The 144,179-nt window shown below is 47.2% G+C and overlaps 1 protein-coding gene across 2 annotated transcripts; it reads left to right on the forward strand.

Annotated features, from left to right (window-relative positions):
• The first annotated feature begins 26,863 nt into the window (after positions 1–26,863).
• MEF2B (myocyte enhancer factor 2B) lies at positions 26,864–115,839 on the forward strand. 2 transcript variants are annotated; one of them, XM_069217697.1, is made up of 9 exons: positions 26,864–27,134; positions 84,250–84,613; positions 88,239–88,442; positions 90,016–90,144; positions 96,142–96,310; positions 106,518–106,663; positions 110,999–111,113; positions 111,918–112,044; positions 113,343–115,839. In XM_069217697.1, the coding sequence occupies exons 2-9, from the start codon at positions 84,560–84,562 to the stop codon at positions 113,674–113,676; spliced, it is 1,278 nt and encodes a 425-aa protein (XP_069073798.1). In that variant the 5' UTR covers positions 26,864–27,134; positions 84,250–84,559; the 3' UTR covers positions 113,677–115,839. The 2 variants fall into 2 exon arrangements, with proteins under 2 accessions (XP_069073798.1, XP_069073797.1); XM_069217696.1 differs by lacking the exon at positions 26,864–27,134 and adding an exon at positions 81,939–82,066.
• The last annotated feature ends 28,340 nt before the right edge of the window (positions 115,840–144,179 follow it).

Consider the following 144,179-nt stretch of genomic DNA (forward strand, 5'->3'; position numbering starts at 1 on the left):
AAAAAAGTGAAAGTCATTGCCAGAGCTGGTGGGCTGATACCATACCATTGCTGTTTTCTTTCCATTGTATATCCTTGTGGGTAAAACTTCTTTTAGGCATCCTTGCGTGTCTAAACTATGGGGCTCATTCTGAGCCCGGCGGGCGGCGGGAGCCGCCCGCCTGGAGGGAGCCGCCAAATGACCGCACCGTGGTCAAAAGACCGCGGCGGCCATTCAGACATTTCCTCTGGGCCGGCGGGCGCTCTCCAAAAGAGCGCCCGCCGGCCCAGAGGAAATGCCCCTGCAACGAGGACGCCGGCTCAGAATTGAGCCGGCGTAGTTGCAGGGGTGCGACGGGTGCAGTTTGCACCCGTCGCGTATTTCAGTGTCTGCATTGCAGACACTGAAATACACAGTGGGGCCCTCTTACGGGGGCCCCTGCAGTGCCCATGCCATTGGCATGGGCACTGCAGGGGCTCCCAGGGGCCCCGCGGCACCCCCTACCGCCATCCTGTTCCGGGGGTGTCAGAATCCCCATGGCGGCGGAGCGCGCTCCGCCGCCATGGAGGATTCCCCCGAGCAGCGGGAAGTCGGCGGGAGACCGCCGACTTTCCGCTTCTGACCGCGACTGAACCGCCGCGGTCAGAATGCTCGTGGGAGCACCGCCAGCCTGTTGGCGGTGCTCCCGTGGTCGGTGGCCCTGAGAATGACCCCCTATGTCTTGTGTCTACAGTAATTCAAAGCCAGTAGTATATTATCTTGGTTCCAATAAAAAAACGAATTTTCGTGTGATGTACTGTAGAACACCAGAGTCTTACTACCCCCGTTCTAAGTTCCCCTGGTTGGTGGGAAACAGATGGAAAATTCTATTAAAGGTATATGCAAACGTTAAAATTATAGTTAAATGCGATGTGTTCTATTGTAAGCATTATCTTGCATGTTTAGGCAGTGCCTTGATTTCTTTTTTCCCCTTCTTTTAATTTTTGTGGCATATTCTAGCAATCGAAAATTTAAAATAACCACCGAAGTATCTTGCCAAGGCAGGCGAAAATGTATTTGTCAATGCTTGGTTAGCATGTAAGACATTAGCAGTACAGCAGTGACACCCAGTGGTGGAATGGTGTAACTGGCAAAAGAAGAGAGGAAAAGCCTACAAAATCACCACAATGACTCTTCACCGCTAAACACAGCAGGTGAAAGGCAGTTCACCAAAAGGCCAGGGGTGGCGGAAATGACACAATGAGCCATTTGACCTTTATGTTCACTCACACAAACATGCTAACACATGCACACACAACCACATGTAAATAGAGTGACCAGGCGTCCCGTTTTACCAGGACAGTCCCGGTTTTTCACCAGCTGTCCCGTCAGATTTAGGCAAATGTAGATCATGCCCCGTTTTTTGGAACGGCTTGACTCAAACAGTGGGAGACATGTTTTTATGTGTTACAAACCAGGGCCCGTTAGCTGCTGTACGAGAAAGCAGTTCAATTAAACTGTATCTTACTTGGTTTAACAAAGTGCATTTTATTTACTTTCCTAGTGCCTCTTCTGTGGTTCTAGGTTGACAAGCGCGGTCCTTCTCTGCGGCTCGGTCGACGTAAAATTGTCACCTTTCTTTTATTTTGGGGAAATGTTCCTGTTTTTGGGATTCAAAATAAGGTCACCCTACATATAAACACTCTCAAATAAACAATGTCCCACCTGCTTGCAGGCACAAACACTCTCTCACCTGCTTGCAGGCACGAACACTCTCTCATCTGCTTGCAGGCACGAACACTCTCATTTGCTTGCAGGCACGAACAACACTCTCTCACCTGCATGCAGGCACGATCACTCTCTCACCTGCTTGCAGGCACAAACACTCTCTCACCTGCTTGCAGGCACGAACAACACTCTCTCACCTGCATGCAGTCACGAACACTCTCTCACCTGCTTGCAGGCACGAACACTCTCTCACCTGCTTGCAGGCACAAACACTCTCTCACCTGCTTGCAGGCACAAACACTCTCTCACCTGCTTGCAGGCACGAACACTCTCTCACCTGCTTGCAGGCACAAACACTCTCTCACCTGCATGCAGGCACACAACATGCATTTTAACACGTTTTACTTACCTCTGCTGCCAGGGAGAGCCCTGTCCCAGTTATTTGTATTTTTTATGACACTAACAGTGAATAATACAATATTATTCACTATTAGTGTATTACAAAAAAATGACAAAAAACACAGGAGATCGGAGCCCCAAACAAAAAATTATAAGGACGAGCTGCTCCTGTGTTCCTGGCACTGATTGTGCCACCTTTGACGCCAGAGGTCATAAGGAGCAAGGCAGGGGTCGACCCCTGACAGCCCCTAAATGACATTCATGCAGCATAGCACCCAAGAAACAATGCTGAAAGCCTCCTCACACCAATATTTTTCTTCAAATGTTTTTTTCACTTATTTTCTCTTGCAATGAATTCTATTTATAGATTCATTCAAGAGTAAATGGAGCTCAGTTTTCCACATTTGTTACCAAAGTTTCCAATTCACTGAGCTCCAGTTGGCGCCTCCTGTTTTATTCTCAGTGCAGCTGTTGCAGGTCTCTGGGCTCAGCAGGCCCTGATGCAGGGGCAGCATCAAACGTATCACTCCAGAGGACCTCCCTGAGCTCCTGCAGGCACTGATGCAGCAGCAGCATCAAACACATCACTGCCGGGGACCTCCCCAAGCAACTGCAGGCACTGATGCAGCAGCAGCATCAAACACATCACTGCCGGGGACCTCCCCAAGCAACTGCAGGCACTGATGCAGCAGCAGCATCAAACACATAACTGCCGGGGACCTCCCCAAGCAACTGCAGGCACCGATGCAGAAGCAGCATCAAACACATTACTGCCGGGGACCTCCCAAAGCAACTGCAGGCACCTATGCACCTTCAGGCATCAAACACATCACTGCCAAGGACCTCCCTGACCTCCTGCAGGCACCGATGCAGCTGCAGGCATCAAACACATCACTGCCGGGGACCTCCCCAAGCAACTGCAGGCCCTGATGCAGCAGCAGCATCAAGCGTATCACTCCAGAGGACCTTCCTGAGCTCCTGCAGGCACTGATGCAGCAGCAGCATCAAACACATCACTGCCGGGGACCTCCCCAAGCAACTGCAGGCCCTGATGCAGCAGCAGCATCAAACGTATCACTCCAGAGGACCTTCCTGAGCTCCTGCAGGCACTGATGCAGCAGCAGCATCAAACACATCATTGCCGGGGACCTCCCCAAGCAACTGCAGGCACTGATGCAGCAGCAGCATCAAACGTATCACTGCAGAGGACCTCCCTGAGCTCCTGCAGGCACCAATGCAGCTGCAGACATCAAACGGATCACTGCCGGGGACCTCCCTGAGCTCCTGCAGGCACTGATGCAGGGGCAGAATCAAACGTATCACTGCAGAAGACCTCCCTGAGCTCCTGCAGGCACTGATGCAACTGCAGGCATCAAACACATCATTGCCGGGGGCCTCCCCAAGCACCTGCAGGCACTGATGCAGGGGCAGCATCAAACGTATCACTGCAGAGGACCTTCCTGAGCTCCTGCAGGCACCGATGCAGCAGCAGCAGCATCAAACACATCACTGCCAAGGACCTCCCTGAGCTCCTGCAGGCTCTGATGCAGCTGCAGGCATCAAACGGATCACTTCCGAGGACCTCCCCAAGCACCTGCAGGCACTGATGCAGCAGCAGCAGCATCAAACGTATCACTCCAGAGGACCTACCTGAGCTCCTGCAGGCACTGATGCAGCAGCAGCATTAAACACATCATTGCCGGGGACCTCCCCAAACAACTGCAGGCACTGATGCAGCAGCAGCATCAAACGTATCACTGCATAGGACCTCCCTGAGCTCCTGCAGGCACCGATGCAGCTGCAGGCATCAAACGGATCACTGCCGGGGACCTCCCCAAGCACCTGCAGGCACTGATGCAGGGGCAGAATCAAACGTATCACTGCAGAGGACCCCCCTGAGCTCCTGCAGGCACTGATGCAACTGCAGGCATCAAACACATCATTGCCGGGGACCTCCCCAAGCACCTGCAGGCACTGATGCAGGGGCAGCATCAAACGTATCACTGCAGAGGACCTTCCTGAGCTCCTGCAGGCACCGATGCAGCAGCAGCAGCATCAAGCACATCACTGCCAAGGACCTCCCTGAGCTCCTGCAGGCACTGATGCAGTAGCAGCATCAAATGTATCACTCCAGAGGACCTCCCTGACCTCCTGCAGGCACCGATGCAGCTGCAGGCATCAAACACATCACTGCCGGGGACCTCCCCAAGCACCTGCAGGCACTGATGCAGGGGCTGCATCAAATGTATCACTGTAGAGGACCTCCCTGAGCTCCTGCAGGCACTGATGCAACTGCAGGCATCAAACACATCACTGCAGAGGACCTCCCTGAGCTCCTGCAGGCACCGATGCAGCTGCAGGCATCAAAGGGATCATTGCCGGGGACCTCTCCAAACACCTGCAGGCACTGATGCAACTGCAGGCATCAAAGGGATCACTGCTGGGAACCTCCCCAAGCACCTGCAGGTTCTGATGCAGCTGCAGACATCAAACAAATCACTGCAGCGGCCCTCCCAAGCTCTTGCAGGCACCACTGCAGCAGCAGGCATCAAATAAATCACTGCTGGGGACCTCCCAGAGCTCCTGCAGGCACCACTGCAGCTGCAGGCATCAAACACATCACTGCCGGGGACCTCCCCAAACAACTGCAGGCCCTGATGCAGCAGCAGCATCAAACGTATCACTCCAGAGGACCTTCCTGAGCTCCTGCAGGCACTGATGCAGCAGCAGCATCAAACACATCACTGCCGGGGACCTCCCCAAGCAACTGCAGGCCCTGATGCATCAGCAGCATCAAACGTATCACTCCAGAGGACCTTCCTGAGCTCCTGCAGGCACTGATGCAGCAGCAGCATCAAACACATCATTGCCGGGGACCTCCCCAAGCAACTGCAGGCACTGATGCAGCAGCAGCATCAAACGTATCACTGCAGAGGACCTCCCTGAGCTTCTGCAGGCACCGATGCAGCTGCAGGCATCAAACGGATCACTGCCGGGGACCTCCCTGAGCTCCTGCAGGCACTGATGCAGGGGCAGAATCAAACGTATCACTGCAGAGGACCTCCCTGAGCTCCTGCAGGCACTGATGCAACTGCAGGCATCAAACACATCATTGCCGGGGACCTCCCCAAGCACCTGCAGGCACTGATGCAGGGGCAGCATCAAACATATCACTGCAGAGGACCTTCCTGAGCTCCTGCAGGCACCGATGCAGCAGCACCAGCATCAAACACATCACTGCCAAGGACCTCCCTGAGCTCCTGCAGGCTCTGATGCAGCTGCAGGCATCAAACGGATCACTTCCAGGGACCTCCCCAAGCACCTGCAGGCACTGATGCAGCAGCAGCAGCATCAAACGTATCACTCCAGAGGACCTTCCTGAGCTCCTGCAGGCACCGATGCAGCAGCAGCATTAAACACATCATTGCCGGGGACCTCCCCAAGCAACTGCAGGCACTGATGCAGCAGCAGCATCAAACGTATCACCGCAGAGGACCTCCCTGAGCTCCTGCAGGCACCGATGCAGCTGCAAGCATCAAACGGATCACTGCCGGGGACCTCCTCAAGCACCTGCAGGCACTGATGCAGGGGCAGAATCAAACATATCACTGCAGAGGACCTTGCTGAGCTCCTGCAGGCACTGATGCAACTGCAGGCATCAAACACATCATTGCCGGGGACCTCCCCAAGCAACTGCAGGCACTGATGCAGCAGCAGCATCAAACGTATCACTGCAGAGGACCTCCCTGAGCTCCTGCAGGCACCGATGCAAGCATCAAACGGATCACTGCCGGGGACCTCCCCAAGCACCTGCAGGCACTGATGCAGGGGCAGCATCAAACGTATCACTGTAGAGGACCTCCCTGAGCTCCTGCAGGCACTGATGCAACTGCAGGCATCACTCACATCACTGCCGGGAACCTCACTGAGCTCCTGCAGGCACCAATGCAGCTGCAGGCATCAAAGGGATCACTGTTGGGGACCGCCCTGAGCTCCTGCAGGCACCGATGCAACTGCAGGCATCAAAGGGATCATTGCCGGGGACCTCTCCAAACACCTGCAGGCACTGATGCAACTGCAGGCATCAAAGGGATCCCTTCCGGGAACCTCCCCAAGCACCTGCAGGTACTGATGCAGCTGCAGACATCAAACGAATCACTGCAGCAGCCCTCCCAAGCTCTTGCAGGCACCACTGCAGCAGCAGGCATCAAATGAATCACTGCTGGGGACCTCCCAGAGCTCCTGCAGGCACCACTGCAGCTGTAGGCATGAAATGGATCACATTGAAGGACCTCCCAGAGCTCCTGCAGGCACCAATGCAGCTGTAGGCATGAAATGGATCACAGTGAGGGAACTCCCAGAGCTCCTTTAGGCACCAATGCAGCAGCAGCCATGAAATGAATCACAGTGAGAGACCTCCCTGAGCTCCTGCAGGCACCAATGCAGCTGCAGGCATCAAAGGGATCACTGTTGGGGCCCTCCCAGAGCTCCTGCAGGCACCACTGCAGCTGTAGGCATGAAATGAATCACTGCTGGGGACCTCCCAGAGCTCCTGCAGGCACCACTGCAGCTGTAGGCATGAAATGGATCGGAGTGAGGGACCTCCCAGAGCTCCTGCAGGCACCAATGCAGCTGTAGGCATGAAATGGATCACAGTGAGGGAGCTCCCAGAGCTCCTGCAGGCACCAATGCAGCAGCAGTCATGAAATGAATCACAGTGAGAGAACTCCCTGAGCTCCTGCAGGCACCAATGCAGCTGCAGGCATCAAAGGGATCACTGTTGGGGATCTCCCCGAGCTCCTATAGGCACTGATACAACTGCAGGCATCACAGGGATCACTGTTGGGGACTTTCCTGAGCTCCTGCAGGCACCGATGCAGCTGCAGGCATCAAAGGGATCATTACAGGGGACCTCCCCAAGCTCCTATAGGCACTGATACAACTGCAGGCATCACAGGGATCACTGTTGGGGACTTTCCTGAGCTCCTGCAGGCACCAATGCAGCTGTAGGCATGAAATGGATCACAGTGAGGGAGCTCCCAGAGCTCCTGCAGGCACCAATGCAGCAGCAGTCATGAAATGAATCACAGTGAGAGAACTCCCTGAGCTCCTGCAGGCACCAAAGCAGCTGCAGGCATCAAAGGGATCACTGTTGGGGATCTCCCCGAGCTCCTATAGGCACTGATACAACTGCAGGCATCACAGGGATCATTGTTGGGGACCGCCCTGAGCTCCTGCAGGCACCGATGCAACTGCAGGCATCAAAGGGATCACTGTTGGGGATCTCCCCGAGCTCCTATAGTCACTGATACAACTGCAGGCATCACAGGGATCACTGTTGGGGACTTTCCTGAGCTCCTGCAGGCACCGATGCAGCTGCAGGCATCAAAGGGATCATTGCAGGGGACCTCCCCAATCACCTGCAGGTACTGATGCAGCTGCAGACATCAAACGAATCACTGCAGCGGCCCTCCCAAGCTCTTGCAGGCACCACTGCAGCAGCAGGCATCAAATGAATCACTGCTGGGGATCTCCCAGAGCTCCTGCAGGCACCACTGCAGCTGTAGGCATGAAATGGATCACAGTGAGGGACCTCCCAGAGCTCCTGCAGGCACCAATGCAGCTGTAGGCATGAAATGGATCACAGTGAGGGAACTCTCAGAGCACCTGCAGGCACCAATGCAGCAGCAGTCATGAAATGAATCACAGTGAGAGACCTCCCTGAGCTCCTGCAGGCACCAATGCAGCTGCAGGCATCAAAGGGATCACTGTTGGGGACCGCCCTGAGCTCCTGCAGGCACCAATGCAACTGCAGGCATCAAAGGGATCACTGTTGGGGACCTCCCCGAGCTCCTATAGGCACTGATACAACTGCAGGCATCACAGGGATCACTGTTGGGGACCTTCCTGAGCTCCTGAAGGCACAGATGCAGCTGCAGGCATCAAACACATCACTGCCGGGGACCTCCCCAAGCACCTGCAGGCACTGATGCAGGGGCAGCATCAAACGTATCACTGCAGATGACCTCCCTGAGCTCCTGCAGGCACTGATGCAACTGCAGGCATCAAACACATCACTGCTGGGAACCTCACTGAGCTCCTGCAGGCACCAATGCAGCTGCAGGCATCAAAGGGATCACTGTTTGGGACCGCCCTGAGCTCCTGCAGGCACCGATGCAACTGCAGGCATCAAAGGTATCACTGTTGGGGACCTCCCCGAGCTCCTATAGGCACCGATACAACTGCAGGCATCACAGGGATCACTGTTGGGGACCTTCCTGAGCTCCTGCAGGCACTGATGCAGCTGCAGGCATCAAAGGGATCATTGCCGGGGACCTCTTCAAACACCTGCAGGCACTGATGCAACTGCAGGCATCAAAGGGATCCCTGCCGGGAACCTCCCCAAGCACCTGCAGGTACTGATGCAGCTGCAGACATCAAACGAATCACTGCAGTGGCCCTCCCAAGCTCTTGCAGGCACCACTGCAGCAGCAGGCATCAAATAAATCACTGCTGGGGTCCTCCTAGAGCTCCTGCAGGCACCACTGCAGCTGTAGGCATGAAATGGGTCACAGTGAGGGACCTCCCAGAGCTCTTGCAGGCACCCATGCAGGTGTAGGCATGAAATGGATCACAGTGAGGGAACTCGCAGAGCTCCTGCAGGTACCAATGCAGCAGCAGTCATGAAATGAATCACAGTGAGAGACGTCCCTGAGCTCCTACAGGCACCAATGCAGCTGCAGGCATCAAAGGGATCACTGTTTGGGACCGGCCTGAGCTCCTGCAGGCACCTATGCAACTGCAGGCATCAAAGGTATCACTGTTGGGGATCTCCCTGAGCTCCTATAGGCACTGATACAACTGCAGGCATCACAGGGATCACTGTTGGGGACCTTCCTGAGCTCCTGCAGGCACTGATGCAGCTGCAGGCATCAAAGGGATCATTGCCGGGGACCTCTCCAAACACCTGCAGGCACTGATGCAACTGCAGGCATCAAAGGGATCACTGTCGGGGACCTCCCAAAGCACCTGCGGGTACTGATGCAGCTGCAGGCATCAAACGAATCACTGCAGCGGCCCTTCCAAGCTCTTGCAGGCACCACTGTAGCAGCAGGCATCAAATGAATCACTGCTGGGGACCTCCCAGAGCTCCTGCAGGCACCACTGCAGCTGTAGGCATGAAATGGATCACAGTGAGGGACCTCCCAGAGCTCCTGCAGGCACCAATGCAGCTGTAGGCATGAAAAAGATCACAGTGAGGGAACTCCCAGAGCTCCTGCAGGCAGCAATGCAGCAGCAGTCATGAGATGAATCACAGTGAGAGACCTCCCTGAGCTCCTGCAGGCACTGATGCAGCTGCAGGCATCAAATGGATCAAAGCAGGAACCTTCACCAAGCTTCTGTAGGCACCACTGCAGCTGTAGGCATCAAATGGATCACTGCCGGGTACCTTCCTGAACTCCTGCAGGCATTGATGCAGCTGCAGGCATCAACCAATTCACTGTTGGGGAACTCCCGGAGCTCCTGCATGCACAGATGCAGCTGCAGACATCAAATGGCTCACTGCAGGGGACATCCTCAAGCTTCTGTAGGCATCAAATGGATCACGGAGAGGGACTTCCCCGAGCTCCTGCAGGCACCAGTGCAGCTGCGGGCATCAAATGGATCACTGCCAGGGACCTCTCTGAGCTCCTGCAGGCACCAATGCAGCTGAAGGCACCAAACAGATCACTGCCAGCGACCTCCCTGAGCTCGTATGGGTACCAATGCAGCTGCAAGCATCAAACAGATCATTGCTGGAGACCTTCCTGAGCTACTACAGGCACCAATGCAGCTGCAGGCATCAAAGAATCACTGCCAGGGACCTTCCTGAGCTCATACATGTATAGATGCAGCTGCAGGCATCAAATGGATCACTGCCGGGGACTTCCCTGAGCCCCTGCAGGCAGCACTGCAGCTGTAGGCATCAAATGGATCACTGCTGGGGACCTCGCCGACCTCCTCCAGGCACCAATGTAGCTGCAGACATCAAACTGATCACAGTGAGGGACCTCCCCGATCTCCTGCAGGCACCGATTCAGCTGCAGGCATCAAACCCATCACTGCGGGGAACCTTCACAAGCTCTTGCAGGCATTGATTCAGCTGCAGGCATCAAATGTCACGGTTTTGGGCGGGTCTGATCAGGACTCTGGTTGGGACACCCCTTGAGGTCACCGAATATCCTAAAGAGGTAGTATACTGGGGCAGAAGAGCAGCTGAAGGCATACACGGAAAGGACGGCTATGGACAGACACAGGAAACAGGAAAGTAAAAGCAGAGCAACCCTTGTGTGAACAAACGGGAAACGGATTACCAGTGGACAAACACGCTGGGGTTGTACACAGAGTAAAGCACAGAACCTCCCACAGTGACGGGGAATCTCAATGCCTCTGTGCAGTTTGCTCTTACAGATAGTCACCCTGCCAGCCCCATAGAAAGGAGGCAGCAGAAGTGATTCTGTCTCTGGACCCTAGAGCACAAACAAAGATAGTACTTACATACACAGGACACGCTCTTGTGGGTCCAGCTGGAAACACAGTGACGATTCCTGAGAAAACAGCAATAGCACACTGTCACTGTTAGGCACGAAATACAACGTATAACACTGGACAAGGATGGGGGCTGGAATTGCCTCCTGGAAACCAGGAGCCAACCCCAGAACACAGGAGGACACGTATACACTGGTGAAGACTGATAGAACACTTACCAGACACAAATAACCAAGAAGAAACAGAAGGGAACAAACAAAGAGGCAGAGGCAAGAACTAGGAACAGGCTCAGGCTGAAGCAAAGGCGGGTCTAGGACTTGAAAACAGGGCGCAAACTTCTGGCTGGGACAGACAGAGACAGGACTGGGAAACTGAGAACAGGCTCTGGCTGGAACAGGCAAGGACAGGACTGGAATACAGGGAGTAGGAAATGAGCAGTAAACAGGACTGGGAAACAGAGAGAAGGTTCATGCTGAAACAAGGCAGGAGCAGGGCAGAGAAACAGGGAGCAGGCTTTGGAAGAAACAAACAGATACAAGGCTAAGAGATAGGAAGCAGACTCTGGCTGGAACAATCGGAGCAGGGCAGAGAAACAGGAAACAGGATCAAGCTGGAACAGAACAGGAACAAAACTGGAACACCATCCGACAAGGGGTCTGTAACACAAAGGAATCGAAGTCCAATGCACGACAGGGAGCTTGAGGAAATGGCTGCTTATAAGCAGTTCCAAGCTGGGCTGCACAGGAGAGGTCTCAGGTGTGTGTAATTTCAGACACTTGCAAGTCCTGGAGGAGAGGATCCGGTGAAAAGGAGCAACTGGACTTCTCCCATAGAAAACAATGGGAAACAGAATCCGGGTTTTCCTGACTACCAAGCTGTGCATTATGGGATTTGCAGTCCCAAGAAGCAAATGTAGTCCTACACAAGTGTACCATGGAGAAAAGAGAAACAAACAGGAGTCAGCAAGGGACTCTAGATAGGTGTTCAAGGTGATTCCCAGGCTTCTGACAGTCCCCTTACAGCGCCCCCTGGAAATGGGACAACCGAGTCGTAACATCAAACCCATCACTGCGGGGAACCTTCACAAGCTCTTGCAGGCACTGATGCAGCTGCAGAAATCAAATGAATCACTACTGAGAACTTCCCCGAGCTCCTGCAGGCACCGATGCAGCTGCATGCATCACAGGATCACTCCTGGGGACCTCCCTGAGCTCCTGCAGCTACAGATGCAGCTGCAGGCATTAAATGGATCACTGTCAGGGACCTCCCTGAGCTCCTTCAGGCACCACTGCAGCAGTAGGCATCAAATCAGTCACTGCTGGGGACCTCCTCAAGGTGTTGCAGGCACTGATGCACCTGCAGGCATCAAACAGATCACAGTGAGGGACCTCCCGGACCTTCTGCAGGCGAGGATGCTGCTGTAGGCATCAAACACACCACTGCCAAGAACCTTCCTGAGCCCCTGCAGGTACAGATTCAGCTTCAGGCAACAAACGGATCACAGTGAGGTACCTCCCTGAGCTCCTGCAGGCTCCGATGCCGCTGCCGGCATCAAATAGATGCAGCAGTAGGCATCAAATCAATTGTTGCCGGGGACCTTCCCGAGCTCCTGAATGCACCGATGCAGCTGCAGGCATTAAATGGATCACAGTGGAGGACCTCCCTGACCTCCTGCAGGCACCAATGCTGCTGTAGGCATCAAATGGATCACTGCAGGGATTCTCCCTGGGCTCCTCCAGACCCGATGCAGCTAAAAGCATAAAATGGATCATGGCAGGGGACCTCCCAGAGCTCCTGCAGGCACCAATGCAGCTGAAAGCATCAAATGGATCACTGCCGGCAACTCCCTGACCGCCTGTAGGCACCGATGCAGCTGAAAGCATCAAATGGATCATGGCAGGGGACCTCCCTGAGCTCCTGCAGGCACCAATGCAGCTGAAAGCATCAAATGGATCACTGCCGGCAACTCCCTGACCGCCTGCAGGCACTGATGCAACTGCAGGCATCAAACGAATCACAGCAGCGGCCCTTCCAAGCTCTTGCAGGCACCACTGTAGCAGCAGGCATCAAATGAATCACTGCTGGGGACCTCCCAGAGCTCCTGCAGGCACCACTGCAGCTGTAGGCATGAAATGGATCACAGTGAGGGACCTCCCAGAGCTCCTGCAGGCACCAATGCAGCTGTAGGCATGAAATGGATCACAGTGAGGGAACTCCCAGAGCTCCTGCAGGCAGCAATGCAGCAGCAGTCATGAGATGAATCACAGTGAGAGACCTCCCTGAGCTCCTGCAGGCACTGATGCAGCTGCAGGCATCAAATGGATCAAAGCAGGAACCTTCCCCAAGCTTCTGTAGGCACCACTGCAGCTGTGGGCATCAAATGGATCACTGCCGGATACCTTCCTGAACTCCTGCAGGCATTGATGCAGCTGCAGGCATCAACCAATTCACTGTTGGGGAACTCCCTGAGCTCCTGCATGCACAGATGCAGTTGCAGGCATCAAATGGCTCACTGCAGGGGACATCCTCAAGCTTCTGTAGGCATCAAATGGATCACGGAGAGGGACTTCCCCGAGCTCCTGCAGGCACCAGTGCAGCTGCGGGCATCAAATGGATCACTGCCAGGGACCCCTCTGAGCTCCTGCAGGCACCAATGCAGCTGCAGGCACCAAACAGATCACTGCCAGCGACCTCCCTGAGCTCGTATGGGTACCAATGCAGCTGCAAGCATCAAACAGATCATTGCTGGAGACCTTCCTGAGCTACTACAGGCACCAATGCAGCTGCAGGCGTCAAAGGGATCACTGCCGGGGACCTCCTTGAGCTCCTGCAGGCACTAATGGAGCTGCAGGCATCAAAGAATCACTGCCAGGGACCTCCCTGAGCTCATACATGCATAGATGCAGCTGCAGGCATCAAATGGATCACTGCCGGGGACTTCCCTGAGCCCCTGCAGGCAGCACTGCAGCTGTAGGCATCAAATGGATCACTGCTGGGGACCTCGCCAACCTCCTCCAGGCACCAATGTAGTTGCAGACATCAAACGGATCACAGTGAGGGACCTCCCCGATCTCCTGCAGGCACCGATTCAGCTGCAGGCATCAAACCCATCACTGCGGGGGAACCTTCACAAGCTCTTGCAGGCACTGATGCAGCTGCAGGAATCAATTGAATCACTACTGAGAACTTCCCCGAGCTCCTGCAGGCACCGATGCAGCTGCATGCATCAAAGGATCACTCCTGGGGACCTCCCTGAGCTCCTGCAGCTACAGATGCAGCTGCAGGCATTAAATGGATCACTGCCAGGGACCTCCCTGAAATCCTTCAGGCACCACTGCAGCAGTAGGCATCAAATCAGTCACTGCTGGGGACCTCCTCAAGGTGTTGCAGGCACTGATGCACCTGCAGGCATCAAACAGATCACAGTGAGGGACCTCCCGGACCTTCTGCAGACGTGGATGCTGCTGTAGGCATCAAACACACCACTGCCAAGAACCTTCCTGAGCCCCTGCAGGTACAGATTCAGCTTCAGGCAACAAACGGATCACAGTGAGGTACCTCCCTGAGCTCCTGCAGGCACTGATGCCGCTGCAGGCATCAAATAGATGCAGCAGTAGGCATCAAATCAATTGTTGCCGGGGACCTTCCCGAGCTCCTGAATGCACTGATGTAGCTGCAGGCATTAAATGGATCACAGTGGAGGACCTCTCTGACCTCCTGCAGGCACCATTGCTGCTGTAGGCATCAAATGGATCACTGCAGTGATTCTCCCTGGGCTCCTCCAGGCACCGATGCAGCTAAAAGCATCAAATGGATCATGGCAGGGGACCTACCAGAGCTCCTGCAGGCACCAATGCAGCTGAAAGCATCAAATGGATCACTGCCGGCAACTCCCTGACCACCTGCAGGCACCAATGCAGCTGAAAGCATCAAACAGATCACAATGCGGGACCTCCCTGAGCTCCTGCAGGCACTGATGCAGCTGCAAGCATCAATCGGATCACTGCCAGGGACCTCCCCGAGCTCCTGCAGGTACCGATGTAGCTGCAGGCATCAAATGGATCACAGCCAGGGACCTCACCGAGCTCCTGCAGGCAGCTATACAACTGTAGGCACCAAATGGATCACTGCTGGGTACGTCCCCGAGCCCCTGTAGGCATCAAACGCATCAGTACCAGGGACCTCCCCAAGCTCCTGCAGGCACTGATGCAGCTGCAGGCATCAAACGCATCACTACCAGGGACCTCCCCAAGCTCCTGCAGGCACCTAATTCAACTCCAGCTGTCACTCAGCTGAGGTCCTGAAAGCACATCACTGAGATCCCACAGGCATCTGAGCTCCTGCATGCACCTCAGCAGGTCCTACAGCCACCTCATTGAGTCTCATACTGATGCACTGAGCTCCTGAAACACCCAGCACAGCTGCTGACACTACACTGCGCTCCTGAGGGCATCCCGCACAGATCGCTTCTTCTTTAAGTTCTACTGAACTTTGGCACAATACCTAGTGTTAACCAACTGGAACTTGAAGAAATGATAACAGAAAGGATTCAAGATGGCGGTCAGCAGGACAGCGATGAGTCATAACCGTGAGAGCCCCAGAGACGTTATAAGGCATGGGCAAAGTGGACCCTGGGCCCTAGCCCTTTAGGAGCCCCCGATAGAGCCAGCTGTGTTCTGGCGAGAGTTTTGTTCTGATGCCTTTGAATAATTCCTAAACAGATTGTTGTAAAGACCGTTTTCCTGTAACTTATGTTTAACATGTTTGATGTTTGAGGGTATATTGCAGACATTTTGCAGAGAAATATTGTGTTTATGTTTCATGCAAAATCCATAAAAATATGTATTTTACATCAAACAGGACCTCACATATCAGAAAAGGAAGGGCGTCCCAGAGATTATTTGTAGTAAAATTAGTGATCTACTGCTGTGTTACAATATTGAAAACACATCACTGTCTGTAAAGACATTTAGGTCCTGATCCATAAAGGGAAGCTTACGCTTTTATGTAAGATTACGATTTTTTGCAATTCACAAAGCAATATTATGAGTAGAATCTTTACCCCTGCTTATCTCTTTATGTGCGGAGTCTCTGCTACTAGTATGGAGACCCCCCGTCATAAAGATACTACTCACAAAACTCCTTTGTGAAGTGAAAAGAAATCTTAAACTTAAACAAAAGTGTAAGTTTACCCCAGTGAATCAGGCCCTTAGAGCTTGGACAAGTGTTTCTGTGCACTGTCCGTGACTTGGACAAAGAGAAGAGAGCAAGAAAGAGCAGAAATTGGATAATAAATTCAACGCTGCTCCAAACAGGGGCATCCAAAATAAAAAATACCTTTGGCCCAGGGTTCCCAAAATCCTTAAGATGTCCCTGAAGGAGGCTTCTAACACAGATACTTTTATTCTTATGAAAAAATAGACCCTAACTGTAACGCCGCGCTCTGACGCAGCGTCTCTTTCTGTCCTCGTGGGTGGAACGCGCTACCGATATTCGGAGCGCCGTTCCCCACGTTTTTTGCCTATGCTTTCTGGGAAGCATATATTTCGCTTCCGGTCGCGCTACACTTACTTGTAGCCTTTTTTCTTCTTTTGTTGCTGGTGGTGGGTTTTTTGTTGGTCCTTTTGCCTGTCTCTATCCATGTTGTGTCCATCTTGTCTTCTTCGTGTTTTTGTCCCAGCATGCTCTGTTTTTCTTTTATACTACTTCCTTTTTCCTATACTGGTCTATGGGCTTTTCCCAATCCAAGATGGTGTTACTTCCCTTTCCTGTGATGTCACTTCCCTTTTCTCAGTATATAAGTCAGTCAGTCTTGTTCCTCCTTGCGTTGCAAACACTTCCTTCTGGTTGTGCTGTTCGCTCCTGTTCTTTGTTCCTGCTTTTTTGCCTTGGAAGATTTTTGCCTGTTCTTTGTTCCTGCTTTTGCTTTGGGAGATTTTTGCCTGTTCTTTGTTCCTGCTTTTGCTTTGGGAGATTTTTGCCTGTTCTTTGTTCCTGCTTTTGCCTTGGGATATTTTTACCTGTTCCTTTTTTCCTGCCTTTTACCCTGGATATTGCCTATTTTTGTTTCCTGTTGTCAAGTCCTGTTTTTTCTTGTTTTCCTTCAGGAGTTCCTGTTAGAGGTTTTTTCCCCAGTGTTGGGGTTTTTTCCCTCTGGGACTCCTTCTGGAGGGTACGGTCTGCATTGGCGTAGCCTGTCAAGCGGCACCGTGGCTACTAGAAGGGGTCGCCCTCATCTGGGAGTATCCAGGACCTGTAGAAGACTTGGTGTATTCGCCAATCCGAAACCCAGAGGTGAGAAGTCCAGCACAGTACGTGACAGATTGCAACGCCAAAAGATTCAGCGTTGCGAGAGCGCCATGGAAGATCCACAGGGAGAGGCGTCAGAAAATGCTCAAGCCATGTTACAGACTGTCCAACAACAAGCCCAAGAGTTACAAGAGTTACGGGCAGAGAACACTGCGCTACGACAGGTCTTGTCTTCCCGATCAATGGACATTCCACCCGTATCTGCTACTATTCCTCGATATTCCGGAGATCCTTTAAAGATGAAGGAATTTTTGGACGCTCTGACGGTTTTCTTTGCCTTTCGTCCACTCCAGTTTTCTTTGGATAAGGCTAAGGTGGGCTATCTGATCAGCGCCTTGTCTGGTCCAGCGCTTGCTTGGGCGACTCCTCTGGTTTCTGCAGATGACCCAGTCCTGGCTAACTATTCCGCCTCCCTGACTGTTTTCAAACAAATGTTTGAGAGACCTGGGGTAGAAGCAGCAGCTGTAGAAGCCTTATGTGACATTCAGCAGGGTAATCAGGATGTACTACAGTATATAACCCGCTTCAAACAGCTGGCAGCTGAAACCTCCTGGGTAGAACGCACCTTCGTAACCCTTTTCCGCCGAGGCCTGCGTGAAGAAATTAAAGATGAGCTTGTACACTCTTCTCCAGCTTGTTCTTTGAAAGAATTAATGGATCAATCTATGAACATCGAGTATAGACTTCGAGAGCGCGAGATGGAAAGACGTAGAACTAGAGCTCCATACCAGCCCGGTACCTTCCGTGCTAGCAGTCGGCGAATGGAAGATAGTCCATCTGAAGCCTCTCCACCTCCCCATGAAGAGCCCATGCAGATAGATCTGGTTCATGGGCCATTGACGGAGTCAGAAAGGGAGGAACGACGACGAAGGGGACTTTGCCTATACTGTGGTAAGGCTGGCCACCTGATCCGTAGTTGTCCGGTATGTCCCTCAAGGCCTGCGGGAAACGCCAGCTCCCGTCCCCTGTAAGGAGGAAGGAGACGGGAGGAGCTGAAGTATCATCAATATGTTCCTCCAAAGAAAGCATGTCCACTCTGTTTATCCTCTCGGTCAAGTTACAAAGTTCACAAGATCAAGAAGAACATCTTCTGGCTCTCCTTGATTGTGGAGCCAGTGGACTCTATCTGGATGAGACCTGAGCTACGAGTAAAGGAATTCCCCGCATTCCTAAAGAAACTCCTGAGCAGGTTCACATGGTGGATGGCTCTCCGTTAACCTCAGGACCTGTGGTGGCCTCAACTCCTACTCTTTGTTTGACATTTGGGGGGCATCAAGAACACGTTGCCTTTGATCTCATAGCCTCACCAAATCACATCATGATTTTGGGAATTCCCTGGTTAGCCCGACACAACCCCTATATCAATTGGGAAACACGAACTATATCCCTAACGTCTTCATTTTGTCAACAGAATTGTTATTCCACTACTTCTTATTGGACTCCAAAAAGGTCCTGTCAGTCAACTAAGGATAACACTAACTCTATCAATATTATCCAGGGGGTTCCAGATTGTTATCAGGAATATATCAGGATTTTTCAGAAACCAAGTAATCCTATTTTGCCACCGCATCGCAGTTATGACTGTGCTATTCCTTTAATTCCTGATGAAGTCGTCCCCTTCGGTCTAATGTATTCTCTGACAGACCAAGAAAAGAAGGTGCTAAGGGAATATTTAGATGACAACTTACACAACGGTTTGATTGCTCCTTCCAAATCCCCCGCTGGGGCTCCTCTCTTCTTCGTCTCAAAGAAAACCAAGGATCTGCGTCCTTGTGTGGACTTTCGTGAACTCAACAGAATAACGATTAAGGATCGATATCCAATGCCTTTAATCAGAGATATATTGGATGCCATTCAAGGAGCCAAAATATTTACTAAATTAGACTTACGGGGTGCCTATCATCTCCTTCGGATCAAGGAAGGAGATGAATGGAAGACTGCTTTCCGTACCCCTTTTGGGCACTATGAGTATTGTGTTATGCCCTTGGGACTGACCAACGCCCCTTCTGTTTTTCAACGATTTATGGATTCAGTTTTCTCTGATATACTCAACCAATATGTAGTCATTTATTTGGATGATATCTTGATATATTCCCGTGATCCTGAGCACCATGTAGATCATGTCCTGCAAGTCCTGGAAAGACTCAAGAAGAACCAATTGTTTTGTAAACCTGAGAAGTGTGAGTTCCATAAATTTGAAGTAAGTTATCTTGGGTTTTGTATTAATCAACACGGAATATCCATGGATCCTGACAAGGTCAGTGCCATATTAGATTGGCCTTCTCCAACGTCCATTAAAGAAACGCAATGTTTTCTTGGTTTATCAAACTTTTATCGTCAGTTTATTCAGAACTTTGCCCACCTACAAAGTTTCATAACACAAACAATTAAGAAAGAGAACCTGAAGAAGGGTTTCATTTGGACCAAGGAGGCTGAACGCGCGTTTCAAGAATTAAAGACAGCCTTTACCCAAGCACCCGTGTTGCGTCATCCTGACAATACCAAGAAATTTATCGTCGTGACTGATGCCTCAGACAGAGCTATTGGAGCAGTTCTGCTGCAGAAGCAAGACAATGATGGATTGGAACATCCTATCTTTTATCTGTCTCATATTCTATAAGAGGCTGAACGAAATTATTCTGTACTGGAATGTGAACTACTCGCTCTCAAAGTAGCTTGTAAGGAATGGAGGCATTTCCTGATGGGTTCCAGAGAGCCTTTTGAAGCTAGGACTGATCACCGTAATCTCCAGTGTCTTCGGAGCTTTCAGTGTCGCAACAATCGTCAGGCTCGATGGGCTTTCTTCTTTAGCCAGCACGATTTCATGATCACGTACATACCTGGGTCCCAGAATTTAGTGGCAGATGCCTTATCCCGCAGATATCCTGACATAGCCCAGAACTCCTCTCCACATCTTATTGAGGCTAGCAGGATCATCGGAGCTACTCAATCTTTTCAAGAACGCATTCAATCCGAGTACCAGTTTCTGTCTGCATCAGAATGGGATAAAGTGACTCCTTTTTTGCAGAAGAAGGACAACTACTTCTATCATCAACATGCTCTTTTCCTACCTACCAAGAAAGTGCATACAGAAGCCCTGCAAATGTGCCATGATTCTCCTATAGCCGGTCATCGAGGTATCAGGAAGATCCAGGAGCTGCTGCAGCGATCTTTTCGGTGGCCGTCGCTAAAGACAGACACTGAAACCTATGTGTCAGCATGCCCAGTCTGTGCCCAGACTAAGACACCCCGAACTAAGGTGGCAGGTTTATTAAGACCTTTACCGGTTCCTTCCGCTCCTTGGTGTACTCTATCCACGGATTTCATATGCTCTCTACCTACCTCCTCTGGTAACCAAGTAATCATGGTGACCGTAGATTCATTCACTAAGATGGCCCATTTTTCAGCCTTGAAGAAACTACCAACGGCCCCAGAAATGAGTCGCATTTTTCTACGGGATATTTTTCGCCTCCATGGTCTTCCTCAAGAGGTCATTTCGGACAGAGGACCTCAATATGTATCACGTTTCTGGAGAGCCTTTTGTGCCTTCTTTAACATTGAGATTTCTTTATCCTCGGGTTTCCATCCACAAATGAATGGGCAAACTGAACGAGTGAATCAAGAACTTCAGCAGTATCTGAGATGTTACTGTAATGCCACACAAAGCAATTGGTCGGAATATCTTGCTCTTGTCGAGTTCTCCTATAACAACACAATACATAGTGCGACCAAGACCACACCCTTTTATTGTACTTATGGATTTCATCCGAGGACTTTCACTACTGTTTCTCGAACATCCTCTTCTGTGCCTGCAGTCACTTCTTTTTCACGACAGATCCGTCGAATCAAGGGCCTACTTCACACAACTCTCCTAGCTTCGAAACAAGCTATGAAGCGAAAGGCGGATCGTTATCGGCGAGCCTCACCTTTGTATCAAGTGGGCCACAAGGTATGGCTTTCTTCCAGATTTCTCCCATCCCGGTTTTCCACTAATAAGTTCAAACCACATTTTTATGGACCCTTTCGAATTTCGCACATCCTGAATCCTGTAGTTGTGCGTCTCTGCTTACCTCATACCTGGAGGGTTCATCCTGTTTTCCATGTGTCTCAGTTAAAACCCTTTGTTCCTGATCCTTACCATCGTCAGTTCCAACGTCCACCTCCTCTTTCTATCAACGGACAGCCTGAGTATGAAGTCCAGGAGATCTGTGATTCCAGACTTTTTCGACGCAAGCTACAGTTTTTGGTCCATTGGAAAGGATACCCCCTCAGCGACTGTTCTTGGGAGGATGCTTCCTTTGTCCATGCTCCCCGTTTGGTTCGCCTGTTTTTTGACAATCATCCTGACAAACCTGGCGCCTCGGGGAGGGGACCTACTGTAACGCCGCGCTCTGACGCGGCGTCTCTTTCTGTCCTCGCGGGTGGAACGCGCTACCGATATTCGGAGCGCCGTTCCTCACGTTTTTTGCCTATGCTTTCTGGGAAGCATATATTTCGCTTCCGGTCGCGCTACACTTACTTGTAGCCTTTTTTCTTCTTTTGTTGCTGGTGGTGGGTTTTTTGTTGGTCCTTTTGCCTGTCTCTATCCATGTTGTGTCCATCTTGTCTTCTTCGTGTTTTTGTCCCAGCATGCTCTGTTTTTCTTTTATACTACTTCCTTTTTCCTATACTGGTCTATGGGCTTTTCCCAATCCAAGATGGTGTTACTTCCCTTTCCTGTGATGTCACTTCCCTTTCCTCAGTATATAAGTCAGTCAGTCTTGTTCCTCCTTGCGTTGCAAACACTTCCTTCTGGTTGTGCTGTTCGCTCCTGTTCTTTGTTCCTGCTTTTTTGCCTTGGAAGATTTTTGCCTGTTCTTTGTTCCTGCTTTTGCTTTGGGAGATTTTTGCCTGTTCTTTGTTCCTGCTTTTGCCTTGGGATATTTTTACCTGTTCCTTTTTTCCTGCCTTTTACCCTGGATATTGCCTATTTTTGTTTCCTGTTGTCAAGTCCTGTTTTTTCTTGTTTTCCTTCAGGAGTTCCTGTTAGAGGTTTTTTCCCCAGTGTTGGGGTTTTTTCCCTCTGGGACTCCTTCTGGAGGGTACGGTCTGCTTTGGCGTAGCCTGTCAAGCGGCACCGTGGCTACTAGAAGGGGTCACCCTCATCTGGGAGTATCCAGGACCTGTACAAGACTTGGTGTATTCGCCAATCCGAAACCCAGAGGTGAGAAGTCCAGCGCAGTACGTGACACTAACAACGGACAGGGAGCCCAAAGTGCATGGGTTTAAAAAACAAATTGTGAACACCTTAAAAATGTGAATGTTACAGAATTATGAATACAAGTAAAAGCTCATAAAAGCCCGTGTGTGTAATGAACTAAGAACTATTTGAATAAATTAGAAAACATAAAAAATTAAAATGTAAAGAAAACTACAGTTGGTGCCCAGGGAAAGGCATTCTGAGGGGATGTATGCACAGACGCGCGTCTTTGGTCTGTGGAACAACAACAGGCCCCTTGAGTTAGAAACAGCAAGGATTTAAGAGGATGAAATGAAATGTGAATGTATGTTCAGCAGCATAAAAATAATCTCAACTCTGCTTCAGGCCTCTTTCCTCCACCACCCTACACCCCCTGTCCATTACCTCTGTCGCGATCTGTGGCACAAACTTCCCCTGCCACAGGTGGCGGGCACTGAAGCGCATTGAAGCATAAGGCTGTGAACAGTGGGTGCTGTGCTTGTTCTAGGGAAGGAAAGGCTGGAGATGGACTCAGAATGTTGGTGCTCCTTGGCGAAAGGCTTGTGTCTCTGGAGGAGGCACCTGAAGTGGTCCTCCAGGACTGTGGTGATGGGGAAGGTCTCCTCCGCTCTCCGCTTGCTTGGGCAAACCGCACATTGAGCAGTTACTTGAATCCTGCAGTACCTAGGGGCCCAATACTATTACCAGTAGGGTTGGAGGCTTTCATTTATTTTTCTTTGCAACAGCGTTTCCTTAATAATGAAGAGATACCTGTTTTCCCACAGTGTCCGTGGGTACTAGTTTTGGGCACTTGGCCTCTTCAGGCTCCCTTGTCCCACTCTAATGTAGATCAGGAAATTTACAGGTCCTGATGAATTGCCACAGATCCTTTTGACTTTGTCTATGGCAAGAAACATGTTGACCAGATACTGAGTTTACTATATTATAAGAACAAGAAGGAACATCGCTTTCCTTTAAGTTCAACAGTGTTTTTATCCTTTAACCAGGACCACCAGTATAATAAACTAGTAATGTGGAGGCCTTCAGTTAATTTTAGTATTACACCCACTTTCACCCCAGTCTACACCATCCTTACACCTTCATCAAAGACTTGCAATCAAAAGAACTCCGGTAAAGAGCCCCCTGGAGGGACCTGTGGGTATTGCAGCACCGCCCAACAAGGAGCTGTCCGATGATGAAGCATGACACGAAGTCAGCGGGGAAGGCCCCATTGCTCCTGAATTTAAATATTCCATTGACCACTCTTCCCTAAGGATTAATCAGTGGTATTTTACCCTTAGGGAATATTAGGAACTGCATACTCCTTGTTTAGTAAAAAGGTTGCGTCAACCAGCAGACAGAATCGCCACCATCACATGAGGGGCATGGATGGCGCAGGACCCCAGGACCAGATTCAAGTCTCCCAGTAAAGTCAAAGGGCGCGATTTCATGCACCTCTCACTCTCCTCTAGTTTTGTTTTGCTGGAGCGGATCCCCTAGTGCAGATTGCCTGCGTAGGAGTACAACCTCTTTACATTTCCCACTCACTCGTGCCATGACGCCCGAGCTGTAAGCGGTACATGCACTCACATCTTACGGTCCTTTCTTCCAGGCTGGCTCAGGACTCCTGGCGGATCGCACACAGTGCTCTTCATGTCTCCAGGTTGCTTATGTAGTTTTTCACTATTTCAGTTATTTTTTTTCTCTTCTTTTACCCGCCCATTTCCATTTTTGTGACTGGCACCTTATGCACAGTTCCTTTTATTTTTTCTGTTACGGTGGGCATAGTGACTTCAGGAAGTGGGTAGTACATTCCCCTTTCTTTCTTCACATACGTATGTTGCTCTTTACTTATATCTCGGATTATGATTCCCTTCTCTGTCCTTTTACAGAGTTCTCTCGGGCTTCCTATCTGACTGTGTCCTGAAGATGATCCTGTATCTAAGATAGGATCAAAACATTGCTGAACTGCGCACAGCTCCATTCCATAATATATTATAAATCATGGCCTGTGCTGTTCTTTACTGCTTTTGGACGCACGTCGATCACCTTTATCACACGTGTATCACACTTCAAAGAGCACCGAGCACGTTTGTCACTACAACCCACTCCGTCATTTATTTCATTTTTGCCTTTTGCTTTTTTGCATTTTATTTCTACTTAAAATTCCCATTTGGTTTTGACTATAGTTTGCATTAATTACTCTACCACGGGCCCTTGTTTATGGAGTAACCTGGCTTTGATTTGCTGCACGGATATATGCAGCAACATGGGGGACTCTAGTAGAAAATGAAGCAATACGGGGGACGAAGCAACACAGGGACAGGAAGCAACACAGAGGGTGTGGATGGGGGAAGTAAAATGGAGAAGGGGAGCAATATGGGTGACAGAGAGGAACATGGATTGTGTGGCGAGAGAGATAAACACATGGGCTAGAGGGATGAACATGGAGCACACAGCAAGAAAGCAACGTGGATGTAGGAGCACCTGAGCTCAAGCTCAACGGGTAAGAGAAAGCAGAACGTATCATGGCAGAGCAGTGCACGAGAGAGACAGCTGTGAAACACATGCACGGTCGTAAGGTGCTTAGCCAAAAAGGGAAAAAAGTAGTGCTTCAAAAATGAACAGTGCAAGGACACTAGTAATGCGCCCATGCTCCGGGAGAAGGACAAACATATAAAGAGGAAGTAGAGCACACACAAGCTGATGAATATAGAGCAAGTAAATGAGTGACAGTAAAGTCAACCTGTGGTAAACAGTGGGTGCGATTCCAAGCCAGTGCCACTGGAATTCTGAGATTCTGTGGCCGTGTCGATTTTTGCATAATTATGGTTTTGCTGCATTTGCCACTTAATCCATAGTCTGCGGCATAACATGTAGAGTTCAACAAAATAATAATTTCTAGGTCAAAGAGATCAAAAGTTACAAAAAATAAGGCAACTTGGGTTCCTGCGCACCGGAAGGCTTTTCGCAAATGTTGATTGGTGATCTTTCAGTTGTTAATTGCTTAATTCGGGTGCTGAACTGATACTAATCAAGGTGAACTCTTTTCTCAGACACTGTGACCAGGTGTGAAAATAACATAATGAAGTAATACTACTTCAGGCTGCCCCGCGGTATGCCACATAATTTGCTATTTCTTGACACATGATTTAGTCCTCCTCTGCCACATAATTCCAGTGGCCCTGCTCTAAACCTACTGTAAAATGACACTAGGGGGCACATTATGACCCTGGCAGTAAAAACGGCCTACCGCCGTGGCGACGGCTGCCAAAAGACAGTCGCCGTGACTACCAGCCGTCCGCCCTATCATGACCACAGCCGATTTCCGCCAGAAGGATGGCAGAAATCCAGCTGTGGCCATGCCGGTGGATGGCAGTAAGGTGCGCCACGCCAGTAGACCGCCACAGACCGTATCATGACCCATGATACGGCCTGGCGGTGTTCTGTCAGCGGACGTTGCTGCTGGCAGCAGCGCCCCGTCCTGTCTCCTGCCGGAGGACCCCCTGACAACAGGTAAGTCTGGTGCTCTGACCGGGGAGAGGGTTGGGGGGTGTTGTGTGTGTGTGGGGGGGTGTTTGTCTGTGCGTGTATGCGGGTGTGTGTTGCGTGTTGTCCGTGTGTGCATGTATGGATGTGAGAGTGCGTGTATGTTGTGTGAATGCATGTGTGCTTGTATGTATGTCAGTGTGTGTGGATGTGTGTGTGAATGAATGTATGCATGCGTGGATGAATGTGGGAATGAGTGTGTACGATGGTGCGTGTATGTAGTGGGGGTGTGGAGAGGAAGAGGGTGGTGGGAGATTCTGGGGAAGGGGTAGAGGAGACCCCTATCAGTGACAGGGAAAGGATTCCCTGTCACTGACAGTGCCTACTGCCATGGTTTTCATGGCGGTAAGGTTGCCACGAAAGGTGGGGTCATAATCCCATAGGCGGGCAAGTGACAGCTGCCAGGCTGCAGAGTGAAGGCTCCAGCCCGGCTGTCGTTACCGCCTTGGCGGTCGGTGTGGTACATTGGCTGGTTGTCTTCAGCCAAATGGCGGTAAGTACCGCCAGCCTGTTGGCACTACTTTCCACTATATTACCGCCGACCGCCAAGGTCGTAATGACCCCCTAGGTCTTTTCACCTATAAACAGCCAGCTCAGTCCAGTAGGTGAGACATGAACATTGGGAACAATGTGCAATACAGAGTTTTGACTTCATTCACGCTATCCACGCAACATTCAGACGTACTCCTGTAATCTCACATCACGTTTTATTAAACTATTTTATGCTACACTCTGGTATGTTCTGGTTTGCTCTGCCATACTTTAGGTTAAATGTACCTCCTGTGTTCTTTTATGTCATGTGCTATACGTCATACACATTATACCGCGGCCCTTCGTATATGAGGTTACTGGTTAGGCTCATTTATGTAGCGCTTAGTCACCGCCCGGACTTCATGGCGCTGCTGTGATATTCCTTCTGGTGCACGAGAGCCGTGAGTCCGTTTAGATCATAAATATCAGTTTATAAAGTAGTTATTTGGGAGTCTTTCTTCGCCTGGGCGCTTCCGGTTCTGCGGGCCCGTCTGTATATATAATAAATCTCTGGGGGCGGCCCCGCCCCGGGGGCCTCTCTGAAGCAGCCAGAAGCGCCCGGTGCGAGGGAGGGCTGGGCGGGGCCGAGGGGCAGGGCTCGGTGATGTCTCTTCCTAGCAGCATCTTGGTCTGACTCTGGGCATCACCGAGGTCCCCAAAGCTGCCCCCGCGCGTGTCAGTCCTGGAGAGTTACCAGGGCTCTAGAATCTCCACTGATAACCCGTCCAAAGCGCACAGAAGTTTGGAGGGAGTTCTCATCACCTGTGCCTGGCTCCTGAGGTCCCCGGTCCGGGTGGCACCGTCGTGGATGGGGACACCCGCAGGGATGTGCCAGGGGTGCTGAGCCCGGACATAGCGCTGCAAGCCCTGGGGCCGAGGGGGTGATCTGTGGGGGTGCTTCGGAGCGCGGCGGGTGAGTAACATCGCCCCCAGCCCCGTGTGTCTGCCCCGCCCTGGGCGTGTGCCAGGAAGGCACCATAGACGTGTGTGCGTCTGTGCGCATGTTTGCGCGTGTATACCTGTGTGTCTGGGGGTGTTGTCAACACCTGTGAGTTTATGCGCGTGCCTGCACGTGTGTGTGTACTATGTGTCATCATGTGCGCGGGCCTGGGTGTGATGTCTGTCTGTGTGATGCGTCTGTGCTTGGGTGTAATCTGACTAACTGGGTGTTTATGCACGTGAGTGCACGTGTGTATATACACAATGTGTGTGTGTGCACCTGTGAGAATATAGATGTGTGTGTCTGAGATGTCCATGCACAGGATGGACAGGGCCCTTCAGAGGTAAGCAGGGCGTGTGTGCTGCAGAAAGAGTGCCTGTCCGGTGTGTGTGCAGCAGAAAGCGTGCCTGTCCGGTGTGTTCTGCTGAAAGTGTGCCTGTCCGGTGTGTGCTGCTGAAAGTGTGCCTGTCCGGTGTGTGCTGCTGAAAGTGTGCCTTTCCGGTGTGTGCGGCTGGGAGCGTGGTTGTCCGGTGTGTGTGCTGCTGAAAGCGTGCCTGTCCGGTGTGTGTGCAGTAGAAAGCGTGCCTGTCCGGTGTGTGTGCAGTAGAAAGCGTGCCTGTCCGGTGTGTGCTGCTGAAAGCGTGCCTGTCCGGTGTGTGTTCAGCACAAAGCGTGCCTGCCCGGTGTGTGTGCTGCAGAAAGCGTGCCTGTCCGGTGTGTGTGCTGCTGAGAGCGTGCCTGTCCGGTGTGTGTGCTGCTGAGAGCGTGCCTGTCCGGTGTGTGCCTGTCTGGTGTGTGCTGTTAAAAGCGTGCCTGTCCGGTGTGTGCTGCTGAAAGCGTGCCTGTCCGGTGTGTGCTGCTGAGAGTGCGGTTGTCCGTTGTGGTGTGATGCGGAGAGCGTGCCTGTCCGGTGTGTGTGCTGCCGAGAGCGTGCCTGTCCGGTGTGTGTGCTGCTGAAAGCGTGCCTGTCCGGTGTGTGTGCTGCTGAAAGCGTGGCTGTCCGGTGTGTGCTGCTGAAAGTGTGCCTGTGCAGTGTGTGTTCAGCAAAAAGCGCGCCTGTCCGGTGTGTGCTGCTGAAAGCGTGCCTGCCCGGTGTGTTTTCAGCAGAAAGCGTGCCTGTCCGGTGTGTGTGCTGCTGAGAGCGTGCCTGTCCGGTGTGTGCCTGTCTGGTGTGTGCTGTTAAAAGCGTGCCTGTCCGGTATGTGCTGCTGAAAGAGTGCCTGTCCGGTGTGTACTGCTGAGAGTGCGGTTGTCCGTTGTGTGTGATGCTGAGAGCGTGCCTGTCCGGTGTGTGTGCTGCTGAAAGCGTGCCTGTCCGGTGTGTGTGCTGCTGAGAGTGCGGTTGTCCGTTGTGTGTGATGCTGAGAGCGTGCCTGCCCGGTGTGTACTGCTGAGAGTGTGCCTGTCCGGTGTGTGTGCTGCTGAAAGCGTGCCTGCCCGGTGTGTTTTCAGCAGAAAGCGTGCCTGCCCGGTGTGTGCTGCTGAAAGCGTGCCTGCCCGGTGTGTTTTCAGCAGAAAGCGTGCCTGTCCGGTGTGTGTGCTGCAGAAAGCGTGCCTGTCCGGTGTGTGTGCTGCTGAAAGTGTGCCTGTGCGGTATGTGCTGCTGAAAGCGTGCCGGTCCGGTGTGTGCTGCTGAGAGCGTGCCTGTCCGGTGTGTGCCTGTCCGGTGTGTGCTGTTAAAAGCGTGCCTGTCCGGTGTGTGCCTGGCCGGTGTGTGCTGCTGAAAGCGTGCCTGGCCGGTGTGTGCTGCTGAGAGTGCGGTTGTGTGCAGTGAATAAGTGCAGCCGCGTCCCTGTGCACTGCAGTGTAAGTGCGTGTCTGTGTGTTGTTGTGTAAGACTGGGGAGCTGTGGCGCCGCTCCTGCGTCCTGGAGGCTGCACACAGACCTCTGCAGCAGGTGCACTGACCCACCGAGCTCAGTGACTGAGCTCCGCTAGGATCACCTCCGCTCCCATGTCAGCCTCACACGTGGTTGTCTCGCTAGATGAACTACAGGGTGGGCTTTGGGAGAGCAGAAGCGTGAGGGCCGGTCCCAGCGGTCCCTGCTCGCGGTGCAGCCCTGATGGGGGAGCAAACTGACTGAGTGTTCGCTCCAAGTCTGCAGCACGTGTGTGTAGCGCTTGTGCATGCGGAGTGTGACATGGAGAGCATGCTCAATCAATCAGTGCTTGTAAAGCGCAACTACTCACCCGTAAGGGACTCAAGGCGCTGTAGTCCGTATGGGCGCTCCTGTACAGCCATTCCCGTTTCTGTTAAACAATCGACAGTTTTCAACCTTAATGCACATATTAACCGTCTAGTTGTGTTCTGGTCAGGAAAATGTAGTGTGGCACGCCTCAGAAGTATGTTGGGGGGTGCACAGAAACAAAGGGGTCTTCTTACACACTGGGCCTGATTTAGAGTTTGCAGAGAGGTGTCCCCGCCATTAGCATGGCAGCGTACACCCTGTCCGCCAAACTGAGGGTCCGCCCACTCCGCGCAGTACCACAGAGCTGGGGCCCTGGGGTAGGCGCACAGGACCCTCCACCCTACTAGAAGCACATGGCTTGATTTTTTTTAAGTTCAGGAAAACTCTGCTGGTCCAGAACAGAAACATTAAAAATTACCCCACAGAAAACTCCCAGGATGTTGTGAGGGTCATTAGTTTTTTGTTTTTCAAAAACAAACTCCTGCTTTAGGTGTATAAGTTTGCTGATTAACTGCCTGGAACAAGCAGGGCTGGCAGAGGTCTGAAACTATGGTGGGCTGTACTCCGGCTAGGGGCCAGGACCCCGACGCATGACAGGCCGCCCGCCAGGCTCTAAGTGTGGCCTATACTCGTCACTGTGATACAGTTAGTGGTACATCCCGTGTGCCACGCGATGCCGGTTTCCACGGCAGTAGCAAGAATTCCAAAGCAAAGCTAGTTAAAACTTACGGCATGGTATGTCATGTAATATATCATATCATGGAATGCCACGTCATATGAGATATACATCATATTTCATGGCATGGTTTGGTGTGTTGATTTTTATGGTACATGTTATAATGTACAATGCTTTGTTATGTCATGTTATGCTGCACTAGCCTATATGATTTTACATGACTGCGCGTTACATTACATCAGAAAACGGTACAACATGAAAATCTATGTTATACTACACTGTTATACCACATGAATTATGGTGTAGACTAAATTGGATTTATTGCTTTGTTATTTGACATGCTGGACTCAGCCTTGTTACATTACACAGCCATATGTTACATTCTGATACGGTATAGTATGTTACAATGTTCATTACGCGCTCCTCTGCCGTGGAGTATTACTTTACGTTATCAGGTTCGCTCCTCCTTATACTAGAGTACTGTATGTTACAGAATTGTATGCTGCTATGTTATATCATGTTATTGTATGTTAATATGTTAGATGTTACCCTCCATGCTGTTGTCTTATGTCACATTAAATTAGACTATTTTTTGGGAGTTTCATATAGCACAGACATGACCCAGAGACGTCAGGGCGTGTTACAAGTAGAAAGTACAAAGATAGTCACATTTGTAAATACATTAGACATTAAAAGTTACTTGTGTTCTTGAACCCTCTCCTTCTGTGCCTCAGTGGTTCACACTGTCTCATGGCGCGCAGACCTGGAAGGTAATATGTTTATATTAACTCATAGATACACATTACACTTTCATCACAAGCTTGACTCTTGAATCCCGCTTGCAGGAGGGACTTCAGACGTGTAACTTACAAACCATGTCACATCCATGAATTTCTTAGTAACGGCGAGGGTCGCAACCCTACACCAAGGCAGCATGCGCTAAAAAAAATAGAGAGTGATATCACGTAAAATAATATACCGTGCCATACCTGCCCGGCGCAACATGTCATGGCACAGCACATCACAAGACAACGAGGCACGACACAGCTCAACATAACACGCCATTCATATGAATTACTGGCATCTACAAATGGAAATATGTACATCTTTAAGTATAATAAACATCACACAGCAGCAATCCTGTACATTATGGTGCCATAAAGCTTTTTTAGGGTTCAGTCAACCTTTAAAACCGCACAGCCTTTAGTCGTATGATTTATCGCAATACTTCAAGTACTACATCGTATGTCACAGTTTGTGATATATGGGAGTAGTACACAGTGGACCGCACAACATTTGTGATTCCATATGTAATGTCATCAGAATAATTTGTAATTTGAAGTTGTGTTGCATATGTGATGTCATGTGAGGTCATGAGCAGTGCTTTTGGGGGGGTTAGAGTTGTGTGGGCAACCTTACTTTCAGTTTTTCTTCTCTTTAAGTTTTGTATTTAGATGTAACCTCTCTTGAGCTGAAACTTCTCATAAAAGTTTCTAAGGTTTTTAAAAATTAATACTTTTTTATTTAGATTTAACATCTCTTGAGCTGAAACTTCTCATAAAATTTGCTAAGGTTTTAAAAAAATAATAGTTTTGTATTTAGATGTAACCTCTCTTGAACCGAAGCTTAATTCATAGAATTTGCTAAGGTTTTAAAAAATTCATAGTTTTGTATTTAGATGTAACCTCTCTTGTGCTGAAGTTTATTTCATAAAATGTTCTAAGGTTTAAAAAAAAAAAATAACAGTTTTGTATTTAGATGTAACCTCTTGAGCTGAAACTTCTCATAAAATTGTCTAAGGCTTTTCAAAATTAATAGTTTTGTATTTAGTTGTAACCTCTCTTGTGCGGGAAACTTCTCATAACATTTTCAAAGGTATTTCAAAATTAATAGTTTTTTATTTAGATATAATCTCTCTTGAGCTGAAGCTTAATTCATAGAATTTGCTAAGGTTTTTAAAAATGATTAGTTTTGTATTTAGATGTAACCTCCCTTGAGCTGAAGCTTAATTCATAGAATTTGCTAAGGTTTTTACAAATTTATAGTTTTGTACATAGATGTAACCTCTCTTGAGCTGAAGCTTAGCTAATAAAATGTTTTAAGGATTAAAAAAAATAATAGTTTTGTATTTAGATGTACCATCTCTTGAGCTGAAACTTCTCATAAAATGTTCTAAGGTTTTTCAAAATTAATAGTTTTGTATTTAGTTGTAAACTCTCTTGTGCTGAAACTTCTCATAAAATGTTCTAAGGTTTTTCAAAATTAATATTGTTTTATTTAGATGTAACCTCTCTTGAGCTGAAGCTTAATTCATAGAATTTGCTAAGGTTTTTAAAAATGATTCGTTTTGTACATAGATGTAACCTCTCTTGAGCTAAAGACTAATTTATGCAATTTGCTAAGGTTTTTTTTAAATGATTATTTTGTATTTATATGTAACCTCTCTTAGCTCATAGAATTTGTTAAGGTTTTTAAAAATGATTAGTTTTGTATTTAGATGCAACCTCTCTTGAGCTGAATCTTATCTCACAGAATTTGCTAAGGTTTTTTAAAATTAACATTGTGATAATATGGTTGTGCTATAAGTGCACATTGGGACAGGTGGTGCCCCGATGGCAGGCACGTGAAAACTGTGAATGTGAGTGCGATGTTCCTGGGTCCCAGGGTGTTTTTTTAATGGTGGGTGAATGTTCAAGGAAAGAAAATGGTCAGACAGCATTCCCTCTTCTTGGAATCAACGCCTGACTGGAGTACACAAGTGGCCACATGAACTAAGCCATTTTGCAGTCACAAGTCCAGTGATTCGCAAAATTAGAGGCTTTGCAACTCCCATATGGCTTTTTGGTATTCAGTGAACCTGTGTTGTGATTCTGTAAAGGCTTACCAAATCACAATATTGGTTTAGAAATGGTTATTGATTTGCACTTTGAAGGGGGCTGGCTTAGGGACTGCCTTTCAGATTGCAATTTACTATCAGATATATCAATGGTTCGACTCCGGAATTCTGAAAACAACTGAAAAGTGTTGACTTGGCAGCATTTTAGCATGTCTCCCCTGTCTTTTTGCCTTCTGACCTCCTGGTTTTATGGTATACTGGACTCTGTTTTTGCTGGTTATTGTCTGTGCCCACTTTACCACAGTCCCTAGTACAGTGCACTAGAAGTGCCGAGGGCCAGTAAATCAAATGCTGCTAGTAGGCCTGCAGCACAGGTTGTGCCACCCACATTAGTAGCCTTGTAAACATGGCTCAGACCTGCCACTGCAGTGTCTATGTGTGCAGTTTTAAACTGCCAGTTCGACTTAGCGAGTGTACGCACTTGGCCTAAACCTTCCCTTTTTATACATGTAAGGCACCCATAAGGTAGGCCCTGGGTAGCCCCATGGGCAGGGTGCAATGTAGGTTAAAGGTGGGACATGCACTGATGTGTTTTACATGTCCTAACAGTGAAATACTGCCAAATTCGGTTTTCACTGTGCAAGGCATATTCCTCTCATTCATAGGTTAACATGGGGGCTGCCTTTAAATATTATTAAAGTGTAGATTCCCTTTGAGAGCAGATAGAAATTTGTAGTTTGGAGTCTCCAAACTTACAATTTAAAAATGCATATTTTAGTAAAGTTGTTTTTTAGCTTGTTAGTTTGAAAATGCCACTTTTAGAAAGTAGGCATTTTCTTGCTTAAACCATTCTGTGACTCTGCCTGTTTGTGGATTCCCCGTCTGGGTCAGTTTGACAGTTGGGCTGTTGTGAATTCCCTCTAGACAGTGACACAAAGGGGCCTGGGGTGTAGCCTGCATATCCTGATGAGCAATGTGAGCTAGAGAGGAGGGAGGAGTGGTCACTCAAACCTGAAAGGGCTGTGCCTGCCCTCGCACAGTGTAGACTCCAACCCCCTGGTGTGTGTCTGGGGCTAGGCCTGGACAAGAAAGGATCTTACAACTTCAAAGACAGAAAGGGGTATAAGTATTGGACCCAAAACCCCAGACTTTTAGAATCTTTCTGGAATCAAGAGGAACCTCCGCCAAGGAGAAGAGCTGAAGGAGGAGTACTCTCCCTCTGCTGTGTTTCCTCTGCTGGATTGGCCTGCAGTTGCTACTTCTACTTTAAAAGAGAGCAGAGGGTGAACTTTGCTGTGTATCGTGTTTGAGAAAGTTCTCCAAGGGCTTGGAGTAGGGCTTGCCTCCTGTTGGAAGTCTCAGGGACACCAAAGACTTTAATTTCCTCGACCTGCAGCACTGGGAACTGTGTGTTCTGGGCTGTAAAAAAAGAAAGACCACTGCAACGCCATCAACGAAGCCGCTGGCCTGCACCGTGACCTGCTGATGCCGCAGGGAGCCACACTGCCCTGCTTTGCAATGCAACCCTGGTCTCACCGACGCCGTCATCGGATGACTTCACTGAGCCGCTGCTCGCACCGCTGCATGTGGGCCCCACACTCCGGCATCGCCTGCTCACACCACAGCCTCGGCCTCCCCGACGACACTGCTCCTGCTAACACTGATGCTGCTGCTTGCATCGTGGCCTGTGGCCACCACTCGTGAGGAGCACGAAGCCCCTTCCCGTCCTGTACTGCAGCATCAGTCCACCGACACCAGCACCATCGACTGCAGTGTCATCAACAGACATCCTCGTCAGCACCGCAACCCATAGAAGCCACCCGGAGCCGTCCCGCGCCGCACCGCCGACTTGGGCCTACCGACGACATCACTTCAGCAACAACAACGCCGCTGCCTGCACCGTGACCTGGTGACACCGCACATTGAACCGCCCCGCTTCACACCACAGCCCTTGTCTCACCAAAGCTGCTGGACACTGTCAATGAGCCGCTGCCTGCACCGTGACCTGTGGGCACCGCACTCCGCATCATCCTGCTTCACATCGCAGCCCCAACGCCATCCACGGCAGTGTTTCTGACTTCATCAGCCTGGAGTTTGATCCATAACGCGTGTGACTTCAAGGGCCCGACGACACCCACACCGACTCCGGAACCGACACTGTGACAGCGTGACACCAGTGACGCCGCTCTCCAGAGCTTTCTGCGAGGATCACAACGCCCTGCAAATCCAAGGTACTGTTTGCAGGTCTTCCCGACACCGTAACTGGCCTGTGACACTGCGGCCGGCCTGAACTGTTGGTTTTGCTGATCATGACGCCGTATTAGCCCCAGGTGGAGCTATCAACTTCAAAGAACTGTATTTTTAAGTTAAATCTTGCGAAATTCATATCTTTAGCACTGTATGTTGGATTTTTATCGTTTTGGTCTTGTTTTACACAGATAAATATTGGCTATTTTTCTAGAACTGGTGTAATGTCCTTATGTAGTGTTTTCACTTATTACTGTGTGTTATGTGCAAATGCTTTACACCTTGCTTCTGAGATAAGCCTGACTGCTTGTGCCAAGCTACCAAGGGGGTGAGCAGGGGTTATCTGAGCAGGTATCTCCCTTATCTTGACTAGAGTGAGGGTCCCTACTTGGACAGGGTGCAAACCGACTGCCAACTAAAGACCCCATTTCTAACAAAAAGTTACTGACACCTCAAAGGAGGGATAATTCATTCACAAAAAGGCCCCCCCAGGAGCCCACTTCCACTTTGTGAATGTTTACAAAAGTTTGTTGGGGAGTAGGCAGCGGAAACAGAACCACTACCAACTCCCAAACAAACATTGCATTTATGTCGGTGTAGAAAGACAAAAAGGTAATGGGGTGGAGTGTTTGAATTAATCTAAACCGCTGGTAATACTTGAGGCGGCCGCATTCAAGTCAGTCATTTTCATCATTTGAACCTCTGCAGTAAAAGACCAGCCAACCACATATCTCCCGCCCACTCCAGTGAGACAAATCTGGACTTTTATTCAACCTTCTTCCCAGGTGACCTCAGAGACACCTGTGTGTTATCTGTGATGGTGAGCTCTCATAGTTAATGATACCGGCCCAGGGTTTCCTGTGAGATCTGTTCCACCAGACCCAGCCTGGACTGGTACCTAGCTAGTCCACGCGCTCTGGTGCTGTATGCAAATATCCTGAAGGTGGGAGGCCGTGAGGTATGCAGATTGCTAACTTGTGCATGGGGGGTGGTATTTCAGTACTTGCTAAAGTATCTGTGAGCAGCAGAAAGACGGTAAACGGTGACTAAGATTTTAGGGGTACGGGCCTGGAGGTGCCAATGGACAGGCCACCTGGGGATTTACCCAGAGCACGTGACCAGACATCAGAAAAGTGGGCTGTTCAGGAATCCTGAATACTGAAAGCACTTAGCCCCGAAGAGGCAGATTGTCAAACTGCCTCCAGCCCACAAAGACAAGTGAGAGGCCTGGATTGTAATCACTCCAGCATTTCTATAGCGCTTTCATACCATTTGCGAGGCTCTAAGGCGCTTTCGTAAAGATGGACACTGCGTAAGGGTCGCAGTGCTTCACCAGCCAATGAAATGGCGGGATTTAGGCTGCAGGGCGGGTTGGGATGGGAGTCTGTGTGAGTCCGAGTTCCTTGGCATCTCACACTGTTCACACCAAGAGGAAGCCAGGCAGAAGCGCTGTAAATACTCCCACCTTGCTTCCAATAAAGAGGAGTGTCTTGGGTGGGGGGGGGGGGCAGTGAAAGATTCAAGGGAGCTCTTAATGGTACTTTTTATGGATCTTATGTTAACATTTGTTACACTGGACCTTACTCAATCCCTAACCTCCAACATACCCAGAACTTTACTCTCAACTTCTCACTAAACACACCCCTGGCGCATGCATCTGTTTTCACTACTTTTTTGTTATATTCTAATTTTCATCTTTCTACTTTTTAGTTTCTGCTATTTTGATACTCTAATGTTTCAGTTCTTTTAACTGCAAACTCCTAAAAGGCCACAAAGAACCCTGGGTTAGTTTTCACCTTCGATGCAGTGGAGTTCTATATAACTTTTAATACTGGGTTTAATTCATATATTTTTAACTCCAACACTGGCAGATAAGACATCCCATGAATAGGAAGATATGTGATTTGTTCAAGGTCAAACACTTCTGTGAATCTAGGATGCCAATATTAAAACTTGGGATTTCCAGATTCATAGTTTAGGATCCAGAACACATCACATCGTATCCTACTTACATTTAATGGCGTATTCTGGTGGTACCGTTTGAGGGGTGATTGTGGTATCTTTGATAGTGGGTTCAACGAGACAGTAGGGGCGGGCGTAACTCGCGTAATTTAGTGTAGCATAGCTTAATCACCTAACAATTCAGCAGGATTACTCATAATTACGCACGAAGAGTAATTCTGCGTTTAGTGCCATTGCTTAACTCAAAAATGCTCCCTTGTGTCCAAAATGGGCATGAGAATGCATTTTGCACTAAGAATTGCCGCTAAATACAACAAAACACGAATAGCAAGTGCGAGCAGCCACTTGCGCTCGCTAAATGTGTTTTTTGGGAAGGATTTTCCCCCAGCTTCCCCCGGCATTTGGCGCTATTTTCTTAGCACAAAATGCTAAATGTGCTCTTGCTGTAGGATTGTTTTACCCCAAATGACTTTCATCTGTGCGAGCAGATGTAATTGCGTCATTATCAGTAATTCTGTGTCAAAGAGTAATTGTTATTGTTATTGTTATGTAACAATAACAATAACAAAAGAGTAATGCGTAATTACCGAAATTACTGCGATTACGCCATCGTAATTAAAGTGACACCCGGGCTTAGGAGCTACAGGAAAGGCTCATCAGAGGAGTTTCTGAAGGAACATGTCACACTTCATTCGGAATTCGAAGCTTTCGTTCTAAATTTGGGAATTTCCATATACATAAAAAAATTTCGCGTGCGACCACCCTAAGAAGAAAGCAAGCACTACCACCTATCGAAATGGCGTTGAAGGTTGGTGGGAAGGCAGCGGTCACAACCCCACGTCAACCTTTGTAACATGACTGACTCAGCCCCAGACCCACCAATGTGTCATGGAGTCGCCCACAAAATGCTCCCTAGTGTCTATATACTGAGATACCGCCCAGTGGCTCCCCCCTCCATCTCCCTGCCTACTTCCCACCCTCCACCCCCAGGACCTCTGCTCTTTCAGGAACATTTAGAACATCAAAATCTATAAAAAGCCAGGTCCCAGACTGAGCGCCCCCCCCACACACACACACAGTCCCCTCCTTTTCCCCTCCACACCACAACATTTGCAAACTTTGGCTCGCGCTCTGTTTCCCTGAACTCAGATGGAGAAGTTGGTTCTTTGTGCCCCGTGGGGGAGGGCAGGAGGGGGATGTTATAGACGTGACGGCCTCCCCAGGGGAAGACCAGCTACACCATCCTCCCATGCGAAGACCGATTGGGGCTCAGTGGAAAAGTATTTTTGCACCGATACGGAGATTGGCTAAAAATAAACTGGTGTGAACTCAGCGAGTCTGCCCCATACCGAGCAACCAAGATCACACAGTGAGACCGCGGCGCTATGTGAAGTATCGCAGGACAGAAAAGTGCGCTCTGAGGTTTACAACGCCCAGCAGAACACATCGCCTGCAGCAGTGGTATCCAAGCTCCACCAAGACTAATCAACTGAGACCACCTACTGAGTGTGAATCATTCACAAGTGCTGCTCAGTCGTATCTGCAGTATCTGGTCTCTCCCAACAGTTATCTTTAGGGCTCAGTCACTAGATATATGATATTCACCAGTGCATATTTGTATCACTAGTGTGAGTATCTCAGTCAATAGTAATCTGTAGGGTTGAGTGGCTGGATCTGTGATATTCATCCGTACATATGATTTGTATAACTAGTGCCCAACCTCAGTCAATAGTAATCTGTAGGGTTCAGTGACGTGATCTGTGATATTCACCAGTACTCCGGGTTCAGTGACTGTGTAGGGAAATGCCCCTGTTGGCATGGTTACCCCCCCACTTTTTGCCTAGTGTTGATGCCAACCTTGATTGAAAGTGTGCTGGGACCCTGCTAACCAGGCCCCTGCACCAGTGTTCTGTCCCTAAAACTGTACCTTTTTTCCCCACAATTGGCACAGCCCTGGCACACAGTTAAGTCCGTTGTAGAAGGTACCCATGGTACCAAAGGCACTGTGGCCAGGGAAGGTCCCCAAGGGCTGCAGCATGTATTATGCCACCCTGGGGACCCCTCACCCAGCCCATGCACACTGCCTTCCAGCTTGTGTGTGCTGGTGGGGAGAAAAAGACCAACTCAACATGGCACCCCTCTCAGGGTGCCATGCCACAACCCACTTCCTGTGGCATAGGTAAGTCACCCCTCTAGCAGGCCTTACAGCCCTAAGGCAGGGTGCACTATACCACAGGTGAGGGCAGAGCTGCATGAACAATATGCCCCTGCAGTGCTAACGTCCATTCTTAGACATTGTAAGTGCAGTGTAGCCATATTGACTATATGGTCTAGGAGTTTCATTACGAACTCCAAAGCATCATAATGGCTTCACTGAATACTGGGAAGTTTGAGATCAAACTTCTCAGCATAATAAACCCACACTGATGCCAGTGTTCGATTTATTGAAAAATGCACACAGAGATGTCCCCTGTATGTTAGCCCAACTGCTAGTGTAGGACTGACCGCTCTGTGCCAGCCTGCCACTTTCAGACAAGTTTCTGATCACATGGGGTGAGAGCCTTTGTGCACCCTGTGGTCAGAAACAAAGCCTGTCCTGGGTGGAGGGGTTTCACACCTCCCCCTGCAGGAACTGTAATACCTGGCGGTTAGCCTCAGATTACAGTGCCCCTAGGGCACTCCAGCTAGTGGAGATGCCCGCCCCCTGGACACAGCCCCACTTTTGGCAGCAGGTCCAGAGGGAAAATTAGGAAAAACAAAGAGGAGTCACCCCCTCAGCCAGGACCACCCCTAAGGTGTCCAGAGCTGATATGATGCCCCCCATCTTGCCTTGGAGGAATAGGACCAATAGGGATAGGGATGTGCCCCCCCCTCCCGAAAGGTAGTGGGCACAAGGAGGGTATAGCCACCCTGATGGACAGTAGCGAATGGGGAGGAGGACACAAGGAGGGTGTAGCCACCCTGATTGACAGTAGCCAATGGGGAGGGGCACACAAGGAGGGTGTAGCCACCCTGAGGGACAGTAGCCATTGGCTACTGCCACCTGACCCTAACACGCCCCTAAATTTAGAATTTAAGGGCCCCCTGAACCCAGTTCACCAGATTCCTGATGACCTCAAGAAAAGAAGGCGGACTGCAGAGCTCATAACCCAGCAGAAGAAAAGGAGACAACAACTCACTCGGCCCCAGCCCTACCAGCCTGCCTCCTGCTTCAAAGAACCTGCACAAGAAAAGCAACGCATTCTACAGGACCAGCGACCCCTGAAAAGCCTCCAGGGGACTGCCTGCATCACTAAGGACCAAGAAACTCCTGTGGACAGCGGACCTGTCCAACAAGAAGAGGAAACTACTTCCAAGGGACTCCCATCTCACTCCAGAAGCGTGAGTCCAAAACCACTCTGCATCCGACGCCCAAGGCCCGTGTCCAGGTGGCCCAACTATCCAGAGAAGATCCCCAGGCTATTCCGACCAAGTGTCCACCATGGGCTGACCTCTCCACCCCTCCACAACAACGCCTGCAGAGGGAATTCCAAGGACCCCCTGACCGCAAATGTCCGGGATGAAGATATCTGACACCTGGAGAAGCACTGCACCCGCAGCCCCCAGACTCAAGAGAAACCGACAATCGGTGCAGCAGTGACCAGCAGGCAGCCCTCCTCCCTGTCCAGTCAGTGGCTTGCCCGAGACGCCCCCCTGTGCCCTGCCTGCAGCGCCTAAGTGACCCCCAGGGTCCACCCATTGAGTTCCATTGGGAACTCGATGCCCTGTTTGCACCCTGCACCCGGCCACCCCTGTGCCACTGATGGTGCATGTTTGGTGCCTACTTGGGGCCCCCCAGTGCTCCTCTAAACCCCACTGGTCTGCCCTCCGACAACACGGGTACTTACCTGCAAGCAGACCGGAACCGGAGTACCCCCTGTCTCCAAAGGGGCCCACGTTATTTTGGCTCCTGTTTGACCTCTGAACCTAACCGGCCCTGTGTTGCTGGTGCTGGGTGTTTGGCGTTATCTTGAACCCCTAATGGTGGGCTACCTATGCCTTGGAGACTGAACCTGTAAGTCGATTACTTCCCTCCAGAACTGTACTGTACTTTCTTCCCCCAGGAACTGTTGAAAATTGCAGTGTCCACTTTTAAAATAGCTTTTTAAGCTAAAGAAAAACTGTGTACATTGTTGATTCCATTCAAAGTCCTGATTATAACTATGTAAAGTACCTTTCATTTAATGTACTTACCTATTAATTGAATATTGTGGTTCTAGAAATAAATTAAGAAAGAATATTTTTCTATATAAAAATCCTATTGGTCTGGAGTTAAGTCATTGAGTGTGTGTTTCTCTTTTTGCTTGTGGGTGTACAACAAATGCTTAACACTACCCTCTGATAAGCCTACTGCTCGACCACACTACCACAAATAGAGCATTAGTACTATTTATTATAGCCTCTGTCAAGCCTCTGGGGAACCCCTGGACTCTGTGCACACTATGAGGGTCATTCTGACCCTGGCGGGCGGCGGACGCCGCCCACCTGGCGGGAACCGCCAAATGGCCGCTCCGCGGTCAAGAAGACCGCGGAGGCCATTCTGACTTTCCCGCTGGGCTGGCGGGCGCCCGCCAAGGGAGCGCCCGCCGGCCCAGCGGGAAAGGCCCTGCAACACAGAAGCCGGCTCCGAATGGAGCCGGCGGTGTTGCAGGGGTGCGACGGGTGCAGTTGCACCCGTCGCGATTTTCACTGCCTGCAATGCAGACAGTGAAAATCTCCCTGGGGCCCTGTTAGGGGGCCCCTGCACTGCCCATGCCAGTGGCAAGGGCAGTGCAGGGGCCCCCAGGGGCCCCACGACACCCGTTCCCGCCATCCTGTTCCTGGCGGTAAAAACCGCCAGGAACAGGATGGCGGGAAGGGGTCGGAATCTCCATGGCGGCGCTGCTTGCAGCGCCGCCATGGAGGTTCTGCCCAAGCAGGGGAAATCCGGCGGGAAACCGCTGGATTCCCTTTTCTGACCGCGGCTTTAACGCCGCGGTCAGAATGGGCAATGAAGCACCGCCAGCCTGTTGCCGGTGCTTCCGTTGCCCCCTGGCCCTGGCGGTCTCGTACCGCCAGGGTCGGAATGAGGCCCTATATCTCATTTTGATACAGTATATACAGAGCCAGCTTCCTACAGACTGGATCTAGTACGTAGTATTTGTATCACTAGTGCCCAACATCAGTCAACAATAACATGTAGGGACCAGTGACTGGATCTGTGATATTCACCAGTACATGTTATTTGTATCACTAGTGCCCATCACCAGTCAGTAGCAATCTGTAGGGTTCAGTGCATGGATCTGTGATATTCACCACTACACATTATTTGTATAGCTAGTGCCCAACCTCAGTCAATAGTAATCTGTAGGGTTCAGCGATTGGAACTATGATACTCACCAGTACATATTATTTGTATAACTAGTGCCCAGCCTCAGTCAATAGTATTCTGTAAGGTTCAGTGATGTGATCTGTGATATTCACCAGTACTCAGAGTTCAGTGACTGGATCTATAATATTCACCAGTACATATTATTTGTATCACTAGTGCCCAATATCAGTCAGTAGTAATCTGTAGGGTTCAGTGACTGGATCTATAATATTCACCAGTACATATTATTTGTATCACTATTGCCCAATATCAGTCAGTAGTAATCTGTAGGGTTCAGTGACGGGATCTATAATATTCACCAGTACATAGTATTTGCATCATTAGTGCCCAGCATCAGTCAGTAGTAGTCTGTAGGAACCAGTGATTGGATCTGTGATACTCACCGGTGCAAATACTATCTTTTGATAGTGCCAGACCTCAGTCATTACTAATCTATAAGACTCTCTGCTTCAGCGCCTTCAGACTGAGGAGACTTCGGTGTGAAGAACTGACGTGGCGAGATGTTGTGCACGATTGCACACACAGAGCTATGAATTCACATAAAATAACTCCAGATGCTTAAAAGGTTGTGAGTAATGGCGTGTCATTGCATTTCTTCAGATTCATTAGATTAAACACGGGTATAAATACATCAAAATACCCCTCTTGTAATAATAGCGGTGGGCACTTTCTGGTGATTTTAATCCCAGTGACCAGTCACAGTGTTTAGCACTTGTTGGGGTTGGTACTACCACGGACCAGCTACAATAGCGCACAAACAGAACACTTATCTCTACTACCACTGGTGACAAAGAGAGTTGAGATGCTTTTATTTTGTATTCTCAGTTACTATGTTCACAAGCGCTGATCACTAGCATCAAACCACTATCAGTGGTGACCTCTAAATGATCCTCAGCTGGTTTTTCAACATTCACCAGTGCTGGCAGATATTTCTAATAATATTACATCTCCATTAAAAGTAAGAATATATGGTGTATATTCTGATTGCACCTCTTTCACCATTGCTGATCACTAGTATCAAACAGCTACTAGCAGTAATTTTCACATGGTCATCTGCTGGGTTTACAACATTCACCAGGACCGATTACTAGGGTCAATAGTATCTAAGTACTATCAGTAGTCATCTACAAATGATCACCTGCTGGTTTTACATCATTCACCGGGTCTGATAGATACTATCTGTAATCAATACTATCATCACGTTGAGCCACCATTAATCGCAGTCTATAAGATTCATGCTCTTAATGTTGCATCTTCGCCATTGCTGATCAATAATAACTCATTTCTGTATCTAGTAATTTACAGATGTCATCCCAGACAGTGCAGATCTATGCTGGGTTGTACGCAGTGCTCAATTTGCGACGGTGGTTGCACGTGGGGCCCTCTGCAATAATTTCTGGGACCAAACCCTTATTTTTCCTCATCGTGGTTTGATCCAGAGCAAAAGAGAGAAAACACGAGAGGGGGAAGAAGGAGGAATAGAAAGACAGTGAGAAAGCAAGAAAGCAGAGTGAAAAACAGCCTTTAGGAATGTGCGGCTATGGAGTAAAGAGGCGTGAGCTCGATTCAAGACTACGCAGCCTTGATATTGGTGCCAGGCCTTTGGTAGCAGAGGCCACGGGCTTCTGAACAAAACTTTGGGCCTCAGCGTTTTTTGTTTTTTTTAACAAAATAAGCACTGGTAGTATGTCAAAATATGGTAGAAATAAACACCGACCTGCAGCAATATTGACTTGAAGATATTGGCTTGCACATTAGCGCCACAGGAAGCACAGAGAGGGGAGAGTAGCTTACCCTAAGCGAAGAATTCGCTCCACATTGAGCTTTAAAGTGGTTTCTGCAGGTTAGTCTGAAAGCAAAGGGGGTTCGATATAGAGGGATAATTATTTGGCGGGTGTGTTGGAGTTTTCCATATCTTTCTCTGGACTGGGTAGTGGGTTAGCAATTGCTCAGCCACTGCAAAGTACTTTCTATATGTGCACCATAGTCGTGGGGGGTACCTATGGTGCTGTGCACGTGGGATAAGTTTACGCCAGTTTTATTGGCCTGCTTTTAGGGAGTGAGTAGCTGGAGTGCATAAGTGTGCTGGTGATTTGCTAGGCTTGTGGCTTTTCTTCTGCCCTCGTTGCACAAGGTTAAATCACTGTATCTAACATGTCCAAGCAATCTCAGAGGGTAAATCCATTGGATTTCATGAATTCACTAGCACAGGACACTATCAACTGCAGTAGCACCCAACCTCCGGCAAGAGCGATCCATGCATTTCATCTTGTGAATTTATATTACTCAATACAGAGCAAAGTATTTATTGCCCTGCAGCTTCTATCAATAGTAATCAATAGGGTTAACCAACTAAATTTACTGCATTAACCAGCATGGTCAATATCTATCCATATTACCTGCCAATTATCAATACCAATCTAAAAGATTAATCCAAACTTGAAATATTCACACGCACTGATAAATGGTGTCTACGGTATCAAACCTAAGTCACTAGTAATCTGCAGGCTTTTCCTACTAGATGCATCACATTCATTGGTACAGATCAATAGAATCAACAGTATATATGTGGATCAATCAATCAATCATTCGACTAGTAGAGTGCAACTTGTCAACCGTGAGGGTACCCAGGAGCTGGTATGGTTCAGGGTCCCAATCGAAGAGCCAGGTTCCTCTTCTGCTGCGTAGTACGCAGGGAACTTAGGCGAGCACGAGGGAGGCGGAGCAGAGGTGTCTAGAGGGTTTGTGGAATCTCAGGCAGTGGTTAATGGAGGCAGGTCTGGGCTTTGGACGTGTGGGTGAGGAGCTTGAACTGGCATCTCTTCTGAAGCGCGAGCAAGTAGAGTTTTTTGATGTGGAGAGGTGATGTGGGAGCAACGAGCAAGATCCAGGATGAGTCTTGCTGCAGCAGTCTAGTTCAATCATCATCAATTGTAATCTATAAGGTTCGTCTTCTGGATGTACCACATTTACTGGTGCTGATCGATAGCATTTACTATGCCCAACGTCCTTCAATGACATTCTCTAGGGTTGATCTTCTACATTTGATCCGGCGTAGTTGCAGGGGTGCGACGGGTGCAGTTTGCACCCGTCGCGTATTTCAGTGTCTGCATTGCAGACACTGAAATACACAGTGGGGCCCTCTTACGGGGGCCCCTGCAGTGCCCATGCCATTGGCATGGGCACTGCAGGGGCCCCCAGGGGCCCCGCGGCACCCCCTTGATCAAATGATGCCAAAGTAGCGCATTGAAATCTTTTAAATTTTACTGCACCATTTTTGCGGGCCTCCTAGCACTGGAGCATAGCCCGTGCATACAATATGCCTGCCGCAGGCATAATGTGGCGCAAGGGTTTACAAAGTGACGCAATGCATGCATTGCACCACTTTGTAAATATGGAGCGTGGAAAAACCCACTTTAGCATAAAACAAATGACACTACGGCGGGGTAAGGTTGTGCTAGAGGCTCTTAAATATGCCCCTAAGTTTTATGAAAGTGACATACTTTGTGAAACACAAACTTTTGCTGGTGGGAATTCAATTTTGTTGATTTGAGAACTTTCTTGGGGGACATCAGCAAGACTTTGGGCAGTGTCTGGAGGAGGGAACCTCCTTTCCTTCAGGTGAGAAAGGCCAAGGTGTGGACAACTTGGTGGACGACTCCAGTACCAAGGACTGGCATCAGCTTCCTACCTAAAGTAACTGGAGCGTGGTGGGTGGTTTTGGTGGCATGGCCGGGGGCGCGAGTGCTCAGATTTGAGTAGATGCATAACCACAGGGGTGTGTCAGGTTTCGCAAAGGCTGGTGTCATTTCTGCAGTTTCACGACTCGAGCTACATTTTACACTAGTGTGGCTCAACCTGGTACAGGAGGAACTGATTTTGGCCTGAGATGACTTACCGCGGATTCATGTTCAAGGTTGAGGGGGTAGGTTTGAGGCCCTGAGGGACTGCTGGGTGGTGAAGCCATCCCCTCAGTTCTATATAAAGATTGAACAGTGTGGGTGACACAGGTGACCCTTGTGGCCCCCGCACCTGACAGTCAATAAGCAGACATCTCAAGTTTCAGGCAAATTGAATTGGACAGTTTCTTTCAGGAAGATGGGTTTCTGATCCAGAACGGACTGTCAGGCCCTCACCATCAAGCCCTCATTTCACACTCAAGCCCCTCACTTTACCATCAGGCCCTCATTTCACACCCAAGCCCCTCACTTCACCATCACGCCTTCACTTCACACACAGGCCCTCACCATCAGGACCTCAGTTCTCTCTCAGGCCCTCACCATCAGGCACTCAGTTCTCTCTCAGGCCCTCACCATCACGCCCTCAGTTCTCTCTCAGGCCCTCACCATCAGGCACTCAGTTCACTCTCAGATCCTCAGTTCACTCTCAGGCCCTCACATCAGTTTCCGTGACGCCGCTGGCTCTCAGTTGTGACCCCTTCACCACCCCGCTACCCTCTCTCTTCTGCTGCCTCCTTCCTTTCCTCTTCACTTTGGCACCCAAAGTACGCTCGTTATCCACCCTCACATGGCCCATCTCACTCTTCAAGTCCATTTGAAGAGCTGCCAGAGACATCACCCTCCACCCCCCCCGCAACGCTTGTTTTGTAAAAAATATTTGACTAAAAACCGAGGCCTACAGCCTGGTTGTCGAACCCTATACTGTGCCCACTTTAGATGGTATTACACAGAGTACGTATGGACAGATATAGGCATCCCTCACACACTCAAGGCGGTCCATGGCCGTGGCCTCTGTTCCAAGCCAACTTAAGAATAATCCTTGGCCCATCCAAAAGGCCTTGGAAAGTTTGTTGACCTTCAAACTGACCTTAGTCAGCTACATCCTAGCCAGAGCAGCCACTAACCAACTACAGGTTAGTAGCTTTATTTTACAACTACCCTTACTCCGAAGATCCTCGCGGTCCCTAGTGGGGGTCTGACCGGTCTACTGTAACATGGCCTACACTGGACCACCAACAACGAGCTTTATGGATAGGTTGGAAGCCTACAAAGCCAACCTCTGCTTCAGCCTCTCAAAATACATCTTCTTGGACCTGGCCTTCAAGCCCTGCCTGCTTCCAGTGTACTCAGGATTACATTTAAAATCCTCCACGCCGCCTCCAAGCCCTTCACAGCAAAGTAGGCCCTACATTACATCACAAGCAGGAAACTGCGGTCACGTGACCTGTGCCTCAGCCAATGAGAAACACTGAATGATAGATGCCCAGATGCAGTTCCCTGGGTGTCCAGGATGCCAGGCTTTGGAATTTCGAGCCTGAGAGAAGAGCCAACGTCTGGGCAGACAGTGTCTAAGGACCTAAAGCTTCAGGCAGGCACCCCGCTGAGGTGCGGACTGGAGCAACGCTGGAGGAACAGAGAATAGGGGTGCTTACCACAGCCTCACATGGGAGCCACCCCCGCTTCCTACACCTTCCTACACCCACAGGCTTGTGATATTCCTAATCTCTCCCTAGAAGCCGCAAGACTTGCCCACAAACAAAATACTATTGTCACATGACGTCATGCGGTGCCATGTCATATATTATATGTTGCATTAGTGCAGGATTCTGCAAAGTCGGTCCTGGAGAGCCGGGTCCATGCCAGATTTTTAGCATATCCACATTTTAAAAAATGTTGATTTCTGAAACATCTTTTTTCTTAATGTGGATATGCTAAAAATCTGGCATGGACCCAGCTCTCCAGGACCGACTTTGCAGAACCCTGCATTAGTGCCCTGCGCCTTCCGCCGCAACTCTAGCACTTTCAGGACCGATAGGATCTTCCAGACGGTTCTGAGTCACGCCGGAGTCGGGGTCGACCTGACACGACGTGGCACAGGTGTTGTGTCCTGGTTCTGTTCCCTGACCTGTGTGATTTTGGTGTTTATGGCTAAGGCCAGAGGGCTTTGCCAATTGATTGTTTTTTTTTAGGTTGATCAACACGTTTGTTGCCTGCTGGATGAAGTTGTGTTTCAGGAGGGTTTGCGGGGACCTTTGTGTGTTTGCACGTGCATGTGCGTGAGTTTTAGTATTGTTTCTCAGTGCCAGGAGCGGCAGGTTTTCCTGATATGACGTACATGGCCTTTCACAGCAGGAAGCCCTGTTCCAAGTCTGTTTCATATCCGGGCCCTTTTGTCAGCATCATGGCGGGATTGAGACCTTTAGAGGCCCTAAGCACTGGAAAGATTTTGGTGCCCCACATATATCTAATTCAAAATATATACAATAATAAACTGCAAAATAAAAATCTTATTTTTTTAAATGAAACAAAACTTACAGTAAGATGGAAATATTTTGTATTCTTGTATACTTCCACTTTAGTTATATTTGAAAAGTTTTCTCCTAATTCTCCGTCATCGGGTAGTTTCTTTCAGATACATTTGCGAGATCAACCTGCCTTGTAATCAAAATCTGGTAGCATTTCCTTTGTAGCTGCTTCCAGTGCTTAATTTGTAAATAAAAACGTGCTGGTGCTCAAAGCCCTCCTCTTAAACATGCAAGTACTGCAATTAAATGTGGGAACATGGAATACTGAGGCAGCGTAATCCTGAAGCCATCTCGGGCCTCTTAAGTCCCTTTACAGCCACTCCCTGCCCCTTCAGCTCACTTTTGCAGCTTTCTGCTTTCTCCCATTGTGACCCTTTTTCGTTTTTGTCTTTCTCCGCCTTTCCCATATGTGTCTTTTGCTGGCAGCAAATGCTTGAGACAAATATAAGTGCTGGTGATCCTCCTGGGAAAGAACAAGCACAAATTAAGCACTGGCTGCTTTACGTCTGTCAAATTCATCTTGTGAAGTGCGCAGTCGCTCAGCTAATGATCCATACAGATCTGCAAAGGTTTTTAAGTTCATTTCCTCATTCTGTAGAACTTGGCTTACAGTATGAACATTTTGCAAAATCTCATCTAAAAAATTCAGCATAAGCTGCGCCATTTGCAGTTTTGCAACATGTGGTCCATGGTAAATTCGGCAATGGAACATATCCTAACATAGATAAGATATCCTAATACCACTAAGAAAAACAAAACAGGACAAAAGGAAACAAGCACCCTGGCGCAATACAGAACTAAAAAAGATAAAACAACAAATCAGAAGGCTGCAACGGACCTGGCTCAAATCACACAATCAAGACAAACTTTACCTACGCAAACCTAACAGAATATACAAATCATCAATCAAAAAAGCTAAAAAAGGTACCACCCAGACAGAATTCTAAATGCTAAATCTGCAATAAGGATTTTTATACAAATCTAAATGAATTTCAAAAACCTAAATGCATTGAAGGAAGTCATCCTATTACTCAAGATTTCGCAGACAAACTGGCAAATCTTTCTACAACCAAGGCGGACACGTTGGACTCCTATTTAAAACAAAGGAAAACCACCAGCACCAACCCTTTTCCAAAACTCCCTTCAAATAGTAAGCCAACACAGCCTCTGCACGCCTTCCAATATCACAGAGCGAATTTATGGACCTGGTCAAAGCAAGCAGGCCTTCTGGCTGTCATTCTGACCCTTGTCCAGCACACATCTTCAAGAATATTCTTTTATCTACCTCTGCGTCCACACCAGTAAGAAGAATCATCAATAATGTTTTAACAAGAGAAATCTTTCCTGAAGACCTTAACATGGCACACATATGCCCATAGTTAAAGAAAACAAACCTGGACCCACAAGACCCCAACAACTACAGACCAATTAAAAATAGACCTTTCCTGGGCAATCTGATAGAAAGAGCAGCATTCGCCCAGATGTCACAATTCATTGAAGATAACTAGATACTTTCAGACTTCCAAACTGGATTCATCCCAGGAGGAAGCACTGAATCGGCACTCATCGCCATCTGGGATGATCTTAAAAACACCGTCGACCGCAATGGAGTTGCTGCACTACTTCTCTTGGACCTCTCGGCTGCCTTTGATACTGTTGACCATGACCCCCTAAATCAAAGACTCCACGAAGCCGGCATACAAGGGACTGCTCTCGACTGGATAACATCCTACCTTCAAAACAGATCTAACATCGTCTATTCTCCCCATTCTCATCCAAATCCTATCCCACAAAAGCAGCCTTGAGGGCCCTACATTGCTTATCGATTGCCAGAAGTTCCACCTTGAAGCTGCTCTGTATCACCCACAAAGCAATACATGGAACAGGACCGCTTTTCATCAGGAATAAAATCATCAAATACATTCAGCAAAGAAACCTCCACTCAAGATTGGCATCCTGCCTCAAAACTCCACCATACAAAAAAAAATACAATAGGTGGTACATCTTTCTCTGTTCAAGCGGCGAAACTATGGAATTTAAAACCCCCAAATATTAGATCCACAGATAACTATCTTATCTTCAGAAGAACACTCAAGAGTTGAATATTTCCTACATAACAACCATACTCAAACACCAATGGACTGCATATCCCTGTGCATGTAAACATGTTATCTTATGATTATGTGTATATATCTAGATATGTGCATGTCTTTGTACAAATAGGTATAATAACTATTTTATCCTAAATATAACATACTCTTTAGGCCTGTTTAACAAGTGCATATTTTACTTCAATTAAATGTATATATGTATGTGTAGGTGTATGTATATATATATATATATATATATATATATATATATATATATATATATATATATATATATATATGTGTGTGTGTGTGTGTGTGTGTGTGTGTGTGTTTGTGTATACTATTCTACATTGACATGTTCATAGTTCATTGCATAGTTTCTATATAAGTTGTTTGATTAGATGCTTATGAGTCTCTGTTCTTATTTTATCTATCATAAAAGGTACATATTATGTTAACTATTTATCTACAAGCATTTCACTACTGAAATATTGAGGAAAGACAAAATACTGCTATAAAAGCACACAAATAAATTAACTACAAATACTGCAACTCTTGAAAGCCTGTGTTTATGATACAACTTTAAATCTCAACATATTATATTTCTTACACATCTATTCCCTTAATTAGGCAATCAAGTATCTATATAGTTAATCCTACTGTACAAGAGAAAATAAAACATTTTACTCTCTAGAAAGCTTTACTCTGTCCGACCATCACCCTATACCTCTATCCACCTCTCCTCTATCTCCCCTCTCTGACTCATCCCATAGCCATTCCACTCCTATGATCTCCAAAATAAACCTTCCCAGACTCTTCCCTCCTCTACCCCTCTTGGCTCACCCCAAACCTCAGTTTACTACTATGATCTCCCAAACAACCTTACTAAATTCTCCCTCATTTATCCCTCCTTTGACTCATCCCAAACCCCATTTAACTACTATGACCTCATCAATCTCTTTATACAGACTCTTCCCTCTTCAATAGCTCCTTTACTCCTCCCAGACCTCATCTTACTACTGTGATCTCCCAATAAACACTTCTGGATTCTTCCCTCCTCTATCCCTCCATTATTCTATTCAAACCAGCTAACAGACTCACATGTCCTCCGCGCAAATTAACTAATATTTCCCTATTCTAATACTGTACTCATTTTCCCTGCACTAATCCACCACTAATTATTTAGGGTTGGTGAGTAGCGTGCTACTCACCAAAAAGCGTTTCGATGCTTCACCGGTGGTAGGAAGCGCTATATAAATGCAATTACAACATTTCTGTGGTAACCCCTTCCCTTGATGCCCTTAGCACGTGCTTATTTTGCTTAGTGTTTAACCCAGGCTTGGTCATCATACAAACCAGGTTGGCGTGTGATTGTGCTCCGCAGGACATCTGTGCGCTTGTTGTCTCCAGTGATGATGATGTTTGTGGGGGCAGCAATCATAATATGGGAATAAAACTGCAACTACAAACATGGCTGCTTGGGAGTCTGACATAGAGGTTCTGTGCCCTTCAGAGTGGGGCGCACTGGGGTACCTGCAAGAGTCATAACACCTGGGATCAAGCGTTAGTCCTCTGGGGGCGCTGGGGCTCCCCCAGCACTCTGCAATTAAGACCTCAAGTAGGAAATGTGGCTGCTGTGGGGAGCTGGCGTCGATCTATTGCCTGTGTGTCTGCGCAAAAAGAGGGGGGAGTGAGGGATATGAGGTATTTCTCACTCACGGGGCTGTGTGAACAAGACCTGTATTACTACTTGTCTCAGCAAAAGCTGAGGAGTCCCGGAACAAACATGTGAGGCGCCTTCGGCCAACGCTGACCCCACAAGGTGGTATGTGGCGCTGAGCTGAAGCTTGTGCACGGTCAGAAATGCAGTTAGGTGCCAAGGAAGGTCCAGGGTTAGTGTAAGGTGTTCACAGTCAATGCAGGCCCCCAAAGACGGTCTAAGACACTTACACCCAATGGAGGCCCCCCGCAGCTGCGTAAAGTGTCCATATCCATTGCATGCTCCTGGGATGGTACATGGTGCTTGCAGCCAACACAGGCCCCAAGGGCAAGATTGCCATGTTCAACACAGACCCCCACCCATAGTGGTATAAGATGCTCACATCCAGTGAAGGCCCAGGGGTGGTGTGGTGTCAGAAAAGGGCACCACCTGCCACCTTGTGAGGCTCTCCAGATGTCCCTGGTGGGACTCTGTAGCACAGCATTCCATGTTCATCCATCTCCAGCAAGACCACAGCGTCACCAGAAGACTGTGGGAGACTCAATGTAAAGCCCCAATCCAAAATGGAGGCAGTTTCTCAGTAGGGATTGTATGATGCTACGTAAGCTTCTGAACTGCTCTCGCGCTTCAACAACCACCAGCAACTTAGCCATACTCTATAGATGGGCTTTCAATTAGTGATGCCTAGATTACACGGGGTCATCTTAATTACATTAAATACAACCTCTCCTCTTTCTTTTTCCAGTCATGGAAATGAGAGGGTCAGAGTATTTGGATGCAATCAGTCACGGCTCGTGGATGGGAAAAGGGGTGGGGCGGCATGGCTCGTAGCAGGGAGGGTGGGGGGGACCAAGGAAACAAAAGTATAAAAATAAAACGTAAATTTTTCCCCACGCTGGGCCGCTCCATCCGTCCTGCTCCATCGTTGCAGGCACAGGCTACCAGCCTGACCTGCGGCCAATCCTGACGCTGCTCAAAGCAGCGTTAGGATTGCCTGGAAGCGCCCAGCCATGGCGCTCCTAGGCAGACTGGGAGCCTGTGCAGGCTCTGTCCAGCTCCGGGCTGGAGAGAGCACACTGCGCATGTATGTTTGGCCGGCCCGAGACGGCCGGTCAAACATACTTGCGCACTGAGGGGGAGTGCTGTGCTCTCCGTCCACGTCAGGCCCGTGGCCCCAACCACTTTAATAGAAAAAACATAAACCGAGTTTATTGTGTTTTTTCTATAAAAGTTTTGCAGCTCCTGCTGCCTGGCGGAAGGGGCGACGCTCCTCTGTCCTAGCGGAGGAGCCGCCCCTGGATGCAATATTGTCTAATGTACACATTAATTTATAAATACCAACTTTAAGATGTACTTCTGTGCAACGCCACCATAGACTTCATATCAAGGGGTTTCATTCTGAGCCATTTGTTCCATTTTCATGTAGCCTCCTATTTACCCCTCTGCACATGTTAATCACACGCGTTGTTTCTGTTTTTGCGTGTTCTTTTGGGGCGAGCTTGAGAGAAGGCTCTGAAGCTGTTTGTTATCTCAGAAGTTTCCATGGATGAATCTTTGAGTGCAAGAGACCTCAGGACACCTTCTCTCAGAAGATGTGAGGTTGCTATGACTGAGGTTGCTCTACCCGGGCTGTTTTAAGTGGGTGAGGTGGAGGGTGGTGTATGTGAGGGGAATTGTTGGAGGTCCTCAGAATAATTCACAAGCCATCTGTCGGCCTCCGGCCAGATGAACCAGGCCCTTTTTGGGGTTGCAAACCCTGCAATTTCCAAATTGTAGGATTCGAGACCGCAAAGGCTTTATACATTGCATTAAACCCCTTCTGTCATTGGGAATTGCAAATAGGAGGGGATATGAAGGGGGCACCCCCTCCTATTTGTGGGTCACAATGAGATGTATCAATGGTTTGTGGCATGTTTCACACCGTGATGGTCCTTGCAGCAGATTGAGAGGTTGCACCCGATGGCTTGAGGGGTCCTCCCCGTTATTAGGGCTGTTGTCGGCTGCATTCAATGGTCTGTTTGGCTGCACACGAGGTCCTTTCTGAGCAAGAAAAGCTGTAGGTTAATGCCAGTCACAGCATTACCCTGTGAAGTGAGTGATGGATCTGATATGAAACTTACTGCCAAGTTTTTAACTTTCAGAAGCGTAGTTGGTGGGGACCCAGGGCCAATCACGGGGAAGTGTGTCCTGTCAAGACCACCTTGTACCAGAATCTCTCCTTTGCTTCCGGTCAGAGAAGGAGATGTTCTTTCATCCAGTGGAATGTGTGCTCTAGACAAGTCCACCTGAGCTGTCCAATCAGAAGCGGCAGTCTAGTACTGTGACGGTCCCTGTGTCACAGCCGGGGGTTGGACAGTGAGATACGGGGGATGGGAGCCATGATCCAATGAGCACCGGGGATAGCCCCAGCGCAGGGGACATTTAATTCCGTCTCTTCGCTGCCCTCTGAAGGCTGAGCCGGAAGTAGCCGACAGTGGAAAGTGCTTAGTAGGCAGGGCTGTGAAGGGCACTTCTGCTTTCATTCTCAGAAACCCTGCAGCTGTGAGTCTGTGTGGTTTCACCCCCAGGCCCCTTCCTGGCAGGGGCAGAGACGAGCCTCTGGCGAAGGGGTCCTTGCAGAGAGATCTCGGTTTTTATGTCTGTTTAATACTTGAAGGGTCCATTTCATTTTATTTAACCTGCTACTGAAGGCGCCAGAATGAAAGAAAAAAGAGGGCTGTGTGTGTTAGTCACGCCAGACTTGGGGTAAAGTGAGAACTTTGTTGGGGGGAGGGGGTGCCAGGCTAATCTGAGATGTCCTGTTAAGCTAACAAACCCTCCAACCCACCTCTACTCCTGCCCCCTTCACCCAATAGGATTTGCCAAAGTGTGGTCCAAGGAACTTTCTACTAACAATCTTTGTCGAGCCAGAGGGCGAAAAAAGAGAAGATCTGCCCATTCCATCTAGGGCCTCTCTGCTGAGGGCCCTGGTTTTAATAACCAAGTAAACTTTCACAGACCCGGGGAGAGGCTGAGCTACCATCCAATAGCACATCATCGTTTCAGGCTCTCAGTCAGCATGGCTTTAGCGTCCACCGCTTGTCGACATTGTGCAACTCCATCCTTGTCAGTTGTACAGTGTTTCACCGCCTTTAACAGTAGGTAGTCATGTTCTACTGAGTGCAATAGTTACACTGTGTTATTACACAGTTAGGGTAGCACAATATGTGGGAAGTTGTAGGTTATTTGATGACATGCTTTTGGGTCTCTGATTTATTTTATCTATCACAAAGTATAAATATGATCTTAAAAGTTGTACCTATAAGTGCTTTACTATTGAATCATTACGGAAATATACAATAAATATAGATAATTACATAAAAGGAACATACAATTACCCAAAAATGTTAAGAAACAGAAATAAATAAGCTTTATAAACAGCAACACTTGAAAGCCAGAGTCTCTAAATATGTATTCATGCATGTGTATATGGGACTTTATATAATTCAATTTTATATCTCTTTATTATTTTCCATATACATCTATACCTTTTTTACGAAGTTATGTATCTATATGTTTATTACTTTACTCCTACTGTACATACAAAAACAGATCAACTCTCTCAAATTCACCATCCTATGTCTCATCCTATCCCTTTCAATATATCCCCTACCTCCTCTCCCCGACTCACCCCAGGCTTCATTTTACAACCACAATCTTCCCACTAACTCTTTCTGGACTATTCCTTCCTCTGTCCCTCCCTTATCCGATTAAATCCACCGCGCAAATTAACAACTTAGATGTCCTCCCACTGATCCACCTTTGTTTCTGGAGTAGCGTGCTACTCGCCGAAAAGTACTTCAGTGCCTCACCAGGGGTACAATTACATAGTAAATTTACATACATAAACAGTATAATTACATAACATAGCTGCATGTTATAGTTCTATTATACTTAAGGATAGTAAAATAGATACCGTGTATTGTTACACAGTGACGCTATCACATAGGTATATAATATTGCTACATAGGTAGGTACTGTGTATTGTTAAACAGTAACGCTATCACATAGGTATATAATATTGCTACATAAGTAGATACTGCGTATTGTTACACTTTTACGCCATCACATAGGTATATAATATTGCTACATAAGTAGATACCGGGTATTGTTACACTGTGACGCTATCACATAGGTATATAATAGTGCTACATAAGTAGATACCGCGTATTGTTAAACAGTGACGCCATCACATAGGTATATAATATTGCTACATAAGTAGATACCGGGTATTGTTACACAGTGACGCCGTCACATAGGTATATAATATTGCTACATAACTAGATACTGTATTGTTACACAGTGACGCTATCACATAGGTATATAATATTGCTACATAAGTAGATACCGCGTATTGTTACACAGTAACGCTATCACATAGTTATATAATATTGCTACATAAGTAAATACTGTATTGTTACACAGTAACGCTATCACATAGGTATATAATATTGCTACATAAGTAGATACCGCGTATTGTTACACAGTAACGCTATCACATAGGTATATAATATTGCTACATAAGTATGTACCGTGCATTGTTACACAGTAACGCTATCACATAGTTATATAAGATTGCTACATAAGTAAATACTGTATTGTTACACAGTAACGCTATCACATAGGTATATAATATTGCTGCAAGAGTAGATAACATTGTCACACAGTATAGGTACACAGTGTGGCTACAAGGAACAGTTTATGTTTTTTTATCATAGCTGATATTCCATAGTTGCATAGTAAATTAACGGCGATGAAGAATATTGTCACTCAGTTAGGACGCTTCTAGCTAGGATAGTTACATTGCTACAAAGTATTGTTAAATACCATAGATACAAAGTTTATTGAAAACGTTTTACAGTGGTACATATTGTTAATGCATAGTATAGTTACAGAGCTTTGTGAACACTATTATTTTATTTTAATATTAATAATTTATTATTTGCAGTCACAGCAGTAGTAGTGTTAACAATAACAATATTATGAGCCGAATGACTGCGGCTTGTGTGCGGTCTTGTGGTTTGCTACGTACACACACATTTTTTACCAGCAAACGCTGAACTCGCAAGTGCCTTTGCGGTTATATAGTACGCATTCAGAGTAGTTACATGTATACACAGTATAGTTACGCAGTTAATTTACTTACGTAGTTTAGTTGCATAGGCACAATCTATGATTATTGAGTATAGTTACATATATAATATAGATGCAGAGGTAGAAAGTAAAGTTTGATAATTCAAATAGTTGCACAGCTTGTGTGCGTCTGTGTGCTTATACACAGTTCAATAGATATATATTTATACAGTAAGGTTCGCAGTTAGTGGACAAAGGTTGTATAGTTAAGTAATGTGTGAATATTATAGTTACACAGCAAGAATAATAACACAGTTAGTTTCCTATATAGTTATTATGGTGACATACCCATAGGATAGATCGTCATGATTGATATAGGTTCATTGCCGACTGAGTTGCGTAATCAGTAAAGTTACATAGTGAACTAAGTACATTTACAAAGTTGCATAGCTGCTATGTTCCCACAGCAGTGAGAATCCATTAAGCCTCTGCCCTGTCACTCTTGGGGGGAGGGGGGTGGGAGTTGGGTGAGCTCTGTAAGGTTTTGGCCCATACTGGGCGTACTTCATTCCTACGGGACTTCTCGGGTGCAAGAAAGCCCCAGTAATGTATCACTGCAGACAACGAGAGGGGGGACCTATTAATCGTGAACTTGCATGGTAGTAATGCAGTTAGTAATTCAAAATGCTGCTAGTCGCAGTATAATTCTATTTCAGGATTATAATCCTGCCCTCACTTCCCCCCTGATTTTGAGACAGAATTAGGACTGCTGCTAGATTCTGAAAAACACCCAAGCCTGTTCTTCAAGCGTATAGCTCTGTGTGATTGGTACACCCACCATATGAAAAAAGGGAACATCACTTCCTGTCAGGTCCAGCTCTCTAAGACTTCGGACCAGGTGGCGCTTCATCTAGAGAGAGCTGGAATGGAGGACGTCTCAGATGTGATGAGACACCCAATAATCTTGAGTGGGCACACAGGTAGCAAATAATCTATATGTGTGTTTATTGCAGAGGGCTGAATGCTCACGTACAGACAGATGCACCTACACAGGGCGTACACATTCCTTGGCAAGCAGAGCACCACTGATGAGGTCTGCTGACAAGTCTCACGAGGGCCATCACCATTTCAAGGTCATGTCCTTTGGATTAAAGAAAATCATCCAGGAACTGGTCAGTGGTCTGGAAAAGGTTTTTAAGGATGGCCTGTCTGGATGACAGCATTTTGTAATTCCATCTGGGAGGAAACTTAAGCCACCAGCAAAATGTACTACTTATGTTTTAAGGAGTCAACCTGTCTACAAAGACTAGTCAGTCCCATGTGAGAAAGATACCTGTGACCGACCTTAGGCATCTGGCAGGCCTGGAAAAGATGCATTTGTGGCCATGTTCAAGCTATGCCAGAGTCAGAGGTCTATAAAACTCCTTGGAGGTGGACCTGGTCTCCGTCGGATATTTCTGAACATATCGGGAGACAGTTCAACGCAACTACCTCAGCTGACCTGGGGTAAAAGCTCAGAAAAGAAATCTTTAATCAGAGGACAACTTCTTCTGTGACATAGACATGAAGAGAGATTTTATTTTCATCATTCAATAATTTGAGAATTGTAAGCCTTATGTTTCTGGCACGCTCTAACTCTCCAAATTTAATGAAAGTAGAGAATAAGAAATGCATAGTGTTGTGTATTCATCTGGCAGACTCAAACGTTACAGTCTCTCAGAGGTCAGGCTCAAGGCATGGACATTGGCAGATCATTCCAAGTTTGTCGCTCCTTATAGAAGTAAAATCCATTCTGATGAGTTGATAATGCAGCCCTAAAACCTTTGAGAGTATGTGTGTTGCGAATTCATCAAGTCTCTGTCCAGTCACTCTGGTAGTGTATTTATTTGGCCGGTATGTAGCAGTTTTGTGTACAACAGAGGCATTCGTGGCTATGACTTCGCATAGCTGCTGGTTACCATTTATCAGTGGTAATTTACTAGTGTGAACGTGGCTCTGGTGGTATTTCTTTTACATTAAAACTTAGCAACCGTGCTATAGTATAGTTGTTGTTCAGGCAGCAATTGTAGTCCCATTTTGCTATTTAGGATCCATTCTTTTTGTTTGTTTTTGGGGTGACATTTTAGTACAGGGACTCTTACCGATGTGCAGAGACACCCTCGCAATTCCTGACATTTCTTTGGGGAGGTAAATATATATATATATATATATATATATATATATATATATATAGGCGTACGGCGCTTCTTTCTCTGTATGGGGAAGTTTGTTGGATGTTAATTGCGAGGGTGCTCCGTCCTCGTAGCGCTGAGGCCACCCTATTTGTGATCAGGCTGCAATGGAGGAAACATGATGGATATATATATATATATATATATATATATATATATATATTAGCTAGTGGCGGTTGCCACCAGGTAGTCATAGTTAGGACCATGTTTCAGTAGAAAAAGCATTTTTCGACTTGCTTATATCTTTGGCACCGTTTGACAAATCTTTATGAAATAAAAATAAAAAGTGTTGCAGTGATTCTTGTAGCGCACAGAGAGTTTTGGGGTGATCCGTCAAGTGGGGGCAGAGAAAAACAGGGGGGTGAAAAAAGTTTAATTTTCCATGTTAATTTGCATAGGACCTTTAGACACAAATACAGTCCGAACCGCTGGACGGAATTACACAAAATTTGGCAGAAAGCTAGCTTCCAATACGCAGATCACGCTTTCATTTATTTGGTTTAAATCTGTTCAGCAGTTTTTGAGATATTAAAGGGAAAATACATTTGTAAATCTCTCGCCGCGATGACTGTGCAAATATTTTACTAATAATTCACAAAATTCTTGATTTTTTCGTAAATACGTGTGCAAAAAGAAGTGTTGCAATTGGCTGACCGCAACCTCACTAGAAATTTATTTCACGGGACACGGTCCCCGGGGGTGAAAATCCAAATTGAAAGTGGCATAAGGGGTCAGGGTGAAGGTACCTAGACCACCATGCGTGATATTTGCGAAAACGTGCACATTTTTGCAAATATGGAAAAATTTGGAAGAAAAACCACAGCCTCATTCATACACTAATTTATTCACTCATACATGCACTCAGAGACTCAGGTGCCCACTCACACACTTAGTCAGACACTCAGACACTCATGCACACACTCACACCTGCTCAGACTCACACACCCACTTTCAGACCCACTCAAATACTTACTCATCCACTCACAGATCCCCTGACAGAGACAGGCCCTGTGGCGATCCTGCGCTGCACACAGCCAAAGGACATGCGTGTGCGGGGCTGGATGGGTTACATGGCCTTGGATGCAAGGCCGTGCACGGCAGGGGTTGGAATAATGTATAGTAATTCAAATTGCTTTACATTAAAAAACCATAGAACTTTACTGAAAAAAACAATGGTTACAGGGACGCTATAGTTAGATTCTGAATTTGCTCATACAAAACCAGAGAAATTCAGCAGTTATAGTCAGAGTTCTTTTAAGTAACTATAACTCGTGACCTAAGGTAACTATAACTCACTTCTTCGCCATGCACAGCTAATTACTCCACATATTATATCACTGATGAGATCTTGAATGGCATCTTTGATATTGTCACGGCAACATTTGCAATAAAATTATTGATAAGAAAACTGTGCATGGCAAGGGTGCGAGTTATAGTTACCTTAGGGAGCAAGTTATAGTTAATTTCATAGCAAACTGCATGTCACCTGTGTGAAAAGCAGCATGGCAAAGTGTAACTCAATTTATCAATTAGAGAACGTGTCTCTAATTTTGTAAGTGTCCCGCAGCACTCTACCCATCCACACAACACCTCAGCTCCTCACCAGGAGTAAAAAGTGCTGTGTAAGAACTTGTAGAATATAACCCAGTAAATTCACAAATATACAATCCAGTGTCAATGTTCCTAATGGCATGACGCATCTCGTATAACTCAAAACACAACAACCTTGGGTCAGAGGCTGTTGCCCTCCCCAGCTCCTCCTGCTGCTGCCGTTGCTGTCTCTGCCACCAGATCGAACTGAGTGCCTGCTGACTCTCGTTCGAGGCCCTCCTCCACCCGCAGGCTCCTGCCTGCGCCTCATCCCTGGTGGCCCAGTGGCCATCGCAAGTATCTCCGCTCTCTCACTCTTTCTCTCCTCTTTTTACTCCTTTATCCCCTTTTTTTTACTCCTTTTTACTCCTTTTACGCCCCTGTACTCTTTTTTTTCCTTTTCTCCTCCTGCTCGGCCCTCTCCCTCCCGCACCGCTGCTTCCCCTGTGCCCCGACTCCCTCCCCCGCAAAGCACCTTTCCTGCCCTCCCGCCTCCCAGCTGACCAAACCCCCCGCCTCCCTCCCCTTCATAATGGCGGCCACTCTACTGGCATGCTGAAGGCGCACCAAAGGCAAGCCCGTCTGTGCCAGTCCACACAAGGACCGTGCCCAGTGCCAGAAACCCTGGCTACCCTCTATTCCCACCCAGCAGGCACTGGCCACTTCCTGCGCTTACGGAAACCCCTGCTGGAGGAGGGTCCCTTACCCGCTTCGCAGCACAGAGCTGGGGCCAACTACCCATGCACCTCAGACGTAGCCCATTGCTCACCATCTTCAGGAATGAGCCTCAGTTGTATTTCTTCGGATGAGGCTCTCTCTGTTCCCCCTCTCCCTCCACCCCCTCAGACCGTTGAGACCCTCACGGGTGAGTAGTTGCGCTCTACAAAAACTGATATCCTTCTTTCATGAGGAACCGCTAAATAAATTTCCATGAGAAGCATATTGAAAAAAGCACGACAACATGAAAACCGGGTTAACATGAGTATTGCCTTGAAATATCTTAAGTGTAATTTACCGTTGGGAGCAGCTAGAGATTTGGAGTTTGGGGTCCCTGAACACACAATTTAAAAAATACATCTTTTGCTGAAGTAGTTTTTTAGATTGTAAGTTTGAAAATGTCACTTTTAGAAAGTGGGCATTTTCTTGCTTAACCATGCTGTGACTCTGCCTGTCTGCTGGAATACACATCTGGGTCAGACTGACAGTACAGCTGTTTGTGAATTCACTCCAGACAGTCACACAAAGGGAGCTGAGGTGTGCCCTATATATCCTGATGGGTCATCCTGGGTTAGAGTGGTGGGAGGAGCTTTCATTGCTCTTGAATGGGGTTGTGCCTGTCCTTACACAAAGCAGTCTCCAACCCCCTGGACTGTGTCTGGGGCCAGGGCAGGAAAAGGGAATGACTCCATCAAGACATCGTGATAGCCCCAGTTGAAGTTATTGTATTTCTAAGTGCTATACTGAATTTAATCTTTGAAAATTCAGTATCTTTCCTTGTATATGTTGGATTTTGTCGGTTTTGGTATTGTTTCACTCAGATAAATATTGCCTGGTGTGTGGTGTGTGGATTGTGTGTGTGTGTGTGTGTGCGTTGAGATAAGCCTGACTGTTCGTGCCAAGCTACCAAGGGGGTGAGCAGGGATTATCTTGGTTGTGTGACTCCCTTATCCTGACTAGAGTGAGGGTCCCTACTTGGAAAGGATGCAAACCACTGTCAACTAGAGACCCCATTTCTAACACTCAGTCAGGACAACATGTTAAAATACTCTGTTGCCCTGACTGAGTATCCATACTCCACATTTAGGGATGTCCACCGGCCCTACAAACATCTCTACTCATGGCGATTCCCATCAATTTTTTTTTTTTTAAAGTCAAAATCCCAAAGTGGGATTTTATTTTTATAAAGTAAAAAACTAATGACCCTCATTGTATAAGAGCTGCCTCCTATGGTGTGGGGGTCATTATTTTTTTTACTGTCCCTCTCTGTCAGGTTTCTAAATCGGATAGACGGTGTTCTATGTAAACATCTGACGGTCTGTACTCCGTTGGGACGTTAGAGAGGTATGTCAGTGATGGGGCCGAAGTAGGCTCTGCTGCTGACCTAATTAAGGCCCATCCACCTGTAAATCAGGAGGACAAACTGAGAGAACTCTAAATCAGGCTGTTTACCTATTGCTTTCTTATAGTCTTCTGTTCAGCAGCGCGCAGCTTTCCCTGAGTGGCCACTTACATGTGCCAAGTTTAGTCCTTTCTCTTTTTTTCCCCCACTGACACCTTTGGCAGCAGTCGTGCTGAGAAAAGTTTTTTTCTGTAAGAGCTAATCCTCAAAGCTCCTGCCTCAGAAGACAGGAGCCCAGATCCCGCAGTCCACACAAGAACTGAATGGTTTGCTGAACCCCACAGTTGGTCTCAATCACTCCCTCTCTGTCAGATCGAGACCGAGGGGACTCTATATGTTTAAATTCCAGGAAAGTGCTGCATCCAGGGGCGGCTCCTCCATAAGGGCAGAGGAGCGCCACCCCACCCCCCGCCAGCAGCGGCAGCTGCAAAACCTTTCAAAGAAAAGGATAATAAGCTATGGTTATTATCCTCTTCTTTGAAAGGGGCAGGGCCACGGGGTGACGTAGACTGAGGGGGGGAGTGCTGAGCACTCCCCCTCTGAGCGCTTGTATGTTTGGCCGGCCGTCTCGGTCTGGTCAAACATACATGCGCAGTGAGCTCTCTGCAGCCCAGCAACACAGTTGCCGGGGTGGAGAGGGCATGCACAGGCTCCCAGTCTGCCTGGAGCAGCATCAGGATTGGCCGCAGGGCAGGCTGGGAGCCTGTGCCTGCAGTCGATGAGGGACAGAGAATCGGTGCGCGGTGGAGGAGGTAAGTGTTTGTTTTTTACATATTATTTAATTTAATTCTAGCTCCCCCCCCCGCCTTCCCCCTGCATGCCTCCCCACCCCTTCAGCTTAGTGCGAGCCGCGACTGGCTGCATCACCAAATTTCCCATTTTACTAATGCTGAGGGTACGCAGCTTTCCACGTAGGTTTGAGTTTGGTGTTTATATAGTTTTAGGGCTCTGCATAGTTACATTTTTCTTGTAATTTTGTATATAAGTTGCCTGGTCATTGTTTACGGTTTCTTTATTGTGTTTAAATTGATGAGTAATTGAATGATGCCTTCTGAAAGGAGCCCGCTTCTCGGCTTACGACCAGTTGCACCTTCTTTACAATAAGGAGTGCAGGTTAGTCGCAACCCCACCCCCCGCCAGCAGCGGCAGCTGCAAAACCTTTCAAAGAAAAGGATAATAAGCTATGGTTATTATCCTCTTCTTTGAAAGGGGCAGGGCCACGGGGTGACGTAGACTGAGGGGGGAGTGCTGAGCACTCCCCCTCTGAGCGCATGTATGTTTGGCCGGCCGTCTCGGGCTGGTCAAACATACATGCGCAGTGAGCTCTCTGCAGCCCAGCAACACAGTTGCCGGGGTGGAGAGGGCATGCACAGGCTCCCAGTCTGCCTGGAGCAGCGTCAGGATTGGCCGCAGGGCAGGCTGGGAGCCTGTGCCTGCAGTCGATGAGGGACAGAGAATCGGTGCGCGGTGGAGGAGGTAAGTGTTTGTTTTTTACATATTATTTAATTTAATTCTAGCCCCCCCCCACCTTCTCCCTGCATGCCGCCCCACCCCTTCAGCTTAGTGCGAGCCGCGACTGGCTGCATCACCAAATTTCCCATTTTACTAATGCTGAGGGTACGCAGCTTTACCACATAGGTTTGAGTTTGGTGTTTATATAGTTTTAGGGCTCTGCATAGTTACATTTTTCTTGTAATTTTGTATATAAGTTGCCTGGTCATTGTTTACGGTTTCTTTATTGTGTTTAAATTGATGAGTAATTGAATGATGCCTTCTGAAAGGAGCCCGCTTCTCGGCTTACGACCAGTTGCACCTTCTTTACAATAAGGAGTGCAGGTTAGTCCTTGGGATCAGTAGTTCTGAATTCTGCCAGCCTCTTCTAGACAATTTAGAGTGGGCCTTTCCTTCCTCTACTCCCAGTTGAGGCAGAATATTGCACAATATTTATGGCCTGACCTTAGGTTTAGCAGGTAGCCCTGGTGGGGGAGGACTTCACATCCACCACTCGGCCCGGATATATTATGAGATCACGCCAGCCCAGCCATTATCTCTGTGCCTTCAGAGGAAATGACATCAGAGTGGTTCCTCCAATGGTACTGCAAGATAACTCGGCTGCTGCCCTTAAGATGGCTGTAGTCCAAACTATTTTTTTTTTTTCAAACACAAACTCCGAAAGCAGGAGTTTGTTATTGAAATCCAAAATGCTGAGTTTTTACAAGCCAGTGGGGATCGATTAGCTTTTTTTTGTGTCCAGTACCACCAAGTGTTTCCTACTGTGTCAGAAAAAAACCTATCAGACCGTTCTCTCTAAATAGGACGGACAGACTGACGTTCTTTCTTCAAGGGTCCCTACTCTGTTGGCCCGTCACAGTAAGATTTTCTACGGCAGAGCCAGGAGGGTTATCGCCACCAGAATGATGACATTCCGACCGACTCTGCACAGAGCGAGCAGAGTGAGAGATTGGGGGTCGGGGTGCTCCGCCCTGTTTGTGACAGAGTATTTTGTCCACCAAACTCTAAATTAGGCTTTAGTAATATTGTTATATTATGTAAATTTCGAAGTTAGTAACCTAATATAGTACAGTTACAGCGCACAGTAGAAGGGAAATATGACATTAAGTTCACCTTATTTTCAGTTGCCAAATTCCAGGCAATCATCTGGCAGGGATCTTCGAGAAGGAGAAACAGTATGGGCCAGATTTAAGAAAAGTCGCACTGCACCCAGTCTTTCCTTGCACCCCTTAGCGCCCCCCTAGCGCCACCATGTGTGCACCGTATCTAAGATACGGCGCACCATGGTGTTAGTTAGGGAACTAGCATCAAAATTTTGGATGATAGTTTGGAGCTTTGCAGGATTAGTCTCAACATTTTTTACGCTATTCCTGCAAAGCCCATTGTAAACAATGGTGTGCGTCCTTTTAACGCCTGCTCTGAGCAGGTGTTAAATGTGACGAAAAAAATGATGCAAAGAAATCTCTTAGATTTCTTTGCGCTGTTTTTTCAGCCCCCCCCTAACGGGGGAATGCCCCATTTGAATACATTATGCCTGGCGCAGGCATATTGTAGCTTAAAGGGTTACAAAGTGGCGCAATGCATGGATTGCGCCACTTTGTAAATTTGACACAGCGATTTTGGCCTTGTTGGGCCCCATTAGCATCAAAAAAGTGATGCTTATGCTAATATGGTGCAAGGCGGGCTCTTAAATCTGCCACATACTATCTGAGGAAGCAGGTGCACGTTGGGCCTCTGTAGTTCCCCGTCACATTGTTGAATAAGAACGTTCCTGTACGAATGGAATGCCTCTTCTACGCGGTCGTCTGCGTGGAAGTCTCACAAGCCCCACCTTCTCTCCACACCCCACTAATTGGTGCATTCTCAGTTTATGGTCTGTTTTCTGTAAGTAACGAACAGAGCCCTCCCGGGGAATGCACAAATAACGTCTCTAAGGCTTCTCAGAAAATGAAAGAGAAGAGACTTGCAAACAAAGGCGTTCAAAGAAGGGGAGCGGGCACGGTGCAGCATCAGCATGACCTTATTTGACCTCTGTATCCGTGACCTTCAACTCTGAGAGAGAAATGCCCATCCCCAGGTGCAAACATGCTACCTTCTAGACAGGTTCTGAGCAGACACCAACTCCCTCCGGTAGAAGAGGATTGAGACAGAATTCAAAATACCTCAAATCATGCTTTTTGCATAATACACCAAACCTTTCTTCATGTCTGGGTCCAAGAATAAAACATCCCAGGCTGCTTTTCATTCTCTGTGTTCTAGAGTAAGTATACTTGGGAAGAGGGGTATTAAACTATCTAAGAAACCAACACAAGAAAAACCAATTCCATTCCATAAAGAAACTGCTGTCAAACTTGTATTCAGAAATAAAAGTATTCAGGACAAACCTCTTTCTAGGATGTGTTCAACAACTGTAGTGTTTGAAAGTGCGTCTGTGGGACTACACTCTTGGATGCTAATGAACCATCTCAAACTAGGGACGCAGAACTAGTCAGGGGCGGCTCCTCTGCTATGGCAGAGGAGTGCCCCGCTTCCCCTCCCCGGCAGCAGTAGCTGCAAAACTTTCACACAAAAACGATAATAAACCATGTTTATTATTGTTTTCTTGTAAAAGGGGCAGGGTCACGCGCAGTGCGCATGTATGTGTGGCCGGCTGTCTCGGGCTGGCCAAACACACATGTGCATTAGACTCTCTCCAACCCGGCACTGTGTTGCTGGGGTGGAGACAGCAGGAGGAGACTCTCACTCTGCCTCGGAGCGCCCTGGCTGGGTGCTCCGTCCAATCCTAACGCTGCTTTCATGCGGCCAGCAGCATGAAAACAGCTAGGACTGGACGCAGGGCAGGCTGGGAGCCTGTGCCTGCAGTGGAGGACCGAGAAGTGTATCGGAGCTGCATGGCGAGAAAGGTACGTTTATTTTTTTAAATTAATTTATATTTTGTTGTTGTCCCCTCTGCCACGTGCCGCGTTGTCCTGCCTCTTTTCCCTCGCACGATCCGCCACTAGAACTAGGGAGGTCCTGATGGCGTCCCATTTCAGTCTAGTATTCATCACGCCACATTTCATGCGCTTGACTTCAGGTTGCATAGATGTGTAGTTAAGTAGAGTAACTCTATACTCACCTATATATACACTTACTTTCATGAAAACGTTGTATTCACTATTTTGGTCACGATATTTTGAGAAGTTGAAATGTTTGTCCTTGTCATCCTAACACACAATCTCTCCACGTGGGATGCTCCTGGAGCAGTCACTGTCTGATGGGGCTTGGTTAATGCCAAAAGACATTCTCAGGGGAGCATAATTACAGACACAATATCTACCTGACAGTCCACAATTACTGGCATAATAACTATTTAATGAGGTGTGGCAATTAGCAAACAATCGTACGCATGATTACATGGACCTATTTGATGGGAGCAGAATTACTCCTATAAAGGTATCTGGGGGGTCCTAGTAACTGGCTCAATAAATGCCCGAGTCATGCGTATTAAAAAAAACAAAGAAAGTGTGCATGACTATAAACCCACCAAAATGATGTGGCAAAGAAACATCCCGTTGTACAAAATTAAAGGTTTCTTAAGAAAGGAAGTGTACACCTTCACCACATCCTATTGAAAGATGGCATTCACCAGCACATGATTTTGCCTTGTATGGAATGACATTAACATCATGTTATTAACACTGTCCTTTCAGACTCCTAGAGTAAAACAGTTTGTGCACAACACACTTAGCTGCACTTTATCAAAAAGTTGCATAGATATGTATATATCACGTAATGAAAGGCACACCTCTGTCTCTGCGTTTCCCAGTTGTGTTTTTGAACTGGTCTTCAGTTTTCTGTTTACTCTGTCCCCACACTTTGAGCCTCTGGAAACACTTCGTTTGATTAAGAAACTGCTAGTGAGAACAGAACTGAACATTACATTGTAAGACTAAAAAGAGAATTAAAATGTTTGGTCTGACTTTGTACGCAGCGTTTCCCCTTGAAATAACTTCTATTTTGAGAACATTCTCTATGGTGTAGGATGATCTGCATTAATAAGCGCATATTTCTAAGAAAAAATTTACAATCATTATTTCCAACCTGTTTGAATAGTGTCTAATTAAATGAGATTAAAACAGGTTGGAAATAATGGTGTCATTATTATATTCATTTTACAGACAAATGTCCCTCAGAAGTCCATTAGTTGGGGACATTCTCACAGTCTGGGCAGAAGTCTCACCTGATATCTTGCATTGGGCTGCTAGAGATTTGTATAACACTATGGGCCTGATTACAACTTTGGAGGAGGTGTTAATCCGTCCCAAATGTGACGGATATACCACCAGCCGTATTACGAGTTCCATAGGATATAATGGACTCGTAATACGGCTGGTGGTATATCCGTCACATTTGGGACGGATTAACACCTTCCTCCAAAGTTGTAATCAGGCCCTATATTGCTTTGGCTTGGGCGTGCAGAGCTGAGGAGCTCAACACCTTCCCACTTTGACCTCACAGCTTCTGCCACAGACCACAACCTTTCTGTGTGCCGCGTCAATACCTGGAGTACAGGTGTCGATCAACAACTTGTAGGCACCCACTTACCCATCGGAAAGTGCCTGCCGTACACTGATCCACGCATGATACAGCTTTTCAAATAAACTTCGATCCATTTGCGCTAGAAGTGAATTTGTTTTTGAGAGCTGCAAATTATGCGGCAGAGGTTGGAATATATGCCATGTGTAGTAAATTTGTAATTACACTGAAAATGAAGCCGACCCTCATTTTTCAGCAGCCCGGATTGTAGATAAAGCACTAGCCGTAAGGGGGCTGAATTAGTGTGGTAATAACTGTATCATAAATGTCAGTGTGTAACTTTACTGCCCACATCCGGCACTTTTAGACAAACCAATCAATAAGAAAATACATGGGTAATACACTATTTTGATTAAAATATGATGAAATGCATAAATGATGGCATCATACGTCTTAGCGAAGAATGCACGTTTTTTAAGGTAAGAATAGACCGCCTTTATGCCCACAGGCCAAGAGAATGGGTGAAACACTCCTTTAGGCTGCACCAGCTTGGTTGATCTTGCACTTCTAGGTGGCACTTGAACCCTTATTCAAGCAGCTTGGTTTTCTAGATTTTCTGCTCTCTTGTGAATGTTGTGCCACTGCTTTGGGGTGAATACTGGAGAGGTGGGGGAGTTTGTTACACTTTTCATAGGTGTGTTTCCCGTAGCATTGCCTAGCACAGTGCTTATTAACCTGTGGTTCGGGAACCGCTGGGGGTCCACGAAGCCTACTCAGAGCGTCCACCACTGCTCACAATATTAAATATTATTAATAAAGTGTTAAATTAGTATCCTCAGATTGGATGTGGGTCCAGTGCAAGTCCATCAAACCGAATATAGTTTGAATGACGAGTGGCCTCAATTGAAAAGCTCCAACCTTCCTATTAAAATGTTCATTTTTTATATTTATTTGCAAATTATATAAAATATTTCATCATGTGTGCTTGATGACTACGTCCTTCTGTATTTTTTGTTTATCGTTTTGTGGTTCAGATCATTGAAAATGCTTAGGTCGAGGTTCCAAGCTTCCAGTAATGAGTCAGTGGGGGCCCCCAGATTCCGATAATGAATTCGGGCCTGACAGAGTTTGGCAGGGGGGGTTACTCCCTCATAAATGTGACAGATACCACGTCGTCTGCAGTATTACCATCCATCATAGCCTATGGAGAACATAATATGGCAGACATTTGTGACGAAGTAACCTCTCTGCCAAATTCTAAATCAGGCCCTTAGTACGGGGTCCCCGGCTTTCAGTACTGATTAATTGGGGGCCCACAGAAGTCAAAAGCTTAAGAACCACTGGCCTAGTAGACTCGCTGCTCTCCCATAATCCTCCAGTGCCCTCAAGGAAGGGTTGTGAACACTCCAGAGCTTTAGCCCGGCACTAAGTGGGACCCGCCTCAGTTTATAGCTGGAATTTTAATTGTTCAATGGAGAAGGCGGTGCTGCTCACTGGTTTCCTGGTAGGAATGTAGGACTTCAATGAGAGGCAATGGAGCGCTTTGAAGGAAGGTTTAATGTTCGCTTGTCTTAATATAGGGGCCACAAGGGCAGTGCCAGGGGGCACAAACTATCAAACCAGTGGTAACAGCTCGTACCCCCTGCCATCATCCACGAGTGTACAAGTGGAGTGGAGTGGAGAAGTGTGGCACAATGGTTAGAGAGGCAAACCCTGATGCAGAGATCTAGCCCAGGACCAGGGTTCAATTCCCGCTTCAGCGGTTCTTGGGCTCAATTTCCCTGGACAGGAGATTTCTCGCCTCGGTGCCTAATCTAATTCATGGTTCTCACTCTGCAACTCTGGGCAATAGCTTGCTTAATCTCCACAACGGCCCCAACAGCGCTGGGATGCCTGGCTTCACCTTGGGGGTTGTCCAGGAGTGGGCTACTCACAGGGAAAAGCCAGGAGGGGTTCCACAGCGGTATGCGTTCAGCGCCTCGATACCTCAGGGTCGGAGTGCGCTTTACAAGTACGAATTTACATTTTTTTACATTTGGAGGGATACTACCGGAATATCGCTGCTTACGTGTCATGCAACAAAAATTGTGTCCCTAATATGTTTTTTTTCTAAATATCACCCCATTGAAATTAATAATAGAAATTCTACACCCAATAAAGGAATAGTTTTTGAACCGATGTTCGGGCGGTGATATTGTAACACACAACGGACTCCAGTGAATACCTAAATGCACACTGTTGGAAGACACTTTATTTTATTCGCTACTGTTTAATCCCTATTTTAATTAACCATGATGAAATAAGATAGTGGTTCCCAACCTGTGGTCCGGGGACCCCTGGTGGTCTGCGAAGCCTCCTCAAGGGGTCTGTGACTACTTAGAAAAATTATTAATTTTAACAGATTAGGTCCCCAGCTTTCAGTAATGACTCAGTGGGGGGGGGGGTCCCCGGAAACCACTAATGATTCAGTGCGGGTCCCCGGGTTCCACTATTGATAAAGTGGGGGTCCACAGAAGTCAAAAGGTTGGGAATCACTGCAATAAGACAGAGCAGATAGTACTGGGAGCCTACTTTCGGAGAAGGCTGGTACATCTTTGCGGTGTGACCCTGTGGCAACAGAAGTTGTTGAACGTTTTGGTCTCTGGTTCATCTGCTCACTGACAATTAAACTTTGAGGCCTGTTCACAGAGGCAGATTTGATTGTAAACGTAAGATTATGACCAAAGTTACCATTTGTACACCTCCTATGCATTCAGAAAGGGCTACCTGGCAGGTGTATTTGGATTTACTCCTGTGAGTGCTTAGAAATCTGAGGTCGTAAATCCCACTCCAGGGTAAGAAGGGAGCGTTCCAGGGCGTGGTTTGTCAAGCAAGTTTGGGACCGTCCCCAAATATATACATTTGTGATCATTCCCAAACGCGTCCCCTTCCCATCCTGCAAATGACTGGAGATTTACTCCAGCCCTCATCTGGAACAACTCCCATTCCAGGGTGCGAAGGGGATTGGATCACCCACAGACCTGGGGAAGATATTAGAGAAGAGCTGTCTCCACTGGGAACATGATGTCCCTGCGGAGCAAAAAAACCTGGATCAGAATCCCAAAAGTAAGACTCCACCTTTCACGGGTTGATAAAAAGAGTACACAGTGTATGATAAAAGTAACTGTTGTTTAAAGGTCTACATTCCAATGATTTGACACAGGAAGCGTCTGCGTAGTACTTGCTAGAGATGCGACAAACTGGCTTGGTTGCTTTTTTCTGGTGACAAACAGCACAGCTGCAATGCGTCCGTCCTCTTGCAGCCTGTGATGGAAGCTCTCCACTCCTGCTGTCCTTAAGGATTCATAGGCCTTCTAGCTATTGGCCAGATGTCCCAGGAAGCCAGCCTGATACTTTCATGATGGTGAGGCACTGCCCTGTGCTAAGTGCAGAAGAAGGGTAACTCTGGGCCCAGAGGTCCACACACCCACCCTGGGCATCCTCGGTAAGTGAGCACCAGATGTATTCAGTCTCAACCCCGAGCCAGCCTGATCTCCTTTGTCACCAGTCAGCAGCCTGACTGTTGCCCCAGAACTGCTGCAGCATCGGGGTCGTATTTATGGGCTTTTGGCGCAGGGCAGAGCAGCAAGTCACCTGTCATTGAGGGTGCCTGAGCGCCGGGTGGACCCCTCAGCACAGGCGGTGGGCCCCTGGCCCGAGAGCTCCTGCCTGGTTCGGGGGGGTCCTCTCCATGTACTTTGCAAGGATACCCCCTCAAGTTTCATAACACTGCTGCTCCGCCCTGATCATACCTACATGGCATGGTCATGAGGGCCTTCTTTGGTTCATTAGGAATGGGCCTGGCAGCTGGTTCCCTCTGAGGAGGCCGACAGATGTGCGCGTCCCTAGGGAACCATACCTATGGGCCTGTGACGTCTATCCAAGGTGGGACCCTTCTGCAAGGTGTGCCGCTCTCCGCTTCCGGGGCCTGTAATGAGCTGTCCTGGGAGTCCGCGTACCTGGCAGGTGATGCAAGCGCTGCGCTTCTTGCATCGGCCAACGCTGACGGGGTAGGCCGACACCTGCAGTCACCCTGGCCAGGGCCTGGGCTCAGGAAAGGGCCGGTGTGGGCTTTACCTCAACGAAAGGGAGCCGCAGCGAGCCAGGTGCGCAGAACAACATAGGAAGAAACACCACAATCTCCCAGTGTGGGGCATTGCCTGCAGCTGGTTCACCTGTCATTATGTTTAAGATACCTCTCAGAACAGGTCAGACATGATATTTGATCAGTGATTACACCCCTGGCCAGATTAAACAATTTTTTATTTACTTAAAAATATGAGGTTCTTGGTGTGTTCCAAACTTTGCCAACAGTGTACATAAAGTCAAGAGAACTTTTTTAGAATGTGTTGTAGAATATAAGCCAAGTCATATCATATTTTCAAGAAGGGACAATTTGTGTCCATTATGTAAAATCAGTTCTCTACAGCGCCTGGTAAATGCCTCCATTTAAACAAAATCAGTGTACTGTGAAGTTAAAATAAGCCAAAAACAAAAAAGAAGGTTTCTAAACAATTAGCAACAAAAAAGCGTGATTGGGGCACTCGAAAGCGTAAATGTGACTGTGACAAGGGGGCCGCCATTTGCTTAGAACGACAGCATCATCGCGCTTCCTTCAGGGAGGGAGAATCAGCAATGAAGAGTGAATGTTGCACATTAAAGTTGGCTTTCCACGCACGGATTGCAGCTATATTCATAAAGTTAGGACGTGGCGATTCGGGTGCCTGTACATGGGCAGGAGATCTGCACATGCGCACTGCGCACTGTCATGGCGGATACCATGTTCAGGTCTATGTATAGGTTCAATGAGAAAACCACAGGTTGAAGTGAAGTTATGGCTAGTGTTGGGAATCGCACCCAACATAGGATAGACAGATTCATACCGCGCGCACGGGGTCAGCCCGGGGTCAGCTGATGCTCGGCGGGTGATGTGCTCATCAAAGAAATCTGGGTAACTAGTGGGCATTGAGAATACTAATTGCTACTCTTATAACATGTAAATGGGACAAGTTTTCTATGTATAAAACAATAAAATTGGTCATAAAAAAATGGAAAAAAATAACCTGAGACATTGATCGGTATACAAACACAGTTGGAGAGCAGTAATTGTTATGAAATAAAACAGGGAAAAACAGAAATTCGGAGTTTACGGTTAGGATCACAATCTATTACAAAGCAGACACGCAAAGCTTAACTCACACACACACTTCAGTGTCCCCCTCACCCCAGTGATGCAGACGCAATTACAAAGGTGTCCATCTTCTTACAAGTGAGATTACACGACATCCCCTCACCGCTTTCACTGAGACGACTATGAATGCTATAGCGTTAATTCGTTTGATCGTTTGCTGTTTTACATTTCATTTTTAGGTTGTTATTCGATGGTAGAAATATTGTGAGGTCATAAGCGCTGCATTTACAATGCTGTTGCTTCCAGGGTATATCCTGCCTGAAAGGGTTAATTATCATCTAAGAATGAAGAAGCCAGGCAGCTCCTGAGGTGGGGCAGTAGGGGAGGGATACCTGCAACCCCCAGGAGCACCTGCCCCCTCCTCCAGGCACCTGTAATTGCCTGCCTGGAGTGTCTGCTGACGTCAGGAGGCGGCAGCCCAGGTCTCCACGAGGTATTGTGGTTGGTAGAAGGATGCTGGGTGTGCCCCCCCCCTCCTCTCCGCGCCCTCCGCTCTCACTCAGTTTGCAAACATACCTGCTGTTGTTTTCACACCCCTTACCCTCTGGGATCCGAGTAGACGAGCATCCTCTCACCTTCAGCTGTCCGCGCGGAACGTAGAGCGTGGCACCAGTGATGGGCTCCATCGGGCTCTGCCAGCCTACGCCACCAATGTCATCAGCATCAAAGATACCAGAACACTTGGGTACCACAAGAGCCCCTGCCAGGGCGTCTCACCCCTGATGTGTGGCATCTGATGGTATCAACTCCACCCTCAAATCAGTGCAGTCATCCAAAGCGCTGGCCGCCGCCCATCCAGCCACCAGACATTCCCATTCAAACACCCAACCACATCAACACCCAACCAGAGGACCAATCCACCACCAAGCAGCCACAAAACCACACCTGAACACAACCCAGCGATAAGAGCAGTACTCGGTCACAAGAATCCACCCCAACAGTGGACATCACCCAGAAGGCAAGATCACACCTCTCCCGGTCAACCAACCCCTCCCACTAAACCGCCTTTTCTTACATAAACACAAGGAGTCCAATCCACTCAAGTCTCCTCCTCCAGTCCACCCTCCTCCTCTACGCAAACACCTCCACTTAAACAGTTCAACACTCAGCTCCCATCTCCTCCACTTAAAGCCACCATCTCCACTCCACTGCACCCACGGGTGCCAATCACTACATCTCCTCTACTCAACCAACATGGGCCACGCCTCCCACATATTCAACTCCACACACCTTCCCTACTCAACTCACCTCTTTCACACAACCTCCTGCCTCCACTTTCATCTTCCACTTCACCAACCCTCCCCACCCACCACCTCCACTCAACCACCACTTTACCCATATCAACTCCAAACACCTCCTCCACTCAACTCACCCCTTCCACTCATACCACCTCCTCCACTCAACTCATCCCTTCCACTAATACCACCTCCTCCATTCCACTCATACCACCTCCTCCATTCCACTCATACCACCTCCTCCGCTCAAACACCGCCCTTCCACTTACATACATTTCTCCACTCCACCAACCTCCTGCATCAAACTCTGCTCCTCCACTCAACTCACCTCCTGCACCCACCACTTCCACTCAGCCCACCTCCTCCACTCAACCATTTCACCTCCAAACCCTCCTGTTCTACCTACCTTTTCCACCCTCCACACCCACCTGTTCCACTCAAGTAGTCTCCTTCACTCACCCAATATCCACTACTCCACCCAGCTGCTCTCAGCTCCTGAGCTACCTTTACTACCGACCCTGCCCCCCCGCCTTCTCCCTCCTACTAGCACCACATGCCCCCTTGTTTGGTGTGAACCGCCAGTGAGTCACTGGGCACACACTGCCACTGGGACCCACAAAAGGGCACACACTCATTGGTACCTGTAGGAAAGTACCATCTTGCCTGGCATGTTACCCCCATTTTTCACTGTATATATGTTGTTTTAGTTGTATGTGTCACTGGGACCCTGGTATCCAGGGCCCCAGTGCTCATAAGTGTGCCTGAATGTGTTACATGTGTAGTGACTAACTGTCTCACTGAGGATCTGCTAATCAGAACCTCAGTGGTTATGCTCTCTCATTTCTTTCCAAATTGTTACTAACAGGCTAGTGACCAATTTTACCAATTTACATTGGCTTACTGGAACACCCTTATAATTCCCTAGTATATGGTACTGAGGTACCCAGGGTATTGGGGTTCCAGGAGATCCCTAAGGGCTGCAGCATTTCTTTTTCCACCCATAGGGAGCTCTGACAATTCTTACACAGGCCTGCCACTGCAGCCTGAGTGAAATAACGTCCACGTTATTTCACAGCCATTTTACACTGCACTTAAGTAACTTATAAGTCACCTATATGTCTAACCTTTACCTGGTAAAGGTTAGGTGCAAAGTTACTTAGTGTGAGGGCACCCTGGCACTAGCCAAGGTGCCCCCACATTGTTCAGGGCCAATTCCCCGGACTTTGTGAGTGGGGGGACACCATTACACGCGTGCACTACATATAGGTCACTACCTATATGTAGCTCCACAATGGTAACTCCGAATATGGCCATGTAACATGTCTATGATCATGGAATTGCCCCCTCTATGCCCTCCTGGCATAGTTGGCACAATCCCATGATCCCAGTGGTCTGTAGCACAGACCCTGGTACTGCCAAACTGCCTTTCCTGGGGTTTCACTGCAGCTGCTGCTGCTGCCAACCCCTCAGACAGGTTTCTGCCCTCCTGGGGTCAAGCCAGGCTTGTCCCAGGATGGCAGAACAAAGGACTTCCTCTGAGAGAGGGTGTTACACCCTCTCCCTTTGGAAAATGGTGTGAAGGCAGGGGAGGAGTAGCCTCCCCCAGCCTCTGGAAATGCTTTCATGGGCACTTTTGGTGCCCATTTCTGCATAAGCCAGTCTACACCGGTTCAGGGACCCCTTAGCCCTGCTCTGGCGCGAAACTGGACAAAGGAAAGGGGAGTGACCACTCCCCTGACCTGCACCTCCCCTGGGAGGTGTCCAGAGCTCCTCCAGTGTGCTCCAGACCTCTGCCATCTTGGAAACAGAGGTGCTGCTGGCACACTGGACTGCTCTGAGTGGCCAGTGCCACCAGGTGACGTCAGAGACTCCTTCTGATAGGCTCTTTCAGGTGTTGCTAGCCTATCCTCTCTCCTAGGTAGCCAAACCATCTTTTCTGGCTATTTAGGGTCTCTGTCTCTGGGGAAACTTTAGATAACGAATGCAAAAGCTCATCCGAGTTCCTCTGCATCTCTCTCTTCACCTTCTGCCAAGGAATTGACTGCTGACCGCGCTGGAAGCCTGCAAAACTGCAACAAAGTAGCTAAGACGACTACTGCAACTCTGTAACGCTGATCCTGCCGCCTTTTCGACTGTTTTCCTGGTGGTGCATGCTGAGGGGGTAGTCTGCCTCCTCTCTGCACTAGAAGCTCCAAAGAAATCTCCCGTGGGTCGACGGAATCTTCCCCCTGCAACCGCAGGCACCAAAAAGCTGCATTACCGGTCCCTTGGGTCTCCTCTCAGCACGACGAGCGAGGTCCCTCGAATCCAGCAACTCTGTCCAAGTGACTCCCACAGTCCAGTGATTCTTCAGTCCAAGTTTGGTGGAGGTAAGTCCTTGCCTCCCCACGCCAGACTGCATTGCTGGGAACCGCGACTTTTGCAGCTACTCCGGCCCCTGAGCACTTCCGGCGGAAATCCTTTGTGCACAGCCCAGCCTGGGTCCACGGCACTCTAACCTGCATTGCACGACTTTCTAAGTTGGTCTCCGGCGACGTGGGACTCCTTTGTGTAACTTCGGGTGAGCACCGTTTCACGCATCCTCGTAGTGCCTGTTTCTGGCACTTCTCCGGGTGCTACCTGCTGCTGAGAGGGCTCCTTGTCTTGCTCGATGTCCCCTCTCTCTCCTGACGCAATTTGCGACATCCTGGTCCCTCCTGGGCCATAGTAGCATCCAAAAACACCTACCGCACGATTTGCAGCTAGCAAGGCTTGTTGGCAGTCTTTCGGCGGGAAAACACTTCTACACGACTCTCCACGGCGAGAGGGATCCGTCCTCCAAAGGGGAAGTCTCTAGCCCTTTTTGTTCCTGCAGAATCCTCAGCTTCTTCTGTCCAGTAGAAGCTTCTTTGCACCCACAGCTGGCATTTCCTGGGCATCTGCCCATCTCCGACTTGCTTGTGACTCTTGGACTTGGTCCCCTTGTTCCACAGGTACCCTCGACTGGAAATCCATCGTTGTTGCATTGCTGGTTTGTGTCTTTCCTGCAGTATTCCCCTATCACGACTTCTTTGTCCTTTGGGGAACTTTAGTGCACTTTGCACTCACTTTTCAGGGTCTTGGGTTGGGCTATTTTTCTAACCCTCACTATTTTCTAATAGTCCCAGCGACCCTCTACAAGGTCACATAGGTTTGGGGTCCATTCGTGGTTCGCATTCCACTTTTGGAGTATATGGTTTGTGTTGCCCCTATCCCTATGTGTCCCCATTGCATCCTATTGTAACTATACATTGTTTGCACTGTTTTCTAAGACTATACTGCATATTTTTGCTATTGTGTACATATATCTTGTGTATATTTCCTATCCTCTCACTGAGGGTACACTCTAAGATACTTTGGCATATTGTCATAAAAATAAAGTACCTTTATTTTTAGTATAACTGTGTATTGTGTTTTCTTATGATATTGTGCAAGTGACACTAGTGGTACTGTAGGAGCTTCACTCGTCTCCTAGTTCAGCCTAAGCTGCTCTGCTAAACTACCATTATCTATCAGCCTATGCTGCTAGACACCCTATACACTACAGGGAGTGCAGAATTATTAGGCAAGTTGTATTTTTGAGGATTAATTTTATTATTGAACAACAACCATGTTCTCAATGAACCCAAAAAACTCATTAATATCAAAACTGAATATTTTTGGAAGTAGTTTTTAGTTTGTTTTTAGTTTTAGCTATGTTAGGGGGATATCTGTGTGTGCAGGTGACTATCACTGTGCATAATTATTAGGCAACTTAACAAAAAAAAATATATACCCATTTCAATTATTTATCATTACCAGTGAAACCAATATAACATCTCAACATTCACAAATATACATTTCTGACATTCAAAAACAAAACAAAAACAAATCAGTGACCAATATAGCCACCTTTCTTTGCAAGGACACTCAAAAGCCTGCCATCCATGGATTCTGTCAGTGTTTTGATCTGTTCACCATCAACATTGCGTGCAGCAGCAACCACAGCCTCCCAGACACTGTTCAGACAGGTGTACTGTTTTCCCTCCTTGTAAATCTCACATTTGATGATGGACCACAGGTTCTCAATGGGGTTCAGATCAGGTGAACAAGGAGGCCATGTCATTAGATTTCCTTCTTTTATACCCTTTCTTGCCAGCCACGCTGTGGAGTACTTGGACGCGTGTGATGGAGCATTGTCCTGCATGAAAATCATGTTTTTCTTGAAGGATGCAGACTTCTTCCTGTACCACTGCTTGAAGAAGGTGTCTTCCAGGAACTGGCAGTAGGACTGGGAGTTGAGCTTGACTCCATCCTCAACCCGAAAAGGCCCCACAAGCTCATCTTTGATGATACCAGCCCAAACCAGTACTCCACCTCCACCTTGCTGGCGTCTGAGTCGGACTGGAGCTCTCTGCCCTTTACCAATCCAGCCACGGGCCCATCCATCTGGCCCATCAAGACTCACTCTCATTTCATCAGTCCATAAAACCTTAGAAAAATCAGTCTTGAGATATTTCTTGGCCCAGTCTTGACGTTTCAGCTTGTGTGTCTTGTTCAGTGGTGGTCGTCTTTCAGCCTTTCTTACCTTGGCCATGTCTCTGAGTATTGCACACCTTGTGCTTTTGGGCACTCCAGTGATGTTGCAGCTCTGAAATATGGCCAAACTGGTGGCAAGTGGCATCGTGGCAGCTGCACGCTTGACTTTTCTCAGTTCATGGGCAGTTATTTTGCGCCTTGGTTTTTCCACACGCTTCTTGCGACCCTGTTGACTATTTTGAATGAAACGCTTGATTGTTCGATGATCACGCTTCAGAAGCTTTGCAATTTTAAGAGTGCTGCATCCCTCTGCAAGATATCTCACTATTTTTGACTTTTCTGAGCCTGTCAAGTCCTTCTTTTGACCCATTTTGCCAAAGGAAAGGAAGTTGCCTAATAATTATGCACACCTGATATAGGGTGTTGATGTCATTAGACCACACCCCTTCTCATTACAGAGATGCACATCACCTAATATGCTTAATTGGTAGTAGGCTTTCGAGCCTATACACCTTGGAGTAAGACAACATGCATAAAGAGGATGATGTGGTCAAAATACTCATTTGCCTAATAATTCTGCACTCCCTGTAATAAGGGATAACTGGGCCTGGTGCAAGGTGCAAGTACCCCTTGGTACTCACTACAAGCCAGTCCAGCCTCCTACAGTACCCACAAAAGAGCACACACTCATTGGTACCCACAAAAGAGCACACACTGGCGTTGGTACTCGCAGAAGGGCACACACTGGCATTGGTACTCGCAGAAGGGCACACACTGGCGTTGGTACTCGCAGAAGGGCACACACTGGCATTGGTACTCGCAGAAGGGCACACACTGGCGGTACTCGCAGAAGGGCACACACCGGCATTGGTACTCGCAGAAGGGCACACACTGGCATTGGTACTCGCAGAAGGGCACACACTGGCGTTGGTACTCGCAGAAGGGCACACACTGGCGTTGGTACTCACAGAAGGGCACACACTGCCACTAGTGCCCATTGAAGGGCATACACTGGCACCCACAGAACGGCACACACTCACTGGTACTGGCACCCACAGAAGGGCACACATTGGCACTGGTACCCACAGTAGGGCACATATTCTGGCACAGGTACCCAGAGACAGAACAGAGCGCGAGGCTCGGGCTGTGGAATGTGCCCCGTGCCCTCCACTCTCCAGTGGGATCTCATGGTTTCTGCTGGGAATCTCCCGCCTCCCAGCCCCGCCATCGGCGCAGCCCTCGGTGCCAGGCCTGGGCGGCCCCGCGGGGTCATGGGAACACTGCATCCAGCTGCGCTAAAGATAGCTGCGGGGCACAGGCTGAGGGGGTGCAGAGGACAGGGCTGTGGGTCTGAGGCAGAACCTGCGGGTTACTTGTCAGCTATAAAGAGGCCAGCCCTCTCTTGTCATGTGCGGAGACTCTGCTGTCGTAAGTACCTTTGTGAATAGCAAACAATGGCGTAGTGACGCAAAAGCGCAAGTTTCCCTTTGTTAAGCACCCCCCATCTCTGCTGTATGAAGAGCACAATGTGTACCCCTCCCCCGCGCTGCATCAGTACCTGTCCCAGGGTGTCTATGGGGGGGGGGGGGGAACCTTACTCCTAGTCACAGGACATCTGACCCCCCCACCGGATGTACTCCCACTGTACACCTCTGCACCTGTCCATCTGGAGTGATGGATCCGCTTCACACAGCACAGCTACGACCAGGGGCGTTAGTACTACAGGGGTACTCTCATGTGGGCTCGAGCTAGCGTTGAGGACTCGCCCCAAGAACCCCTGTTACCTTGGTCAAAGGCCAAAGAGGTCGCATCCTTTCTAGTCATAGTAAACGTATTTGAATATTCCTGAGTTTTCAGATTTCATTCCCATTTTAATTGTTTTACGATCACTTCAAAAAGGCATGTAAGAGTGCGTAAAAGAGGCCCACGGGACTGTGTACATTATGTTAACGAGTAGTACAGGAATATGTAAGAATAAGAGGTATGTAAGCATATTTAAAAGATTACTACTGGAGTATGTAAGAGCACTAGAGACGTCTATAAGAGTGCATCAGAGTACTACAGTAGTATGTAAAAGCACGTAAAAGAGCACTAAAGGAGTATGTAAGAGTATGCAAAAATAATGCAGGAGTATATAAGAGTACATCAAATTATTACTACAAGTGGATGTGAGAGTATGTACAAGAGCACTACAGCAGTATGCAAGATTACTATAGGAGTACGTAAGAGTATATCAGAGTACTACAGGAGAATATAACCACATTTAAAAGAATACTATCAGAGTATTTTAGAGTATGTAGAAGAGTACTACAGGACCACGTAAGAGTATATCAGAGTACTACAGGAGAATGTAAGCACATTTAAAAGAAGATTACCGGAGTATGTAAGAGTATGCAAAAATACTACAAGAGTATGTAAGAGTACATCAAATTATTACTACAAGTGGATGTGAGAGTATGTACAAGAGCACTACAGCAGTATGCAAGATTACTATAGGAGTACGTAAGAGCATATCAGAGTACTACAGAAGAATATAACCACATTTAAAAGAATACTATCAGAGTATTTTAGAGTACGTAGAAGAGTACTACAGGAGTAGGTAAGAGTATATCAGAGTACTACAGGAGAATGTAAGCACATTTAAAAGAAGACTACCGGAGTATGTAAGAGTATGCAAAAATACTACAGGATTATGTAAGAGTACATCAAAGTATTACTACAAGTGGATGTGAGAGTATGTACAAGAGCAGTACAGCAGTATGCAAGATTACTATAGGAGTACGTAAGAGTATATCAGAGTACTACAGGAGAATATAACCACATTTAAAAGAATACTATCAGAGTATTTTAGAGTACGTAGAAGAGTACTACAGGAGTAGGTAAGAGTATATCAGAGTACTACAGGAGAATGTAAGCACATTTAAAAGAAGACTACCGGAGTATGTAAGAGTATGCAAAAATACTACAGGATTATGTAAGAGTACATCAAAGTATTACTACAAGTGGATGTGAGAGTATGTACAAGAGCACTACAGCAGTATGCAAGATTACTATAGGAGTACGTAAGAGCATATCAGAGTACTACAGGAGAATATAACCACATTTAAAAGAATACTATCAGAGTATTTTAGAGTACGTAGAAGAGTACTACAGGAGTAGGTAAGAGTATATCAGAGTACTACAGGAGAATGTAAGCACATTTAAAAGAAGACTACCGGAGTATGTTAGAGTATGTAAGAGTACTACGACAGTACTCCTTGACATACTCCAAAATGCCTTGATGTACATGCCTCTGAGTTTGACTTCTCAGTTAATTCCATCTTCTTTTTTCCCCTCTTTCTGACCCATTTTCTTTCCATGTTCCCTCTCTTCCCCTTCATTCATTGGCTCCTGTGTACCTCTGCTTTCCACATTCTCCGTCACCTCCTTTCTCTCACCCTCCACTCCCTTTACACATTATTGTCTCTCTCCCTCCTTGTCTCTCCTGTTTACTCCTGCTGTCTCCCTCCTCTCTCGCCCGCCTCCCTCCCCTCTCTTTATCTTCTCCTTTCTGCCCCTTTGTTATCTCGTATTACCATCTGTGTGCGTCTCTCTACTGCTCTCTTCCCCAGTCTCTTGCTCTCCTCTGTCACATTTCCTCTCACACTCACTTGACTCTCTCTCCGTCTCTGCGTGTCTCAGTCTCTTGCTCCACGTGTTCCCTCCCCTGGCCTCTGTCTCCTTCGACCCTCTGCTGCCCCCCTCAGGCCTCTGCCGGCATCATTCTCTGTCTTTGGATTTCTTTAGATTCCCTACCTCCCACACTCTCCCGTTCACACCCCTGCCCACCTCCCATGCCCCCCATCGGCCTCCATCTTCTTGTCTCCATCTCTCTGGCGTTCTTTCCCTCTTCTCAGAACATACCCGAAGCAAGACGTCCAAATGGGCCGGAAAAAAATACAGATTTCTCGCATTCTGGACCAGCGCAACCGCCAGGTAGGAAGCCCTCAAGCAAAGCATCCCGCAGAGGATGAACCACTGATGGTCCCTACTACAGCATTTCACCTCTCAGGGAGATTTACATAAAGATTTAGAGAAATAATTTTGCTGAAAACGAAAATTACAAGCCTCTTCTTCTGTTGAAAGTGAATATTTGCAGAGTTGTTTTCCTCCATAATCTATTCATTTTCCCTGTTAATTAAAAAAGGTACACACTTTATGGCTTTCTCAATTCTCGTAAAGATTTAAAACAATTTAAAAAAGTTTCACGAAGAAAGTGTTCACCACTGCACACTCTTTCCTATCAGAGGGAAATTCACCTTTTTTTTTAAACTGCACTGTCAGGCATTGTCTGTTGTAAAACGCGAGTGCCCAAAGCACTACACCTGAAGTAAGCTACTCCCATAAATTACACCCTGCATTGTTCTTGAGTTACACCAGTAGGCTTTATTGTTCCCTTCTCAACAGGTCTAGCTTAAAATTGCATTAAAAACAGACTTAAGTGAATTACATTTCCTGGAAACAAACGCACATATGCCTGTTTCCAAGCCCCATATTTGAAAGTTTCAAGGATACGCATTAGGTAATATTCCCCAGTAAAGGTTGACGAAATATGGTAGTTTCTTTAATTAAGTTTGAAAACTTTTTTCGATAACTTTAAACTATTTTTTGCTAACATGATTTCCTCTACAGTATTTTCCCACCCCTCACTCATTTCTAATTGAAACAAGTGCTTTGACACTTACTGACATGTCCAAATGACCCCTTCAGTGATCATCTACATTTTGAAAACGGGGGACACCGCTTAGCTTCCTACCCTGTAGGAAGGAGGAAACACACTCAGAATTGACTCCACAGCCCCTGTGATACACTCAATCTTAACTCTAGAAATACCATGCAGTAGGATAATTCTGATAGGTCCACAACATTCCAACTTGAAATGCATGCTTGAACTTGAAAAGGTCAGCCATCATTTACTAAGGAGGGCTCTGGGCATGATTTATTTCCAGACAGACGGAGTACTCTCCCTTGGTGTGGCGGAGGACTTTACATCCGCCAGGTCGAGACCACGCCACCCGCCAGATTTATAAATGGCCGCCTGCCTCGCAGTTATTTATAAAGGCATTGGCAGGAACCGCCGTCACAGCAATTCCCGTCATTGCATTTGACTGTTTGCGACAGGATTGCATCAGCGATCAGTTAGCAGTAATCTTTTATTCTTTTTAAAAAAGACATTCCCCAAAAAGTAATGCTCCCCTTGCCAGCGGAGGCTTCTCCCATGGCGGGGGGAGCATTACAATTGTTTGATAGTTCCTGGAGGTACGGAGCTGTAAAAAATGACTGCATGTCCGCCATCTAAATTGGGCGGGTGGACATTTAGGCAATTCTACATCAGCTCTGACTTCCCAGGGCCATAGGAGGGGATTAATCACGGCAGAGACAGAGTGGTCTCCTCCGTATTACCCTAAGGTCCGCGCGCATGTATATGCAGCAGGCGGACCACATTATTGGCATTAAGGATACTCCGTCGCTGTTGTGATGAAGTATCCTTACCACCTAGAAGTAAATTGGGGCCCTGTTTTCTTTCAAGTCCTTAACTCGGGAGGTCTGGCTTTGATCCATAGTTCCCTGAGCAATGCGAGAGGAAATCCACATGAGACACATTCACAAACCAGTAACTTAAACATGGAAGATGGGTTAGTGGTTATTTTGACAATTATACTTGGATATACCCGTCTATGACCGATGTTGGACACCCCAATACTGATCATCTTGGATTCTGTTAAAGAAAAGTCTATCCTCCAGATACCCTTGGAATCATTGTCTGTTCAAGTAGTTGCCCACGTACAGGAAAGTCATAGTCAAACCCCTGGTGCCTAAAGGCCATCATTAGGGGTGGGTCAAAAGTTCTGCTCCGCCAGCGTAGTTCCCTGAGATTTGCCCACTCTGTGTGCCAATTGGAGCATGGAGTTCTGGCAAAACTCCGCCAACTGCCATGGGGCAGAATTGTTTCTCGCTCACGGCTCCCCAGCATGCATCCCTCAGCATGATTTTCAGGTGCTAGAATGCTTACTGGCAACATTTCTCAACCTGGCGGTCACTACAGGTTGTGATCGTTCGTGTTGAGAAAGCTGCAGCTCGAGTAGATGATCTTACCGAGCAGCAGAACGAAGCAGCGCCCTCCGGCGCACTGCATGGTGCTCTCTGTCCTGATTTTACAGCACGGAAGAAGCTTCTGGAGCTAAAAATCAGCGCAAGCAGCACAATGTGCCTGACTCTGCCTGCTCGTAGAACTCCGCTGAACCTCAAAGGATTTTTGTGTAACTCCATGGAGTTCCACAGAGTGAAACTCTGCGAGTTCCGCCCACCCCCAGCCATGGTTTCTTCAGACGAGGCCCTCAAAAGGATGTGAAGCCAGCCCAAAATCATCAAATCTAAAATCGCAAAGTTTATTCAAGAGCTCCCTCATTTCCAGATGTTGTTTTGAGAGGCAGAAGAGACTTGGAATTCAATTAATTAGACACGCAAGAAAGCTGAGAGGGAAGAACCAAAACAACAGTAAGGGCATGCATCACGGAGCACAACAACTGGGTGTGAGACAGTATTCTGTAACTTTTTACAGAGCATAGTACGATGTAAACATACCTAAAATGATATTTAGAATCTCATTAGTGCATCTTCATAAGCAAACGCGATGGGAGATTCAAAGTAGTTCCTCCACACAAATATCAGAACTGGATCTTTGTTACGGATATCATGAAATATGGTGTGAATTACTGTATGGATTGGCAACACTTAATCCAGAAATGACAAACTCCAATTGAGGACAGACCTGATCATTATAGACACACACACAAATCAGACTACACTGATGAAGTAATTAGACTTCAACAGTCCTATGTTAACGTAAACAGATTAGGGTGTTCCTGCTTCTAATGAGAATCAAATGTATCTTCTTTTCTACCAGCAACGACTTGCCGCAGGGCCAAGAACCACAACACAGCTGTAACCATGTATCAACTATGGTTAAAATATATCGGCACAGTGTCTATTTACTGTCAGAACTCGACCATTGCATTCGCTTATGTTCTTATTTTGTATAGAGTGGGGGTTATATCATGTTTTCTTGAACAAGTGATCATACAGCCCCCACGCCCACCCTGGGTTACACGGCACTGCCAGCACCGAAGCTGGCGAGGCCCAGCTGGTGTTTCAGAATTCTCAGCCACTTTAATAATGGAAGTTCAAGTTCCTATGGAGAAAGTCGGGTACTAGGAAATTTAGGATCTAAGGAAGTCAGAGTCTAAAGTTTTAAGTGGCCTTCTTTTCCATATATGATTTTTTTAAATATGTTTCATTGTTTTAATATAGTGCCCAGCTTGTAATCTTGCTCCCACGTTGAGGCGCTTTGAGGTACGCAGCATATTCAAGTACACAAGTTCAAATGTTAAGGCAAGTGGAAACTTGGAGGTCGCTACTGGTCTTGTCCAGGATCCCGGTCACCCCTCTAGCAGACACCCCTCCATCTAGCAGACACCCCTCTAGCTAGGGTCATCAGTGAGTGAAGCACTGGACTAGAAGTGCCCCTGTCTGACGTGTTTGATGATGTGGTATTTTTTAGGTCACCTTCACCAAGAGAAAGTTTGGGCTGATGAAGAAGGCGTATGAGCTGAGTGTCCTCTGCGACTGTGAGATTGCACTGATCATCTTCAACAGTACTAGCCGGCTCTTCCAGTACGCCAGCACCGACATGGACAAAGTGCTGCTCAAGTACACAGAGTACAGTGAGCCCCACGAGAGCCGCACCAACTCGGACATACTGGAGGTAGGTGCGCGCCTGGATGATGCTGTAGGCATAAACAGGACTCTCTTACGGTACCCGCGGTGTCAATGACACAAGACACCTTGAACTCAAAGGCAGCACCATCATTTACAATTGCATGTGGCACTGTCAGGTTGACACCAGCCTGCCTGCCTGCTGGAAATGGGAGTCTGGGGAAGGTGTTTTGCAGTAGACAAGGATGTATGGGGGTGCATAATTTGGAACTGGTTACTGGACAGGGAGACATGCCAGGAGGGTGGTAGTGGGTTGGGGACTTCAAATCAATCAATCAGTGATTTGTATAGCGCAGCTTATCACCCGAAGGATCTCAAGGTGCTTTAAACCTCTTCTGATATAAAAACAAATGTATACAATAGACATTAAAAAGGTAAAAACAGTACATGTTTTCTCTGGAAAAGAAAACTTTGCAACAGTAACTTACAAGAGAGACAGCTCCCCGTGGCTTTAGGAACACATATTCACTCAGTTTAGAACATAAAAGGTAAGCAGTTCTCAGTCACATTGTACACATCAGTGTTGAGCCCCAACCTACAGGAGGCCCAGGACAGCTTTCTGAGCAACCACTCACATCTCTAAAGTTTTAGCGCAGGGTTCCATTATTGGGCAGATATAGTTGTTTATACCATGGTAGTGGAAATAAATGTGGCTGAATAACACGTTATTCAGAGTGACTGTTCTAATAAATACAGATCCACGTATTCATGACTAAAGAGAAAATGCCTGATTCCATGGTATCACAACTACACCTTGTAACTGACTTGAGGAAAACACTGTTTACTGGCTTACAGCTTGCATATTATAATGACTTTACGCCAGGAACCAAATATAATAGTCATGAGGCCTCTTCAATGTGATTTTACTGCACTGTACAAATTTGATGCCTTGCATCCCAGTTTACACATAACAAAGAGGCCAAGACATAAACCATATCTGCAGATGGGCAGAGTTTCATTGTTGAAGGAGGGTCTGGGCACCATGACCCGCTCAAGGCTACGCCTATTGTGAGGCATGCCTCCAGGCCAGTCTAATCAACGCTGGTAAATAACATATGGTATTCTATGCACCTGCATGTGTTCTAAATGTATACCTACACAGACTCGTACGTGCACACAAATACAAGCGATCACACGGACACAGACATTTAAACACACAGAGAAACATGTATGCTCATGAGCACATTTACACACATGAAGGCATGTATAAACACTTGCACAAGAGGGACTAACAGGCACCCTTTCAGGTACATGCTTAGACATGCACACAAAAACTTCAAAGATTGCTGCAACATCGTGGCACTGAGCGCCCCAATGTTTTGTTTTCTGTGTTTGTACATTATTAAGTTCTACGAAAAACAGTATTTTTGTACGTGTCACTGAATGAATGACTCACTTATGAAAGACTTGCGTTAATGTAAAAACACATGGGGTGCTGTACTGGCTGCACCCATTTTAAAGATATGTGGGGTCGATATTAATGTCGTAGGAAGTGTCCCTGTGGCAAGGAAGGAGTCACTATTCCGCTTGCTTTAGTCTGGATTTGTTTCTGTTCCCTACAGACCCTCAAGCGGAAGGGGCTGGGGCTTGACAGCACGGATCCGGAAGCAGACATGAGTCTGGAACACTTGGAAAAATTCCGGAAATTGAACGGAGGGGTGGACCTAACAGCAGCTCGCCACCGGCTCTATGTAAGTCGAGGAAGTTGGAAAGTGTCAGCTGCACCCACCAGAAGGAAGTGTTCTTTTGTGGGAGTCGAGGCTTGTGGCCTGTTATGGAGGGCACAGAAAATCACAGTAGTGCAAGAGTTAAATACCGCAGGAAAGCAAATAGAATGCGTTTTTTTTCTGGGAACTCTTTCACAGACATTATAGTCTCTTCTCCAAAACTGGACGTTGTCTAGTTTTGCGGAACCCCCCCCTTTAATTTCCTATCTCCTAGGGATTTACAAAGAGGTGTGGCGAGGAAAGGCACTTTGGAGGGAACTGTCCGTAGTTTCTAAATGTAACTGGGCCCTCACGTGGGCAGCTCATTTGCTGCTCAACTCATTCATTTATCAATGTTTTCTTAATAGTATCAGCCCAGAGATTAGGAGTTGATTAGGGCAGCAGTAAGTGTTAGATGGTGGCCTCAGAGTTGGCGAGGGCTTTGTCTCTTCCCCCCAGCTGGCAGAGAGGCACCTGACCACTGAAGAGATCCCCTTGTGTCAGCCATTATGGCAGAAGCACATTTGTTAAAACTGAATTCCAAGCAAGCCGCCAAAATGTTGAGGTGCACCATGCATTTCCTATTGTTGTTTTTCAGAAACCACGCCCAAAGTGGGGGTTTATTTCTTTTTTTGAGTTTAATCAGCTTTATTATGGAATATAAAAATAAAATCCAACAAAATTCCATCAACACAGGAAATAGTAACAGTAAAAAGCTAATAAGCAATATAGAGAGAAAAGCTGTTTACAATTTGATAATTAACGGAAGAAGGAAGGACATAAAAGGGGGAAGGGGAATGCAATTCAACATTTGAAGATCAGGTAGGTAGATATAATAATATATCAGCATAATGAGAAAAACTAGAACCATGATAAATAAGATAAATAAACATATTACGGTGTTTTACAATTCTCAGACCTAATGGATTGATCACTTTGTTTAACGTTATTATTGAGAAAGTTCATTAATGTGGACCAATACAAATTCCTATTCACCAGAGGTCTACAAACAGAAGCAAAAACAGTATCTAAACGATGATAATGGCAAACATTATTCCACCAAGCAGGAAAGGAGATGCTAGAGGAGGATTTCCAGTTAATTGTAACTTGTTGAAAAGCTGAGGCCAACATAAGATCAAATAATCCTTTGTCATGGGCATGTAATTCAATTTGATCTGAAAATTCTACCTAAAAAAAATGAGATCATTGACATGGAGCATTTTATCCTAAAAATAACTGAGAGTTGGGCCCAGACTTTTTGCCAAAAAAATGGCATTAGGGAGACATAAAAAAAGGATATGAGGCAAATCACCTTTCGAGTAATGACATGACCAGCAGGCAGAACTAGACGTGATACCAAATTTGGCTAGGGATGTTGGCGTATGATATAGCCTATGATAAAGAAAAAACATAGATTGAGTGTTAGAGGCCGATCTTGAAATTTTAAAGATTCTGGACCATATTTTGTCCGGAAAAGAATGGTCCAATCACAACCCAAATCATCTTCCCAAGAAAGTTCTACTTTGGCTTTAGGACGAAAAGGATCAGTTGATCGAAAATATTTGTATATGAAAGATGTTTTAGGGTTAAGAGATAACAAATGTAAAAGTGAATCTGGGGAAAAGGGGAAAGAGCTATGGACTCTAGTGGGAGCGAACAGAAAATGTCAAACTGTCTTCATAAAGATTGAAAATTTGAGTAAAAATGATCGATGACAGTCAAAAATCACTTGGAATAGAAGAAAGGAACGAGGATTGAGGCCATCAAAAAGATCTTCATCCCAGATAATTCCCTTAGTTCTCCAAGATTTCCAATATTAGGGTCTATTATTAATAGTTATGAGTTTATTATACCAAAGTGGAGATTGCAAAAAAGTGACTCTGAATGAGATTTTTCTTTGATAATAAGTACTCAATAAACAGCAGGTATATTTAAAAAGTGGTGAAGAAATTATGATATTTTTTGAAGAAAACGTTAAAATGTCTTTATCAGAGAAAGGTGCAAGTAATGCCAGTTCAATGTCATGCTACAATGGAGTAAAAAGAGAGGGAGCTGAAGAAACCCCTTTGGTACTTTGTTTCAAACAAAAAGCTTTATGAAAAGGGTGAAAATCTGGAAAGTTCACTCCTCCATTGTCCTTAGATTGTTTAAGAAGTAAAAGAGAAATTTGTCATTTTTTCTTATTCCAGAGGAATTTGGAGAGAAGTAAGTCATTTTTCTAAAAGTAAATATCTAGTATATCAACTGGAGTCATAGATAAAATGTATAAAACAATGGGAATAATCATCATTTTAATGCAATCAATACAACCCCATCACGATAAATAAAGAGGATTCCAGGAGGACAATAGTTTGTCAATTCTATTGATACAAGCCTTCAAATTTATTTTAACAGATTCTACAACAGAGTTAGTAAACCAAATGCCCAAATATTTAATTTTAGAATTATTCCAATGAAACGCAGTGGAGTCAAAGGAATACTTAGGACAACATTTTGTAAGGGGCATAATTTCAGACTTCTCTGAATTAATTTTATAACCTAAGACAGATGAAAAACTTGAAAGTTCTTTAAGTAAGGCAGGTATAGAAATATCAGGATTAGAAAGGAAAAGAAGACTATCATCTGCATAAGCAGATAGTTTTAAATGTTTATCACCGTACTAAAAACCTGATATTGAAACGTTTTCACGGATATGAGAGAGGAAAGGTTCAAGGGCTAAAACGAATAAAAGAGGTGATAAAGGACACCCTTGACGAACCCCTCGTTGCAGGGAAAAATAGTGAGATACACTACCGTTAATTAATACTGCAGCCTGAGGATCTGTGTAAAGTAAGGAAATAAGAGATATCATTTTGGGTCCAAAGCCATACCATTTCAAAACTTTGAGTAAAAAAGACCAGTTTACTCTGTCGAAGGCTTTTTCAGCATCTATAGAAATAGCTGCAAGAGAATATGAGATAGAAGGTGCTTTATTTAATACATTAAAAAATAAACAAGACTTATCTGAAGTTAATCTACCTTTAGCAAAACCACATTGTTCTTTACCAATTAATTTGGGCAAAAAGGATTTAATATGAATGGCTAGTGATTTGGCAAACATTTTATAATCTACATGAACAAGAGATATAGGGCGATAGTTCTTATATTGTGTAGGATCTCGTTCATCTTTATGTATTAGGCAGATAGTAGCTTCGTGAAATGCACCACCAGCCTTGCCAATAAGGAAAAAAATTGAAAGAGTTGTTAAAGTTTAGGCATCAAAAGTTTGGAAAATTGTAGATAAAATTCTACAGTAAACCCATCTGGGCCAGGTGACTTCCCTTTTTTCATCAAGTTAAGGTCTTTGAGTAATTCTGTAATTGATAAATCAGCTTCAAGAAGATCAAAATTCAATAAAGCCTGAGAAGGAGGAGAAACAGAATTAAGATAGGAATCAATAGAAGTAGAATGAATGGGATGTTCCGAAGTATACACATTTTTGTAGAATTTAGTGAATTCAGTTAAAATGTCACCCTCTTTAAATAAAAGTCACCCATCGGATGATTGAATAGATTCAATAAAAGAGCGCTCTTTACGTATTTTCAAATAATTGGCTAAAAGTTTTCCTGATGTATTATGACCACCATAATAACGGGCACTACTATGTAAAAATACGGAGGAAGCTTGATCAGTTGAATTTTTATTAAAAGCTTATTTGTCCTGAACTAGTTTATGTAATGGAGAATCTGAAGCTGAGGAATAAAATGTGTGTTCTAAACATTTAACATTAGATAAAAAGAGTTTCTGCTGGTGAGCAAAAAGTTTATTTTTCTTTAAGACAAAATCTATGATAAAACCACGAGCTGAGGCTTTAAAGGAGTCCCAAATCAACTGGGGAGATGTGCCAGAAGTGGTATTAAATAAAAATAACTCATAAGTGAAAGAGACAAAAGAAGAGGAAAAGTTTGGATCCAACAAAAGAGACTTACTGAATCTCAATCTAGGAGACTTGGGATGTGATCGAACAGATCTAAATCGGCAACAATAGGGGCATAGTCAGATATGACTATAGGTTCAATAGAGGCAGAGATAAGGTTCTGTGTTAGTGAGTTGCTAAGAAAAATATAATGTAGGTGAGAAAGAGAACCCTGTGGGGGGGAATAAAATGAATACTCTTGAACAGTGGGATTGCATAATCTCCACGCATCAGCTAAAGAATTCCGGGAAATGATGGAGTGGAATTGCTTATGAGACTTTTTTGGAAGAAAATGAATTTGAGACCTTCGGTCCATAAAAGGGTCCATAATCTGATTACAAACACCACCTAAAAAAAAAAAAAAACTCAAAATGTCAAATATTGAAAAAAAATCTGAAGCAAATGACGTAAAAGACAAACCAACCAGACCCCGACTCAGTTCTAAGAGAAAAGACCAACGTTCACCAAAAATAATCATTCATTCAAAAATGCATAGTGTAAATCCAAGACAAATCAGAGAAATAAGTATCCATCCTTTAAATATCCATTATAAATATAAAAAACGTAAAGAAATGATGAAGGACCATGAATGTCAGAGTGTTAAATAATGAAAAAGGCATTCATGAAGTGACAGAAAAATAAAAACAACGCAGTGATGAAAACAAAATGGCAGCCAAAGTCACTCAGGCAACAAAACTGAGATTTTTAAAGTCAGAAATACCTTGAACGCACATTAAAAACAATAAAAGTAATTGCAGGCATCATTCCATCCAATGTTCATGTCTTGGGGCGATCCATTGAATCGGCAAAATTCGGGAAAAGCCTCCCGAAGTTCAGAGGTGGCACGGAGCTCCACAGTCAGTCGACCATCTTAGGTGATGTTCTAGCCAAGCCCCCGTGGGGGTTTATTTCTGAAAAACAATAAAAGTATCACTACCTAGGGAGTTTTCTCCCTGTGCCTGAGGGATATTTATGTCTCTTTGCATTGCATACCAGTCCAGGATATGATAAATAGGTTGAGTGAGCCCCACCTTAAACAGGCCAGGGCTTCCGCTGCTGTGACCCGGCACCCTGTGGTGGGTGGAGGGCCGGTCAAGGACTTCCTGTGGCCACTCCACCTTAGGTTTCTCCATAGGAAACATTACATTTCCTCCATTTCTAAATGAGACAGCAGGTGTACAGGTTTGTTGGGGGAAATGGAGCTTTGCTAATTCACTTGAAAAGGGCAAATCAGCAAATTAAAGGGGAGAACCAAGACAAAGCTGAGCCTAGGGTCTGGCTTGGCTCTAAGTGCCCATGCTTGAGCCAAGCACTGCACATGTTTGCAGTGTAAATCATGTAACAAACGTCATATAAACATATGATAAAATCTCTTCAAAATTCCAAAATGTGTATTTCTTTAGCATATGTAGGTGGTTCACCTTGGTACATCAGATTACATCACTGCATTAAGAAGCATTTATTAAAGGTGATCACTTTTTTTAAAGTGAACTTAGAGACATTCTGCCCCTGCCTTGACGACAATGCCATTAGTGAACTGAGAGTCATGTCAGTTGTCATGTGCACGTTGTTTGTGGCCTAGGTTCTTATTATGCACGACCAACATTATAGTTTATAAATCAAACACAAGGATTTTGTGCTTCACGCATCTGAGCTCGCTTATTTCAAGGTGCTCTCTTATGTGGTAATAAACAAAGGCCTAGAATCACACAATTTGGTCAAATGGGGAAGCCAGGACTGATCCCAGGTTTTCTGGTTAAACATTTTGCAATCCAACCACTAGACGGGTGTCTCGTTCTCGCTTATTTTCTTTTTATTGTAATTCTTGGCACATGACATCACATTGTGGGTGGAAGGCAGAAGCCTCTCGAAAGCTCGGCTTGTCTCTGGCTCGAGTCTGACTCCAACCTTCGGTGACTCGCCCATCTCTATGTTTCGTGCATGATTCGTTGTGGATTTGGTTGGGAGCTATAAACTCTAGTAAATTATTAAATTCTGAAAGTGATAACTAGATCGTTCTTTTTCAGCCAAGCTCGCTGCCCAGCCACGGACTCCCCTTCCCATCTGCCCCGCTTACTGGTAATGACGCCGCCCCGAATGGACTTCCACCGAACTCAAGCCTTCCAGTCCAGTACAAACCTGCAGGTGCAAAACCCCCTCTTCCACCAGGACGCCCCCCGGGCTCACCACCCTCAGGTGCAGTACCTCTGATATACGCAGCTTTTGTGTACTTATGGGTCTGTATGTCATTCCCACTCTTCACCACTAGATGTCATTGTTGTAAGTAGAAACACTTGCTTAAGGCTCTGAAATTTTACAAAGCATTTCCTTGAAGGAGAAAAAATAAATTCATTTTATACCCAAATTTCTATTCCATCTAAAAAATTCCTTAGTGTACCAGTTAAAATATAGCTGTACCCTTTCCTATAAAAGAAAAAAGATGAACGTTCCAAATTAAGTAGCTTAGGGCTAGATGTACTAAGGCTTTATGCGTTCTTAAAGGGTCTGATTTGCTAAATCTTACAGTTTGTGACCACAAAAAGGCCTTTTGGTGTGTAGCAAACACATTACCCAATTGTAATTTTGTTTGTAACTACATATTGAATTAATATACGGAAGGGGTGTGATCAAGACATCCCTTCAAAATATGGATTCAGGATGGGATGTATTAAGATTTTGTGACCGAAATTTAGTCGCAATATATTACTATATTACGAACTTCATAAAGGTAGGGGTAACCCGTTCGCAAACAGGAAAGGGCCCTAAACAGACCCCTTCATCCTTTGTGAATTTTGTCACATTTGTTTGAGTAGACAGTAGTCCCATGGATCATTACCAACTTTTAAAAAATGTTTATCAAACTTTTATTTTTTTAAATGAATCTAATTTTCCTCTGTTGCCCTTCCATCCCTCGCTGCTCACCATCGCTCAGCATCATTGCCCCTTTCACTCTCTGTGTCAGGTGCATTAACCCAATGTTCTGTCTTCCCAGCCTAGTGCAAGGGGTCAGCTATGAAATCTGAGTGCAGAATTGTAGGAAGTTGGCTCTGTATGTGCTATTTCAAAGTAAGGAATAGCATGCACAGAGTCCAAGGGTTCCCCTTAGAGGTAAGATAGTGGTAAAAAGAGATAATACTAATGCTCTATTTTGTGGTAGTGTGGTCGAGCAGTAGGCTTATCCAAGGAGTAGTGTTAAGCATTTGTTGTACATACACATAGACAATAAATGAAGTACACACACTCAGAGACAAATCCAGCCAATAGGTTTTGTATAGGAAAATATCTTTTCTTAGTTTATTTTAAGAACCACGGGTTCAAATTTAACATGTAATATCTTGTTTGAAAGGTATTGCAGGTAAGTACATTAGGAACTTTGAATCATTTCAATTGCATGTATACTTTTCAAGTTATTCATAAATAGCTATTTTAAAAGTGGACACAGTGCAATTTTCACAGTTCCTGGGGGAGGTAAGTTTTTGTTAGTTTTACCAGGTAAGTAAGATACTTACAGGGTTCAGTTCTTGGTCCAAGGTAGCCCACCGTTGGGGGTTCAGAGCAACTCCAAAGTTACCACACCAGCAGCTCAGGGCCGGTCAGGTGCAGAGTTCAAAGTGGTGCCCAAAACGCATAGGCTCCAATGGAGAGAAGGGGGTGCCCCGGTTCCAGTCTGCCAGCAGGTAAGTACCCGCGTCTTCGGGGGGCAGACTAGGGGGGTTTTGTAGGGCACCGGGGGGGACACAAGCCCACACAGAAATTTCACCCTCAGCGGCGCGGGGGCGGCCGGGTGCAGTGTTAGAACAAGCGTCGGGTTCGCAATGGAAGTCAATGAGAGATCAAGGGATCTCTTCAGCGCTGCAGGCAGGCAAGGGGGGGCTTCCTCGGGGAAACCTCCACTTGGGCAAGGGAGAGGGACTCCTGGGGGTCACTTCTGCAGTGAAAGTCCGGTCCTTCAGGTCCTGGGGGCTGCGGGTGCAGGGTCTTTTCCAGGCATCGGGACTTAGGTTTCAGAGAGTCGCGGTCAGGGGAAGCCTCGGGATTCCCTCTGCAGGCGGCGCTGTGGGGGCTCATGGGGGACAGGTTTTGGTACTCACAGTCGTAGAGTAGTCCGGGGGTCCTCCCTGAGGGGTTGGTTCTCCACCAGCCGAGTCGGGGTCGCCGGGTGCAGTGTTGCAAGTCTCACGCTTCTTGCGGGGAGATTGCAGGGTTCTTTAAAGCTGCTCCTTTGGATAAAGTTGCAGTCTTTTTGGAGCAGGTCCGCTGTCCTCGGCAGTTTCTTGTCGTCGTCGAAGCAGGGCAGTCCTCAGAGGATTCAGAGGTCGCTGGTCCCTTTGGAAGGCGTCGCTGGAGCAGAGTTCTTTGGAAGGCAGGAGACAGGCCGGTGAGTTTCTGGAGCCAAGGCAGTTGTTGTCTTCTGGTCTTCCTCTGCAGGGGTTTTCAGCTAGGCAGTCCTTCTTGTTGTTGTTGCAGGAATCTAGTTTCTAGGTTCAGGGAGAGCCCTTAAATACTAAATTTAAGGGCGGGTTTAGGTCTGGGGGGTTAGTAGCCAATGGCTACTAGCCCTGAGGGTGGGTACACCCTCTTTGTGCCTCCTCCCAAGGGGAGGGGGTCACATCCCTAATCCTATTGGGGGAATCCTCCATCTGCAAGATGGAGGATTTCTAAAAGTTAGAGTCACCTCAGCTCAGGACACCTTAGGGGCTGTCCTGACTGGCCAGTGACTCCTCCTTGTTGCTTTCTTTGTTCCCTCCAGCCTTGCCGCCAAAAGTGGGGGCCGTGGCCGGAGGGGGCGGGCAACTCCACTAAGCTGGAGTGCCCTGCTGTGCTGTGACAAAGGGGTGAGCCTTTGAGGCTCACCGCCAGGTGTTACAGCTCCTGCCTGGGGGAGGTGTTAGCATCTCCACCCAGTGCAGGCTTTGTTACTGGCCTCAGAGTGACAAAGGCACTCTCCCCATGGGGCCAGCAACATGTCTCTGGTGTGGCAGGCTGCTGGAACCAGTCAGCCTACACAGATAGTCGGTTAAGTTTCAGGGGGCACCTCTAAGGTGCCCTCTGTGGTGTATTTTACAATAAAATGTACACTGGCATCAGTGTGCATTTATTGTGCTGAGAAGTTTGATACCAAACTTCCCAGTTTTCAGTGTAGCCATTATGGTGCTGTGGAGTTTGTGTAAAACAGACTCCCAGACCATATACTCTTATGGCTACCCTGCACTTACAATGTCTAAGGTTTTGCTTAGACACTGTAGGGGCACAGTGCTCATGCACTGGTACCCTCACCTATGGTATAGTGCACCCTGCCTTAGGGCTGTAAGGCCTGCTAGAGGGGTGTCTTACCTATACTGCATAGGCAGTGAGAGGCTGGCATGGCACCCTGAGGGGAGTGCCATGTCGACTTACTCAGTTTGTTCTCACTAGCACACACAAGCTGGCAAGCAGTGTGTCTGTGCTGTGTGAGAGGTCTCCAGGGTGGCATAAGACATGCTGCAGCCCTTAGAGACCTTCCTTGGCATCAGGGCCCTTGGTACTAGAAGTACCAGTTACAAGGGACTTATCTGGAGGCCAGGGTGTGCCAATTGTGGAATCAATGGTACATTTTAGGTGAAAGAACACTGGTGCTGGGGCCTGGTTAGCAGGGTCCCAGCACACTTCTCAGTCAAGTCAGCATCAGTATCAGGCAAAAAGTGGGGGGTAACTGCAACAGGGAGCCATTTCTTTACAAGAATGAGTTCCCCTTTACAGACTATAAGGAAGGAACACTTCTATTTATACTGGCTTCTGCTTTTTTATCTCTAAAAGATGGCCAAATAAAGTACTTACCTCAAGCATCAGTGATTTAGCTGCAGTTTTCTTCTGGAGAGCAGGGCGCGATAACCACACATCAGAGGTTGATTTTACAAGGCATGGACATGGGCTCTTGGACAAAGGGCCCCATGTGCAGGTCATGGCCTTGGGCCCCGTGAACAGTAGCATGCAGGGTCATCTGTGCACGGGCCACCTTGCATAGAACGCGCATGTGGGGGAGACAGAGACGACGCAGCGAATAGATAATATTTATCCAGGACCCTGCCACACGCGCCCAGCTGTAGGGGGGTGCGACCGGTGCGGTTCCACTGGGTGTTGACCTAGAGGAGGGGCACTGACCTCAGGGAATGGGGCCGCTGTGTTTAGCAATAACTTAAAAGCACCTGCTGCAGAGTTTCTTGTACACCCATCTTTCAGGCAGCAATAAAAATGTCAAGGTTCTTGTGATGAATGTTCCTGCAGAGTTTTGTCTAGTGGCAGCTTTGATTCGCTGTAAAGTAGTGCAAAGAGTTACTATGCCTGCTGCAAAGAACAGATCTGTATTTTATGTGGATAGCTGAGTGGATTGGTAAAGCCAGCCTAAACCAGCGCTTTAAAACAAATGAAATGTATGTGAGAGAGGCACCATGGAGAGGTGAGAGGCACTTTTTCCTGGGTGGTATTGAAGGAATCTGAGGAGGAGGTCATGGGGGAGGGGGCACCAAAAAGAGATTGTCGCACTGGGCGCCACCAGCGCTAAAGCCAGCCTTTTTATAAAGATCCCCTAGTGATGGTTCCTTTTAAAGCAATGCTCAACACTTTTCACACTGTGCCCCAATATAACTAATCTTTTGTAACCCCACTATCCCTTCTCGTTGAAGCCCTAGAACCCAATCCATGACGTTAAATCGCGTTGGTCTAAGGATAATGTCTACAGCACCAGGACACAAACATTCCCTGCTTGTCTCATGAGAATACCATCTGCTAGGGATTTCTAAAACTTTTCAAGTAATCGCCTGATGCTTCTCGACGACTGGGAACCCGATCCCTTGCTCAGTGCCTGCACACCTGGCCCGGCTGCAGGTTCCTGGCACTCCTGGAGTTTACAGGTTTAGCAGCTATTGTCTTCCTCCAAACTGGACAAAGAGACTAATGCCCAGTCTCTTATGTAGCCACATTCTTCATATATCGCCAGGATGCAAGCCAAAGACAATTTATAGCGCTTTCACACATTTAAAATATCCAGAATGCAAAAAGAAACCTTTTTATTTTAATTTATCACACAGAGAGGCACAATAAATGCTACAAGTGTGTAAATCAATGTACAGAAAATGTTACGTCAGAGAATGTGGGTAATAAGGTGTAGGATTCACATTTTGTCCATACTTGTAGACATTCTAAGTTAAGAGTGAATGGTCTGTAAGAACATAAAGTTAGGATATAAAACGTAACGCATTGGTTGTGGTTGTCAGCAATAACATAACTTGATTACTTCCCAAAGGAGCCCTTCTTTGTGATCCTAGAATAACAACAGATTGAGAACAAACAGTAAGGCTCTAAACCCAAGACGTACAGTTTGCGCGCAGCTCCTCAATGCCAGCAAATAAATCATTGTGCTATATTAGAAGGCTTATGAACCAGAAGTAACAGAATTAGCTCCACATTGAAATCAATAGCCCACTTACCTGTGTAAATAAAATACCAACCTGTGATCTGCATGTTACACGATGTGCAGGCTTAATAACCCTCTATGCTACTTTATGAGTCAAAACTGTGACTGGAGAAAACACAGAACTCTCCCAGAGCTGTGTTAACCACTAGAGTTAACGTATGACTTTAATAATCCCTCCAAAATGGCTGGACAGACAATGATCTCTGCAGCAGGGGTGTAAAGAAATGGCTCCCTGTTGCAGTTACCCCCCACTTTTTGCCTGATATTGATGCTGACTTGACTGAGAAGTGTGCTGGGACCCTGCTAACCAGGCCCCAGCACCAGTGTTCTTTCACCTAAAATGTACCATTGTTTCCACAATTGGCACAACCCTGGCACCCAGGTAAGTCCCTTGTAACTGGTACCCCTGGTACCAAGGGCCCTGATGCCAAGGAAGGTCTCTAAGGGCTGCAGCATGTCTTATGCCACCCTAGGGACCCCTCACTCAGCACAGACACACTGCTTGCCAGCTTGTGTGTGCTGGTGGGGAGAAAATGACTAAGTCGACATAGCACTCCCCTCAGGGTGCCATGCCAGCCTCACACTGCCTGTGGCATAGGTAAGTCACCCCTCTTGCAGGCCTTACAGCCCTAAGGCAGGGTGCACTATACCACAGGTGAGGGCATAGGTGCATGAGCACTATGCCCCTACAGTGTCTAAGCAAAACCTTAGACATTGTAAGTGCAGGGTAGCCATAAGAGTATATGGTCTGGGAGTCTGTCAAAAACGAACTCCACAGCTCCATAATGGCTACACTGAATACTGGGAAGTTTGGTACCAAACTTCTCAGAATAATAAACCCACACTGATGCCAGTGTTGGATGTATTAAAAAATGCACACAGAGGACATCTTAGAGATGCCCCCTGTATTTTACCCAATTGTTCAGTGCAGGACTGACTGGTCTGTGCCAGCCTGCTGCTGAGAGACGAGTTTCTGACCCGATGCGGTGAGGGCCTTTGTGCTCTCTGAGGACAGAAACAAAAGCCTGCTCTGGGTGGAGGTGCTTCACACCTCCCCCATGCAGGAACTGTAACACCTAGCAGTGAGCCTCAAAGGCTCAGGCTTCGTGTTATAATGCCCCAGGGCACTCCAGCTAGTGGAGATGCCCACCCCCTGGACACAGCCCCCACTTTTGGCGGCAAGTCCAGGAGAGATAATGAGAAAAACAAGGAGGAGTCACTGGCCAGTCAGGACAGCCCCTAAGGTGTCCTGAGCTGATGTGACTCCGACTTTTAGAAATCCTCCATCTTGCAGATGGAGGATTCCCCCAATAGGATTAGGGATGTGTCCCCCTCCCCTCAGGGAGGAGGCACAAAGAGGGTGTAGCCACCCTCAGGGCTAGTAGCCATTGGCTACTAACCCCCCAGACCTAAACACACCCCTAAATTCAGTATTTAGGGGCTCCCCAGAACCAAGGAACTCAGATTCCTGCAACCTAAGAAGAAGAGGACTGCTAAGCTGAAAAACCCTGCAGAGAAGACGGAGACACCAACTGCTTTGGCCCCAGCTCTACCGGCCTGTCTCCCCACTTCTAAAGGCACTGCTCCAGCGACGCTCTCCCCAGGGACCAGCGACCTCTGAAGCCTCAGAGGACTGCCCTGCATCTAGAAGGACCAAGAACTCCAGAGGACAGCGGCTCTGTTCACCCAAGACTGCGACTTTGCTACAAGGAAGCAACTTTGAAACAACTTGCGTTTCCCGCTGGAAGCGTGAGACTTGACACTCTGCACCCGACGCCCCCAGCTCGACTTGTGGAGAACAATCACTTCAGGGAGGACTCCCCGGCGACTGCGAGACCGTGAGTAACCAGAGTTGCCCCCCCTGAGCCCCTACAGCGACGCCTGCAGAGGGAATCCCGGGGCTCCCCCTGACCGCGACTGCCTGCCTCTAAGATCCGACACCTGGTAAAGACTCTGCACCCGCAGCCCCCAGGGCCTGAAGGACCCGACCTCCAGTGCAGGAGCGACCCCCAGGTGGCCCTCTCCCTTGCCCAGGTGGTGGCTACCCCGAGGAGCCCCCCCCCCCCCTTGCCTGCATCGCTGAAGAGACCCCTTGGTCTCCCATTGAAACCTATTGAAAACCCGACGCGTGTTTGCACACTGCACCCGGCCGCCCCCGCGCTGCTGAGGGTGTACTTTTTGTGTGGACTTGTGCCCCCCCCGGTGCCCTACAAAACCCCCCTGGTCTGCCCTCCGAAGACGCGAGTACTTACCTGCTGGCAGACTGGAACCGGGGCACCCCCTTCTCCATTGAAGCCTATGCGTTTTGGGCACCACTTTGACCTCTGCACCTGACCGGCTCTGAGCTGCTGGTGTGGTAACTTTGGGGTTGCTCTGAACCCCCAACGGTGGGCTACCTTGGACCCAAACTTGAACCCCGTAGGTGGTTTACTTACCTGCAAAAACTAACAAACTCTTACTCCCCCCAGGAACTGTTGAAAATTGCACTGTGTCTAGTTTTAAAATAGCTATATGTGATTTATGTGAAAACTGTATATGCTATTTTGCTAATTCAAAGTTCCTAAAGTACCTACCTGCAATACCTTTCATTTGAAGTATTACATGTAAATCTTGAACCTGTGGTTCTTAAAATAAACTAAGAAAATATATTTTTTTATACAAAAACCTATTGGCCTGGAATTGCCTTTGAGTGTGTGTTCCTCATTTATTGCCTGTGGGTGTACAACAAATGCTTAACACTACTTCTTTGATAAGCCTACTGCTCGACCACACTACCACAAAATAGAGCATTAGTATTATCTCTTTTTGCCACTATCTTACCTCTAAGGGGAACCCTTGGACTCTGTGCATACTATTCCTTACTTTGAAATAGTGCATACAGAGCCAACTTCCTACAAGGGGTCTTAAACTTGTACGATATTTAAAATGCAGCCAATGTGAGCAATTAAGTCACTCAGAACAGATTTACTACCACACCTGTCCTTGTTGGCTATTTCTTTGCAGCATATTTTGTTTAAATAAACAGACAAGTCGACTGTGGGACTCTGTTGTTCAAGCTCCGTCCCTCGTGACTCTCTTTGCTCTGTCACACCTTGACCCCCAATTTACGGGTTCCCGGAGTAAACTGCGTCCAAGTCCAGCACTGCTCTTTGTACAGTTCTTGAGTATCGTAAGTCACCGACCTATAGTTTGTTTCCTCCTTCCACATTGCCTTATACTCAGTCTTTGCTTCAGCAGATTTTTTTGTGACAATCTGCTCAACTTTTCCCAACTCTAACCAAGGTAGAGATTTGATGCTCCAATAATCAGCTATGGAAGCGGGCGGACAACTGTACTTGAAACTTCAGTTCTGTTTCCTGTGTTGATGTTTAGCAGGAAGGCTGCATCTTGAATACTCCACAGAACTCAAATAACTGTCCCATTTGAAGTCAAGTTGTTCCCATTGGCTCCCTGCTAAAATTGGCAGTGAAACGAAAGAAGGACAAAAGTTATGGTGTCCCTGTAAAGGTCTCAAATTGTATGAATTGCACAGAGGTGTGAGGGCTAACATTAAATACATAAGATGCGGCCAGTGGTTCATTTGTAAATAAAAATGTGCCGGTGCCCAAAACTCTCCTCTGAAACATGCAGCTGCTGCAATTAAATGTGTGAGCACTGAATACTGAGGCAGCGTAATCCTAATGCCATCTCGGGCCTCTTTAATACATTTGCAGCCACTCCCTGCCCCTCCAGCTCACTCTTGCAGCTTTCTGCTTTCTCCCTTTGTGACACTTTTCTGTCTTTCGTTGTTCCGTCTCTCCCAAATATGACTTTGGCTTGCAGTAATTGCCTGATGCAGAAAGGAAGTGCCGGCCCTCAAAAATAAGTGCAGGTGCCCCCCACCGGCAACCACCGGCTCAAATTAAGCACTGGATGCAGCTGCAGTCTCTGTTGCATGGAGAAGCAGTTGGATCCGCTGAGAGAATTTATGAGTATTCCCGACCATACAGTTCATTCGGAAGTCCTGGAGAGATGGGTGATCCACACTCTTGAGTCCACAAGATACAGGATTTCCGTCAATGTCTCAACAAAGGGGTGCTTTAGGAAGGCCAGCGGGAGCGTGTCAGTTACAAATACATTAAATATAATTTGTAATTAGTACTGGCTGAAATTTTAGTTAGGTCAGTGAAATTTATTATGCTAAAATTCTCTAAGTTTCAAATAAAGTCATTTCACACACATTTTTTTCATTTAAACCTATGAAATTTCAGAAATGCTGATATAACAATTGCTGCTAATAAATCTTTTAATGTGTATTTCAAAGATTTTAATGGTTAAAGTCTGTAAACAAACTACTTGTAAAATAGGCTGAATAGACTCTGCAGTATTTTCGCCATTGATTTGATAAAGATTAGACTTACTATTTTTCCCCCAAACTGTGTCTCATTTTTCTCATTTGAAAAGTGAAAATGGACTTTCTCCATTTCTTGTGTTGTACAATAGCCGGTAACCAGCCTGCTCCAAGTTTCTCTTTAGTATGGGGCCAATAGCATTTATTCCATTGAGGTTCACGGCCAGCAAAAACATTGCAGGTTTTAAGAAGGAAAAAAAATCTGTGTGTCATTTATTTAAAAAAGTAAAGTGATGTTTCATGATTATTCTGCATTTGTGATGAGAAATGTATGAAATTGATATTGACATGTACTTCATTTTATCTTTCACATTTTATAGCTTATTAATACCATTGAAACACAGCAACACTAGAGCAAATTCATTATGCTTGATGCTTTGCAAACTTTGTTATGTAATATGTTTGTTTCATTCCCCAACATGCAGCAAAATTGCTATCGAGTTCACAAGCGTTTACACATCCCTCGTTATGTGCCAATAATATCTCAGGTATGAGGGAGTTCCAACTCCCCTCGGATCACTGCTTCTCTCTCTCACACACGTTTCCCACTCTCTCTTCAGGTCTTGGTTACCCAGCAGTCTCCCAAAGTAACCTGAACCGCTCTCTACCCACAAAGAGCTCGCCCCCTTTCTACCTGGGGACAGAGAGCAGCAAGGGAGACCTGAGCAGAAACCTGTCCGGCTCCCGGACCAACCTCACCTCTACAGTAAGTAGGTCAATTTGTTGGTCATCTCCTGCAAACAACTTGAGTTGAAACCATGATTGTGTGTGTTTATGAGAGAGAGAGAGAGAGAGAGAGAGAAACAGGGAGAAATAATATATATATATATATATATATATATATATATATATATATATATATATATATATATATATATATATACACACACACATACATATATATATGTATACATACATACACAGAGAGAGAGAGAGAAGGCGAGAGGGAGGAGTGGAAAAGAAAGGGAAAGAGGGAGGAAGAAAAGAAGGAGTTGGAGAAATAGAAAGAGAGAGAAAGTATAAAAAGAGAGGAAAGAGAGAGAGCAAGATAGAGCCTTCTGCTCAAACCTCTCTACAACCTTTCTTACTTCCGTATTGGCTCAGCGTACCTCTTCCGGTACACTAGGGCATCATCATGGAAGAACGTTACACAATTGGTGACGTTGAATATGGGTACCCAAGCTTTCTGAAAAACAGAGGCCATAGAGAAAAGACCAAATGGCATTTGCAATATCTATAACTCCCTATAGGGGTAATGAAACAGAAAGCGCTTTCAATCTCCATTAACATATCTCTGGTGATAAACTGGGGACACATCTAGAGGGGTGAAAATCCTGGCCGCACCTAGCAATTAAAGCATTTTAAAGATTTTCCGTAAAAAAATAAAAAAAAAAATAAAAAAAAAAACTTGTCCACATTAACCTCTTTGTTTAGTGGGCTAAGATCAATGCAGAGATGTAAATCTCCATTATTATTTTTTTGGCCACAATGATTGGGGCTAACCATTCTCTTGTTTCAACTGGCTCTATATCTCACCTCACAGAGTTTTTCTAATTTACTCTCCACCCCCTCATACACCCTATTGGGTTCTCTCCCTACCTTTGACACCACTGGAATTGCATGTCCATTCAATCTTATCTTGTGTGCACATGATTGTAGGCCTCTAAGGTTCTCAGTAAGGTATACCTTTTCTGCTTCTAAGCACCACTCCTCAAATTCAATGACCTGTACCTTAGGAACTGCATTAGGGTCAAGGAAAACATCCAATTCCTTTTGATATGACCAGCCTAGTATATTGCCCCTTTAACGGACACATTAACATTGCCAACAATTATTTTCCCTTTGAACTCCAAGATTGCTTTGAAAAACCCTTTAACAATAATCTCTAGTCCTCCATAGCCACCTAGTGTGAAATCTATTCTTCTCAAAGGTATGACGGTGAGTCTGGCATATGAGTCCGAAATCACCTACAAACTTTCACAATCTGCAATGATACATTTGTTAGGATTACCACCACTTTTTCTGCATATTTGTAATACCAACGCATTGCAAACCTCAGTAACAGCCTTCTGTCTTTCGCCCAACTCCATATATCTTTATAAAATGTCCATGTTTGCCACACTTGTTACAAATGTGTGTATGTGGGGCGCTCTTTCCAACTAGCTACTTGGCCCTACTGGCCGCAACAATAGCAAAACCCTTTAAATTTCCCCTCTCTCTCTTTGATAGCAATCCTGTTTCTCCCTTTCTAATCACACACAGTAGCCTTCTTATCACAATTTTCTTCACCTCATCTACACACACCAGCAAGGGCTCACCTCCATATCTATAATTATTACTTCACTGGGAGAGGATTCACCTTTTTACCACAGTATTTCTCTCAGCTTATCTTTATTGCAGTTTAGGAGAAATTGATGTCAAATGCACTCATCCGTTCATGCGCCAAATTTGGAGAAAGGTGATAATTTCCTCAAAATGGTGATGCATTCCTCTATGAGTGTTTTTTTCTCAGCTGTAACTCTCATGCCGGAGTGAAACTTCTCCAAAATAGTGCTGACCTTTGGGAAATATTGTGATTCAACTTTCCACTAACACATATCAGAGTCATTCAATTCTCTTGCCTCACTTTGATTGAATTTTAAAAGATGGTCCACCACCTCCTGGCGCTCAGAAACCGAACACTGTATTATTAAGAATAGTTTAATTTCCATAACCGTGTTTGCAGCAACACACCTCTGCACATTAAAAAAACAAAAACAACATTTTTTCCCCACTGGTTGCATGGCTCCCCGGATTGGGTAAGAAAAAGCGAGGCAGGGTTACTTCCTGCATGTTTGGCGTATCACCCTCTGACAGAAAGGGATCACCATTGATTCATTCATACCCATGTGATTAGTGAAATCCACCCCAGAGCCTCCTTTTTTTCTATGCCAATAGAACCGCTATGAAGACGTCTTGTGCAGGAGGGACTCTGGCTTTGCCTTCTTGACCTATCCAATATACTAAAGTTTACCACCCACCAATTAGTGGAGCTGCTGTTCAAACATTTGCTTACTAATTTTTCTCAGCTCTGAAGATGGCCACCAGATCCAATGCTCTGGATCACAATGTATTAGCAAGGTCCGAAGTCATGCACAGAAGGTCATGGTCTTTGCTGCCTTACGTGCAATAGTGGCTTCCCGCCATTGTGAACGCGATGCTACTGTCGTCTTCATGTACCCCCGATGACTGAATCCTTCAAACGCAGCCGGGACCAGCCCTCTGGTGCTACTTGTTCTCAGTCACGCTATTGTATGTACTGCTTAGTTTTCAGTAGTTTCAGAACATGACATAGATCAGCAGTGCCCTTGCAGTCATTCCTCAGGTTTGGCCCAGTGCTCTGAGGATTCTCCCCATATGTTACTTTTTGTTTGACTTTGGTAGGCAAGTGGTCTTTCCGTTAAGTGATTGGAGATTTCTCCTTGTAGCCCTGGGCCCATGTTCTAGAACGTTTGATGTGTGGACTGTATGACTATAAATTGTATCCTTCCACCAAGAGCCAATGCATTGCTTTTAACGCAGGTGTAATGTAATGTAGTCCCCTTTCATCCAACTGAGGGGTTGCCTTGATGCCTGACTTAGTATACGTTATCACCTTTCATTATTTATCTGGTGAAGGTCTATGTAGACCACGTTACATTACTAGAGCCAGGCTATGCCTCACATCTGCTTAGTTCCCTGTCTTGCTTTGTGTGGAGAACTGGCAGAACCTAGTAGGCAGTCACAAATGGAAGGTAATTCCTTTTACAAAGGCCTTCTTTGGCGTGATCACTGGGTCTGAGTCTAAAATTATTCCCACTTTGCAAGAGAGTGGTGCACAGAGAGATGGAAGCCTTATAAATGCATTACATTTGTTTCAACCTCAAATTATATTTTCCCTTTTGTCACTGAAGAGACGTGGAAAACTTTCCTTCGTCCATGTTCAGAGAGGTTTCTCTGGTTTCAATTCATCCCCTGTCCAATGGATATTTCAGTGCTGTCTGCTTATATTGTGATTTATAGGCTGTGGGGTTGTATTAAACACTCAAACACAGATTGTGATAGCTCTCAAGCAAAGCAGCACAGAAGGTTTCACAAGTACAAAAATGAACAAGTTTCACAGTTCAATTTTATCTAAGATACTTTTGGGATATCATGATGTCTCGCTTACAGTCTTCAAAGGATCTCAACATTTTTAGGTGTCATTGGCTTTGAATGCTGCTGAATAATTGAAATGGTAAAGCGCCCAGACACCTCTTCTAGCTAGTAACCAGACACCCCTTGCAGTGAAGATTTCCATCAGTGGCCTATCACTTGTTCTCATTTCAAATGTTGTGCTCTGTCAAAAGCTTTAAAGTGCTTGACAGCCTACCAAAGTGCAAGTGATTCCTTGTCAGCCAAACTTTACCAGCTCGCCGCCCTCTGAATATTCACCGCCCTTTCATTAGCCTCATTTCCTGCATGAGCAACATGCCTAAATCATATGCCCTGGCGACAATAATCGTTTGATCCCTGTTGCCATGAGGCTTCAAAACATTGGGGTTCAAAACTTAAGTCTTGATTTGTTCACACGCGTCTCTACACTCTTTCGTGTATACAAATGTTACATTCTTTTTCATCAACAGCCTTAAGTCAACTGTTCTATTAGAAAAATAGTCCAAAAATTTGGCAATAATTGAAGATATGACCTTGTTTGTGAAGTGAGAGTGTGCCTGAGAATCTGGAACTCTTGCTTTATATACAGGGTCCTGGCCTTATAAGATATTACACTGTAGGCCGTGAGCTCAGAGACACAAAGGGGGGAAATGGGCCTAGGTGTGGTACTGGTGAACCAGAAAGGGTAGATTATGGAACATGAATAAAGCAGTGAAACCTGTAAGCTATTTTATTTTAAGTAGATAGTCTGGAATCAATCTCATTGTCTTTGAAACACATGCACTTTTCTTATATTTTCTGTTTGGTTGAAATAAAAACAATATATAAAAAAAAAGAAGCTCCACGTAAATGGTTTCCTTCTCCATAGCAGAGGTCCCAGTACCCTGGCCTGACGACAGGAAGTCCGGTGGTTGGAACAGGAAACGGAAGCCTGCCAAGCATGGGCTTGGGTGGATATCCATACTTTTCTACAGGATTATCAGGTGAGAGTCCTCCGGAAGCTGCATGTGGTATGTCTGAAGGGCAGGTGGGGTGAAGATAATTTTACGTGACTCTAGATTCTATGATGTTGTAGTACGATCCGCTCTATACGGCAGGTGAACCGGGCGACTAGATCCTGGTGCGTGTCATGGGGTGCCTGGCGTGCATGAATTTGGAATGTGAGCTTATGCTCAGTGTTTTCCCATTATGAGTGATTCTTCTATTTTTTTCTGTATTTAAATACATTTTAACTCATAGTCCATGCCACAGGAACTATGCTGCAAGAAATGAATACATTATGTGGTAGTTTTTACTATTTTATGTGTCAAGAAAAGGCAAATTATGCAGCTTAATGCAGCCATTATTATAATAGTATCAGTTCATTATGTTGTCATCATTGCACTTGTCACCACCCTGTGGGCAAAGGTGCCACCTCCTTAGTATCAGTTTAAAACCTAAGTACAGCAATAAGTGACAGAAATGGAACCAGTCAACCTTTGAAAAGGGCCTTCCACTGCACGGCAACATGTGCTGCTGCATTTTTGTAACTTTTGATCTGTTTGAGTAGTAACAATATACTTTTGGTTAAAATCTGTAAATTATGAAGCGGGTGATAGGTTATGTGGCAAATGCAGCAAACCCATAATTATGCAGAAAACAGAGCAGCTGGAAAGTTGCTCATTCTATAACACTGCTGAAACAGGCATGTGATAATATTCTTGAAGATCAGAGGGATTTCTGTACATTAGGACACTGCTCTGCCCGACTTCCCGTAACACAAAGACATATATCCCTTTCCCTTGCAGACTACTTACACCCGGACTCCACCACTCCCTCTGGATTCCCACCCATGGGCACCCCGCAGCCCAACGCATTGGCATCCTGGCAGCATCAGCATGAGCCTGCGCCCCCCCTTGGACTCACACCGCACAGGTAAAGATCATTCGTAGTGCCTGGACAGCCTTCTCGCCTTGTTAGCGGTCAGCAGAGCGGAGAAAGAGTATTTTTGGTCTTGTTTACACTCTGCGTTTCTATTGGGTCTGGACTGGGTCCTTGGGGTATCCCGTTATTGCAGCACATATAGCGGGGTCCAAACTGGGGTGATGTGGCAAGCAAAATAACGATGGATTAAACCTCGATCTGTGACTTGGGGTGAGTGTTTGAAAAGGTTCAACACTCCGCCCATCATTTTATTTTGCAGGATCGTGTGATTGCCTGGGATGCTTCTGGTTGCGTTTTATGGTCCTTGGGTTATGTTCCAGCCCAAAGGCGAGTCTTAGCTTGTGAGATCCCCTGAAGCCCTGTACCCCCACCCTGTAGCACCGCTCAGCACAGAGCGCATCCGCAGAGGATACTGCGCCCGTTGAATGGGTCACGTCTCACTCCGCTGCTCCATGGGTTGTGCTCACTGAGCTCAGGTGTGCAGAGATCACACAGGTAGTGAGGGGACCAGCTGGCGCACAACCACTGCTGGGAATCTTAACATGAACCCAGATCTCTCTCTTCTCGGTCTTTCTAAATTTCTATCTTTCTCCTTCGCTCTATCCATCTCTCTGTCTCTACCTATCTCTCTATCCATCAGCCTCACTGTCTGTCAATCTCTATTTTATCTTTCTCTACTCACCTTTCTCCGTCCAGCTCTTAGTCTCTATCTCCCCTCTCTCCCTTCTTCTTCTTCTCTTTGTCTTTTTTATATCACTCTCTATCCACCTAGTTTTTTCGCTCTTCTTCTCTCTCTCTTTCTCTCATTTAAAGGTTGTAAACAATTGTAAATAAAGGCTCCCTAAGCAAATGTAGCAGTGGTCGGTGTGCACCCTGAATATTGAACCCACAATATCGGTGGAACAAAAAAATGAGTACAAATTATTGGAAAAAATATTGACAGGTAAGTAAGTCTAGATTTTATTTACCTAACTCCACATATATGTGCCTGCACAGTACATATATGTTCAAGGTACATTGATGTAGAGTCAGGAATTGTAAATCTATACTTCCCTACATCCACTTGCCTATCGGATCCTGTCCTTGATATTTTTCTACCACAATATTGTTGATGTCTATACTCAGTAGTACCCCAAGTGCTCTCCTGTTTAACCTTCAGGACTGGGGACATTTTCCAGAATTGGATGAAAGGTAGAAAAAGTGGGGAATGGACACCCAAAGTGAGAAAAAAAAGGGGGTTTCAGTTGTCAGAGGAGCATAATCTCTACCTATTTTGCATTTCTCTACAGATTACCCAGCAGGCTGCTGGGCAGCGAGGGGTCCCCGACTGCTTCTGCCACTCCACCCCAGTACCAGCAGCACCACCACCACCCCAGCTTCAGCATCAAGTCCGAGCGCCTCTCTCCATCACTCGGTTGCCACTCGGCCCTCTCTCCGCACCCTCCACTGAGCCGGCCCTCACCCACTGGCGACCAGCCGCGCAACACCGTAGACCTGGACACCCATGAGGAGTACACCAGAGTGTACCACTACCCTCTGGTGATGCCGCGGCCGCTGACCGAAGAGCGGGCCGGCCCACGAGCCCGACGCCCACAAGTCCCAGAAAGTGGTTGGCAGAGATAGCGGGCACGGACTGTTCGAGCTGGTGCTCACAAGGGCACCGTGGCGTGGGCCAGCGCCTTGCACATATGTATACAAGTAGAAAAGCCTGGAGGATCTGGTCAGAATTATTTTTATGGACTTTTCTTCTGGTTTCCAGATGTGCCATCTTGAATTGTCCAATCAGGAACTAGAGGTGGCATTGCCACAACGAGCAACAGTAGGAAGCCAATGGAAAAGCTGTTCTTGTGGACCTCACCGCAAAGAATCTGAGGCCAGAATCCCAGATGCACTGCCTCATTGTGTGATTTTCAGCACATCATGGACTCCTTATACCTCAGTTCCCCTATTAGTACATTAAGCGATATATAAAGCCAGACGTTTACTGCATTGTATTCATTGAATCCGCATACCCGTTCAACTGTTGCCTAATGAACTCTTTCCTCCTATTTCACGTGCATTCCTCCCTCTGATCTTTAAGGCTAATGCACACCTTTCTTTCATAAATTAACCAATGCTGGTCCCTTCTTTGGTTTTGTTCTCCTGCACCCCTGCTGCACCAAGGTTTAGAAGCAGCCCTGAACAGAATGTGTAAGCATGCACAGTGCCACTGGGGTGAAATATTAATAAAATCTGCGACCAGCGGAAGTGGAACTTTGATGAAATCAGGTACCATTGGTATGGAACATTGATGCAGTCAGGATCAGGTGGCAGTGGAACATTGATAAGATCAGGTACCATTGGTGTGAAACATTGATAAAATGAGGGAATGGTGGAAGTCGAACTTTGATCAAATCAGGTATCATTGGTATGCAACATTGATGAAATCAGGATCAGGTGGAAGTGGAACTTTGATAAAATCAGGTACCAGTGGAAGCAGAACATCTATGTGTCACTATCATCTGCAATTTGGGAAAAAGACAAAAAAAAAGACACCCTCTGCTGGCTTTGGACTGTGCCTTGTTTGTTGATGCCTTAAGGCAACAAGGCTGTGGAGATGCCTGAGTAACTAAGGCCCAGATTTATGCTAAAGTGGCACAGCGCGGTGCTGCGCCAAAAATAGCAGCACAGCGCCACATTAGAAACGCAGAGGTGCACCGTACTTAGAGGAACAAGTTGCACCCCTGCGTTTCCCTCTGAGCTGGCGCTGAATTAAGCTACCTTGGGTCAATGCAGGCATTCTTGCACCATAGTACAAGGGTGTCTGCATTGAGGGGATAGATTGGTTTTGTGCAGGATTGTGCCTTCCTGCACACAAACCATCTATAATGGCGATTTAGCACTTCTAGGTGTGCTGCGAAATGCAGCACACATAGAAGTACCAAAGCTTCATTTTGAATGATAGTTTATATGCAGGTAGAGACACCTTCCTGCATGTAAACAATTGTCCACGACATTTTGCTTGTTTTATGTGTGCTGCGAAATTCAGCACACACAGAAAAAGCAAAAAACGTGGAGGAATAAAATAATTCCTCCTCGTTTTGCCATGCAAACGCCACCCCTGCAGTGACGTTACTTTTTGGCGCTGCCTCAGGTTTATGACAACTCGTAAATCTGAGGCAGCGTCAAAAGCAATGGGTGTTGCGGTGGAACGGCCACCGCAAAACCCATTATACGCCCCTCTGACGCAGAAAACTGCATTGGAGGGGTACATATTTACAAGGACGCGTAACACCACAAAAAAGTGGCGTTACACCTCCTTGTAAATATGGTGCAGTGTTTAGCGCCACCGAAGCGTCACGAAAAGTGACGCACCAGTGGCACAAGGGGCTCATAATGTGCCCCTCAATGCTGGATGGTTAAGACAAGGAAAGTTTGCAGACTAGGCCCCTACAGTCCTGTCCCAGTGCATCAAATATATCCACTGGCTGGGCCTAGGCCCATAGTCCATGTTCTGATTCATTGTTACCTGTAATCACAAGTTTGAATTCTCGCTGAAATACCACAGCTCCATGAGATGAGTTAGGGTTTAGTGGTTACTTTGCCAACGATGAAATAAGGAGGCATCTCTGCTGGGTACTCCAGTGGCTGCCTTTCAGAGACATCAGTCTTAAGGAAATGCACAGATTTCTTGTACGTTAGTGGCATATCTGTTCAGAGACACAGACAGAAAATTACATCCTGTTCCTACACTTCAGATTTAAACTATTTAAGGAAGGTTGATTAAAGGAGAAACTCTTTACAGTCTGACCGTTTCTTACTGTTTACAAATGTTTCTGATTTTTCTTCACATTTTAACATTTCATCCATATTACTGTATTTTGATATTTCTGTGTTTTTTGTGATTTTGTGTATAACTCGTACAAGGACGCAATGCCTGTTTAGGGTGTGGTTTGTTCCATTGAAAACAGGTAAGAAAATTAATTAAAACGTGGCTTATCTGTGCCTTGCTGTAGGCAAACCTGTGACAGGAGTGTTGGTGACAGTGCCTTCTTCCAAGAGTCAAGATCCTGCTCGAAAGTACATAGAAGAATACATGCTATGAGTTAGCTCTATGGGCTAGGTCCATGGCCACTGAAATTATGCGATTGTGTGGTTGCGGCAATTTTCACACATTTACAGATTTGCCGCATTTGCCACATAATCCACAAACTGCCGCATTATCTGCAGATTTTAACAAAAAAATAGTTTCTATCCTAAACGGTTCAAAAGTTACTAAAAGTGCAGCGACACTTGTTGCCGCGCAGTGAAATCTCCTTTGCAAAACTGGACTGGTCACCTTTTTGTTACTTATTGCTACGTTTGAGTATTAAAATGGTACAAATGAGGCACAACCAGTAGTATGAAGTTTAAATATGTTGAAATTATGAAGTAATATTATTACAAAATGTGCCGCATTATGCCGCATAATTTACTAAACCCTGCTGCATAATTTGGTGCACTGATGCCACATTATCCCAGTGGCCCTGGCTATGTCCCTGCTACCAAGCTGTAAATTTACTCTTGAAATAACATGTCTCATTAAGAATGTGAGTACATCCGGCTTGGGGTAGATTGCCTGTTTTGCCTGGTATTTGAACCTGCAAGGCTGTGTATGTAATAGTCTGAATTCATGCTTCAGTCTGTGTACTTAACTGCCTACAAAGAGTTCCAAATGCTGCAGTCTGGCTGGCATCAGTCCTGAGCAAGAGAGACCATGAACCTAATGTACGAAATGGATTTCTGGTTGCCATGCCTGCGATTCACAAACTCACAAGCATTGTGACCGAAGAATTACAAGTCACAATGTACTTTGTCTTAACTTCAGTGTTGGTAAAAAATGCTTTCACAATGGCAGTGCTGCTCCCATAGCATTAATCAGCACATCTGCCAGGCTCACCCTTTCAGGCCTGTCCTTGATACAGGCACCCACCAATGAATCCCCGCATGTGCGTGTGAAAATAAACATTGTAGACACAGAACTCTTTCAGCAAAATTTACACTGTCCCGCATTGTACTTTATTTTCTTTATGTATGTTTTTTTATAAGCTCTATATTGAGGGCTACTGGAATTATATTGTGAGGGTGCACTATTTTCCACATAATTATGGATTTGCTGCACTTCCCACACAATCCATCATCCTCTGCATGATACGGAGATTTCAACCAAAAAACGAATTATTTCTAGCTGAAATGGATCAAAAGGTATAAAAAATGCTGCCATGGGACCTTTGCCATGCAGCGGCCAGAAGATCGCCAGTGGCTGAGATTAATTCGAGCATTCCATCCATCACTTTGCTTTTTGATGCGTGCAGTGGCAGGTGACCTTCCAGGTGCTATAAGGTGACAACAAGGCCCAAATCAAGCAAATTGCTGAGTAATTTAAATCCACTTTTAAAAGAAAAGCAACACACGGACCAGCTACTAAACTTTACTCCGTGCAAATATGGGCCCATATTTATATTTTTTTACGGCCGCATTTGCGTCATTTTTTGATGCAAAAGCGGCGCAAACTTACAAAATGCAATTACATTTTGTAAGTTTGCGCTGCTTTTGAGTCAAAAAATGGCGCAAATGCGGCGCTAAGAAAGTATAAATATGGGCCATGGTATCTAGAAGTGCCTATCATTCTTTTTTCCCATAAAACAAAAATACATTATATCATAACGTTAGGCAGAACATGTAAAAAATAATATGTAAAAAACATAACCCATCGCCGCCATTTTAACGCTATATGTTCTCAATTATACATGGAAACAGATTTTAAATCTGGCCGCTTGTAAATTGTGACTTGACCACGCGATGGCGCTGGTGCTCCATCAGTGGCAGATTGCAGTAAAGCAGCTGCTTCTCTGAGGCGGACGGGGCGAGGCTCCTCAGCAGTCTGCGAGCAGCCCCAGGGCTGGTGTTGTGAGGCAGCGCGCCTCCAACAGCACAAGTCACCAGCCCCCTCCCCGCACCCCACGATGGGAAACTGGACCCCACCTGGAGCCCCAGTCTGAACAGGTGCAAAACCAAGACTGGAGAGGGGGGATCCCTGCTCCACTGCCAGCCTGGGGGGTTCACTGTTGGGGAGTACCAGTTTGGTGGTCCCCCACACACAGGCCGGCAGTGGGGTACTCCCTAACAGTGGAAAGAGGGTCGCTGGGCATGGAGAGGCCTGGAGATTGAAGGAAACAGAGGAAGGGAATTAAAAGGGGAGAATGCCCAGACAGAGGGACCCACAGAAAATAATGCGCATGGGAGAGAAAGGGGGAAAGAACAGGTGAGGGTGGGAGAAAAATAGGGGAAAAGAAAGAAAGGGAATGAACTGAACCTGCAAAGAATGGTGAGAGGAAGGAGACCGGAAAGGAAAGAAGGCAAGGGTAAAATGTTGCGTGAAAGAATGGATGAATGACAGGGTGAAGAATGGATGAATGACAGGGTGAAGGCATGGAGCAGTGGGAGGCGGGAGGGAAAAGTGAAAGGGTCGACAGGTGAGAGTGTGAACGGATGGAAGGGCGGAGACATGGGTAAATGGAGAGAACTGAATGGATGGACGGTCGAAAGCATGGAGAGAGCGAAGAGACTGAGAGATGAGGCACATCTTTCAGCGGGGTCAGGTGAGGTGGGGGAAGGGGTGTTAAAGTGAGGTGTGCTTCTGATACGAGAAATAAGGACGGGTGATGGAGAAAGGTTCAAGGGAGAGGGGAGATATACTCCTTTTGTGAGGGATTGAAGCTTGCACAGCTGTTACCTGCTATACCTGATCTGTGAGGGATGGGAGCTCGCACTGCTGTTACTGTGCTATACCTGGTCTGTGAGGGTGGAAGCTTGCACTGCTGTTACAGTGCTATACCTGGTCTGTGAGGGTGGAAGCTTGTGCTACTGTGACCTCCTATACCTGGTCTGTGAGAGTGGGAACGTGTGCTGCTGTTGCTCTGCTGTACATACTCTGTGAGGATTGAAGCTTGCACTGCTGTTTCTGTGTTATACCTGGTCTGTGAGGGTGGAAACTTGTGCTGCTATTACTCTGCTGTACATACTCTGTGAGGTTTGAAGCTTGCACTGCTGTTACGTGCTATACCTGGTCTGTGAGGGATGGAAGCTTGCACTGCTGTTATTCTGCTGTACATACTCTGTGAGGATTAAAGCTTCCACTGTTGTTACCATGCTATATCTGGTCTGTGAGGGACAGAAGCTTGCACTGCTGTTACTGTGGTATACCTGTTCTGTGAGGATGGATGCTTGCACTGCTGTTACAGTGCTATACCTGGTCTGTGAGGATTGAAGCTTGCACTGCTGTTATCGTGCTATACCTGGTCTGTGAGGATGGAAGCTTGCACTGCTGTTACTCTGCTGCACCTGTTCTGTGAGGATGGAAGCTTGCACTGCTGTTACTGTGCTATAACTGGTCTGTGAGGGACAGAAGCTTGCAGTGCTGTTACTGTGCTACACCTGTTCTGTGAGGGTGGAAGCTTGCACTGCTGTTACTGTGCTATACCTGGTCTGTGAGGGTTGGAAGCTCGCACTGCTGTTACTGTGATGCACCTGTTCTGTGAGGGTGGAAGCTTGCACTGCTGTTACGTGCTATACCTGGTCTGTGAGGTTTGAAGCATGCACTGCTGTTACTCTGCTGCACCTGTTCTGTGAGGATGGAAGCTTGCACTGCTGTTACCTCCTATACCTGTCTGTGAGAGATGTAAGCTTGTGTGAGAAAGTAGCCTCTTTCTAGCCTTGTTACCCCCACTTTTGGCCTGTTTGTGAGTGTATGCCAGGGTGTTTTCACTGTCTCACTGGGATCCTGCTAGCCAGGGCCCAGTGCTCATAGTGAAAACCCTATGTTTTCAGTATGTTTGTTATGTGTCACTGGGACCCTGTGTAGGAGGCTGGACTGGCTTGTAGTGAGTACCAAGGGGTACTTGCACCTTGCACCAGGCCCAGTTATCCCTTATTAGTGTATAGGGTGTCTAGCAGCTTAGGCTGATAGATAATGGTAGCTTAGCAGAGCAGCTTAGGCTGAACTAGGAGACGAGTGAAGCTCCTACAGTACCACTAGTGTCATATGCACAATATCATAAGAAAACACAATACACAGTTATACTAAAAATAAAGGTACTTTATTTTTATGACAATATGCCAAAGTATCTTAGAGTGTACCCTCAGTGAGAGGATAGGAAATATACACAAGATATATATACACAATAGCAAAAATATGCAGTATAGTCTTAGAAAACAGTGCAAACAATGTATAGTTACAATAGGATGCAATGGGGAAACATAGGGATAGGGGCAACACAAACCATATACTCCAGAAGTGGAATGCGAACCACGAATGGACCCCAAACCTATGTGACCTTGTAGAGGGTCGCTGGGACTATTAGAAAATAGTGAGAGTTAGAAAAATAACCCTCCCCAAGACCCTGAAAAGTGAGTGCAAAGTGCACTAAAGTTCCCGTAAGGACAAAATAGTCGTGTTAGAGGGAAAATGCAAGGAAAACACAAATCAGCAATGCAACAACGATGGATTCCTGACTGAGGGTACCTGTGGAACAAGGGGACCAAGTCCAAAAGTCACAAGCAACTCGGAGATGGGCAGATGCCCAAGAAATGCCAGCGGTTGGTGCAAAGAAGCTCTTACTAGGCTGAAGAACTGTGAATACTGCAGGAACGACAAGGGCTAGAGACTTCCCCTTTGGAGGATGGATCCCCCACGCCTTGGAGAGTCGTGCAGAAGTGTTTTCCCGCCGGATGGACGCCAACAAGCCTTGCTACACGCAAATCGTGCGTTTGGCGTTTTTGGACGCTGCTGGGGCCCAGGAGAAACCAGGAGGTCGCAAATTGGACCTGCAGAGAGAGGGGACGTCGAGCAAGACAAGGAGCCCTCACTGAAGCAGGTAGCACCCGGAGAAGTGCCAGAAACAGGCACTACGAGGATGAGTGAAACGGTGCTCGCCGAAGTTGCACAAAGGAGTCCCACGTCGCCGGAGACCAACTTAGAAAGTCGTGCAATGCAGGTTAGAGTGCCGTGGACCCAGGCTTGGCTGTGCACACAGGATTTCCGCCGGAAGTGCACAGGGGCCGGAGAAGCTTGCAAAGTCGCGGTTCCCAGCAATGCAGCCCAGCAAGGTGAGGCAAGGACTTACCTCCACCAAACTCGGGCTGAAGAGTCACTGGACTGTGGGAGTCACTTGGACGGTGTCGCTGGATTCGAGGGACCTCGCTCGTCGTGCTGAGAGGAGACCCAAGGGACCGGAGATGCAGCTTTTTGGTGCCTGCGGTTGCAGGGGGAAGATTCCGTCGACCCACGGGAGATTTCTTCGGAGCTTCTGGTGCAGAGAGGAGGCAGACTACCCCCACAGCATGCACAAGCAGGAAAACAGTCGAGAAGGCGGCAGGATCAGCGTTACAGAGTTGCAGTAGTCGTCTTTGCTACTATGTTGCAGGTTTGCAGGCTTCCAGCGCGGTCAGCGGTCGATTCCTTATCAGAAGGTGAAGAGGGAGATGCAGAGGAACTCGGCTGAGCTCATGCATTCGTTATCTAAAGTTTCCCCAGAGACAGAGACCCTAAATAGCCAGAAAAGAGGGTTTGGCTACCTAGGAGAGAGGAAAGGCTACTAACACCTGAAGGAGCCTATCACAAGGAGTCTCTGACGTCACCTGGTGGCACTGGCCACTCAGAGCAGTCCAGTGTGCCAGCAGCACCTCTGTTTCCAAGATGGCAGAGGTCTGGAGCACACTGGAGGAGCTCTGGACACCTCCCAGGGGAGGTGCAGGTCAGGGGAGTGGTCACTCCCCTTTCCTTTGTCCAGTTTCGCGCCAGAGCAGGGGCTAAGGGGTCCCTGAACCGGTGTAGACTGGCTTATGCAGAATTGGGCACATCTGTGCCCAACAAAGCATTTCCAGAGGCTGGGGGAGGCTACTCCTCCCCTGCCTTCACACCATTTTCCAAAGGGAGAGGGTGTCACACCCTCTCTCAGAGGAAGTTCTTTGTTCTGCCATCCTGGGCCAGGCCTGGCTGGACCCCAGGAGGGCAGCTGCCTGTCTGAGGGGTTGGCAGCAGCAGCAGCTGCAGAGAAACCCCAGGAAGGGCAGTATGGCAGTACCAGGGTCTGTGCTACAGACCACTGGGATCATGGAATTGTACCAACAATGCCAGGATGGCATAGAGGGGGCAATTCCATGATCATAGACATGTTACATGGCCATATTCGGAGTTACCATGGTGAAGCTACATATAGGTAGTGACCTATATGTAGTGCACGCGTGTAATGGTGTCCCCGCACTCACAAAGTTCAGTGAATTGGCTCTGAACAATGTGGGGGCACCTTGGCTAGTGCCAGGGTGCCCTCACACTAAGTAACTTTGCACCTAACCTTTACCAGGTAAAGGTTAGACATAAAGGTGACTTATAAGTTACTTAAGTGCAGTGTAAAATGGCTGTGAAATAACGTGGACGTTATTTCACTCAGGCTGCAGTGGCAGGCCTGTGTAAGATTTGTCAGAGCTCCCTATGGGTGGCAAAAGAAATGCTGCAGCCCGTAGGGATCTCCTGAACCCCAATACCCTGGGTACCTCAGTACCATATACTAGGGAATTATAAGGGTGTTCCAGTAAGCCAATGTAAATTGGTAAAAATGGTCACTAGCCTGTTAGTGACAATTTGAAAGTAATGAGAGAGCATAACCACTGAGGTTCTGGTTAGCAGAGCCTCAGTGAGACAGTTAGGCACCACACAGGGAACATATACATGCACACCTATGAGCACTGGGGCCCTGTGTGACAGGGTCCCAGTGACACATACATATAGGCCACAAACCTATGAGCACTTGGTCCTGACCAGCAGGATCCCAGTGACACATAACAACCATACTGAAAACATAGGGCCTAATTCTGAGTCTGACGGGCGGCGGACGCCGCCCGCCAGACTTCCCCCCTCCGAAATACCGCTCCGCGGTCGAAAGACCGCGGAGGGTATTCCGAGTTTTCCCCTGGGCTGGCGGGCGGTCTTCGCAAGACCGCCCGCCAGCCCAGGGGAAAACTCCCTTCCCACGATGACGCCGGCTCGTAATAGAGCCGGCGGAGTGGGAAGGTGCGACGGGTGCAGTTGCACCCGTCGCGTATTTCAGTGTCTGCTTTGCAGACACTGAAATACTTTTAGGGGCCCTCTTACGGGGGCCCCTGCCGTGCCCATGCCATAGGCATGGGCACGGCAGGGGCCCCCAGGGGCCCCGTGACTCCCCCTCCCGCCATCCGGTTCCCGGCGGGAGAACCGCCAGGAACTGGATGGCGGGAGGGGGAGTCGGAATCCTCCATGGCTGCGGAGCGCGCTCCGCAGCCATGGAGGATTCCTACGAGCGGCGGAAAGTCAGCGGGAGACCGCTGGCTTTCCGCGTCTGACCGCGGCTAAACCGCCGCGGTCAGAATGCTCGTAGGAGCACCGCCAGCCTGTCGGCGGTGCTCCCGTGGTCGGTGGCCCTGGCGGCCACCGACCGCCAGGGTCGGAATGACCCGCATAGTGTTTTCACTATGAGCACTGAGGCCTGGCTATCAGGATCCCAGTGAGACAGTGAAAACAGTGACAAACACCCTGACATACACTCACAAACAGGCCAAAAGTGGGGGTAACAAGGCTAGAAAGAGGCTACCTTCTCACACAACCCCCCCCCAAACGAAGGACAATAAGGCTAACCTTGGCCAGTTGAGACTTTATTGTCTAAGTGGTGATAAGTAGAGAGTAGCTCTGCAATAGACTGGTTACTCCCTTTATCATCCACTATATGGTTACTTCCCTGTGGGGATGTAAACCACCCTGTTTGAAGTTTTTTAGCTAACCAACAATGTGAAGATGTATTTTCAGAGTTTCTATCAGTAAGTTTTAGTTTAGAGCAGTGGGAATTATCCACTGAACCTATTTGTAATGATGGAAATGCCAGACAGGGATGCTGTCTCAGTAAAGCCATAGCTGGGCAAAAACTTTGTCCATTTGGCTGGAAGAGAGAACAGGGATGCTGTTTCTCTTGAGTTGGAGCAGGGCAGGGATGCTGTCCTATGAGCTCCACACTAGGGCAGGGATGCTGTCCTAAGTGTTGTGAGGTAGTGCAGGGTTTATGCACTAAAGTTTCTCTGGGAGGGTTGGAGGGATGCTCCATGTTAACTAAAATGGTGCTGTTTTTCTCACCAATGTTAGTTATCCCACAGAGAGGTACTTCCACCTCAGGGAGTCCCGCTTTGCCAGCTGATGATTCCCTTGGAACAGGTGCCACCCCAGGAGAGGTTTCTCCCACCACAGGAATGGTATCCTGAATGGTAGGGTGGTTAGGGGATACTGTGATACCCTTTTTACCTGTTGATGGAGAGGGATTGTAAGGAAATGCCTCCTTGGCATGGTTGCCCCCTGACTTTTTGCCTTTGCTGATGCTATGTTTACAATTGAAAGTGTGCTGAGGCCTGCTAACCAGGCCCCAGCACCAGTGTTCTTTCCCTAACCTGTACTTTTGTATCCACAATTGGCAGACCCTGGCATCCAGATAAGTCCCTTGTAACTGGTACTTCTAGTACCAAGGGCCCTGATGCCAAGGAAGGTCTCTAAGGGCTGCAGCATGTCTTATGCCACCCTGGAGACCTCTCACTCAGCACAGACACACTGCTTGCCAGCTTGTGTGTGCTAGTGAGGACAAAACGAGTAAGTCGACATGGCACTCCCCTCAGGGTGCCATGCCAGCTTCTCACTGCCTATGCAGTATAGGTAAGACACCCCTCTAGCAGGCCTTACAGCCCTAAGGCAGGGTGCACTATACCATAGGTGAGGGTACCAGTGCATGAGCATGGTACCCCTACAGTGTCTAAACAAAACCTTAGACATTGTAAGTGCAGGGTAGCCATAAGAGTATATGGTCTGGGAGTTTGTCAAACACGAACTCCACAGCACCATAATGGCTACACTGAAAACTGGGAAGTTTGGTATCAAACTTCTCAGCACAATAAATGCACACTGATGCCAGTGTACATTTTATTGTCAAATACACCCCAGAGGGCACCTTAGAGGTGCCCCCTGAAACTTAACCGACTATCTGTGTAGGCTGACTAGTTTTAGCAGCCTGCCACAAACCGAGACATGTTGCTGGCCCCATGGGGAGAGTGCCTTTGTCACTCTGAGGCCAGTAACAAAGCCTGCACTGGGTGGAGATGCTAACACCTTCCCCAGGCAGGAATTGTCACACCTGGCGGTGAGCCTCAAAGGCTCACCTCCTTTGTGCCAACCCAGCAGGACACTCCAGCTAGTGGAGTTGCCCGCCCCCTCCGGCCAGGCCCCACTTTTGGCGGCAAGGCCGGAGAAAATAATGAGAAAAACAAGGAGGAGTCACTGGCCAGTCGGGACAGCCCCTAAGGTGTCCTGAGCTGAAGTGACTCTAACTTTTAGAAATCCTCCATCTTGCAGATGGAGGATTCCCCCAATAGGGTTAGGATTGTGACCCCCTCCCCTTGGGAGGAGGCACAAAGAGGGTGTACCCACCCTCAGGGCTAGTAGCCATTGGCTACTAACCCCCCAGACCTAAACACGCCCTTAAATTTAGTATTTAAGGGCTACCCTGAACCCTAGAAGATTAGATTCCTGCAACTACAAGAAGAAGGACTGCCTAGCTGAAAACCCCTGCAGAGGAAGACCAGAAGACGACAACTGCCTTGGCTCCAGAAACTCACCGGCCTGTCTCCTGCCTTCCAAAGATCCTGCTCCAGCGACGCCTTCCAAAGGGACCAGCGACCTCGACATCCTCTGAGGACTGCCCCTGCTTCGAAAAGACAAGAAACTCCCGAGGACAGCGGACCTGCTCCAAGAAAAGCTGCAACTTTGTTTCCAGCAACTTTAAAGAACCCTGCAAGCTCCCCGCAAGAAGCGTGAGACTTGCAACACTGCACCCGGCGACCCCGACTCGGCTGGTGGCGATCCAACACCTCAGGAGGGACCCCAGGACTACTCTGATACTGTGAGTACCAAAACCTGTCCCCCCTGAGCCCCCACAGCGCCGCCTGCAGAGGGAATCCCGAGGCTTCCCCTGACCGCGACTCTTTGAACCTAAAGTCCCGACGCCTGGGAGAGACCCTGCACCCGCAGCCCCCAGGACCTGAAGGACCGGACTTTCACTGGAGAAGTGACCCCCAGGAGTCCCTCTCCCTTGCCCAAGTGGAGGTTTCCCCGAGGAATCCCCCCCTTGCCTGCCTGCAGCGCTGAAGAGATCCCGAGATCTCTCATAGACTAACATTGAAAACCCGACGCTTGTTTCTACACTGCACCCGGCCGCCCCCGCGCTGCTGAGGGTGAAATTTCTGTGTGGGCTTGTGTCCCCCCCGGTGCCCTACAAAACCCCCCTGGTCTGCCCTCCGAAGACGCGGGTACTTACCTGCAAGCAGACCGGAACCGGGGCACCCCCTTCTCTCCATTCTAGCCTATGTGTTTTGGGCACCACTTTGAACTCTGCACCTGACCGGCCCTGAACTGCTGGTGTGGTGACTTTGGGGTTGCTCTGAACCCCCAACGGTGGGCTACCTTGGACCAAGAACTAAGCCCTGTAAGTGTCTTACTTACCTGGTTAACCTAACAAATACTTACCTCCCCTAGGAACTGTGAAAATTGCACTAAGTGTCCACTTTTAAAACAGCTATTTGTGAATAACTTGAAAAGTATACATGCAATTTTGATGATTTGAAGTTCCTAAAGTACTTACCTGCAATACCTTTCGAATGAGATATTACATGTAGAATTTGAACCTGTGGTTCTTAAAATAAACTAAGAAAAGATATTTTTCTATACAAAAACCTATTGGCTGGATTTGTCTCTGAGTGTGTGTACCTCATTTATTGTCTATGTGTATGTACAACAAATGCTTAACACTACTCCTTGGATAAGCCTACTGCTCGACCACACTACCACAAAATAGAGCATTAGTATTATCTCTTTTTGCCACTATCTTACCTCTAAGGGGAACCCTTGGACTCTGTGCATGCTATTCCTTACTTTGAAATAGCACATACAGAGCCAACTTCCTACATTGGTGGATCAGCGGTGGGGTACAAGACTTTGCATTTGCTGGACTACTCAGCCAATACCTGATCACACGACAAATTCCAAAATTGTAATTAGAAATTCATTTTTGCAATTTGAAAGTTTTCTAAATTCTTAAAAGTCCTGCTAGGGCCTTGTGTGTTAAGTCCCTGTTTAGCATTGTCTTTTAGAGTTAAAAGTTTGTTAAAAGTTTGAAATTAGATTCTAGAAACAGTTTTAGATTCTTTAAAAAGTATTCCAACTCTTAGCAGAATAATGTCTGATACAGAGATGCAGGTGGTGGAACTCGACACCACACCTTACCTCCATCTTAAGATGAGGGAGCTAAGGTCTCTCTGTAATATAAAGAAAATAACCATTGGCTCCAGACCTACCAAAATTCAGCTCCAGGAGCTGTTGGCAGAGTTTGAAAAAGCCAACCCCTCTGATGATGACCTCACAGAGGAAGAAATTAGTGACTTGGAGGCCAATGTCCCTCCTCCAGTCCTAAATAGGGAGAACAGGACCCCTCAAGTCCTGTCTCCAACTGTGTTAGTCAGAAATAGTGAGTCCCTCACAGGAGGGTCCCACATTTCTGAAATCACTGAGGATGCTCTCAGTGAAGATGACCTCCTGTTAGCCAGGATGGCCAAAAGATTGGCTTTAGAGAGACAGCTCCTAGCCATAGAAAGGGAAAGACAAGAGATGGGCCTAGGACCCATCAATGGTGGCAGCAATATAAATAGGGTCAGAGATTCTCCTGACATGTTAAAAATCCCCAAAGGGATTGTGACAAAATATGAAGATGGTGATGACATCACCAAATGGTTCACAGCTTTTGAGAGGGCTTGTGTAACCAGAAAAGTGAACAGATCTCACTGGGGTGCTCTCCTTTGGGAAATGTTCACTGGAAAGTGTAGGGATAGACTCCTCACACTCTCTGGAAAAGATGCAGAATCTTATGACCTCATGAAGGGTACCCTGATTGAGGGCTTTGGATTCTCCACTGAGGAGTACAGGATTAGGTTCAGGGGGGCTCAAAAATCCTCGAGCCAGACCTGGGTTGACTTTGTTGACTACTCAGTGAAAACACTAGATGGTTGGATTCAAGGCAGTGGTGTAAGTAATTATGATGGGCTGTACAATTTATTTGTGAAAGAACACCTATTGAGTAATTGTTTCAATGATAAAATGCATCAGCATCTGGTAGACCTAGGACCAATTTCTCCCCAAGAATTGGGAAAGAAGGCGGACCATTGGGTCAAGACAAGGGTGTCCAAGACTTCAACAGGGGGTGACCAAAAGAAAGGGGTCACAAAGACTCCCCAGGGGAAGGGTGATGAGACAGCCAAAACTAAAAATAGTAAAGAGTCTTCTACAGGCCCCCAAAAACCTGCACAGGAGGGTGGGCCCAGAGCCTCTTCACAAAACAATGGGTACAAGGGTAAAAACTTTGATCCCAAAAAGGCCTGGTGTCATAGCTGTAAACAGCATGGACACCAAACTGGAGACAAGGCCTGTCCCAAGAAAGGTTCCACTCCAAACTCCCATCCAGGTAACACTGGTATGGCTAGTCTCCAAGTGGGATCAACAGTGTGCCCAGAGCAAATCAGGGTCCACACTGAAGCTATTCTAGTTTCTGAGGGTGGGGTGGATTTAGCCACACTAGCTGTCTGGCCGCCTAACATGCAAAAATACAGACAGCAACTCTTAATTAATGGGACTAGAATAGAGGGCCTGAGGGATACAGGTGCCAGTGTCACCATGGTGACAGAGAAACTGGTTTCCCCTGGCCAATACCTGACTGGAAAAACTTACACAGTCACCAACGCTGACAATCAGAGAAAAGTACATCCCATGGCAATGGTTACTTTAGAATGGGGAGGGGTCAATGGCCTGAAACAGGTGGTGGTCTCCTCAAATATCCCAGTGGACTGTCTGCTTGGAAATGACCTGGAGTCCTCAGCATGGGCTGAGGTAGAACTAAAAACCCATGCAGCAATGCTGGGTATCCCTGAACTGGTGTGTGTGAAAACAAGAGCACAGTGCAAGGCACAGGGTGAACAAGTAGAGCTGGAGTCTGGAAGAATGGCCCAGCCTACCAAGAGAACAGGAAAGTCAGTTGGGAAACCAACTACAACACAGCAAAAGAAAGGGAACCTCTCTTCTCAGGAAGAAGTTCTGCCCTCTGAGGGAACTGAGCCTTTGGAGCTTGAACCTTATCAGGTTGAGCTCTTAGGCCCAGGGGGACCCTCAAGGGAGGAGCTGTGTAAGGGACAAGAAACCTGTCCCTCTCTTGAAGGCCTTAGGCAGCAAGCTGCTGAAGAGTCCAAAGGCAAGAAAAATGGAACGCATAGGGTCTATTGGGAAGATGGACTCCTGTACACTGAGGCCAGAGACCCCAAACCTGGTGCCACTAGGAGAGTGGTAGTGCCTCAGCTGTTCAGGAAGTTCATCCTAACATTGGCCCATGACATTCCCCTTGCTGGACATTTGGGACAAACCAAGACGTGGGAGAGGTTAGTCAACCACTTCTACTGGCCCAATATGTCCAACATGGTTAAGGAGTTTTGCCTCTCCTGCCCCACCTGTCAAGCCAGTGGTAAGACAGGTGGACATCCAAAGGCCCCCCTCATTCCACTTCCAGTGGTGGGGGTTCCCTTTGAAAGAGTGGGTGTGGACATAGTTGGTCCACTGGAACCTCCCACAGCCTCAGGGAATATGTATATCCTGGTAGTAGTGGATCATGCTACCAGGTATCCTGAAGCTATTCCCCTTAGGTCGACTACTGCCCCTGCAGTAGCCAAGGCCCTCATTGGTATCTTTACTAGAGTGGGTTTCCCTAAGGAGGTGGTGTCTGACAGAGGTACCAACTTCATGTCAGCATACCTAAAGCACATGTGGAATGAGTGTGGGGTGACTTATAAATTCACTACACCATACCATCCACAAACTAATGGCTTAGTTGAGAGATTCAACAAGACATTAAAGGGCATGATCATGGGGCTCCCAGAAAAACTCAAAAGGAGATGGGATGTCCTCTTGCCATGTCTGCTTTTCGCTTACAGAGAGGTGCCACAGAAGGGAGTAGGATTCTCACCCTTTGAACTTCTGTTTGGTCATCCTGTAAGGGGACCACTTGCCCTTGTTAAAGAAGGCTGGGAGAGACCTCTCCATGAGCCTAAACAGGACATAGTGGACTATGTACTTGGCCTTCGCTCTAGAATGGCAGAGTACATGGAAAAGGCAACCAAAAACCTTGAGGCCAGCCAACAGCTCCAGAAGTTTTGGTATGACCAAAAGGCTGCACTGGTTGAGTTCCAACCAGGGCAGAAAGTCTGGGTTCTGGAGCCTGTGGCTCCCAGGGCACTCCAGGACAAATGGAGTGGCCCTTACCCAGTACTAGAAAGGAAGAGTCAGGTCACCTACCTGGTGGACCTGGGCACAAGCAGGAGCCCCAAGAGGGTGATCCATGTGAACCGCCTTAAGCTCTTCCATGACAGGGCTGATGTGAATCTGTTGATGGTAACAGATGAGGATCAGGAGGCAGAGAGTGAACCTCTCCCTGATCTGCAGCCATCAGACCCAAAAGATGGCACAGTAGATGGAGTGATCTACTCAGACACCCTCTCTGGCCAACAGCAAGCTGATTGTAGGAGAGTCCTACAACAGTTTCCTGAACTCTTCTCCTTAACCCCTGGTCAGACACACCTGTGTACCCATGATGTGGACACAGGAGACAGCATGCCTGTCAAGAACAAAATCTTTAGACAGTCTGACCATGTTAAGGAAAGCATCAAGGTGGAAGTCCACAAGATGCTGGAATTGGGAGTAATTGAGCGCTCTGACAGCCCCTGGGCTAGCCCAGTGGTCTTAGTCCCCAAACCTCACACCAAAGATGGAAAGAAAGAGATGAGGTTTTGTGTGGACTACAGAGGGCTCAATTCTGTCACCAAGACAGATGCTCATCCAATTCCAAGAGCTGATGAGCTCATAGACAAATTAGGTGCTGCCAAATTCTTAAGTACCTTTGACTTGACAGCAGGGTACTGGCAAATAAAAATGGCACCTGGAGCAAAAGAGAAAACAGCATTCTCCACACCTGATGGGCATTATCAGTTTACTGTTATGCCCTTTGGTTTAAAGAATGCCCCTGCCACCTTCCAAAGGTTGGTGAATCAAGTCCTTGCTGGCTTGGAGTCCTTTAGCACAGCTTATCTTGATGATATTGCTGTCTTTAGCTCCACCTGGCAGGATCACCTGGTCCACCTGAAGAAGGTTTTGAAGGCTCTGCAATCTGCAGGCCTCTCTATCAAGGCATCCAAATGCCAGATAGGGCAGGGAACTGTGGTTTACTTGGGACACCTTGTAGGTGGTGGCCAAGTTCAGCCACTCCAACCCAAGATCCAGACTATTCTGGACTGGGTAGCTCCAAAAACCCAGACTCAAGTCAGGGCATTCCTTGGCTTGACTGGGTATTACAGGAGGTTTGTGAAGGGATATGGATCCATTGTGACGGCCCTCACTGAACTCACCTCCAAGAAAATGCCCAAGAAAGTGAACTGGACTGTGGAATGCCAACAGGCCTTTGACACCCTGAAACAAGCAATGTGCTCAGCACCAGTTCTAAAAGCTCCAGATTATTCTAAGCAGTTCATTGTGCAGACTGATGCCTCTGAACATGGGATAGGGGCAGTTTTGTCCCAAACAAATGATGATGGCCTTGACCAGCCTGTTGCTTTCATTAGCAGGAGGTTACTCCCCAGGGAGCAGCGTTGGAGTGCCATTGAGAGGGAGGCCTTTGCTGTGGTTTGGTCCCTGAAGAAGCTGAGACCATACCTCTTTGGGACTCACTTCCTAGTTCAAACTGACCACAGACCTCTCAAATGGCTGATGCAAATGAAAGGTGAAAATCCTAAACTGTTGAGGTGGTCCATCTCCCTACAGGGAATGGACTTTATAGTGGAACACAGACCTGGGACTGCCCATGCCAATGCAGATGGCCTTTCCAGGTTCTTCCACTTAGAAAATGAAGACTCTCTTGGGAAAGGTTAGTCTCATCCTCTTTCGTTTGGGGGGGGGTTGTGTAAGGAAATGCCTCCTTGGCATGGTTGCCCCCTGACTTTTTGCCTTTGCTGATGCTATGTTTACAATTGAAAGTGTGCTGAGGCCTGCTAACCAGGCCCCAGCACCAGTGTTCTTTCCCTAACCTGTACTTTTGTATCCACAATTGGCAGACCCTGGCATCCAGATAAGTCCCTTGTAACTGGTACTTCTAGTACCAAGGGCCCTGATGCCAAGGAAGGTCTCTAAGGGCTGCAGCATGTCTTATGCCACCCTGGAGACCTCTCACTCAGCACAGACACACTGCTTGCCAGCTTGTGTGTGCTAGTGAGGACAAAACGAGTAAGTCGACATGGCACTCCCCTCAGGGTGCCATGCCAGCCTCTCACTGCCTATGCAGTATAGGTAAGACACCCCTCTAGCAGGCCTTACAGCCCTAAGGCAGGGTGCACTATACCATAGGTGAGGGTACCAGTGCATGAGCATGGTACCCCTACAGTGTCTAAACAAAACCTTAGACATTGTAAGTGCAGGGTAGCCATAAGAGTATATGGTCTGGGAGTTTGTCAAACACGAACTCCACAGCACCATAATGGCTACACTGAAAACTGGGAAGTTTGGTATCAAACTTCTCAGCACAATAAATGCACACTGATGCCAGTGTACATTTTATTGTCAAATACACCCCAGAGGGCACCTTAGAGGTGCCCCCTGAAACTTAACCGACTATCTGTGTAGGCTGACTAGTTTTAGCAGCCTGCCACAAACCGAGACATGTTGCTGGCCCCATGGGGAGAGTGCCTTTGTCACTCTGAGGCCAGTAACAAAGCCTGCACTGGGTGGAGATGCTAACACCTTCCCCAGGCAGGAATTGTCACACCTGGCGGTGAGCCTCAAAGGCTCACCTCCTTTGTGCCAACCCAGCAGGACACTCCAGCTAGTGGAGTTGCCCGCCCCCTCCGGCCAGGCCCCACTTTTGGCGGCAAGGCCGGAGAAAATAATGAGAAAAACAAGGAGGAGTCACTGGCCAGTCGGGACAGCCCCTAAGGTGTCCTGAGCTGAAGTGACTCTAACTTTTAGAAATCCTCCATCTTGCAGATGGAGGATTCCCCCAATAGGGTTAGGATTGTGACCCCCTCCCCTTGGGAGGAGGCACAAAGAGGGTGTACCCACCCTCAGGGCTAGTAGCCATTGGCTACTAACCCCCCAGACCTAAACACGCCCTTAAATTTAGTATTTAAGGGCTACCCTGAACCCTAGAAGATTAGATTCCTGCAACTACAAGAAGAAGGACTGCCTAGCTGAAAACCCCTGCAGAGGAAGACCAGAAGACGACAACTGCCTTGGCTCCAGAAACTCACCGGCCTGTCTCCTGCCTTCCAAAGATCCTGCTCCAGCGACGCCTTCCAAAGGGACCAGCGACCTCGACATCCTCTGAGGACTGCCCCTGCTTCGAAAAGACAAGAAACTCCCGAGGACAGCGGACCTGCTCCAAGAAAAGCTGCAACTTTGTTTCCAGCAACTTTAAAGAACCCTGCAAGCTCCCCGCAAGAAGCGTGAGACTTGCAACACTGCACCCGGCGACCCCGACTCGGCTGGTGGCGATCCAACACCTCAGGAGGGACCCCAGGACTACTCTGATACTGTGAGTACCAAAACCTGTCCCCCCTGAGCCCCCACAGCGCCGCCTGCAGAGGGAATCCCGAGGCTTCCCCTGACCGCGACTCTTTGAACCTAAAGTCCCGACGCCTGGGAGAGACCATGCACCCGCAGCCCCCAGGACCTGAAGGACCGGACTTTCACTGGAGAAGTGACCCCCAGGAGTCCCTCTCCCTTGCCCAAGTGGAGGTTTCCCCGAGGAATCCCCCCCTTGCCTGCCTGCAGCGCTGAAGAGATCCCGAGATCTCTCATAGACTAACATTGAAAACCCGACGCTTGTTTCTACACTGCACCCGGCCGCCCCCGCGCTGCTGAGGGTGAAATTTCTGTGTGGGCTTGTGTCCCCCCCGGTGCCCTACAAAACCCCCCTGGTCTGCCCTCCGAAGACGCGGGTACTTACCTGCAAGCAGACCGGAACCGGGGCACCCCCTTCTCTCCATTCTAGCCTATGTGTTTTGGGCACCACTTTGAACTCTGCACCTGACCGGCCCTGAACTGCTGGTGTGGTGACTTTGGGGTTGCTCTGAACCCCAACGGTGGGCTACCTTGGACCAAGAACTAAGCCCTGTAAGTGTCTTACTTACCTGGTTAACCTAACAAATACTTACCTCCCCTAGGAACTGTGAAAATTGCACTGTGTCCACTTTTAAAACAGCTATTTGTGAATAACTTGAAAAGTATACATGCAATTTTGATGATTTGAAGTTCCTAAAGTACTTACCTGCAATACCTTTCGAATGAGATATTACATGTAGAATTTGAACCTGTGGTTCTTAAAATAAACTAAGAAAAGATATTTTTCTATACAAAAACCTATTGGCTGGATTTGTCTCTGAGTGTGTGTACCTCATTTATTGTCTATGTGTATGTACAACAAATGCTTAACACTACTCCTTGGATAAGCCTACTGCTCGACCACACTACCACAAAATAGAGCATTAGTATTATCTCTTTTTGCCACTATCTTACCTCTAAGGGGAACCCTTGGACTCTGTGCATGCTATTCCTTACTTTGAAATAGCGCATACAGAGCCAACTTCCTACAGGGATCCTGAGTTTTCAGGCTTTCTCTCCTTTGCTTTTTCATTTCACTTGAAATGAGAGGGAACAATTCCTCAGGGATGCCCAGCATGGCTGCATGGGCATAAAACTCTACATCAGCCCAACCTGAGGCCTCTAGGTCATTACCTAAGAGACAGTCTACAGGTAAGCTAGGTGATACCACCACCTGCTTAGGGCCAGTAACTCCACCCCAACTAAACTGAATTATAGCTAAGGGAAGAAACTTAGTGGAGTTATGGACATCAATAATCTTATACTGTTGTCCAATGATGTGTTGTTCAGGAGGCACTAGGTTTTCAGTCACCATAGTGAAACTGGCACCTGTGTCCCTGTAGGCCAAGGCCTCAACACCATTTATTGAAACTGTCTGCCTGTACTTATCCATTGTAAGGGGACAAGCAGCCAGTGTGGCAAGGCCAATGCCACTAGGTGTGACAGAAACTGTCTTGGGACTGATTACATCAGTTTCCACTATGGACCCATAAGTGAACCCAACTACACCCTTTGCTTGACTGTTGCCAGCAGTCCCACCACTAGTACCACTACTGCTAGGGGCACTAGAGCTTGATGTATTAGTGGTGGTAGGCTCAGGGGGTTTACCTGGACAGGACTTATCCCCTGGCCTATGGCCTCTGTTTTTACACACAAAGCACCAAGGCTTTTTAATGTGTGCAGGTTGGGAAGAAGAGGAAGAATTTGTTTTATCCCCACCCTCTGAAGAGTGTTTAAGATTTGAAGTGGTATCTTTGGTTTTACCCTTATCCCCATGCTTATCTTGAGATTTTTCACCATCTTTCTTCTTATTGCCATCTTTGTCACCCCCTGTATGAACTTTTCTGTTCACCCTTGTTCTGACCCATTTGTCTGCCTTCTTTCCCAATTCTTGGGGAGAGGTCAGATCAGAGTCTACCAGGTACTGGTGCAACAAATCAGACACACAATTATTAAGTATATGCTCTCTCAGGATTGTGTTATACAGGCTTTCATAATCAGTAACTTTACTGCCATGTAACCACCCCTCCAAGGCCTTCACTGAATGGTCAATGAAATCAACCCAGTCTTGTGAAGACTCCTTTTTGGTCTCTCTGAACTTTATCCTGTACTGTTCAGTGGTTAAGCCATAACCATCCAGGAGTGCATTCTTAAGAACTGTAAAATTATTGGCATCCTTTTCTTTCACAGTAAGGAGCCTATCCCTACCTTTTCCACTAAATGATAGCCATAGGATAGCAGCCCACTGCCTTTGAGGGACATCCTGTACAACACAGGCCCTCTCAAGTGCAGCAAACCACTTGTTAATGTCATCCCCCTCCTTATAAGGGGGAACTATCTTGTGCAGATTCCTGGAATCATGCTCTTTTTCAGGATGACTATGGGGAATACTGCTGCTGCCACCATGGGTATCTAAACCCAACTTCTGTCTTTCCCTCTCTATTTCTAAAGACTGTCTATCCAAATCCAGCTGTTGCTTCTTGAGCTTCAGTCTGGTTTGTTCCACTCTCAATCTATTGAGCTCCCTTTCTAACAATCTGTCATCAGGGTGGGTGGGAGGGACATTTCTAGATACAGAGGTATGATGGGAATGAACAGAAGGAGACCTGTCCCTTACCAAGGGCACCCTAACAGTTTGGCTACCAGCATAATGTGAGAGCACATCATCAGTATGATGTGATTCAACCTCTGTACCAACTATGCTAGACTGTCTAGTAATGGGCAGGCTGAGAAGTTTCTTTCCTGAACCTTTTCCTGGGGGAGTCCCTGGATCAGATTGAGAACCATTAGCTACTTTTTCTACAGATTGGGCACTTATGGCCTTATCCTGTACTCTAAGCATATTAGTTAATAGTTCTAAGGAAGGATTCTTCCCTACACTCAAACCTCTCTCTATGCAGAGACTCCTTGCTCCTTTCCAGCTAAGGTGATCATATGCAAGTTTGGACAGTTCAACTTTTTGGCCTGTGCCAGACATTTTTAGAGAGAGTTAAAGTGATAGCAAAAGATAAAAAAGTTTTCAGAACTTTTTGGAAAGACAGAAAAAACTTTTTAAACTTTTAAGAACTTTTTGAAAGTTTAGAAGTACTTTTCAGCACTTAGAAAAGAGTGAAAAGAGGAAATGCAAAACTTTTTGGCTATGTATATATACACTGTCCTTGTTTTGTATATTTTTCTCTTATGAGAAGTACAATGACAAGAGTGGTAAGTAGTCTCAAAGCACTTATCCCACCGCTGCACAACCAATGTAGGAGGCTGGACTGGCTTGTAGTGAGTACCAAGGGGTACTTGCACCTTGCACCAGGCCCAGTTATCCCTTATTAGTGTATAGGGTGTCTAGCAGCTTAGGCTGATAGATAATGGTAGCTTAGCAGAGCAGCTTAGGCTGAACTAGGAGACGTGTGAAGCTACTACAGTACCACTGAGTGTCATATGCACAATATCATAAGAAAACACAATACACAGTTATACTAAAACTAAAGGTACTTTATTTTTATGACAATATGCCAAAGTATCTTAGAGTGTACCCTCAGTGAGAGGATAGGAAATATACACAAGATATATATACACAATAGCAAAAATATGCAGTATAGTCTTAGAAAACAGTGCAAACAATGTATAGTTACAATAGGATGCAATGGGGAAACATAGGGATAGGGGCAACACAAACCATATACTCCAGAAGTGGAATGCGAACCACGAATGGACCCCAAACCTATGTGACCTTGTAGAGGGTCGCTGGGACTATTAGAAAATAGTGAGAGTTAGAAAAATAACCCTCCCCAAGACCCTGAAAAGTGAGTGCAAAGTGCACTAAAGTTCCCGTAAGGACAAAATAGTCGTGTTAGAGGGAAAATGCAAGGAAAACACAAATCAGCAATGCAACAACGATGGATTCCTGACTGAGGGTACCTGTGGAACAAGGGGACCAAGTCCAAAAGTCACAAGCAACTCGGAGATGGGCAGATGCCCAAGAAATGCCAGCGGTTGGTGCAAAGAAGCTCTTACTAGGCTGAAGAACTGTGAATACTGCAGGAACGACAAGGGCTAGAGACTTTCCCTTTGGAGGATGGATCCCCCACGCCTTGGAGAGTCGTGCAGAAGTGTTTTCCCGCCGGATGGACACCAACAAGCCTTGCTACACGCAAATCGTGCGTTTGGCGTTTTTGGACGCTGCTGGGGCCCAGGAGGGACCAGGAGGTCGCAAATTGGATCTGCAGAGAGAGGGGACGTCGAGCAAGACAAGGAGCCCTCACTGAAGCAGGTAGCACCCGGAGAAGTGCCAGAAACAGGCACTACGAGGATGCGTGAAACGGTGCTCGCCGAAGTTGCACAAAGGAGTCCCACGTCGCCGGAGACCAACTTAGAAAGTCGTGCAATGCAGGTTAGAGTGCCGTGGACCCAGGCTTGGCTGTGCACACAGGATTTCTGCCGGAAGTGCACAGGGGCCGGAGAAGCTTGCAAAGTCGCGGTTCCCAGCAATGCAGCCCAGCGAGGTGAGGCAAGGACTTACCTCCACCAAACTCGGGCTGAAGAGTCACTGGACTGTGGGAGTCACTTGGACGGTGTCGCTGGATTCGAGGGACCTCGCTCGTCGTGCTGAGAGGAGACCCAAGGGACCGGAGATGCAGCTTTTTGGTGCCTGCGGTTGCAGGGGGAAGATTCCGTCGACCCACGGGAGATTTCTTCGGAGCTTCTGGTGCAGAGAGGAGGCAGACTACCCCCACAGCATGCACAAGCAGGAAAACAGTCGAGAAGGCGGCAGGATCAGCGTTACAGAGTTGCAGTAGTCGTCTTTGCTACTATGTTGCAGGTTTGCAGGCTTCCAGCGCGGTCAGCGGTCGATTCCTTATCAGAAGGTGAAGAGGGAGATGCAGAGGAACTCGGCTGAGCTCATGCATTCGTTATCTAAAGTTTCCCCAGAGACAGAGACCCTAAATAGCCAGAAAAGAGGGTTTGGCTACCTAGGAGAGAGGAAAGGCTACTAACACCTGAAGGAGCCTATCACAAGGAGTCTCTGACGTCACCTGGTGGCACTGGCCACTCAGAGCAGTCCAGTGTGCCAGCAGCACCTCTGTTTCCAAGATGGCAGAGGTCTGGAGCACACTGGAGGAGCTCTGGACACCTCCCAGGGGAGGTGCAGGTCAGGGGAGTGGTCACTCCCCTTTCCTTTGTCCAGTTTCGCGCCAGAGCAGGGGCTAAGGGGTCCCTGAACCGGTGTAGACTGGTTTATGCAGAATTGGGCACATCTGTGCCCAACAAAGCATTTCCAGAGGCTGGGGGAGGCTACTCCTCCCCTGCCTTCACACCATTTTCCAAAGGGAGAGGGTGTCACACCCTCTCTCAGAGGAAGTTCTTTGTTCTGCCATCCTGGGCCAGGCCTGGCTGGACCCCAGGAGGGCAGCTGCCTGTCTGAGGGGTTGGCAGCAGCAGCAGCTGCAGAGAAACCCCAGGAAGGGCAGTATGGCAGTACCAGGGTCTGTGCTACAGACCACTGGGATCATGGAATTGTACCAACAATGCCAGGATGGCATAGAGGGGGCAATTCCATGATCATAGACATGTTACATGGCCATATTCGGAGTTACCATGGTGAAGCTACATATAGGTAGTGACCTATATGTAGTGCACGCGTGTAATGGTGTCCCCGCACTCACAAAGTTCAGTGAATTGGCTCTGAACAATGTGGGGGCACCTTGGCTAGTGCCAGGGTGCCCTCACACTAAGTAACTTTGCACCTAACCTTTACCAGGTAAAGGTTAGACATATAGGTGACTTATAAGTTACTTAAGTGCAGTGTAAAATGGCTGTGAAATAACGTGGACGTTATTTCACTCAGGCTGCAGTGGCAGGCCTGTGTAAGATTTGTCAGAGCTCCCTATGGGTGGCAAAAGAAATGCTGCAGCCCATAGGGATCTCCTGGAACCCCAATACCCTGGGTACCTCAGTACCATATACTAGGGAATTATAAGGGTGTTCCAGTAAGCCAATGTAAATTGGTAAAAATGGTCACTAGCCTGTTAGTGACAATTTGAAAGTAATGAGAGAGCATAACCACTGAGGTTCTGGTTAGCAGAGCCTCAGTGAGACAGTTAGGCACCACACAGGGAACATATACATGCACACCTATGAGCACTGGGGCCCTGTGTGACAGGGTCCCAGTGACACATACATATAGGCCACAAACCTATGAGCACTTGGTCCTGACCAGCAGGATCCCAGTGACACATAACAACCATACTGAAAACATAGTGTTTTCACTATGAGCACTGAGGCCTGGCTATCAGGATCCCAGTGAGACAGTGAAAACAGTGACAAACACCCTGACATACACTCACAAACAGGCCAAAAGTGGGGGTAACAAGGCTAGAAAGAGGCTACCTTCTCACACCCTGCTAGTCAGGACCCCAGTGCTCATAAGTTTGTGACCTATAGGTATGTGTTCCCTGTGTGATGCCTAAATGTCTCACTGAGGCTCTGCTAACCAGAACCTCAGTGGTTATGCTCTCTCTTTACAAATTGTCACTAACAGGCTAGTGACCAATTTTACCAATTTACATTGGCATACTGGAACACCCTTATAATTCCCTAGTATATGGTACTGAGGTGCCCAGGGTATTGGGGTTCCAGGAGATCCCTATGGGCTGCAGCATTTCTTTTGCCACCCATAGGGAGCTCTGACAATTCTTACACAGGCCTGCCACTGCAGCCTGAGTGAAATAACATCCACGTTATTTCACAGCCATTTTTCACTGTACTTAAGTAACTTATAAGTCACCTATATGTCTAACCTTTACCTGGTAAAGGTTGGGTGCTAAGTTACTTAGTGTAAGGGCACCCTGGCACTAGCCAAGGTGCCCCCACATTGTTCAGGGCCAATTCCCCGGACTTTGTGAGTGCGGGGACACCATTACACGCGTGCACTACATATAGGTCACTACCTATGTGTAGCTTCACAATGGTAACTCCGAATATGGCCATGTAACATGTCTAAGATCATGGAATTGCCCCCTCTATGCCATCCTGGCATTGTTGGTACAATCCCATGATCCCACGGGTCTGTAGCACAGACCTGGGTACTGCCAAACTGCCTTTTCAGGGGTTTCACTGCAGCTTCTGCTGCTGCCAACCCCTCAGACAGGTTTCTGCCCTCCTGGGGTCCAGCCAGGCTTGGCCCAGGAAGGCAGAACAAAGGACTTCCTCAGAGAGAAGGTGTTACACCCTCTCCCTTTGGAAAAAGGTGTTCAGGCAGGGGAGGAGTAGCCTCCCCCAGCCTCTGGAAATGCTTTGTTGGGCACAGATGTGCCCAATTCTGCATAAACCAGTCTACACCGGTTCAGGGACCCCTTAGCCCCTGCTCTGGCGCGAAACTGGACAAAGGAAAGGGGAGTGACCACTCCCCTGACCTGCACCTCCCCTGGGAGGTGCCCAGAGCTCCTCCAGTGTGCTCCAGACCTCTGCCATCTTGGAAACAGAGGTGCTGCTGGCACACTGGACTGCTCTGAGTGGCCAGTGCCACCAGGTGATGTCAGAGACTCCTTCTGATAGGCTCCTTCAGGTGTTGCTAGCCTATCCTCTCTCCTAGGTAGCCAAACCATCTTTTCTGGCTATTTAGGGTCTCTGTCTCTGGGGAAACTTTAGATAACGAATGCAAGAGCTCATCCGAGTTCCTCTGCATCTCTCTCTTCACCTTCTGCCAAGGAATCGACTGCTGACCGCGCTGGAAGCCTGCAAAACTGCAACAAAGTAGCGAAGACGACTACTGCAACTCTGTAACGCTGATCCTGCCGCCTTCTCGACTGTTTTCCTGGTGGTGCATGCTGAGGGGGTAGTCTGCCTCCTCTCTGCACTAGAAGCTCAGAAGAAATCTCCTGTGGGTCGACGGAATCGTCCCCCTGCAACTACAGGCACCAAAGAACTGCATCACCGGTCCCCTGGGTCTCCTCTTAGCACAACGAGCGAGGTCCCTTGAATCCAGCAACTCTGTCCAAGTGACTCCCACAGTCCAGTGATTCTTCAGTCCAAGTTTGGTGGAGGTAAGTCCTTGCCTCCCCATGCCAGACTGCATTGCTGGGAACCGCGACTTTTGCAGCTACTCCGGGCTCTGTGCACTTCTGGTGGAAATCCTTTGTACACAGCCAAGCCTGGGTCCACGGCACTCTAACCTGCATTGCACGACCTCCTGAGTTGTCCTGTGGGGGCGTGGGACTCTTTTGTGCAACTTCAGGTGAGCACCATTTCACTCCTCTTTGTAGTGCCTGTTCCGGCACTTCTGCGGGTGCTGCCTGCTTCTGAGTGGGCTCCTCGTCCTGCTGGGTGCCCCCTCTGTCCCCTGACGCAATTGGCAACATCCTGGTCCCTCCTGGGCTACAGCAGCATCCAAAAACCCTAACTGCATGACTTGCAGCTAGCAAGGCTTGTTTGCAGTCTTTCTTCAGGAAAACACTTCTGCACGACTCTCCACGGCGTGGTACATTCATCTTCCAAAGGGGAAGTTTCTAGCCCTTGTCGTTCCTGCAGAATCCTCAGCTTCTACTGTCCAGTAGCAGCTTCTTTGCACCCACAGCTGGCATTTCCTGGGCATCTGCCCACTCTCGACTTGGTCGTGACTTTTGGACTTGGTCCCCTTGTTCCACAGGTACCCTCGTCTGGAAATCCATCGTTGTTGCATTGCTGGTTTTGGTCTTTCCTGCAGAATTACCCTATCATGACTTCTGTGCTCTTTGGGGAACTTTAGTGCACTTTGCACTCACTTTTCAGGGTCTTGGGGTGGGCTATTTTTCTAACCCTCACTGTTTTCCTACAGTCCCAGCAACCCTCTACAAGGTCACATAGGTTTGGGGTCCATTCGTGGTTTGCATTCCACTTTTGGAGTATATGGTTTGTGTTGCCCCTATCCCTATGTGTCCCCATTGCATCCTATTGTAACTATACATTGTTTGCACTGTTTTCTAATACTATACTGCATATTTTTGGTATTGTGTACATATATCTTGTGTATATTTGCTATCCTCATACTGAGGGTACTCACTGAGATACTTTTGGCATATTGTCATAAAAATAAAGTACCTTTATTTTTAGTATATCTGTGTATTGTGTTTTCTTATGATATTGTGCATATGACACTAGTGGTACTGTAGGAGCTTCACTCGTCTCCTAGTTCAGCCTAAGCTGCTCTGCTAAGCTACCATTATCTATCAGCCTAAGGTGCTAGACACCCTATACACTAATAAGGGATACCTGGGCCTGGTGCAAGGTGTAAGTACCCCTTGGTACTCACTACAAGCCAGTCCAGCCTCCTACATTGGTTGTGCAGCGGTGGGATAAGTACTTTGTAACTACTTACCACTTTTGTCATTGTACTTTTCATAAGAGAAAAATATACAAAACAAGTTCAGTGTATGTACACCTAACCAAAAAGTTTTGCATTTCTTTTCTCACTTCTTTTCTAAAGTGCTGAAAAGTACCTCTAACTTTCGAAAAAGTTCTTAAAAAGTTAAAAAAGTTTTTTTCTGTCTTTCCAAAAGTTCTGAAAAACTTTTTCTCACTTTTTCTATCACTTAAACACTTTCTAAAATGTCTGGCACAGGCCAAACTGTTGATCTGTCCAAACTTGCTTATGATCACCTTAGCTGGAAAGGAGCAAGGAGTCTCTGCATAGAAAGAGGTTTAAGTGTAGGGAAGAATCCCCCTAGAGAACTGTTGGTGAATATGCTTGTTGAACAGGATAAGGCCAGAGCTGGCACTCCTGTTGAAAAGTTAGCTGATGGTTCCCACTCTGATTCTGGGGCACCCCTAGCAAAAGATGTGGGAGGGAAGATTTCCAGCCTGCCCCCTAGCAAGCCACATAGCATAGCTGGTACTGATGTAGAGTCACACCATACTGATAGTGTGGTCTCTCATCACAGTAAGAGTATTCCTTCTCATCATAGTAGAGGTGCTGTTTCTGTTAGCCAAGCTGTTAGAGTGCCATCTGTTAGGAACAGGTCTCCTTCTGTTCATTCTCACCATACTTCTGTTTCAAGGAATGACCTACCCAACCACCCTGATGACAGAGTGTTAGAAAGGGAGCTCAATAGATTGAGAGTGGAACAAACCAGACTGAAGCTCAAAAAGCAACAGCTGGATTTGGATAGACAGTCCTTAGAAGTGGAAAGAGAAAGACAGAAATTAGGTTTAGAAACCCATGGTGGCAGCAGCAGTATTCCCCATAGTCATCCTGCAAAAGAGCATGAGTCTAGGAATCTGCACAAGATAGTTCCCCCTTATAAGGAGGGGGATTACATTAACAAGTGGTTTGCTGCACTTG

Source organism: Pleurodeles waltl, chromosome 12 (assembly GCF_031143425.1).
Source record: "Pleurodeles waltl isolate 20211129_DDA chromosome 12, aPleWal1.hap1.20221129, whole genome shotgun sequence".
NCBI classification, from domain to species: domain Eukaryota; kingdom Metazoa; phylum Chordata; class Amphibia; order Caudata; family Salamandridae; genus Pleurodeles; species Pleurodeles waltl.

Coding starts and splice junctions, on each gene's coding strand:
- MEF2B (XM_069217697.1), top strand. CDS start 84,560: ATGGGCCGGAAAAAAATACAGATTTCTCGCATTCTGGACCAGCGCAAC. Junction 88,443..90,015: donor CCAACTCGGACATACTGGAG/GTAGGTGCGCGC, acceptor TGTTCCCTACAG/ACCCTCAAGCGGAAGGGGCT. Junction 106,664..110,998: donor GGACCAACCTCACCTCTACA/GTAAGTAGGTCA, acceptor CCTTCTCCATAG/CAGAGGTCCCAGTACCCTGG.